At 36.0% G+C, this 142,243-nt stretch overlaps 7 protein-coding genes across 7 annotated transcripts in view; all 7 read right to left on the reverse strand.

Annotated features, from left to right (window-relative positions):
- Positions 1 to 18,223, reverse strand: part of LOC144430688 (uncharacterized) — a 24,674-nt gene extending 6,451 nt beyond the window's left edge. The window contains exons 1-11 of the mRNA XM_078118718.1: positions 18,030 to 18,223; positions 9,127 to 9,399; positions 7,698 to 7,979; positions 6,878 to 6,955; positions 6,659 to 6,697; positions 5,442 to 5,744; positions 4,783 to 5,052; positions 3,621 to 3,899; positions 1,461 to 1,721; positions 560 to 823; positions 1 to 210 (exon numbers count right to left, since the gene is read on the reverse strand). The exon at positions 1 to 210 is cut by the window's left edge and continues 60 nt beyond it. Of these exons, the coding sequence (XP_077974844.1) occupies positions 1 to 210; positions 560 to 823; positions 1,461 to 1,721; positions 3,621 to 3,899; positions 4,783 to 5,052; positions 5,442 to 5,744; positions 6,659 to 6,697; positions 6,878 to 6,955; positions 7,698 to 7,979; positions 9,127 to 9,399; positions 18,030 to 18,042 (2,272 nt within the window). The 5' untranslated portion in view covers positions 18,043 to 18,223. The remainder of the gene's footprint in view (positions 211 to 559; positions 824 to 1,460; positions 1,722 to 3,620; positions 3,900 to 4,782; positions 5,053 to 5,441; positions 5,745 to 6,658; positions 6,698 to 6,877; positions 6,956 to 7,697; positions 7,980 to 9,126; positions 9,400 to 18,029) is intronic.
- Positions 18,224 to 25,020: 6,797 nt separating this feature from the next.
- Positions 25,021 to 43,551, reverse strand: LOC120329721 (uncharacterized). The gene is made up of 18 exons (XM_078118717.1): positions 43,296 to 43,551; positions 40,551 to 40,823; positions 39,121 to 39,402; positions 38,300 to 38,377; positions 38,080 to 38,118; positions 36,861 to 37,163; positions 36,203 to 36,472; positions 35,039 to 35,317; positions 32,861 to 33,121; positions 31,960 to 32,223; positions 31,357 to 31,626; positions 30,882 to 31,148; positions 30,214 to 30,474; positions 29,664 to 29,960; positions 29,129 to 29,386; positions 28,438 to 28,707; positions 27,442 to 27,738; positions 25,021 to 26,963 (listed from the first exon to the last, which is right to left on the reverse strand). The coding sequence occupies exons 1-18, from the start codon at positions 43,306 to 43,308 to the stop codon at positions 25,795 to 25,797; spliced, it is 5,151 nt and encodes a 1,716-aa protein (XP_077974843.1). The 5' UTR covers positions 43,309 to 43,551; the 3' UTR covers positions 25,021 to 25,794.
- Positions 43,552 to 53,272: 9,721 nt separating this feature from the next.
- LOC144430775 (uncharacterized) lies at positions 53,273 to 56,835 on the reverse strand. Its single transcript, XM_078118858.1, has 2 exons — positions 56,456 to 56,835; positions 53,273 to 55,439 (listed from the first exon to the last, which is right to left on the reverse strand). The coding sequence occupies exons 1-2, from the start codon at positions 56,745 to 56,747 to the stop codon at positions 54,955 to 54,957; spliced, it is 777 nt and encodes a 258-aa protein (XP_077974984.1). The 5' UTR covers positions 56,748 to 56,835; the 3' UTR covers positions 53,273 to 54,954.
- Positions 56,836 to 58,309: 1,474 nt separating this feature from the next.
- On the reverse strand, positions 58,310 to 70,747 carry LOC120329795 (fibronectin type III domain-containing protein 3B-like). Its single transcript, XM_078118360.1, has 15 exons — positions 70,615 to 70,747; positions 68,797 to 69,069; positions 67,543 to 67,821; positions 66,983 to 67,060; positions 66,318 to 66,356; positions 65,452 to 65,754; positions 64,826 to 65,092; positions 63,953 to 64,228; positions 63,422 to 63,682; positions 62,709 to 62,972; positions 60,590 to 60,859; positions 60,118 to 60,384; positions 59,422 to 59,682; positions 58,833 to 59,167; positions 58,310 to 58,561 (listed from the first exon to the last, which is right to left on the reverse strand). The coding sequence occupies exons 1-14, from the start codon at positions 70,625 to 70,627 to the stop codon at positions 58,923 to 58,925; spliced, it is 3,096 nt and encodes a 1,031-aa protein (XP_077974486.1). The 5' UTR covers positions 70,628 to 70,747; the 3' UTR covers positions 58,310 to 58,561; positions 58,833 to 58,922.
- A 2,808-nt stretch (positions 70,748 to 73,555) lies between these two features.
- Positions 73,556 to 79,288, reverse strand: LOC120329968 (uncharacterized). The gene is made up of 6 exons (XM_039396776.2): positions 78,173 to 79,288; positions 76,040 to 76,150; positions 75,798 to 75,881; positions 75,300 to 75,425; positions 74,557 to 74,777; positions 73,556 to 74,097 (listed from the first exon to the last, which is right to left on the reverse strand). The coding sequence occupies exons 1-6, from the start codon at positions 78,432 to 78,434 to the stop codon at positions 73,912 to 73,914; spliced, it is 990 nt and encodes a 329-aa protein (XP_039252710.2). The 5' UTR covers positions 78,435 to 79,288; the 3' UTR covers positions 73,556 to 73,911.
- A 3,889-nt stretch (positions 79,289 to 83,177) lies between these two features.
- LOC144430728 (uncharacterized) lies at positions 83,178 to 86,426 on the reverse strand. Its single transcript, XM_078118774.1, has one exon. The coding sequence runs from the start codon at positions 86,379 to 86,381 to the stop codon at positions 85,476 to 85,478; it is 906 nt and encodes a 301-aa protein (XP_077974900.1). The 5' UTR covers positions 86,382 to 86,426; the 3' UTR covers positions 83,178 to 85,475.
- Positions 86,427 to 115,073: 28,647 nt separating this feature from the next.
- On the reverse strand, positions 115,074 to 116,791 carry LOC120337843 (uncharacterized). The gene has a single exon (XM_039405742.2). It carries the CDS (start codon positions 116,789 to 116,791, stop codon positions 115,139 to 115,141), a length of 1,653 nt encoding a protein of 550 aa, XP_039261676.2. The 3' UTR covers positions 115,074 to 115,138.
- Positions 116,792 to 142,243: the final 25,452 nt, after the last annotated feature.

Consider the following 142,243-nt stretch of genomic DNA (forward strand, 5'->3'; position numbering starts at 1 on the left):
CTCGCAGTGAGTATTCATTGCCTTCTTGCAGGCATCGGTATTTGCACTGCTTATTATTTGCTACTTTCAGAATATTTTCGATCTCCTGGTTGGTTTGGATTTCGATTTCATAATACAAGATTCCATATTGTATTTTCCATTCAATATTGATATCTGTGGACTGATTTTCACTGCACAAATCCAAGCTTTTAATGACAGACGCTTCTGGTCCTGTAAAATACATCACAGGTCTTTTATAAGAATACTTTGCATCGACTCAATCTTGCATAAAATCGTTAAACAGAGTATTTAGGAATAATATACTGCAACAATCTTTTAGGGCAAAATTCAAGCATAATCATGCTATTGAATCAGATATGTTTTTTTACATTCTACCAGATGCATTTTTTCACAATTGTCTCAGAAGAGAGGGTAGTTAATAAGATGACGCAATTAAATGACAATCCATGGCCATACCCATTCGTTGACTGTTCCAAGCTTGGGTTTGGATAAGGAGGAAGCTGATCAATAGCTAAAACAAAGATACAATATCAGTGAAATCACAGTTTAGACCACGTACTTGTTAGAATATCCTTTGATTTTGTGATTCTACTTTTTCTTTCACCGTTTGCAGTTTGTACTTTGACAAAGTATTTTGTGTTGTTCTTAACTTTGTCGAATTTGCAAGAGCTTCCATGAGTTGAATTTTCCTCAACATAAACATCATTTCTTGCTTCAAAAAGTGAAACAATGTTTTGCAATCCATGTCTGGTTCCATTTAGGTCCACTACCAATGAATTGTCTTCATCAGCATGCAACGAAATATGTGTTGGAACCCAGATTTCTGTGAATTGTAACAAATAACTTCTGTCAGATTCCGTGAAACCATTAACCAATGGTAATTATCAGAGGTAGAAGAATTACGGAGAAAATAAGAGTAGCTATCACCGAATCGAAAAAGGTATAGCACAGCCTAATGGAGTTTAATCAGTGAGATATTGTGTAGTGTATTGATTAGTGCCTGCTTGTCAATGCTTGAAACCAGTTGTTGCCAAGATTTTTCTTAAATTTCCCCTTTGTCTATTTTGGAACACTTTATTGCTCTATCACTATGCTTAAAAACTACTTTGTTTATGTACTCTTCAGTTAATGTAGTTTATAACGTGTGCGTTAATAAGTATTACTAGTAGTAATAATAAAGAACCAAAGAATATCAGTAATGCGGCAGCCAATAAAAAACAAACTTCATTCCTGGTTGGTAAATGTTTGCTACCTCCCTAATGTTCAGTGAATTAGCAGGTATGCCTCAACTCTATTGGCATTGCAATTAAAAATCTCACACAAACGCCTTTCCATAGTTTTACTATCAATTGGACGAGTTGGGTGGACTGGTAAGATTCCAAAAGCGCTTTCCCCGTGTCAGTAGTTGCTCGCCACTATTATGTGAAATTTATATACACATACACAAAAATACTATTTACCTGTTTTTGTTTTGTCCTGAGAAATTTTTCCGTAGCCGCTTTTATTACCAGCCTTCACTGATATTGTGTATTCCATGTCAGGAGTTAAATTTTTAAATTTAAATTGTAGATTTTTTATCACGTGTTCTTGTAGAAAACCGTCTGACATCGCTCGTATTTTATACATTGTGGCATTGGGGGTTTCATCCCATTTACAAACGATCACCCTATCAGGATACTGGTCATCTAGCTTTATCTGAAGGTTTTGGACACATGATGGCCCTAAAAAAAATTATGCACAGACTATTAGTTAACATGATTTTTTGATAAAAGGGGATATGGATAAATTCACATCTGATTCTGATTTCAGTGTATTTAAACAAAGACTGTTTGGACTACCAGCTCATGTTTTTTTTAAATATTTGATTATATCGGTTCAAAATTTAAATTGTGTTCTTTGAAAGTCATCGAGATTGTTGTTTGACAACATAAAAGTTTGTTGCGCTAATGATTTGGTTTCTGCGAGACTAACGGCCCACCCTTTTTCTACTCTTTTGTGCCGGTGGATCCGTATGGATATACTACAAGGATGCTGTAGCAAGAGTAAAAATAACGATTCAAGAGTCTTGCTGCATACTAACACAAATATATTTCTGTAACGAGGTCAGGTTAAACATAAAACAAATATCACAAAATTATACTTGTCACACAGACAACGATTTTGGTCTGGATTATCCAATGCTGAGAAACACAAAACACAACTTTAATTGTTGAACATAAAATAAAGAGATCTCATCAATCACCTGTCATTTCAGTATTTAATTAGGAATTCGCCGTTTTTATTGAGTATTTAACATCCGTAACTCCATAATTTTACACTGATTGTTTAAATATGCATGTAACTGCTTTCCTTGTTACAATCGAATTACATATGTCTGAAGTAGTCTGACCTTGGTCAGACGACACGTTACAGAAATATTGGGTCTCCGCTCTAGGAGACCCTTGTTATCAGTCGTTCTGTCTGTCTGTTTAGATGTAGCGTCCTAACGACTGGACCAATCTGGATAAAATCTTCTACGTGGGTTGTCCTGCCACCCTAGTATTGTGCGTTTTATGAAAAGTTTGGATGGAGGTTTCGTTTTCATGGAAACAACGAAAAACGCACCGATCTTTATGGAATTTCTAGTTTTTTTCACAATTTATCGCAATTTTCTCGCCAACGAAGTCGAAAATTAACATTCTAAGAATGCTACCTTCCGCATAGCAAAATACTGTTTCCAAAGGTTCTCTTTGGTCTCGATACTCCATAAACTGGAGGAGCTTTAGGGATTTTAGTGAAGATTATTTTTTAATTTTCAGCCACAATATACCAGTCACGCGAGTAAGACTACGAAACGCGCAGCGTTTGAAATGAACTCAGCCGAACGCGCAGCGTTCAAAATGGACCGGCGTTTTTATTATTGTCTCCTATTATCCGTTAGTAAACTGAAATGAAGCGGGCCCCAAGCAATGGCGGAGATCCAACTGGGTGCCCCTCCCGGCTTGTCTGTGTATCTATGTGTCTGTTTAGATGTAGCGACTTTACGGCTGGACCAATCTTGATGAAATTTTTCACGTGGGTTATCCTGTCACCCTAGTAATGTGCATTTTATAGAAAGTACGGATTGAAGTTTCGTTCCCATGGTAACAACGAAAAACGCGCCGATCTTTATGGAATTTCTAGTTTTTTTCACACTTTATATCGCAATTTTCTCGCCAATGAAATCGAAAATTAAAATTCTAAGAATGCTACCTTCCGCATAGCAAAATACTCTTTCCAATAAGTTATCTTTGGTCTCGATACTCCATAAACCGGAGGAGCCTTAAGGATTTTAGTGAAGAATATTTTTTAATTTTCAGCCACAATATACCAGTCACGCAAGTAAGCGTTTGAAATGAATTCAGCGGAACGCGCGGCGTTCAAAATGAACCTATTATCCGTTGGTAAACTGAAATGAAGCGGGCCTCAAGCAATGGCGGAGATCCAACTGGGTGCCTACCGGCTTGTATTTGTGTTAGTGTGCAGCAAGACTCTTGAATCATTCATGAAAGTTTATACTTCCTTGCGTATTAGCGACTGCTTTTTGAGGCCCTTTTTGAAAGGGAAGGTGTGGAACCACCTAATAAAAAAACTAAACTAACTTGGATCTGTTGTAACCTCATTCGTGAGGCATCCATCACTTTCAGAGCCGCCATTGTAGACCGCAATGATACTGAATTGATAAGAGAGACCACTCTTTAATTCATATAATGTACATCTAGTTTCATTGACTTCTTTAATCGTGTCGGGTCTATTTGCCTCTTTTATGAGATAATGTGAAGGAATCGATTCTTCCGGAGCTTCCCATCTGAGGTCAACACACTCTGTTGGCTTTTCTTTGTTTAAGAAAGCTTTCGCCATTCTAGGAATGGAGCCGCCACCTGAATGCAATAATTGTGGAAGATTTTTAGAAAAGGATCAGTTCCTACACCATCAAGTCCATGCATCTGAAAACTACTAATAATAACTAATCTCATATCCGGCATTGGCCGATAACCGGACAACAGACTGTGGTTTCGTCATATGATTAAGCCATCTTATCATCTTTCCTTTATCCGTGATAAATATGTAAATTCTATCCCTGACATGGGAAAACTACGTCCCGCGGGCCAAATTCGACCCGTTGAGTAATTCAAATTGGCCCACCTGTTGCTGTCACAACCAAGCTAAATCCAAATTTGATATTTCAGCTAACAAATACCTCAAGGAATTAGTTGAGATTGCGATTAAATTTAGTTTTGGCCCCATGCTTATTGTTTTCCACTTTGCTTTCGTAACACTGTAAATATTGTTCATAAAATGTAACTTTTTACGTTACACTTACATGTCCCGCCGGTTTAGGTGAGAAAAATTTTCCGCCCTTGGACCAATAACCTTGCGCACTCCTGTTCTATCTTAAAATGATTAATCAATTGCTTGGCGAACCACAGCTTTTATGCAATTGTCGTCGATTTTTATAACAAAAAAAGATTAGCTATATCAGATGCCTAGTTATTGCGCTGAGATATGCATTTGTTTGGCAGTGTAGAAATTATGATAACTTACTTTATGCATGACTTGAACAAGTTTTAGTAATCATTGAGAAAAGTCTTTGTGACTCAACCAAAAGTGGAAACAGTACTAATATATGAGTTATAAACCTCACTTATATGTTCAGAGCTTTATATTCTCTCTTTTTGTGACGGAGACGCCAGTGATTTAGTAATTTAAAACAGCCAAGGTTGAAAATGGTAAAAAAAACAACAGTGGAATAGTTTGTCTCACCTATCAAATAGTTTATAGATTTTGTTGTAGTGCATCGATTGTCTTTACTATGGGCAGTGACTTGGAAAGTGTAATAAGTTCCAAGAAAAAATTCACCAATTGGTTTTGTGTGCTTTGTCAGTGCTTTGATGATTTCCTGGTAATCAATTTCCTTTTTACTTTCAGACTCAAATATTTTGAGTTCGTATCGTTCAGCACCCCGTGCACTGTCCCATTGTACCAGCACTTGCTCTTTCTCTACTTTCACTCTAACATTAGGTTCGGTAGGCCCTAGAATGCAAGAATTGTTGTGAATGAAACTACACATTTTAAAATTACATTTAAATATTTTTTATTTCCTACATGAGCAGTTGATTGTATATATGAGAGAGACACAGGTCTTAAACTTCAATTACTTGTTATACAAGGGTTTCAAAATGTAGGATTAATTAGGGCAGTGCATCTCAACCTTTTTCATATCGCGGTCCACTTGCACGGAGTGTTCGCTTCGCGGACCACCTTTATTAGGCTGGAACTACATTTTCATGTGACGGAATAGGTATAATTGGTATATTTTTTATAATAGGTATATTTGCATATGTTGGTTACAGAAATAACAAACTATGGTTATGAATCATGACTGTGGGTAGAGTGGGCTGTAAAGCTGTAAAAAAACTCACTTGAATGGAAAACAGTCTTAAAATCTGCCTCAATTATCTTCTCTGTGTCGATTTCTTCATATTTTGTTTTTATATGCACGGTATAACATTTACCCAAATTGATGAGAAATTTTTCTGTGCAAGATTGGTCGGTTAGATGTTTAGTGAACATCGTATGGCTCTCTTGTAGCACTTTAACATCATATTGTAGAATCTCGTAATCGTCAGACTCTCCTGAAAAGCCGGGAGGGTCCCAACTAACAGTTGCCATTTCAATGTTCCCATCATCCGTGGACATTTTGATTTCAACGTTGCGTGGTTTGTCTGAGAAAAAGAAATCAATATACTAAATAAAAAGTTCGTTAATGGATAATCAGGAGGGTTTTGACTTTTGTTATACTATTTAATTTCCCTAATTTTTGGTGGTGTGTTACACAATACGCATAAATAAAAATTTGGATGACGAGTCACAGATAAATATAATAAATAGGCCTTGTCAACTTTTGAACAATTCAGGATTTGATTGGCCCATTGAATGTTGGAGTCATGTCATCGAAGGTATATTGATATGCATGCCTAATACTTTAATATTTTCGTTGAATGCGTGATTTCTCTCATTTTAGCTGTTTAGCTGTAACAATTTTTCGTTAATCAAAGCTTAATAAAATGAAGTATGTCCATTACAGCCTGATCGTGCTTAACTTACTGAGCGTTAGTAATCTTAACATAGCGCTAAACATTGGGTCGGTTAGAAATCGTTGGAGATAGGCTATATTAGTGGTTCTCAAACCCGGGGCGATATTGCCCACTTTGAGAATCACTGGGTTATATGGATATTAGGGAAATTTTGAATTCTTCAGCATTCCAAGGTGGGGAATGGCTCCGTCGGCCAACTAAACAAACTAGATAGCGATCGGAGACCGCCTACTTATCGATCTGCGGTTCCGATTCCTTCTCTCTGACTCAATAGCGACACCGCGTGTATCATCACTAATTAATCAATAACTCACTAATTATACCACACAATTCATCCAAAATCAACAAACAAACAGACAAACAAATACATAACAACATACTTATCAAGATCGATAAGTAATGACTCGTCACTCACCTTTGCGATAAGATGCATATATATAAGGCGTCTTATTCTATACAATTATTAGCTGTGATAATGAAACTCGCATTTTTCAAAAATTACATAAGCTGAATAAAATTAAGAAAATGAACGCAGTGCTCACCAAAATCATCTTTCCTGACATTAGTTACTTGGCTGTGATCTGAAAAACAAATTCACCGAATTACTAACAAAAAAATATTCAATATAAATAATATGGCTTCAGTAAGAGTGTGCCAAGCCATTAGCTCTAGGGTTGTGAAATCGGGGAAAATTCGCAAATCGACGCAAACACTGTTTTTAACTATACTATTCTACTCGAATATTTTCAGCAAATACTTACGTAAAGTTGTCTGGTTTTCTATAAGGATGTTACTGTCATGAATGTTGCTGTATTGAGTTGACATAGTATCACTTGGCTCTGTCGAAAAAAGAAAAAAAATATCATTCAAGAGTGTAGCCAACCCCGATTTTTTGTTATTTTTTGGGAGGGGGCAAATTTTATTATTTATATTGACGTAATACGACGCTTACGTGTACCTTTTACCCCGAACAAGGCTAGATAAAAACAGACACTGATATCTAACAAAATCTTAAAGAATCGTTCTACATTATTCTTCGTTGTCGAAGATACCCAAGGTAAACGAGCGCGCATTTGCATCTATCTCGGTTGGTTCATTATTGATAACACGCCAGGAAAAGTCAGTTGTCAGTAAATGGTGCAAGAATAGAATAAAATGGTGTAGGAAAATACGTAAAAATTTTAATTCTCACTGCAAATGCCGCAAAATTGCACTAAAAAAAAAATGGTGATATTTTTTTGGTGGGGATGGGGAAGAGAGGCATGCCCTGGCTACGCCTAAGATTCCATTTTTATACTTGCAACCTATCGAAGAAAATTCAAGCGCTTTTTGCTTGGTGGTTGTCGCATTGTGGTAGGGGGTTCAGAACAATTTACCTTCGACGATTTGCTGGACTCGTCGCCGTCGGAGGGCATTTCAAAAAATTTAAAACTGGATTGGAATTAATGACTAGATATTTTGAAATTAAACCAGATGTTATAACATGTAAACATTTATTAAAGTGTGTTCAAGATAAATTTCCCCTGCATAGAAGAATGGCAATTTTGTGGCCCAGTGTTAAGTAACAGAAAAAAAACATACTTGCATGAGTGCTGACCATGTTTGATTCAGAATCACGACTAGAATCATCAGCATAAACTGCACGAACTAATATGCGATAGTTCGTGTTGGTTTTCAGTCTGTTGAACGTAGTGTTTCTCTTGAAAGATATTTGAGTTTTTCTTTTCCCAGTAGGTAAAGGAATGCATTCCACCTCATAAGAGTCAGGCTTTATCTCTGGCTCCATCCATTGTGCATGTAGGCTTCTGGTTGGTTTCTCAAGATTCACCGTTGCAGTAGGATTTCGTGGAACTTTAGGTCCTCCTGTGAAAACAAATTGTTTAATATATTTATCACCGGAAGAAATGCCTATGAGACTAGGTTTAATCATGGTCTATTATTTGCTACTGGTCTCGGTTGGGAGTATCTAGTTTTAATCGTTCTGAGGGTGTTAGTAGCCGGTCAGCGATCGAGTAAACCACCAGCAAGTCTTCAAATCATTCTTCGTGGGATTTGTATCTATTTAATGGATAAATATGTGCTTTGTTTGCTTGCAATGTTACTGAGAAATAAGCTCGATTTTTTTATTGCATTACTAATTTTCGTTGCCGATTTTCTGATTAAGATTTTCTTTAATAACAAGAATAATGCATCTCGTTATTAAAGTGGAAATCTAAGTATAATAGCAGCTATATTATATCTATTTTATATCTATATATTATATATATATATAATTTTCTAGGAATCATAGATTCAAACCCTAAAACCTTATTTAAAATATATATCCTAAAATGGCGCGATGCTGAAATGGATAAGTGACCGCTTGTCTAAAGAGGTTTTCGATAAAAAAATTAAGCGCTTCGCAATCGTTTTTGCTTGTCGTGATCAATGGTTTTCAACCTTTTTGGTGGAGCGGAACCCCAATAAAACATTCCAGAGGCTCGAGGATATACTGTGCAGGTTACTCCTGAATTATGTGAACCAAGATGGCGGACACCGGAACGTAGTATGTGTAACAGGTTAGGATTGGGCCATAATTTCAAATAAAAATACTACGGTAGTCACATGGCTAGTCCCCGAACTCGTAATAGACCTAAAATATGGAACTTCAAAATAAAATTAATGCCTAACCTTAACCTGGTACATATACAACGTTCCGATGTCCGCCATCTTGGTTCGCATATTACAGAAGTACCCTGTGCAGTAGTTTAAATGTCGGAAATATTTAAACTGTCAAATCATTTAAAGCAAACCTTACTGGGAAAATTTAAACCTAACTGGAAAAACAAAATGAAGCATAGCAAGTTTAATATTAGAGCCAAATATAGTAGGTATTCAAATTTATTAATATATACTCTCGGATTTGAATGAAAATGACTGTACTGACGCAGCCATGGTTGAACCCCACTCGTCTAGGTGTTGTTTATCTTGTTTTGTAACTATATTGGATAGGAAAAAACTTTTATCTCACCGATGATACAAGTCTCCCATTGTGAATCTTTCCCAACATCATTCGGACAAAATATTTTGAGCTTAATTTCACAAGTTTGACCGATTCTCAATTCTTCTTTCAACTCCTTTCGATGTTGGCATTTGCTTTCGGGAAAATCTTTATGAATTATTTCTTTGGTCTTGTCCAAAACATTTCTGACTATCAAAGTGTAATGTTTTATTCCTTCTGTTCTTTCCCACTGAAACTTGATGTTTTTTTGATCCCATGTTGTCTCAACGACTCGTCCTGGTGCTGGAAATTTATTAATATAATATATTATATAGTTGTGTCTAAAGCACTCCCCTTCTACGCATGGAATAACCTAATATTTTAGGCAAGTTTTCCCCAGCTTTTTATGACGGAACATAACTATTTTCGAAAGAACATATCTTCTTTTAAAAGTTGGCATACTTTTTTAGATGGGGCGTATAGCTTTATCGGAGGAACCACATGATATTAGAACGGCATGGACCTTTTAAAATATTCATAGCCTTCGAAAAGTGGCATATTTTCTTGAAAAGTGCATTAGCAAGTGCTTTTTTAAAGAACTCAGTGGTTTTAAAGCGAATAGTTTTCTTAGAACAGATGCAGCTACAAGTACAAGTAATTACACAGGAGTACTTGAGTATTCACCCAGCAGTTTCTTGTAAACAGTCAGATTTCAGTAGTGCCTTATACAGGGACTTTTTTGGAGTGAATATGCTTTTACACAATCTATAGTTTTGTGCGATGAATGTCGCCAAACATTTAAGTGCTTATCTAGCCCAAACGTTTGAGATTTTGGTTGTGCATAGCCCATTTCTGAGCAAATGTGTGAATGGACATTCATACTTATAAGCAGTGATGAGCTGGAAAAATCGTAACAACCGGAACGCACCTAATTCGCAAAAATATAATGTATTCACAACACGACGCGGACGTTTCCATAGGGTCAAAGGTCGGGGAAACATCTCTTACACGTTACTGCTGTACTAATTATTTGCGTGATGTGATATAAAAAAAATTACAAAATCTGATGTAACAAAACATAAAATAATAACTAGGTTTACCAGAAAAATTGGACTTTTTGTACCATAATTTTATTTTAACAACAGGAACGCAAATGCAATAAAATGTCCAACAAACGGAACGCCGTTCCGGTGCGTTCCGGCTACAGCTCACCACTGCTTATAAGTATAAGTAGCTGATTTTACAGAGCCTCGTTTTTGGAAAATATGTGATTAAATCGCCTTCACTACAAAATCTTTGCTCATAATTTTCAGACTAGACTAGGGCTGGGCAATTATTTTTGGTATCGGGCCACATTGAATATTCAAAATGCAGTGGCGGGCCGGACTAATTAAAGTCAATCGTGCTTTTTCATTATATTTTTTTACACATTTAAATAAAACAAGTAATACATCTATTGTACTTTTGTTAGAATTTTTATTCAAAGCACAATTATTAAAACTAGTTTAAAACATAAATTTCGAGAAATATATAGGATCAGAGAAACGGCACGCTTGCATTACAATGCCGAATTTTATCATTAATGCTGAAGAGTGAGTAACAATGCGGCATTAGGACCTGGTTTTTGATGGCAAAACATATAACTTTGATGATGAACATGATTCATATAACTTTGCTGTCATCATAGCATTTTTAACGTGAACAGGGGTCGCGGAAAATGTTAATGCATTGGGAGGCGTTACGAGCTTAAAAGTTCGGGATGCACTGCTCTAAAATACCCCACTATCTGCGGATATAAAATTGCCAGATAAACTGCCGGAATATACATAGTTTTGATACCTATTTTCGATATGGGTATATTTAAAATGCAGTGGCGGCGCGTGGTCATTTTGTCAATCGGGGCAAGCTACTGCGGGACCAAGTCACCCCCATCTACGGGGACAGGATGAGCGCTGTAAGTTCTCCCATCATTTTATGAGTATAAAAACCATTCCATCGGTACTAACCAATCGGCAAAAGCGACAATTTTTAGCGATAAGAAAGTGTCTTTAAAACCGGTCCAAGTCAAGGGATTAATAAATATAGACATAGTTTTTTTTGAAACCTCTTTCAAAAGGAAAGGCAATATCTACCCAGATAAATACAATGACATATTAACAGAAACTTCGGGAAAGCAGACAAAACCTAAAATAAGGTTTAAAACGTTACTACGAAGAAAGGAAAGTTAATGCAAAGATAATGACATGCGTCGCTCACTCATAGATATATATGCTGCTAGAAAGAACATATCTTCTTTAAAAATTGGCATACTTTTTTTAGATGGGGCGTGAAGCTTTATCAGAGGGGCCACACGATTATAGAACGGGCATGGACCTTGTAAAATATTCAGTTCTATGAAAAGTTGCATATTTTCTTTGAAAAGGGGAATAAGCAAGTGCTTTTTTAAAAAGCTTGGTGGTTTCAAAAAGCGAATAGTCTTCTTGGAAAAGATACAGCTACAAATACAAGTAACTACTCAGGAGTACGTGAGTATTCACTCAGCAGTGTCATGTAAACAGTCTGGTTTTAGTAGTGTCTTATACAGGGACTGTTTTGGAGTAAATCTGTTTTTACACAATCTCGTTTTGTGCGATGAATGTCGCCGAACTTTCAAGTGCTTATCTAGCCCAAACGTTTGAGATTTTGGTTGTGCATAGCCCATTTCTGAGCAAATGTGTGAATGGACATTCATACTTATAAGCAGTGATGAGCTGGAAAAATCGTAACAACCGGAACGCATATAATTCGCAAAAATATAATGTATTCAAAACACGACGCGGACGTTTCCATGGGGTCAAAGGTCGGGGAAACATCTTTTACACGTTACTGCTGTACTAATTATTTGCGTGATGTGATATAAAAAAAATTACGAAATCTGATGTAACAAAACATAAATTAATAACTAGGTTTACCAGAAAAATTGGACTTTTTGTACCATAATTTTATTTTAACAACAGGAACGCAAAAGCAATAAAATGTCCAACAAACGGAACGCCGTTCCGGTGCGTTCCGGCTACAGCTCACCACTGCTTATAAGTAGCTGATTTTACAGAGCCTCGTTTCCGGAAAATATGTGATTAAATCGCCTTCACTACAAAATCTTTGCTCATAATTTTCAGACCAGACTAGGGCTGGGCAATTATTTTTGGTATCGGGCCACATTGAATATTCAAAATGCAGTGGCGGGCCGGACTAATTAAAGTCAATCGTGCTTTTTCATTATATTTTTTTACACATTTAAATAAAACAAGTAATACATCTATTGTACTTTTGTTAGAATTTTTATTCAAAGCACAATTATTAAAACTAGTTTAAAACATAAATTTCGAGAAATATATAAGATCAGAGAAACGGCACGCTTGCATTACAATGCCGAATTTTATCATTAATGCTGAAGAGTGAGTAACAATGCGGCATTAGGACCATGTTTTTGATGGCAAAACATATAACTTTGATGATGAACATGATTCATATAACTATGCTGTCATCATAGCATTTTTAACATGAACAGGGGTCGCGGAAAATTTTAATGCATTGGGAGGCGTTACGAGCTTAAAAGTTCTGGATGCACTGCTCTAAAATACCCCACTATCTGCGGATATAAAATTGCCAGATAAACTGCCGGAATATACATAGTTTTGATACCTATTTTCGATATGGGTATATTTAAAATGCAGTAGCGGCGCGTGGTCATTTTGACAACCGGGGCAAGCAACAATTTTTAGCGATAAGAAAGTGTCTTTAAAACCGGTCCAAGTCAAGGGATTAATAAATATAGACATAGTTTATTTTGAAACCTCTTTCAAAAGGAAAGGCAATATCTACCCAGATAAATACAATGACATATTAACAGAAACTTCGGGAAAGCAGACAAAACCTAAAATAAGGTTTAAAACGTTACTACGAAGAAAGGAAAGTTAATGCAAAGATAAGGACATGCGTCGCTCACTCATAGATATATATGCTGCTAGACTTCTACTGCTTGAACATATATGCAACACGCCGCGGTTTCTTGGAAGCAAAATGCTCAATAACGCGCTGATGCATCCCAGAAATAATGTCTCTGTGAATGGATAAAACAGCCAAGGAATTTAATCTATCTTGCTTCATTGTGTTTCTGAGATACGTTTTAATACGCTTCAGCGTGCTGAATGTTCGCTCTGCTTCGGCGGAAGAAATAGGCGTCGTCAAAATGATGTCCAGAAATTTTGCAAACGCCGCAAGAGGAACCCATAGAGCGCGCAAGTTGATGTGATGTTCAAAAAAGTTTGATTGGTGTATATACATCGCAATTCATTTTCCAATTTACCCACGTTTATCATGGGGTAAAATTTGGAGACAGTAGCCAACAAATGGATGGGAAATTGACGTGCAAATTTTGAAAAATTTTTGGGGTTCATCAAAGAGAACGCGGCAAGGTGTTCAGTGCGCAGACGATCACCTATTTGATTCACCAGAATGTCACAGCATTCTTTTGCAGACAAAATCAAACGCTGCGTTGTTTGCCCGCGGCGTAAAGAAGCACTCCATGTGTCGTCGTATTTTATTGTTTCCCGGATACGAGATACAGCATCGCAGAAGTCTGAAATACACGACTGCACAGACGTTCCATCCATTAGCCTTGACTGCAATGCGCCGTATAAATACATCTACGTGATAGAATATTGAGGAGAAAAAAGCGAGAAAAAATGAAAACTCACCATCTTCTAGCAGACGCTTTAGACCTGCCGCCTCCCTCACAGAGCGTTCGTCCCAAACCGGAGAGCTCTGAATGCCATTGAAACACTCAATGAGCTCAGACCTAATTTCGGACACGCCCTGCACCACGCGTGATTGGAAGTTCCAACGTGTTGGTGCACAAGATGGGAGACGGCGGCTACATATCTGGCGAAGGAGGTCAGAGCGCTTCGGCGAAACGGCAAAAAAAGGAAGAAAACCCCGAAACATTTGCAAAAAATATACGGACGAGAGGGGTATCAAGACACATATTTTTAATAACGAGGTTAAATTGGTGTGCATAACAATGTAAAAAATGCGCATGAGGAAAATCTTCTTTTATATAAACTTGAACACCATGTTTCGACCCACTCATGACTGCCGCGCCGTCATAAGTTTGAGCTATCAATTTTGACTTCGCGTTGTAAGGCTGTAACACTTCTCTCAGTACAGCCGATATCCCGCAAGCCGTGCGATTAACGATTGGTACAAAGCTGTGAAATCTCTCGGTAGGTTTACCATCTTTCACAAACCGAAAAATCACAGCCAGTTGGGAAACGCACGTGATGTCAGTTGTCTCGTCAGACTAAATCGAAAGGAACTGGCAATTCTCAATTTCCAGAGCCAAATGTTGTAAATAAATTTTATACATTGAGTCGAGCAAATCATTTTGGATATCCTTAGATGTCCCTTTCGAAACAGTTGCGGCATCAAGATGATCTCTCAATACTGTATCTAGGGATGCGGTGTATTCCACCATATCCAAAAATACCCCTCTATTAGAAGAGCCAGCCCGTTCATCGTGCCCACGGAGGGACAGCTCGTGACAACCAATGAACTTCAAAACATCTATCAATCGACCGAGAACATGGGGGTTTTTCTCGACGTTTTGGTTGTGCCGACGAATAGAAACCGCGCGTTCTTCATCCAACTGTGCTGCAATATTAACATTTCCGAATGTTCGGTATTTTCCTGCATTGTCCAGATGCTCCATAAAAGATTGATGATCCCCGGCACGCTCGGAAAGATGTTTAAGATCTCTAAAACCAAATTTACACCAACGTGAGTCACGGGCGGTAGCAAAAAGTAGGCAATAAAAACAAAACAGTGCATTTTGTCCTCGCTGTAACACAACCATTTGTGTTTTTTATACCAAGTTTCTGCGCAGAATGTACGCCGACGCTTTCCTCCGTCATGGGATTGTTCCAGTGAACAATTTTTTGGTTGATAAGGCCCAAGACGTTGTACCTCTAATTTTTGTTCCAGCGGCAGCTGCGAAAACGGAGTGCGAAGTAGTGCATCAACCTTATTCATTATGAGGTCTAAGGCTAAGAAATGCGAAGCCGGAAAGAAGTGAGGAGCTCAAAAGGAATGTGGAAAATCGAAAGCAAATGGACTAAAGGTCTCTAACTGATTCAAATAGCGAAACAAGCGACAAAAACGAAGGCGAGGAAACTATCAACTCTTCAAGCAACCAACGAACGAGAAGGAATGCGTGAATATGTCAACACGTTGTTGTAAGAAACGTCGGCATTGTGTCGTCATAATTTCGGGGCTAGGCCCGATCGGCCCCGATGATTTAGTAAAAGAAACAGAAAACAAACGAGGCAAACGCGGCGAGTGGAAGATAAAAGAGAGAATACGATATACAATGAGCAACCGGGGCAAAATCGGCGTCGTCCCGTCGACGTTCGGCGAAGGCTTTGCGAGCGAAAAATGAAGAATATGGGAATACGGGAGAATATGGCTAGTGTAGACAGTCTGTGCAACCGATATTGAGGTATTTTTCGATTATTTTTTATTATACCGAAAAAACAACCGGGGCATTGCCCTGGTTGGCCCTATTGACGCGCCGCCACTGTTAAAATGTATTGATACGGGTACATTTAAAATGTCTTGCTTTATTGTTCTCAACTTAACCCGCGGTTGACTTGATAAAATATAGGCATTACCCCTCTGAAATACCACCGCATTCCGCGGATATAAAAATGTGAGGTAAAGTGCCTGATTATTTTTTTTCGATTTCGTGAATTCGACAAATCTGATCTGTTCTTGCAACAATGACTTAGCTCTGTTTTAAAGATTTTACCATTTTAGAAAATCACCACGTCTGCGATAAAACCACACAAAGTGAATTTCATTTTAGTACCATGAAAATCGATTCAATTTACTTTACATTAATTATCTTATATATCAGGCGCCGTCGGTAGTTTTGGATTTGTTCAAAAGGTACATCGCGCGCACGAAAGCCATTCAATTAAAATGTGTGTCGTGGGCACCAGAAATTTTTCAGTTTCCAAATTCTACAACAGCGTTTCTAACCTGTCAGGGGCCTTTTAAATCCAAATTTGTTTCTGTTCAATTTTTAGTATTTTATATTAGCGCTTTGAGATCTAGATTTAGGTTGCTTGTCGATTCACTCCTTTATTTATCTTCAGCATTTCGTTGCCGATGATTAATTTTATTTATAATTTAATTTTGATTATAATTTTGTTTTTCTCAATGGTTCCACAGTTCAGTATACAAGACATATATATGTTGAAGAAAATTTGTGATTTGAGGAGTCACCTCGAGCTGACGAAAACAATGGCAATTTACAAAAAATTAGTCGAACGTTATTAACGACTTTTTCATTATCGTAAAAATTCCGTTTGTTCACAGTTGAAGTGTATTCTATATGTAAATAAAAAATAAGGTGTCTAAATCTAGAAGCCTGCTCGCGGGCCGGATGAAAAGTTGCAGCGGGCCGGATGTGGCGCGCGGGCCGCAACTTGCCCAGGCCTGGACTAGAGGTTCAGACTATGAGAGACCCTAGCCTGGGGCCCCTAGCTATTCCATTTGCGAAGCTTCTCTTCAACAATGACGTCATAAATATTCTATTATATGGTCATAATGGGAGCCCAGTTTTTTTTTTAAATTGCGTGATATACGAAATTTAATTACCGGTAGGATGCTTAATCACCCAAGTAGATCAGATAGTGAGTGGAATTAAAAGCACCCAAGAATGAGGTAACATGCCATGGCACCAGAAAATCCGACGTCATAATACCTGTCTAGCCTCGAAAGGTGAGAGGCATGGCGCAATTACTGGTAAACAGAACAATACTGAAAAATAAAATTATTATTATTTTTTTTTTAACAAATGGGTCTAGGATAAAAAATATCCGAAATAGTAAAAAATTCAATCGTTCTTATATTCTTTGTTACGTAATATAGCTATAGCCTATATGCTCATATTTTCCCCGCTTTTTTTTAAAAGAAAGGCGCTAATACGATAAAAGGGTTCAAATAATTAAACATTAGTAGCAATTTTGTTTTACGTCAAATGGTTTGAGTTTTTTAAATTCAGACAAATTCATTTATTCGACCTATTTAATCTATTAAGTTTGTAAACGCTGAACATTCGAGACAAGGACTGTCAACCTAATGAAACAAAAAACAATTTCTCAAAACGGTTTTATTCCTGGACAAGCCTGTAAAATTCAAAATAAACTTATAAATGATAATTGAATGTCGAGGCCCTCAGGCGTCAACCTACCATGCTTAATGGTAAGTCCGGCCCGCCCCCATACATCCGTGAAACATACTATATACATGCTGATTTAATATGCAGCGTCTATCTCATCATTCTCATACATCCCGTTGAAACAGAAAGGTGAAATTTTGATTTTAAAAACTTTCTACTCCAATCAAAGTAAAATTTATATGTGGTTAAACGTGTTACGTACAAAATCTTTAATTTTGTATTTTTTCATCCAAGCAAGAGCTATTAAATTAATTCAACCTTAATTCAAAATAAGATTTGATCATTGAATATCATTCCCCAGCAGAGGCTGTAAAACATACTACACATGTTCCTTATTTTAGTTCTATTACGAGTTCGGCCACTAGCCAAGTGACTTCCGTAGTATTTGTTGCCTAACTCTAACCTGGTACACATACTACGTTCCGGTGTTCGCCATCTTGGTTCACCTATTTCGGGAGTACCAAATATTCTCCTTCGCTAAACGTCATTTCGAACTAGTAAACCAATGACAATTCTACCGGTTTAGTTTCAGTGTTTTTATGGTCAGAATGATTTTGTGCTCAAGGCATAATTTTCGCCCTATACTAAGTCGTGTAACGCCTGCTTGGTCAAACCTAAACATAATGTAATAAATATAAAAATATAACTGTACCTGCATTTTCCATATTCTTTTTCTCTGTTCGTGAAATACGCCTATAATAATTCGTTTAACATTTCATCTAACTCACACGGAACCATACTTCCCCTTACTGCTGTCTTTATACACGCACAGGCGTAACGGCGTCAATGAACATACACTGTGATAAAAATAGCAATATATCACGTGCTTGTCCAGTGATACCGACAATTCGAAACCAAATCACATTTTCTCAATGGGTAATTTGCCTGATTACTTTGATTATGACCTAAAATTACATATATTACTGCTACGAAATAGTAGGTATTTCATTTTGTTTCCAGTAGATCAAACATTAGGAATATTACATTTTGAGTTTAACGGTTTTTCACAGTGTGCTACATTACTTGGAAAATAAATGATACGTCTAAACTCGATACCGTATTCAAGCTAAGCGCAAAAGCCAGAATTATTGAGTGCTTATGACATCAGCAGTCTGTGTGCAATCTTGCGTAGACTGTATAAACCTACGAACAATTGTTAATCGTTCAGCTCAGCTAATCATCTTTGCCTGGTAAGGAGGCTTCATACACACTGTAACGTCGCGCTGTTCCCAGACGATGGTCGCAACAGTCTTTATATTGTCGGGGTAAAATATTAAATTTTTCAGTATTTATTTATGGACTCGTAATTTAATTAAACGTAATCTACAATAGTTTTGCTTGGACGTTTCGAACTGAATTATGGTTTCATTTGCTTTCCTGGCGTCCTAATTCATTAATTTTTCTTTGTTTTATCATTCTCGTATCGCCTTTATGCTGATTATAACGACAAAATAACTCAGCTTTGTACTTGACTAATTTAGCGGGTTGTTTACGCTCTTTATCTGATCGCCTATATTTACTTTCGTTCGTTGCAATTGGGGATGACACTTATGGATTTACGAATCGAATCTTTTTCGAAGCGATTCGAATCAGATTTACCCGATTCGGAGCGATTTACAGAAGAAAAACAATATCGAGCGTTGATTCATCGTTGTTATTGGCGGAGTTAAATCTGCCGAATGCGATTATGCGGCACTCTAAATTACAACATATTACGGGAGGGAGCGGAAATAGAGATGATTTTTTCGCGATATTTTTCATTCGCCATATTTTTCAAGTTCAGCGCAACACACTCTTTCACGCATCACTCGACGTGCTGTGTGGGAGTAATTCTCCTCAAACTGTAGGTTCAGTATTCCACTGAATGACCTAAGTTTCTATTATACGCGAATTTAAATGGATCGTATACCCGAAAATTTGTGACAGTTTTATTGAAAATTTGCAATAGCACATTTAAACTTCGATCATATTAATTATTTTGCGTATATTTGGAGAGAACTGTTACTGATTGAGTTCATTGGCCGGCCATGTTAATTGATACTCATGTTTTTTATCCTGAAATATTTTTTTATCCTACATTAAAAGAAATGTGACATTTTTTTAAAATTTTCTAAGCGCGATACATTTCGGGTTATTTCTAGCAAGTTTCATACGGGACAGGTGGGAGTATATAATACTTGAGGAATGGCCACTTGTGCACTGTTTTACATGAACACGCGTCATATTTCATGCCAGACCAAGCATAATATGCGAATGTCGTCTTACTTTAGTTTCAACGACCGTGTTTGATCGAGTTGCAGCGTCGACCAATTATCGCTCGTCAGCGCCGCGTCTATTGTGCACATTTGGACTTTCTGAATTACAAAATTAAGTGTATTCCAAGATAATAACAAAGCCAGAGTTTGACAATAACGGTTTTAGCCAAAAAGTATACGCGTCTTTAACATTTAGAGAAATAAATTTTGGCAGTCGTAGTGGGTTGAACGATTATATTTATCGAATTCATTTTAATTTAATCGTGGGTAATTTTTTCGTCTTCAAGAATATTCCTGTAAGCATTTCATATCTATTGTAATTCGCATGCAATTAGAATGCTTTTTTGTTTTATAACACTATGCTGCTAGCAGCAGTTAGTGGAGCTAGTGATCTGTGTATACCAAAGTTCTCCTTTATGTATTTTTCCCGGGGACAAATTATTGTAAAAATTGTACTGATAATTTCGATATAAAAGATGTATAATAAGCGGGCCTGGATTCAATATCCCAACACCACAGTCACATATACTGGCGTAGGATTACTGGAAGCAGTGCTGTTACTATGTTTATGACATAATGGTACGATAGAACTGTTCCTTTATTTCCACATATGAATTTCATCAAATTGCCTCAGTCCTGATACGAGTACTGCATGTGTAAAGCGCAAAGCTACACAATAATAAACCAGTATTGTAAGAATCGCGGATACATTCAACAGCAAGCTTTTCATTAATGTAGATATTAGTGATATCTCTAAACTAGATTTTTTTTATCATGATGGAAATAAGTGTGACTCATTCACGTAGATTTGGACTTAGATTTGGAAACATTAGATTCGAACATTTTTGATTTGAGATTCGATTTAAAAAAAAAATGTATCCAGACATAGCAACCTTAATTGTGACGCTGTAATTTACTTATTATTTGCTAATTTAATAGAAATTTTATTTTAAATTTTTCTTGTAGTGTAGCAGTATGGGATCTACAGAGTATTACATCTCGACTAGGGTTAGGAAAACGTAAGTTTGCTTTTAATATTATACCAATCAAATACGAAGGGTTGGAAGAAGTTTCCGCCTCATTCTAGTGATTTAAATATTAGCTGTTTATATTACTACTGGCTATAGATAACAAGCTGTATGTACGATTGAAAGGACTGCAATCTTCCTGATTTGACTTGACTGAGTGAGGGGGTATGGGATTTGTTTTACAAAGAGTGACTATTATGCATTTTTTTTTCGCGGGCCTCCTAAAACAATTTATGTCGCTTCTCTCTTCGAATACTGGACCAATTACTTTGAAATTTTCGCTGGTGGAGATTGATTTTTTTCGTATGAAATCTGATATTTCGTCCAAAATCTGGAACTCCGGTAGTATTGGTACCAAGATGACTCAGCGAAGCGTCGCGGACCAGAATATTTTACTTCACGGGCTGGATTTGGCCCACGGGCCCTAGGTTTTCGACACCTGTTTTACTATATCTATTCCCGCGACGATATGTATTGCATTTGTAGTAATTAAGGTTATAATGGCGTTACTACCCTCCTAAACAGGGGATAAATTCGTAAAAACATTTAACGGATAAATTAATTCAATTCATCATTGTGTTGTATTGTATCCATGTTTAGCAGTTCATTAATTTGAAACTCAGCGGCACGTGCCATGACATAAGTAAGTGTCTTTTATTCAAGCCAATAATGAGGTGATTGGCTGGTTTAATTTTCGCTAATTAATACCGGTCTCATTTTTAGCAGCCATTCCATATTTTCGATGCAAGTCTGCCAGAGGCACGGGAACCCAATACCGATATTTTTGAATATAAATATCGAATGCATTTGAAAATAAAATCAAGTAATGAAGCTCATCTTAGTGTATGAAGGAACTTGTATGTATAAAACAATGCAGCAACTGTTATCTACTACCTGGCTATTTAACAGGCATTTTACGTCCGCAGATCGCTGTGATATTTTATAGTAGGCCTAATGCTTTTAATTTTCGCAAGTCGAAGCAATCATGAGTTACGCTGAACAGAATGAATTTATACGACAAGGCAAGAATTTATTATTTTGCGCAACAGAAAATAATACCGGTAAAAAGGCCATACCTATTAATTATTATTATCATATATCAAAATTATTTGCCAAAAAGCGGGGAAAAGTATATACTTTTTTTCCTAATAAACCAACTTGTTTTTCCGGCTTGTGACTATTTATTGAGTATATATCGTAGAGAGAGAGAGATTTATCTCCACAAACAATAAAAAACAATATTAAATGATATCGATAATTTTTTATAAAAGCAATCGTAGCAATCCCGGCTTTGCATAATTAACAGTTCGAAAAAAAGAGAAGCCTTACAAGTGAATGACGGCAATGTTCACGACACAAAGGTGCTGCAACTACATGCGGCGCACGCTCGCACAAAAAACAAGAGAGCTATGCTCAAATATATGGACACGTAGAGTCACATAGTTTTGATGACGTCATAGCGAAAAAAAAAAGTAATAGCCTTCTGGAGAAAATTTTTATCTTTAACCACTGAAAATTTCAAAGCAATTGGTCCAGTATTCGAAGAGAAAAGCGACTTTTTAAAAACGTGTCAAAGAACAAGAACAAGAACAACAAGAACAAGAACAAGAACAACAACAACATAATATTGAAACGATCGTTATGTCCACTACGTGTCCAATAACAAACAATCAGAGTGCCGATTCTATTCCATGTCATTATGATACATGACAAAGCGCAGAAAATCGTTTGCACAAAGGGGGTCTGTAAACGCGCCCACTGATAATAGGCAAAAGCTACTAATTCTGTGAAAGCAGCCAAATCTTACTGTTCGTGCATTTTCGACTCAATTTATCGACTATTTGCGCAGTTTTATTTCAAGTTGTGACATCACAATATGGTGTATGGTCAGTTGATTTTAGCCGCCATTATTATATTTTTCTGTCAAGTCAGAGCACTGGGCGCGCCGAATTTCAACTTAGTTTGCCTTGTAAAAGACACTATGCCGAGGATTAGTGGGAATTTAGGAAGGCCCGGATAATGATAACTTGTTTAAATGTCTGAGTTAAGAACCAGTTCTTTTTGTGTATGTTCTTCGAGACTGATAGGTACATGGTACATACATGGACTAGTAACCCAATGCGAGGTTGTGCTTGGCCCCATAATCGGGATGTTATCCCACAGCGGCGAGGTGCCCAGCAATTTTCTCGCACGCAATTTTCCACCACGGGATTCGAACCCGCGCAGGGTAATCAGAGGTGTGTTGTCAAATATCGTCCCAACCTAAGTAGCCTACCATATGATGCGCCGTACCGCCCGGTCGATTATTATTACATTAATTGAAGAATTTCATGTTAGAACTATAGATAGAATGGATTATCAAAATGTTGGAAGTATAGTGGACAACATTTCGCGTTTATACGTCGTGATTTGGATTTACGGGAATATCAGATAGAATTGGATACCACTATAGAAACAGCGATGGACTAACTGAAAGGCCAAGTAGAAATCCAGCCAACTTTGACGACGGGGTGAGTAAGCTATTATAAAACATAAATTAGCAAATGTTGAATGTGCTTTCCTTTAACATAAAAAAGTGCCGTAACCACTTACCGAATCTCCTATTTTATCGGTTACCCGGCGGCGGCTGCCGCTCTGGATTTCATGGCCTTTTTCCACGAGAAATACAAGAAATGCAAAAATATACATACAAATATGCATACAATCAGTGACCGCGGCAAGCCAAACGTCTGGGCCCAAGTTTAACCCTAGATGGTCTTACTTGAAAAAACGAACAAACAAGTGTAAGATGATTTAAACCAAAGGCCGGCAACCCGCGGATCAGGTTATAGTAACAGCACGTCTATTTTGACGATTATAGTTTTTACGTAATAGAATTTATTGTGAGACACGTGTAGACTAAATTATATTATATATAACCCAAGTATATATTTCACAATACCTGAGGTTATGATTTAATTGTATATTAACAAATAGCAACTGAATGCAGAAAAGTGGATGCTACGTACAAAGGATTCAATGACGCAGAACCCCGGAATAATTTCAACCCATCAGATTTATTTTCAAGAAAATATCTATTTTACTTCTTCCGAGAGGCTTGGCGTACTGTGGCGCGTCGTGCTGAACATTAGAAATATGCTCACCACCCCCCAATATATTCGTCAGTATTTAAACACATGTTGTTTCCGACTTTCAATAATATCATTGTTCGAAAGACGCCTCGAGAAAAATGGTTAATAGGCTTGTATATGATAACTGTTTTTTATGCTATAATGTACACGAGAGCGATATCGGAGCATCCTCACATCTTTGTTACAATACGCGCCGCCAAGCGGCAAAAACGTCTTCAAGCACGCTGCCAAATTCTGCATTTCTGTTTAGCTTGCCCTCCCTAGCGCTACGTTACGCGCCCTCATAAGTTGTGAACGAATAAATAATTTTATGTTGCTCTCATTTTGCAAACAAAATGTATCAGCATCACAACAATTATAAAGTGAGGTATTCGGATTGCGGATATTTACGAGGACGATAGTCGATTTATAGTTTACTTATGTTATTTTCGCATCGGATAAAATTTCTGCTAAGCCGTCTTCGCGTGAATCCTGAAAGTTATTTTTGAGTTGAAAAATTAACCAAATGAATCAGCAATTATTCTACTGGTCAGAGTAATATTTCCCTGTTTAAAAACGACAACGTGTTTCTTAGTTGACGATCGAAGTTCGCCCACCCAAAATTATGGTAATGCCCGCCCTGCGCCACCCCACCCTCTGATTGACTTGCGTGGATTCGCAGATTCGAATCCCGTGGGAGTGACTTATGTGAGGCAGGATTGCCGTGACTATTCGCCACTCGAGAAGTATGTGTACCAATATGGAGGTAACTAATTTTGTTTGCCTACTTCACATCAAGTTGTGTAAAGAGACTGTCTAAAACCTATGGATAGGGGGGTATTCACTTGGCTGCTAACACATACAGTCCCCGAACTCGTAATAAAAATAAAAAGGGAAAAAATCAGAATAAAATTATAGCCTGACCCTAACCTGGTACACATACTTCGGGAATACCGACTATTCTCCGCTGGGGTGTAGTTCACGCAATCGCTGGTCGGTTGCGGCTTCATCAACAATCAAATCCAAAAATCTGAAACAAATATCTGGGAATGTAATCTAATACCCGACATAGACTAACTGAACGAGAGTCCGAGGTTCGACATATGAAAAAGCCGTCTTATTGCCTTTCCGATCTCATAATAAATATGGTAATCTCATCATAAATAGAACAGTATTTATTTATATTTACCACATGGGTATTATTTGATTTATTAATGAACGCTGGGTTAAGCTCGCACAGTGAGATTATATTTCATCGGATGTCGAAATATATATTTGTAATGGGATTTTAATATTCGTTGTTTGATAAGTGAAGCCTCCATAAAGGTCTTAAAAATCAGGGTCTTCAAAATTACTCTACAGTTTTATTCATCTGAAGCAAAATTATAATGAATCCAAAACAAATTACCACACACACAAATGCTACAAACTAAATAAAAGAAATTAAGATACAACAGAATGCCTGTTACACGAAAAGCGAGGCTAACTTTGAAATGAGTAAAAAACTTGATACAATGCAGCAAGTATTGTTGTTCGATTTCGAACAAGCTACAAAAAAAAAACTTTGCTATAATGTACTGGAATTGTGTGGACAATTTTCCACATTCATTTAAAACCTATGTTGCACCTATTTTGATATTGTATCTAAATATTCGGTACACTTTCTCCATTTCAATAAACCAATGTCTATAACTGAGTGAAAAAATTATGAAAACTATGCAAAACGGAAAGATTTCATACTAATTGGTTTTCCCGCATGTACAGAAGGTTGTCTGAAACGACGTAATCATTGATATAAAGTAACCGTCATTTATTCAGACTAAATCGAAAAAACAACTTGTGGTTCGAAAGTTGAGGTCAGATTTGTGGAATCGGAGTTTAAACATTTCTACAGTATTAACCAGTTCCACAGTCCTGCTAGATGTATGAAGATTTATATATAACTAAAACTTGGATCATGCTTTTATACATACATTGGAACAATTTAACAAACTATTGATTGTAAATTATGTTTTTCTACAATTTCATAAATTTGGAAAAAACTTCTTCACTAGTTCCGTTTTATTCATTGTTTCTAAAAAAATTCTGAAAAAAGTTTTCCCAAGTTTGGGAACAAAAGATACGTTTTCGGCTCCTAAGAATGAAAGATTATTTGTCAAGCCAGAATTTGCTCTGGGTAGATAAGCATCATGCAAAACTTTGAACAACACCTTGGTATTTTTAGAATCAAAGAATCCAGCGCACAACAGCAAGAATTCGGTGTCAGCGCAATTCATAAGCAAAGTTGTCAACGCATCACTCCTTCTTGAAAGAAAGACAGTATACAATGAAAAAACGAATTTCTCATGCACGGTTAAATTTGAGACATCAACTTCGCCGAAACCCAATAATTCACTCGCTTGGGGACATAGCTCGACTTCTTCTATAAAAGCATGTTGTTCTTTTTCAGTTTGGTTAATGTTCATGTACATTTTAGCCATCACCCAAGTTGCACAATGCAGATGTTTTTTATTTTCTGGTTTTAAAAGCTTTAAAAGAGAATATAAATGGTCAAGTTGGATGTAAGGATCTGAGAAATGCTGCGAAGCTACTTTCCAAAGGTCCAATTTCCCTTGGTTTGTTAGATGTTTTTCAATGTTTTCAACTCTTTGTGAACCAACACAAAATAATTTTGGTGCACATAGTTGCTCGTCCAAATCATTTTCTGAAGTTGTGATGAAAACGGTGCTTCTTGGGAATTGATTTTTATTTACGATATCATACAAAAGCTTTGTCCCATTGTTTATTTGTGAACGCGAGAAATCATCCAATATGAACGTAATTTTATCGTCATTGTTTCCCATCCACGATACATATCGTTCTAGTTCATTTTTGGCCAGATTGAGTCCATGTCTAATAAACGATCGTTTTATAATATCTTTGACTTCTTTTTTTTTTTCACTCTGAATATGGAACACCCTTGTCTCGGAAGATGATATAGTACGCTCAATTTCGTCACAGATCGTAGTTTTTCCACTGTAATGCCCTCCTTTAATGACATTGACTTGTCCCGTAGATATTTTAACAAATTCTACTAAGCTGATGTTACAGCCACCATCGTCATCTGAGATCATTGGCATCATGTTTTTCTTGTGAGTGGATGTGCTTGAGTATTTTCTTTGGATTATTTTGTTGACATCAGCAGGAGTTCGCCCTAAAATATATGACATAATATTTTTCAGTGGGCCGAGTGGGGGTATGCATCAGGTAAATAACAAAATTACACTAAAAGGAAAAAGTTATCAGTTCCACCGAATCTCAAGAAAAAAACATCTCTCGGCTCTATATTTCCAAAAATTAGTTTCAACAACGACAGCCCATAATAGAACCTCCGCCTGTAAATATTTTGACAATTTGATCCCAAATCTTGAACCTCTAATATTTTAAACGTTCGGACTCTGAAAGCCGGATACAATTTAACTAACAAAAATATACTTTCGTTGCGTTTTACCAAGGTCAGTTTTTTGATATACATAATTTAACAACGGCTAAATCCATTTAGATACAATGACAGTGGGAAATGTAACTTTATTATAGCTGCGAATCACCAATTGACTAAGTTATGATCCGATCTAATGAATTGACACACCGGCTAAGCGCATAAATAAATAACTCAATACTATTTGATTTACCCATTAAAAAAGTTGTTGAAGCTGGACTCCTCTGTCTTCTTCCTGATACCTCAGCATATATTTCGACCTTGTATTCAGAAGTAACACCATCACTCTTGAATGTTACAAAGTTTTCTTTTTGTCTTTCGAAATGTTTTCCCAAACTGTCAAAGTTTGGGTGATAACCATGTGGCTGTATATCCACCACAGCGAAGTCTATTTCCACTGGCATTTCCCATGATATTTTGGCAATTTTTCCAGGTTCCGTCTCATCCAACTCAACTTTAATAGATTTCAATTCTATCTCCGGGAGGTCAGCTATAATAGAACAAAATTTCGTCGTATACTTGAATTGAATGATGAATTTAACAAGGATGATTAATCTAATTTTTTTCTGGATCATTAGAAAGTTCAGACAAAACATGGGCAGATGCTACTCGACCAGCCAGATATGTTGAACCTATTTCTGTAGCCAGTTTCAAATATATAGTTCTTCCAAAGTTATTATTTATAAAAACAGGGTACAAAATTTGAAACAGTTCTACAATTCGAAAATAGAGAATATTAAAAAAAGAATTATTTCCAGAAAAGTGAATCTAAATAAAATACTGTACAGTGTACACAGCAACGGTTCCCAATGGGTGCACCATGAGAATTAACAGAAATGTGTTAAAAATAACTAAAACGAGCTGCAGTTCATTTATCTGCTAAACCGAGTTCAGAGAACATGAGTGATTTTTTTAGCATTTCAAAGGAAAATCGGACATAGATGAGGAAAGGTTGACTTTTTGCCGTTATTTCTTAGGCCTGCATATTACAGACATTAAAAAGCATAAGTACAATTGATGATCGCAAAATTGAGTTTTATTCAAAAGCAGCTTTTTTTCGTGTGAGTGCGCTGAGGTTTTTTTCCCTGATAATTTGGGGCCGCACGAACAAAATGTTTGAAAACCGCTGCTGTACAGTATCTATTGCGCTTCCACATTCCGTTAATTCACACCCGGAGGAATAACTCACCCAATATGTAATTGACTGATGTTGATGTGGGACTTTGAACATCACCGATGCCAGAATAAATATCAGCAATCACGTTTTTAAATCCAGCTGTGATTTCATAATAATTTTCATTTGTGGCAATTGGAGCGGATGTTATTCCTCCACTCGTAATAATTATCTTGAATCGTTCGACTTGTGTAGGCCGATCCCATCGCATCAAGACCTTTTCCCAAGGTTTCTCCGAATCTGGTTCCCACTTTACGGTGTCGGCTTGCACCATATTTATTGTTGCTAGAAAATAAATTTACTTTAGTTAAGTCCAGCTTGTTCCTATTTTGAACAGGGTTTACTCTTAATTTTCTCATTTACGTCGTAACTTCGGTTGTTTTATTCACCCATTAGTTTTCATCATTCAAGTCAATTGACACTCATGAAAAAATGCACTAATTTGTTTAAATAAAAGTTCGAAAAAGGGATAAAAAATATAACTCGCTTATCATGTTCGGATCAGATTTTAAGCTGCATAAGAAGCAAGTAATATGAAATTGAGGTTATCTTGTATCCAGGAATTTTAAAAGAAGTCTCTTTATGTCTCCATTTTCAAAGTTGGTTACCAAGTTACGAAGTAGCAAAATATTATTTCTTTTTTTTTCCTAACTTCTGCAAATTGCATCTTTAAGTATTCCACTGTAGTTATACAGTTCCACTGTACCTGTAGTTATAGTAACTTCCGCAGGGTGTTTGCTTTTAATAGTTCCACAGAACGAAAGTACTTTGATATAATATTTTGTTGCAGCACATTTAACATCAACTTGCCATTTGTTATCCTTGATATTTTCTCCAATCATCATAGAGTTAACATATACCGAAAATGATTCGGCGCTTTTTGGCCAATCCCATGTCAAATGAAACATTCCCCAAGGATTGTCTTTGTCAAGTGATACCTTCAAATTAGACGGTGCCATAAGCCCTATTAATAGAAATAGTGAGTATTAGTAAATTATAAAAAATAAGTGATTAAGATTTTAAGTAAAGATAAGGAGATCGCCGATTGCCTTGTCATAGTGTATTCTGAATAGACTGTTAAAAACAGTGCTTCGCACCATTTTACATCTGAAGTGAATTGCTATCATTTTTTTAAGTCAAGTCTGACTTTTTGAATATTTTGCAAAATCAACGCTCTTCAATGCAATGCTGCAACTTGGATTTCCTGAAAGATAAAGAAACTGTACGAATAGTGTGCTCACCCAATCTAAAGGTTGATGCTGTTGGCAGCGGCTGTCTGTGTCCTTCAACCATAGAATATATTTCAACCAGATATTCTTCACCATCATCATTAGGGTTGACAAATTCTACAAGGTTTTTTTTGCGGATCTCATGTTTTATTTCTTTATGTGGACCGGCCTGAGGATGGTGTGACTTAATATTTACCGATATATTTTCTACCCCAAGAGGCATTTTCCATGATATTATTGCCTTTTCCCAAGGTTTTATGTCGTCTAATACCACTTTGATGGAATCTGAATCTATCTCTGGAACATCACCTGCAACATAATAATCGATTACAATGTATGTCTTGACAATGGTACACAAATCGACACTAATCTTGAAAGAAGTGGGTCTTTTCCTGCTAGATACCAGCCAACATAACTGAAAGAAGTTGCGAAAATATTTTGCGAGAACACCTTATTGCAGGTCTGTAGTTAGAATTTTGATAAATTAAATTCACCTAAATATACTCTTGTTTGAACAATTATACCGCTATTGTATCTAAACAAAATAAGATCTTGTAAATACCTGTTGTTATAGAAGTTGTAGCGGGGTATTCACTTTTGATAAATCCACACATTGAATATAGTTTAATCCTGTATGTTTCTGTTGGTTTTGTATCGCAAAATGTGAATTTGTTTTTCTCAATATTATTTCCAATGCATTCATCATTGGCTAAAATTAAAAAGGACTTGGCGCTCTCTGGCCTGTCCCACTCCAAATGAAACATTGCCCAAGGTCGTGATTCATCTAAGATTGCTTTAACCGACTTGGGTGGATGTAAAAGATCTAAAAAGTAAGACCTCCATAAGATGCAGTATTGAAAAAACTCCAATTGTGTCAATTTATTGATTAACTTTGAATCTAGTTCTGGTGGGCCTAGGTATATCAATCAATTGAACTGCCTGCCGGGATATCCAAGTAGTCTCCATACAAAAACTCAGATCAGAAGTTTTGCCAAAATCTATCCCGCAAAGTCCCGAAGGCCATTGTTTATTTAGGGAATATTATCTAGTTTTCCGTCAAGACAGGTATGTTTACTAAAATGAAACAGTATAGACTTTATGAATTGTCTGAAGGTTCTGAATCTTGAGTCGATGAGGTCTTCAAAAAAGAATGATTCAAATTTTTTCAGCAAACAGAAGCATTGCTGAACCTTGGATACATTTTAAAATACAGAAGAAATTGTTTCTAACCTGTCAAAATTTCTTTTGATGCAGATTGTCCTTGAATGTCATTGATGTTGTACGCAGAAACAACAAACTTGTGCTTTGTGCAGGGCAAAGGTTGAAATAATTCAAATTTTCTTTCATCAATCTTTTCCTCATGAACCTTCTCATTCAATCTTTCTCCAACAAAAACTTGAATCAAATAATGAGCAATGTTGCTGGGCAATTCTTCCCATGTAACAATAATTTTATCCTCGGTGACTTCAGCATTGAGTCCGAAAATCTTTGGCGGTGCTAAAACAAAAATATTGGGTGATTGCAAAATACGGCAGGCATAAAAAATATCTAAAATTATATACTATATATTAAAACAAAAAAGGAAATCTGGCTGAAATATAGCTTAGCAAGAATATTCTGCTCAGTCCCAAGAATTCTATACCAAAACACCTGGCCCAATCGTGGCTAGTGAATGTATTGCAAACATCAAAATCGATTAACTAACCCAAAAGTATAGAGCTTATTTCAGACCATTCTCCGAACTCGGACGTATTAGCTGCTCTCACTCGCAGTGAGTATTCATTGCCTTCTTGCAGGCATCGGTATTTGCACTGCTTATTATTTGCTACTTTTAGAATATTTTCGATCTCCTGGTTGGTTTGGATTTCGATTTCATAATACAAGATTCCATATTGTATTTTCCATTCAATATTGATATCTGTGGACTGATTTTCACTGCACAAATCCAAGCTTTTAATGACAGACGCTTCTGGTCCTGTAAAATACATCACATGTCTTTTTTAAGAATACTTTGCATCGACTCAATCTTGCATAAAATCGTTAAATAGAGTATTTAGGAATAATATACTGCAACAATCTTTTAGGGCAAAATTTAAGCATAATCATGCTATTGAATCAGATATGTTTTTTTACATTCTACCAGATGCATTTTTTCACAATTGTCTCAGAAGAGAGGGTAGTTAATAAGATGACGTAATTAAATGACAATCCATGGCCATACCCATTCGTTGACTGTTCCAAGCTTGGGCTTGGGCAATAGCTAAAACAAAGATACAATATCAGTGAAATCACAGTTTAGACCACGTACTTGTTAGAATATCCTTTGATTTTGTGATTCTACTTTTTCTTTCACCGTTTGCAGTTTGTACTTTGACAAAGTATTCTGTGTTGTTCTTAACTTTGTCGAATTTGCAAGAGCTTCCATGAGTTGAATTTTCCTCAACATAAACATCATTTCTTGCTTCAAAAAGTGAAACAATGTTTTGCAATCCATGTCTGGTTCCATTTAGGTCCACTACCAATGAATTGTCTTCATCAGCATGCAACGAAATATGTGTTGGAACCCAGATTTCTGTGAATTGTAACAAATAACTTCTGTCAGATTCCGTGAAACCATTAACCAATGGTAATTATCAGAGGTAGAAGAATTACGGAGAAAATAAGAGTAGCTATCACCGAATCGAAAAAGTTATAGCACAGTCTAATGGAGTTTAATCAGTGAGATATTGTGTAGTGTATTGATTAGTGCCTGCTTGTCAATGCTTGAAACCAGTTGTTGCCAAGATTTTTCTTAAATTTCCCCTTTGTCTATTTTGGAACACTTTATTGCTCCATCACTATGCTTAAAAACTACTTTGTTTATGTACTCTTCAGTTAATGTAGTTTATAACGTGTGCGTTAATAAGTATTACTAGTAGTAATAATAAAGAACCAAAGAATATCAGTAATGCGGCAGCCAATAAAAAACAAACTTCATTCCTGGTTGGTAAATGTTTGCTACCTCCCTAATGTTCAGTGAATTAGCAGGTATGCCTCAACTCTATTGGCATTGCAATTAAAAATCTCACACAAACGCCTTTCCATAGTTTTACTATCAATTGGACGAGTTGGGTGGACTGGTAAGATTCCAAAAGCGCTTTCCCCGTGTCAGTAGTTGCTCGCCACTATTATGTGAAATTTATATACACATACACAAAAATACTATTTACCTGTTTTTGTTTTGTCCTGAGAAATTTTTCCGTAGCCGCTTTTATTACCAGCCTTCACTGATATTGTGTATTCCATGTCAGGAGTTAAATTTTCAAATTTAAATTGTAGATTTTTTATCACGTGTTCTTGTAGAAAACCGTCTGACATCGCTCGTATTTTATACATTGTGGCATTGGGGGTTTCATCCCATTTACAAACGATCACCCTATCAGGATACTGGTCATCTAGCTTTATCTGAAGGTTCTGGACATATGATGGCCCTAAAAAAAATTATGCACAGACTATTAGTTAACATGATTTTTTGATAAAAGGGGATATGGATAAATTCACATCTGATTCTGATTTCAGTGTATTTAAACAAAGACTGTTTGGACTACCAGCTCATGTTTTTTTTTAAATATTTGATTATATCGGTTCAAAATTTAAATTGTGTTCTTTGAAAGTCATCGAGATTGTTGTTTGACAACATAAAAGTTTGTTGCGCTAATGATTTGGTTTCTGCGAGACTAACGGCTCACCCTTTTTCTACTCTTTTGTGCCGGTGGATTCGTATGCATATACTACAAGGATGCTGTAGCAAGAGTAAAAATAACGATTCAAGAGTCTTGCTGCATACTAACACAAATATATTTCTGTAACGTTTTGTCTGAGGTCAGGTTAAACATAAAACAAATATCACAAAATTATACTTGTCACACAGACAACGATTTTGGTCTGGATTATCCAATGCTGAGAAACACAAAACACAACTTTAATTGTTGAACATAAAATAAAGAGATCTCATCAATCACCTGTCATTTCAGTAACCCGCTGTTATTTAATTAGGAATTCGCCGTTTTTATTGAATATTTAACATCCGTAACTCCATAATTTTACACTGATTGTTTAAATATGCATGTAACTGCTTTCCTTGTTACAGTCGAATTATATATGTCTGAAGTAGTCTGACCTTGGTCAGACGACACGTTACAGAAATATTGGGTCTCCGCTCTAGGAGACCCTTATTATCAGTCGTTCTGTCTGGCTGTTTAGATGTAGCGTCCTAACGACCGGACCAATCTGGATAAAATCTTCTACGTGGGTTGTCCTGCCACCCTAGTACTGTGCGTTTTATGAAAAGTTGGATGGAGGTTTCGTTTTCATGGAAACAACGAAAAACGCACCGATCTTTATGGAATTTCTAGTTTTTTTCACAATTTATCGCAATTTTCTCGCCAACGAAGTCGAAAATTAAAATTCTAAGAATGCTACCTTCCGCATAGCAAAATACTGTTTCCAAAGGTTCTCTTCGGTCTCGATACTCCATAAACTGGAGGAGCTTTAGGGATTTTAGTGAAGATTATTTTTTAATTTTCAGCCACAATATACCAGTCACGCGAGTAAGACTACGAAACGCGCAGCGTTTGAAATGAACTCAGCCGAACGCGCAGCGTTCAAAATGGACCGGCGTTTTTAGTATTGTCTCCTATTATCCGTTAGTAAACTGAAATGAAGCGGGCCCCAAGCAATGGCGGAGATCCAACTGGGTGCCCCTCCCGGCTTGTCTGTGTATCTGTGTGTCTGTTTAGATGTAGCGACTTTACGGCTGGACCAATCTTGATGAAATTTTTCACGTGGGTTATCCTGTCACCCTAGTAATGTGCATTTTATAGAAAGTACGGATTGAAGTTTCGTTCCCAAGGTAACAACGAAAAACGCGCCGATCTTTATGGAATTTCTGTTTTTTTCACACTTTATATCGCAATTTCTCGCCAATGAAATCGAAAATTAAAATTCTAAAAATGCTACCTTCCGCATAGCAAAATACTCTTTCCAATAAATTATCTTTGGTCTCGATACTCCATAAACCGGAGGAGCCTAAAGGATTTTAGTGAAGATTATTTTTTAATTTTCAGCCACAATATACCAGTCACGCAAGTGAGCGTTTGAAATGAATTCAGCGGAACGCGCGGCGTTCAAAATGAACCTATTATCCGTTGGTAAACTGAAATGAAGCGGGCCTCAAGCAATGGCGGAGATCCAACTGGGTGCCTACCGGCTTGTATTTGTGTTAGTGTGCAGCAAGACTCTTGAATCATTCATAAAAGTTTAAACTTCCTTGCGTATTAGCGAATGCTTTTTGAGGCCCTTTTTGAAAGGGAAGGTGTGGAACCACCTAATAAAAAAACTAAACTAACTTGGATCTGTTGTAACCTCATTCGTGAGGCATCCATCACTTTCAGAGCCGCCATTGTAGACCGCAATGATACTGAATTGATAAGAGAGACCACTCTTTAATTCATCTAATGTACAGCTAGTTTCATTGACTTCTTTAATCGTGTCGGGTCTATTTGCCTCTTTTATGAGATAATGTGAAGGAATCGATTCTTCCGGAGCTTCCCATCTGAGGTCAACACACTCTGTTGGCTTTTCTTTGTTCAAGAAAGCTTTCGCCATTCTAGGAATGGAGCCGCCACCTGAATGCAATAATTGTGGAAGATTTTTAAAAAAAGATCAGTTCCTACACCATCAAGTCCATGCATCTGAAAACTACTAATAATAACTAATCTCATATCCGGCATTGACCGATAACCGGACAACAGACTGTGGTTTCGTCATATGATTAAGCCATCTTATCAACTTTCCTTTATCCGTGATAAATATGTAAATTCTATCCCTGACATGGGAAAACTACGTCCCGCGGGCCAAATTCGACCCGTTGAGTAACTCAAATTGGCCCACCTGTTGCTGTCACAACCAAGCTAAATCCAAATTTGATATTTCAGCTAACAAATACCTCAAGGAATTAGTTGAGATTGCGATTAAATTTAGTTTTGGCCCCATGCTTATTGTTTTCCACTTTGCTTTCGTAACACTGTAAATATTGTTCATAAAATGTAACTTTTTACGTTACACTTACATGTCCCGCCGGTTTAGGTGAGAAAAATTTTCCGCCCTTGGACCAATAACCTTGCGCACTCCTGTTCTATCTTAAAATGATTAATCAATTAATTGCTTGGCGAACCACAGCTTTTATGCAATTGTCGTCGATTTTTATAACAAAAAAAGATTAGCTATGTCAGATGCCTAGTTATTGGGCTGAGATATGCATTTGTTTGGCAGTGTAGAAATTATGATAACTTACTTTATGCATGACTTGAACAAGTTTTAGTAATCATTGAGAAAAGTCTTTGTGACTCAACCAAAAGTGGAAACAGTACTAATATATGAGTTATAAACCTCACTTATATGTTCAGAGCTTTATATTCTCTCATTTTGTGACGGAGACGCCAGTGATTTAGTAATTTAAAACAGCCAAGGTTGAAAATGGTAAAAAAAAACAGTGGAATAGTTTGTCTCACCTATCAAATAGTTTATAGATTTTGTTGTAGTGCATCGATTGTCTTTACTATGGGCAGTGACTTGGAAAGTGTAATAAGTTCCAAGAGAAAATTCACCAATTGGTTTTGTGTGCTTTGTCAGTGCTTTGATGATTTCCTGGTAATCAATTTCCTTTTTACTTTCAGACTCAAATATTTTGAGTTCGTATCGTTCAGCACCCCGTGCACTGTCCCATTGTACCAGCACTTGCTCTTTCTCTACTTTCACTCTAACATTAGGTTCGGTAGGCCCTAGAATGCAAGAATTGTTGTGAATGAAACTACACATTTTAAAATTACATTTAAATATTTTTTATTTCCTACATGAGCAGTTGATTGTATATATGAGAGAGACACAGGTCTTAAACTTCAATTACTTGTTATACAAGGGTTTCAAAATGTAGGATTAATTAGGGCAGTGCATCTCAACCTTTTTCATATCGCGGTCCACTTGCACGGAGTGTTCGCTTCGCGGACCACCTTTATTAGGCCTGAACTACATTTTCATGTTACGGAATAGGTATAACTACAAAAAACTCACTTCAATGGCATTTGCATATGTTGGTTACAGAAATAACAAACTATGGTTATGAATCATGACTGTGGGAAGAGTGGGCTGTAAAGCTGTAAAAAAACTCACTTGAATGGAAAACAGTCTTAAAATCTGCTTCAAATATCTTCCCTGTGTCGATTTCTTCACATTTTGTTTTTATATGCACGGTATAACATTTACCCAAATTAATGAGAAATTTTTCTGTGCAAGATTGGTCGGTTAGATGTTTAGTGAACATCGTATGGCTCTCTTGTAGCACTTTAACATCATATTGTAGAATCTCGTAATCGTCGGAATCTCCTGAAAAGCCGGGAGGGTCCCAACTAACAGTTGCCATTTCAATGTTCCCATCGTCCGTGGACATTTTGATTTCAACGTTGCGTGGTTTGTCTGAGAAAAAGAAATCAATATACTAAATAAAAAGTTCGTTAATGGATAATCAGGAGGGTTTTGACTTTTGTTATACTATTTAATTTCCCTAATTTTTGGTGGTGTGTTACACAATACGCATAAATAAAAATTTGGATGACGAGCCACAGATAAATATAATAAATAGGCCTTGTCAACTTTTGAACAATTCAGGATTTGATTGGCCCATTGAATATTGGAGTCATGTCATCGAAGGTATATTGATATGCATGCCTAATACTTTAATATTTTCGTTGAATGCGTGATTTCTCTCATTTTAGCTGTTTAGCTATAACAATTTTTCGTTAATCAAAGCTTAATAAAATGAAGTATGTCCATTACAGCCTGATCGTGCTTAACTTACTGAGCGTTAGTAATCTTAACATAGCGCTAAACAATGGGTCGGTTAGAAATCGTTGGAGATAGGCTATATTAGTGGTTCTCAAACCCGGGGCGATATTGCCCACTTTGAGAATCACTGGGTTATATGAATATTAAGGAAATTTTGAACTCTTCATCATTCCAAGGTGGGGAATGGCTCCTTCGGCCAACTAAACAAACTAGATAGCGATCGGAGACCGCCTACTTTTCGATCTGCGGTTCCGATTCCTTCTCTCTGACTCAATAGCGACACCGCGTGTATCATCACTAATTAATCAATAACTCACTAATTATACCACATAATTCATCCAAAATCAACAAACAAACAGACAAACAAATACATAACAACATACTTATCAAGATCGATAAGTAATGACTCTCGCCACTCACCTTTGCGATAAGATGCATATATATAAGGCGTCCTATTCTATACAATTATTAGCTGTGATAATGAAACTCTCATTTTTCAAAAATTACATAAGCTGAATAAAATTAAGAAAATGAACGCAGTGCTCACCAAAATCATCTTTCATGACATTAGTTACTTGACTGTGATCTGAAAAACAAATTGACCGAATTACTAACAAAAAAATATTCAATATAAATAATATGGCTTCAGTAAGAGTGTGCCAAGCCATTAGCCCTAGGGTTGTGAAATCGGGGAAAATTCGCAAATCGACGCAAACACTGTTTTTTAATTATACTATTCTACTCGAATATTTTCAGCAAATACTTACGTAAAGTTGTCTGGTTTGCTATTGTGATGTTACTGCCATGAATGTTGCTGTATTGGGTTGACATAGTATCACTTGGCTCTGTCGAAAAAAGAAAAAAAATATCATTCAAGAGTGTAGCCAACCCCGATTTTTTGTTATTTTTTTGGGAGGGGGCAAATTTTATTATTTATATTGACGTAATACGACGCTTACGTGTACCTTTTACCCCGAACAAGGCTAGATAAAAACAGACACTGATATCTAACAAATTCTTAAAGAATCGTTCTACATTATTCTTCGTTGTCGAAGTTACCCAAGGTAAACAAGCGCGCATTTGCATCTATCTCGGTTGGTTCATTATTGATAACACGCCAGGAAAAGTCAGTTGTCAGTAAATGGTGCAAGAATAGAGTAAAATGGTGTAGGAAAATACGTAAAAATTTTAATTCTCACTGCAAATGCCGCAAAATTGCACTAAAAAAAAATGGTGATATTTTTTTGGTGGGGATGGGGAAGAGAGGCATGCCCTGGCTACGCCTATGATTTCATTTTTATACTTGCAACCTATCGAAGAAAATTCAAGCGCTTTTTGCTTGGTGGTTGTCGCATTGTGGTAGGGGGTTGAGAACAATTTACCTTCGACGATTTGCTGGACTCGTCGCCGTCGGAGGGCATTTCAAAAAATTTAAAACTGGATTGGAATTAATGACTAGATATTTTGAAATTAAACCAGATGTTATAACATGTAAACATTTATTAAAGTGTGTTTAAAATAAATTTCCCCTGCATATAAGAATGACAATTTTGTGGCCCAGTGTTAAGTAACAGAAAAAAAAACATACTTGCATGAGTGCTGACCATGTTTGATTCAGAATCACGACTAGAATCATCAGCATAAACTGCACGAACTAATATGCGATAGTTCGTGTCGGTTTTCAGTCTGTTGAACGTAGTGTTTCTCTTGAAAGATATTTGAGTTTTTCTTTTCCCAGCAGTTAAAGGAATGCATTCCACCTCATAAGAGTCAGGCTTTATCTCTGGCTCCATCCATTGTGCATGTAGGCTTCTGGTTGGTTTCTCAAGATTCACCGTTGCAGTAGGATTTCGTGGAACTTTAGGTCCTCCTGTAAAAACAAATTGTTTAATATATTTATCACCGGAAGAAATGCCTATGAGACTAGGTTTAATCATGGTCTATTATTTGCTACTGGTCTCGGTTGGGAGTATCTAGTTTTAATCGTTCTGAGGGAGTTAGTAGCCGGTCAGCGATCGAGTAAACCACCAGCAAGTCTTCAAATCATTCTTCGTGGGATTTGTATCTATTTAATGGATAAATATGTGCTTTGTTTGCTTGCAATGTTACTGAGAAATAAGCTCGATTTTTTTATTGCATTACTAATTTTCGTTGCCGATTTTCTGATTAAGATTTTCTTTAATAACAAGAATAATGCATCTCGTTATTAAAGTGGAAATCTAAGTATAATAGCAGCTATATTATATCTATTTTATATCTATATATTATATATATATATAATTTTCTAGGAATCATAGATTCAAACCCTAAAACCTTATTTAAAATATATATCCTAAAATGGCGCGATGCTGAAATAGATAAGTGACCGCTTGTCTAAAGAGGTTTTCGATAAAAAAATTAAGCGCTTCGCAATCGTTTTTGCTTGTCGTGATCAATGGTTTTCAACCTTTTTGGTGGAGCGGAACCCCAATAAAACATTCCAGAGGCTCGAGGATATACTGTGCAGGTTACTCCTGAATTATGTGAACCAAGATGGCGGACACCGGAACGTAGTATGTGTAACAGGTTAGGATTGGGCCATAATTTCAAATAAAAATACTACGGTAGTCACATGGCTAGTCCCCGAACTCGTAATAGACTTAAAATATGGAACTTCAAAATAAAATTAATGCCTAACCCTAACCTGGTACATATACAACGTTCCGATGTCCGCCATCTTGGTTCGCATATTACAGAAGTACCCTGTGCAGTAGTTTAAATGTCGGAAATATTTAAACTGTCAAATCATTTAAAGCAAACCTTACTGGGAAACATTTAAACCAAACTGGAAAAACAAAATGAAGCATAGCAAGTTTAATATTAGAGCCAAATATAGTAGGTATTCAAATTTATTAATATATACTCTCGGATTTGAATGAAAATGACTGTACTGACGCAGCCATGGTTGAACCCCACTCGTCTAGGTGTTGTTTATCTTGTTTTGTAACTATATTGGATAGGAAAAAACTTTTATCTCACCGATGATACAAGTCTCCCATTGTGAATCTTTCGCAACATCATTCGGACAAAATATTTTGAGCTTAATTTCACAAGTTTGACCGATTCTCAATTCTTCTTTCAACTCCATTCGATGTTGGCATTTGCTTTCGGGAAAATCTTTATGAATTATTTCTTTGGTCTTGTCCAAAACATTTCTGACTATCAAAGTGTAATGTTTTATTCCTTCTGTTCTTTCCCACTGAAACTTGATGTTTTTTTGATCCCATGTTGTCTCAACGACTCGTCCTGGTGCTGGAAATTTATTAATATAATAAATCATATAGTTGTGTCTAAAGCACTCCCCTTCTACGCATAGAATAACCTAATATTTTAGGCAAGTTTTCCCCAGCTTTTTATGACGGAACATAACTATTTTCGAAAGAACATATCTTCTTTTAAAAGTTGGCATACTTTTTTAGATGGGGCGTATAGCTTTATCGGAGGGACCACATGATATTAGAACGGCATGGACCTTTTAAAATATTCATAGCCTTCGAAAAGTGGCATATTTTCTTGAAAAGTGCATTAGCAAGTGCTTTTTTAAAGAACTTAGTGGTTTTAAAAAGCGAATAGTTTTCTTAGAAAAGATACAGCTACAAGTAATTACACAGGAGTACATGAGTATTCACCCAGCAGTTTCTTGTAAACAGTCAGATTTCAGTAGTGCCTTATACAGGGACTTTTTTGGAGTGAATATGCTTTTACACAATCTATAGTTTTGTGCGATGAATATCGCCAAACATTTAAGTGCTTATCTACCCCAAACGTATGAATGTCCATTAAACAGATCCTGCTTTTTTGGAGAATCTTTGATTAAACCGCCTTTACTCCGAAATCTTTGCTCATAATTTTCAGACTAGAGGTTCAGACTATGAGAGACCCTAGGGCATGGGTCGGCAACCTTTTGCCGCTCGCGGGACAACATTGAGGGGTGCAAGTCATTGGCGGGCCGCACATATTTTTAGAAAGTTGAAAACCAAACGGATGATACTTTTTATAATAAAAATCAAGCAGTGATACATTTCTCGAATTGAATTTAGATTTATTTCCTCATTGCATCTCAAAATATTCCATTTGAATATTTTCAGCGCCATTGGACCTTTTGCACTTAGCATCAACTTTTCTGCTTTTTGTCGCCATTTGTCTAATTATAATTAAATTATAGGCTCATTAAACAAGCAATTGTGAATTATATACTTGTTTGGTTATAATATAATTCAGTCTAAAGAATATAATCGTCAAAACAGGTGTTTTGATACTTATAATTCAGTGAAGCGTCGCGGGCCGGATTATATTACTCCATAGGCCTGATCCAGCCCGCGGGCCGTAGGTTGCCGACCCCTGCCCTAGGGCCCTAGCTAATCCATTTGCGAAACTTCTCTTTAACAATGACGTCATAAATATTCTATTTTATGGTCATAATAGGAGCCCACTTCTTTTTTTAAATTGCGTGATATACGAAATTTAATTACCGGTGGGATGCTTAATTACCCAAGTAGATCGGATAGTGAGTTGAATTAAAAGCACCCAAGAATGAAGTAACATGCCATGGCACCAGTAAATCCGACGTCATAATATCCGTCTAGCCGCGAAAGATGAGAGGCATGGCGCAATTACTGGTAAACAGAACAATACTGATAAATAAAATTATTATTTTTTTTTAACAAACGGGTCTAGGATAAAAAAGATCCGAAATAGTAAAAAATCCAATCGGTCCTATATTCTTTGTTACGTAATATAGCTATAGCCTATATGCACATATTTTCCCCACTTTTTTTTTAAAAAGGCGCTAATACGATAAAAAGGGTTCAAATAATTAAACATTATTAGTATATTTTGTTTTAACGTCAAATGCTTTGAGTTTTTTAAATTCAGGCAAATTCATTTATTCGACCTATTTAATCTATTGAGTTTGTAAACGCTGAATATTCGAGACAAGGACTGTTAACCTAATGAAAAAAAAAAAAAAATTCTCAAAACGGTTTTATTCCCGGACAAGCCTGTAAAATTCAAAATAAACTTATAAATGATAATTGAATGTCGAGGCCCTCAGGCGTCAACCTACCATGCTTAATGGTAAGTCCGGCCCGCCCCCATACATCTACAGTCTGTGAAACATACTATACATGCTGATTTATTATGCTGCCTCTATCTCATCATTCTCATACATCCCGTTGAAACAGAAAGGGGAAATTTTGATTTTAAAAACTTTCTACTCCAATCAAAGTAAAATTTGTGGCAAATTTATATGTGGTTTGAAAACGTGTTACGTACAAAATCTTTAATTTTGTATTTTTTCATCCAAGCAAGAGCTATTAAATTAATTCAACCTTAATTCAAAATAAGAGTTGATCATTGAATATCATTCCCCAGCAGAGGCTGTAAAACATACTACACATGTTCCTTATTTTAGTTCTATTACGAGTTCGGCCACTAGCCAAGTGACTTCCGTAGTATTTGTTGCCTAACTCTAACCTGGTACACATACTACGTTCCGGTGTTCGCCATCTTGGTTCACCTATTTCGGGAGTACCAAATATTCTCCTTCGCTAAACGTCATTTCGAACTAGTAAACCAATGACAATTCTACCGGTTTAGTTTCAGTGTTTTTATGGTCAGAATGATTTTGTGCTCAAGGCATAATTTTCGCCCTATACTAAGTCGTGTAACGCCTGCTTGGTCAAACCTAAACATAATGTAATAAATATAAAAATATAACTGTACCTGCATTTTCCATATTCTTTTTCTCTGTTCGTGAAATACGCCTATAATAATTCGTTTAACATTTCATCTAACTCACACGGAACCATACTTCCCCTTACTGCTGTCTTTATACACGCACAGGCGTAACGGCGTCAATGAACATACACTGTGATAAAAATAGCAATATATCACGTGCTTGTCCAGTGATACCGACAATTCGAAACCAAATCACATTTTCTCAATGGGTAATTTGCCTGATTACTTTGATTATGACCTAAAATTACATATATTACTGCTACGAAATAGTAGGTATTTCATTTTGTTTCCAGTAGATCAAACATTAGGAATATTACACTTTGAGTTTAACGGTTTTTCACAGTGTGCTACATTACTTGGAAAATAAATGATACGTCTAAACTCGATACCGTATTCAAGCTAAGCGCAAAAGCCAGAATTATTGAGTGCTTATGACATCAGCAGTCTGTGTGCAATCTTGCGTAGACTGTATAAACCTACGAACAATTGTTAATCGTTCAGCTCAGCTAATCATCTTTGCTTGGTAAAGAGGCTTCATACACACTGTAACGTCGCGCTGTTCCCAGACGATGGTCGCAACAGTCTTTATATTGTCGGGGTAAAAAATTAAATTTTTCAGTATTTATTTATGGACTCGTAATTTAATTAAACGTAATCTACAATAGTTTTGCTTGGACGTTTCGAACTGAATTATGGTTTCATTTGCTTTCCTGGCGTCCTAATTCATTAATTTTTCTTTGTTTTATCATTCTCGTATCGCCTTTATGCTGATTATAACGACAAAATAACTCACCTTTGTACTTGACTAATTTAGCGGGTTGTTTACGCTCTTTATCTGATCGCCTATATTTACTTTCGTTCGTTGCAATTGGGGATGACACTTATGGATTTACGAATCGAATCTTTTTCAAACGATTCGAATCAGATTTACCCGATTCGGAGCGATTTACAGAAGAAAAACAATATCGAGCGTTGATTCATCGTTGTTATTGGCGGCGTTAAATCTGCCGAATGCGATTATGCGGCACTCTAAATTACAACATATTACGGGACGGAGCGGAAATAGAAATGATTTTTTCGCGATTGACTTTTACTTATCCGCCGCCATATTTTTCAAGTTCAGCGCAACACACTCTTTCACGCATCACTCGACGTGCTGTGTGGGAGTAATTCTCCTCAAACTGTAGGTTCAGTATTCCACTGAATGACCTAAGTTTCTATTATACGCGAATTTAAATGGATCGTATACCCGAAAATTTGTGACAGTTTTATTGGAAATTTGCAATAGCACATTTCGCCCTATACTAAGTCGTGTAACGCCTGCTTGGTCAAACCTAAACATAATGTAATAAATATAAAAATATAACTGTACCTGCATTTTCCATATTCTTTTTCTCTGTTCGTGAAATACGCCTATAATAATTCGTTTAACATTTCATCTAACTCACACGGAACCATACTTCCCCTTACTGCTGTCTTTATACACGCACAGGCGTAACGGCGTCAATGAACATACACTGTGATAAAAATAGCAATATATCACGTGCTTGTCCAGTGATACCGACAATTCGAAACCAAATCACATTTTCTCAATGGGTAATTTGCCTGATTACTTTGATTATGACCTAAAATTACATATATTACTGCTACGAAATAGTAGGTATTTCATTTTGTTTCCAGTAGATCAAACATTAGGAATATTACACTTTGAGTTTAACGGTTTTTCACAGTGTGCTACATTACTTGGAAAATAAATGATACGTCTAAACTCGATACCGTATTCAAGCTAAGCGCAAAAGCCAGAATTATTGAGTGCTTATGACATCAGCAGTCTGTGTGCAATCTTGCGTAGACTGTATAAACCTACGAACAACTGTTAATCGTTCAGCTCAGCTAATCATCTTTGCTTGGTAAAGAGGCTTCATACACACTGTAACGTCGCGCTGTTCCCAGACGATGGTCGCAACAGTCTTTATATTGTCGGGGTAAAAAATTAAATTTTTCAGTATTTATTTATGGACTCGTAATTTAATTAAACGTAATCTACAATAGTTTTGCTTGGACGTTTCGAACTGAATTATGGTTTCATTTGCTTTCCTGGCGTCCTAATTCATTAATTTTTCTTTGTTTTATCATTCTCGTATCGCCTTTATGCTGATTATAACGACAAAATAACTCACCTTTGTACTTGACTAATTTAGCGGGTTGTTTACGCTCTTTATCTGATCGCCTATATTTACTTTCGTTCGTTGCAATTGGGGATGACACTTATGGATTTACGAATCGAATCTTTTTCAAACGATTCGAATCAGATTTACCCGATTCGGAGCGATTTACAGAAGAAAAACAATATCGAGCGTTGATTCATCGTTGTTATTGGCGGCGTTAAATCTGCCGAATGCGATTATGCGGCACTCTAAATTACAACATATTACGGGACGGAGCGGAAATAGAAATGATTTTTTCGCGATTGACTTTTACTTATCCGCCGCCATATTTTTCAAGTTCAGCGCAACACACTCTTTCACGCATCACTCGACGTGCTGTGTGGGAGTAATTCTCCTCAAACTGTAGGTTCAGTATTCCACTGAATGACCTAAGTTTCTATTATACGCGAATTTAAATGGATCGTATACCCGAAAATTTGTGACAGTTTTATTGGAAATTTGCAATAGCACATTTAAACTTCGATCATATTAATTATTTTGCGTATATTTGGAGAGAACTGTTACTGATTGAGTTCATTGGCCGGCCATGTTAATTGATACTCATGTTTTTTATCCTGAAATATTTTTTTATCCTACATTAAAAGAAATGTGACATTTTTTTAAAATTTTCTCAGCGCGATACATTTCGGGTTATTTCTAGCAAGTTTCATACGGGACAGGTGGGAGTATATAATACTTGAGGAATGGCCACTTGTGCACTGTTTTACATGAACACGCGTCATATTTCATGCCAGACCAAGCATAATATGCGAATGTCGTCTTACTTTAGTTTTAACGACCGTGTTTGATCGAGTTGCAGCGTCGACCAATTATCGCTCGTCAGCGCCGCGTCTATTGTGCACATTTGGACTTTCTGAATTACGAAATTAAGTGTATTCCAAGATAATAACAAAGCCAGAGTTTGACAATAACGGTTTTAGCCAAAAAGTATACGCGTCTTTAACATTTAGAGAAATAAATTTTGGCAGTCGTAGTGGGTTGAACGATTATATTTATCGAATTCATTTTAATTTAATCGTGGGTAATTTTTTCGTCTTCAAGAATATTCCTGTAAGCATTTCATATCTATTGTAATTGCATGCAATTAGAATGCTTTTTTGTTTTATAACACTATGCTGCTAGCAGCAGTTAGTGGAGCTAGTGATCTGTGTATACCAAAGTTCTCCTTTATGTATTTTTCCCGGGGACAAATTATTGTAAAAATTGTACTGATAATTTCGATATAAAAGATGTATAATAAGCGGGCCTGGATTCAATATCCCAACACCACAGTCACATATACTGGCGTAGGATTACTGGAAGCAGTGCTGTTACTATGTTTATGACATAATGGTACGATAGAACTGTTCCTTTATTTCCACATATGAATTTCATCAAATTGCTTCAGACCTGATACGAGTACTGCATGTGTAAAGCGCAAAGCTACACAATAATAAACCAGTATTGTAAGAATCGCGGATACATTCAACAGCAAGCTTTTCATTAATGTAGATATTAGTGATATCTCTAAACTAGATTTTTTTTATCATGATGGAAATAAGTGTGACTCATTCACGTAGATTTGGACTTAGATTTGGAAACATTAGATTCGAACATTTTTGATTTGAGATTCGATTTAAAAAAAAATGTATCCAGACATAGCAACCTTAATTGTGACGCTGTAATTTACTTATTATTTGCTAATTTAATAGAAATTTTATTTTAAATTTTTTTTGTAGTGTAGCAGTATGAGATCTACAGAGTATTACATCTCGACTAGGGTTAGGAAAACGTAAGTTTGCTTTTAATAATATACCAATCAAATACGAAGGGTTGGAAGAAGTTTCCGCCTCATTCTAGTGATTTAAATATTAGCTGTTTATATTACTACTGGCTATAGATATGTGTGATTGAATGGACTGCAATCTTCCTGATTTGACTTAACTGAGTGAGGGGGTATGGGATTTGTTTTACAAAGAGTGACTATTATGCAGAAAGCTGCAATATTTTTAAAATCAATAAAATCTTCCCATTTTGATATATGATATACCAAACTCCTTACACTCTTGAGGTTACGGACCACGCCAGGGATGGGGAACCATTGACCCGCAGGTCCTGAAGTGATCTGTCATTTTTATTCGGCGATACAGCAAGTCAACCTTCCGCACTCTTCATGTATATGGCCAAAACAGTGGATAGCCCAATACGGTTGAGACCAACTTGGCCATTGCATGTTCTAACCAATTCTAAAATAGGTTTTTGGTGGACGAAAGGTTCGTGAACCACCTCATGGCAGCGGGGAGTCTAGCAATATTTACACATAAATATCCCCTATCTATAGAATTCGAACCTGTGAATAAATGCAGGATAATCAGAGATTCTGTGACTGTCCTAAGCACAATTTCTGGACTGTTTCTCGCCTTAGGGAAGTCTATGTAACCTCTGGTCAGTTAAAGTTAAGACTTCCTCCACCATGAAAGCGATGTATCGGAGACAAATAAATCATTGACTAATTCTATACCCGACAGAGACCGGTAACCCGACGAGAGTCTCTGGTTCATCATATCGGATTCCCTCTCCCTGAGAGAACATGAAAAATCATATCCTATTTTATATTTCTAGGACATTGCATCAGAAGATATTTCTATTGTTTTATACTATTTATAATAATACTTCGATTTGGAAGCCGACTTGTTTTTAAAACCGACTTGTTGATATATGTTGGATCATATACGGTTTGGGAAGTCAGAATTTAATGCAGTGGTTCCAAACCTTTTATGGCTCGTGGACACCTTCCGGGGTTTTCATCACTCATGGCCCCACGTTCACCATTCCAATGGTATTTATAGTGTTGATTGGTAAATTCCAAATCCTATTATGTCCAAACACCCTGTGAAGACCACGGTCGAGAACTATTTAATGTTCATCTTGTAGAGTAGGTTAGCTGTGTGTATTGTCAGATTGTGGAGTTTTCAAAATAAATTATCTACCTGCTCATCTATTTGTTAACGTTGCGCAATGAATGGCTGCCCAGATCGGCAGTTATGTATTGGGTTTTGACCGATCTAGCCATATTTAAAATGTCTTGCTTCATTAATTGATGTGTTCACTGTAACCGGCTGTTGTGTGGACTAAAAATATAGTATAGAAGCGTTCCCAGTCGAAAATTCCGCGTATGGCAATATATCCGATTATATCTTGTTTAAATTCGTATTTCTTGACAAACGGCAAAGTTTCGAGAGAAACCCAACATAATATTTACAATGTCCAGAAAGCATTTTTCTTTCGCGGGCCTCCTAAAACAATTTATGTTGTTTCCCTTCGTTTTATTTTTAGTGTTTTACAATGCCGCTTTTTAATCGAAAAATTTGGATTCACTCCTTTATTATTATCTTTAGCATCTGGTCGTCGACTACTATAATATAATAACTCGTTTTTCACAAAAACTCACAATTCCATGGGAGAACCGAAAACTAATTATTGTCGTCCTCTTGGAATAAGACGTGTTATATGTTGGTGAAAGTTTATAATTTTTCAGGGAAAATAAATACCAATGTGAGGGTGCTTACGGCCCTAATTGCACGTCGCGCTGACAAAAATTATTATTAGCGACTTTTTTCGTCTCCCGAAAGAGGGGGCCCAACCCGCAAAATGGCTACGCCCCTTTGTCGATGCGTCGCCGAAGGGCCGAGATTGCTTGAATTGAGCCTTATAGTCAGCTTGGTTGAAAAAATAAAGGCGTAGAGACGCATCAAAAATTTCATTAAGCCTCATTCTTACAACGGTACGCTGACAATACTATTATAGCCCAAGGTCTGCTGTAGATATGTCAGTGCTACGTTTTTTTAAGTCACGGATTGCAATCTCAACTCCTATTTTTCATACGGCGCTCACTCACGCGAAGACAGTACAAACGGTCGCTGACGACTTTGGGAACTCATATTACTAGTATAGAAGAAAAGGACTTTCGTTTCGGCATTGCTTGCCTAATTGGACACGTTGGTGGACATACGATCGTTTCAATATTATGTTGTTGTTCTTGTTATACGTCATCAATATCATTGAAAAAATCGCTTCTCTCTTCGAATACTGGACCAATTACTTTGAAATTTTCGCTGGTGGAGATTGATTTTTTTCGTATGAAATCTGATATTTCGTCCAAAATTTGGAACTCCGGTAGTATTGGTACCAAGATGACTCAGCGAAGCGTCGCGGACTAGAATATTTTACTTCACGGGCTGGATTTGGCCCACGGGCCCTAGGTTTTCGACACCTGTTTTACTATATCTATTCCCGCGACGATATGTATTGCATTTGTAGTAATTAAGGTTATAATGGCGTAACTACCCTCCTAAACAGGGGATAAATTCGTAAAAACATTTAACGGATAAATTAATTCAATTCATCATTGTGTTGTAATGTATACATGTTTAGCAGTTCATTAATTTGAAACTCAGCGGCACGTGCCATAACATAAGTAAGTGTCTTTTATTCAAGCCAATAATGAGGTGATTGGCTGGTTTAATTTTCGCTAATTAATACCGGTCTCATTTTTAGCAGCCATTCCATATTTTCGATGCAAGTCTACCAGAGGCACGGGAACCCAATACCGATATTTTTGAATATAAATATCGAATGCATTTGAAAATAAAATCAAGTAATGAAGCTCATCTTAGTTTATGAAGGAACTTGTATACAATAAACAATGCAGCAACTGTTATCTACCACCTGGCTATTTAACAGGCATTTTACGTCCGCAGATCGCTGTGATATTTTATAGTAGGCCTAATGCTTTTAATTTTCGCAAGTCGAAGCAATCATGAGTTACGCTGAACAGAATGAATTTATACGACAAGGCAAGATTTTATTATTTTTCGCAACAGAAAATAATACCGGTAAAAAGGCCATACTTATTATTTATTATTATCAAAATTATTTGCCAAAAAGCGGGGAAAAGTATATGATTTTTTTCCTAATAAACCAACTTGTTTTTCCGGCTTGTGACTATTTATTGAGTATATATCGTAGAGAGAGAGAGATTTATTTCCACAAACAATAAAAAACAATATTAAATGATATCGATAATTTTTTATAAAAGCAATCGTAGCAATCCCGGCTTTGCATAATTAACAGTTCGAAAAAAAGAGAAGCCTTACAAGTGAATGACGGCAATGTTCACGACACAAAGGTGTTGCAACTACATGCGGCGCACGCTCGCACAAAAAATAACAAACAATCAGAGTGCCGATTCTATTCCATGTCATTATGATACATGACAAAGCGCAGAAAATCGTTTGCACAAAGGGGGTCTGTAAACGCGCCCACTGATAATAGGCAAAAGCTACTAATTCTGTGAAAGCAGCCAAATCTTACTGTTCGTGCATTTTCGACTCAATTTATCGACTATTTGCGCAGTTTTATTTCAAGTTGTGACATCACAATATGGTGTATGGTCAGTTGATTTTAGCCGCCATTATTATATTTTTCTGTCAAGTCAGAGCACTGGGCGTGCCGAATTTCAACTTAGTTTGCCTTGTAAAAGACACTATGCCGAGGATTAGTGGGAATTTAGGAAGGCCCGGATAATGATAACTTGTTTAAATGTCTGAGTTAAGAACCAGTTCTTTTTGTGTATGTTCTTCGAGACGGATAGGTACATGGTACATACATGGACTAGTAACCCAATGCGAGGTTGTGCTTGGCCCCATAATCGGGATGTTATCCCACAGCGGCGAGGTGCCCAGCAATTTTCTCGCACGCAATTTTCCACCACGGGATTCGAACCCGCGCAGGGTAATCAGAGGTGTGTTGTCAAATATCGTCCCAACCTAAGTAGCCTACCATATGATGCGCCGTACCGCCCGGTCGATTATTATTACATTAATTGAAGAATTTCATGTTAGAACTATAGATAGAATGGATTATCAATATGTTGGAAGTATAGTGGACAACATTTTGCGTTTATACGTCGTGATTTGGATTTACGGGAATATCAGATAGAATTGGATACCACTATAGAAACAGCGATGGACTAACTGAAAGGCCAAGTAGAAATCCAGCCAACTTTGACGACGGGGTGAGTAAGCTATTATAAAACATAAATTAGCAAATGTTGAATGTGCTTTCCTTTAACAGAAAAAAGTGCCATACCCACTTACCGAATCTCTTATTTTATCGGTTACCCGGCGGCGGCTGCCGCTCTGGATTTCATGGCCTTTTTCCACGAGAAATACAAGAAATGCAAAAATATACATACAAATATGCATACAATCAGTGACCGCGGCAAGCCAAACGTCTGGGCCCAAGTTTAACCCTAGATGGTCTTACTTGAAAAAACGAACAAACAAGTGTAAGATGATTTAAACCAAAGGCCGGCAACCCGCGGATCAGGTTATAGTAACAGCACGTCTATTTTGACGATTATAGTTTTTACGTAATAGAATTTATTGTGAGACACGTGTAGACTAAATTATATTATATATAACTCAAGTATATATTTCACAATACCTGAGGTTATAATTTAATTGTATATTAACAAATAGCAACTGAATGCAGAAAAGTGGATGCTACGTACAAAGGATTCAATGACGCAGAACCCCGGAATAATTTCAACCCATCAGATTTATTTTCAAGAAAATATTTATTTTACTTCCTCCGAGAGGCTTGGCGTACTGTGGCGCGTCGTGCTTAACATTAGAAATATGCTCGCCACTCCCCAATATATTCGTCAGTATTTGAACACATGTTGTTTCCGCCTTTCAATAATATCATTGTTCGAAAGACGCCTCAAGAAAAAATGGTTAATAGGCTTGTATATGATAACTGTTTTTTTGCTATAATGTACACGAGAGCGATATCGGAGCATCCTCACATCTTTGTTACAATACGCGCCGCCAAACGGATAAAATGTGGTCTTCAAGCACGCTGCCAAATCCTGCATTTCTGTTTAGCTTGCCCTCCCTAGCGCTACGTTACGCGCACGAATAAATAATTTTATGTTGCTCTCGTTTTGCAAACAAAATGTATCAGCATCACAACAACTATAAAGTGAGATATTCGGATTGCGGATATTTACGAGGACGATAGTCGATTTATATTTTACTTATGTTATTTTCGCATCGGATAAAATTTCTGCTAAGTCGTCTTTGCGTGAATCCTGAAAGTTATTTTTGAGTTGAAGTTCTAACTAAATGAATCAGCAATTATTCTACTGGTCAGAGTAATATTTCCCTATTTAAAAACGACAACGTGTTTCTTAGTTGACGATCGAAGTTCGCCCACCCAAAATTATGGTAATGCCCGCCCTGCGCCACCCCACCCTCTGATCAACTTGCGTGGATTCGCAGATTCGAATCCCATGGGAGTGAATTATGTGCGGCAGGATTGCCGTGACTATTCGCCACTCGAGAAGTATGTGTACCAATATGGAGGTAACTAATTTTGTTTGCCTACTTTACATCAAGTTGTGTAAAGAGACTGTCTGAAACCTATGGGTAGGGGGGTATTCACTTGGCTGCTAACACATACAGTCCCCGAACTCGTAATAAAAATAAAAAGAGAAAAAATCAGAATAAAATTATAGCCTGACCCTAACCTGGTACACATACTTCGGGAATACCGACTATTCTCCGCTGGGGTGTATTTCACGCAATCGCTGGTCGGTTGCGGCTTCATCAACAATCAAATCCAAAAATCTGAAACAAATATCTGGGAATGTAATCTAATACCCGACATAGACTAACTGAACGAGAGTCCGAGGTTCGACATATGAAAAAGCCGTCTTATTGACTTTCCGATCTCATAATAAATATGGTAAACTCATCATAAATAGAACAGTATTCATTTATATTTACCACATGGGTATTATTTGATTTATTAATGAACGCTGGGTTAAGCTCGCACAGTGAGATTATATTTCATCGGATGTCGAAATATATATTTGTAATGGGATTTTATTATTCGTTGTTTGATAAGTGAAGCCTCCATAAAGGTCTTAAAAATCAGGGTCTTCAAAATTACTCTACAGTTTTATTCATCTGAAGCAAAATTATAATGAATCCAAAACAAATTACAACACACACAAATGCTACAAACTAAATAAAAGAAATTAAGATACAACAGAATGCCTGTTACACGAAAAGTGAGGCTAACTTTTAAATGAGTAAAAAACTTGATACAATGCAGCAAATATTGTTGTTCGATTTCGAACAAGCTACAAAAAAAAAACTTTGCTATAATGTACAGGAATTGTGTGGATAATTTTCCACATTTATTCAAAACCTATGTTGCACCTATTTTGATATCGTATCTAAATATTCGGTACACTTTCTCGATTTCAATACACCAATGTCTATAACTGAGTGAAAAAATTATGAAATCTATGCAAAACGGAAAGATTTCATACTAATTGGTTTTCCCGCATGTACAGAAGGTTGTCTGAAACGACGTAACCATTGATATAAAGTAACTGTCATTTATTCAGACTAAATCGAAAAAACAACTTGTGGTTCAAAAGTTGAGGTCAGATTTGTGGAGTCGGAGTTTAAACATTTCTACAGTATTAACCAGTTCCACAGTCCTGCTAGATGTATGAAGATTTATATATAACTAAAACTTGGATCATGCTTTTATACATTGGAACAATTTAACAAACTATTGATTGTAAATTATGTTTTCTACAATTTCATAAATTTGGAAAAAACTTCTTCACTAGTTCCGTTTTATTCATTGTTTCTAGAAAATTTCTGAAAAACGTTTTCCCAGGTTTGGGAACAAAAGATACGTTTTTGGCTCCTAAGAGTGAAAGATTGTTTGTCAAGCCAGAATTTGCTCTGGATAGATAATTGACTGGCAAAACTTTGAACAACTCCTTGGTATTTTTAGAATCAAAGCATCCAGCGCACAACAGCAAGAATTTGGTGTCAGCGCAATTCACAAGCAGAGTTGTTAATGCATCAGTCCTTCCTGAAAAAAAGACAGTAGTATACAATGAGAAAACGAATTTCTCATGCACGGATAAATTTGAGACATCAACTTCGCCAAAACCCATTAATTCACTCGCTTGGGGACATTGATTGACTTCCGCTATAAAAGCACCTTTTTCCTTCTCGGTTTGGTTAATGTACGTGTACACTTTAGCCATCACCCATGCTGCAGAATGCAGGTGTTTTTTATTTTCTGGTTTTAAAAGTTTCATAAGATGATAAAGATGGTCAAATCTGATGCAAGCATCTGAAAAATGCTGCGAAGCTGCTTTCCAAAGTTTCAATTTCCCTTGGTCTGTTAGATACTTTTCAATGCCTTCAACACTTTGCGCACCAATATGAAATATTGTTGGAAAAAATAGTTGCTTGCCCATGTCATCTTCATGAGTTGTAATGAAAACACTGCTTCTTGGAAATCGATTCCTTGTTACGATGTCGTACGGAAGATTTGTCTTATCGTCTAGATGGGAATACAAAAAAATCATCTATTATGAACGTAATGTTATCGTCATTTTCTTCCATCCACGATACATATCGTTGTATTTCATATTTGACCAGATTTACTCCATGTCTATTCAACGATAGTAATATAATATCTTCCAGATTGGTATTTTTATTATTTTTACTCTGAATTTGAAGAACCCTTGTTTTGGAAGATGATATAGTACGGTCAATTTCATGACAGATCGGAATGTGAAATACCGGTGTCTTGGAAGATATAGTGCGGTCAATTTCGTGACAGATTGTAGTTTTTCCACTGTAATGCCCTCCTTTAATGACATTGACTTGTCCCACAGATTTCTTAACAAATTCTACTAAGCTGATGTTACAGCTACCATCGTCTTCTGAAATCATAGGCATCATGATGTTTTTCTTGTGAGTGGATGGGCTGGAATATTCTTTTTGGAGTATTTTGTTGATATCATCAGAAGTTAGCCCTAAAATATACGAAATAAACGCTCAGTCGGGGTAAATAACAAAATTACACTAAAAGCAAAAATTTATCAGTTCCAACATATCCCAAGTAAAATCATCAACTGACTGACAGTCACCAGTACCAGCTAAGCGCATATAAAAATAACCCAATGAACGTTTCCCCGACTCTTGACACCTGAAATATTCTCCCCATACTTTATCATTGCAAAATTTTCAGCGCTGACTTTGAGAGTGTTTTTGCGAGTCGGGGCTTACAATTTTTGGCTAGTCTATGTAGCGTTTGCGGTATCAATTTTTGATTATTGTAACTAAACTAAGGGTCCTCAGAAAACCTAGATCGAAGTTATTTGATTTACAACTATTTTTTGGATACACAACTAAACACTGAAACGTAACACGCAAAACTACTAAAAAGAGGCAATGTTTACAACATGCTTGAATATTTGCTTAAGGCTCTTAAGGTCTAAGCCAGGGGTCGGCAACCTACGGCCCGCGAGCCGGATCCGGCTCGCGGAGCAATATAACCCGGCCCGCGACGCTTCACTGAATTATAGTAATAAATTATAGCTGTTTTGTTGATTATATTCTTTACGAAAAGGAACTTTCGTGTAGACTAAATTATAATACAACGTCACAAGTATATAATGCACAATTACTCGTTTAATGAGCCTATAATTTAATTATAATTTAGACAAATGGCAACAAAACGCAGAAAAGTTGAGGCTAAGTGCAAATGGCTTAATGGCGCAAAAAATACTCAAATGGTCAGTCGTGGCGCGCTGCTGAAAATTTAACTTCTGATCTGTGTGATAAAATGTGATTCATCGGTCATCCATTCGATTTTTAACTTTCTAAAAATGACTTGCAACCTTTAATTTTGACCCGCGAGCGACAAAAGGTTGCCGACCCCTGGCGGTAATAATTCTAATTGTTACGTCATAAATAACTTATTGCTAATTTGTAGTTGTCACGGAAAGAAAATAGTTGCTAGGGGAAACATCCATAGTATTTGACTTACCCATTGAAAAAGTTGTTGAAGCTGGACTCGACTGCTTTCTTGTTGATCCCTCAGCATATATTTTGACATTGTATTCAGAAGTAACACCATTACTCTTGAACGTTACAAAGTTTTCTTCTGTTTTTTTACCATTTTTTCCCAATCTGACCGGGAGTGGGTTATTATCACGTGGCTGTATATCCACCGAAGCGAAGTCTATTCCCACTGGCATTTCCCATGATATTTTAGCAATTTTTCCAGGTTCCGTATCATCCAACACCACTTTAATAGATTTCGATTCTATCTCTGGCATTTCAGCTGAAATAGAACAAAATTTCGTTGAATGCTTGAATTGAATGATGTATTAAACAAGTATGAATGATCGAATTTTGTTCTGGATCTGAATGAAAATTCCGACAAAGTATGAGCAGGTGCATCATTTTTTATGCTACTTTACCAGCCAATATGTTGAACCAAGTCCTGTATCCTATATAGTTTGTCGTTTATAAAAACAGTACACAATTTGAAACAGTACTACGATTCGAAAATAGAGTAAAGAAATTCAAAAAGACTCATTTCCAGAAAAGTTGACGCAAATACAATACTGTTCAGTAACGGTTCACAAAAGATGCACCGCGAAATTTACAGAATTTTGTTAAACATAACTAAAATAGAATTGAATATTTTACATATTGTATTTATTATAAATGTTTTATTGTTCGTATTTAATGCTTTGTATATGAATCAGTAAATTTATTTTTCTTTTCTATGTCGTTTACTTTCTGTTTCGTAACAATAAATGTAGACACTACTCGCTGCAATTTCGCGAGCTGCAGTTTATGTATCTGCTAAACCGAGTTTAGCGAACATAAGTTATGTTTTTGGCATTTCGGAGGAAAATCGGGCAGAGATGAGAAAGAGTTGACCTTTTGCCTTTATTCATTAGGCCTACATTTTACAAACTTTAAATAGCATGAGTACACATTGATGATCACGAAATAGAGTTTTATTCAAAAGCAGCATTTTTTCGTGTAAGTGCGCCGTGAGTTTTTTCCTGATAATTTGGGACCGCGCGAACAAAAAGTTTGGCAACCACTGGTGTACAGTATCAATTGCAATTTAGCGACACTTTGCTTCAATCCTACTTTATTCCCACATTTCAGTAATTCACGCCCTGAGGAATAACTTACCCATTATGTACTTGACTGATAATGCTGTGGGACTTTGGACATCACCGATGCCAGAATAAATACCAACATCCACAATTTTTAGATTCGGCTGCAATTTCATAATAATTTTCTTTTGTGACATTTCCAGCTGTTCTACTATGAACATTTCTAAAATTTATCTTGAACCATTCAACTTGCGGCGGCCGATCCCATCGCATCAAGACCTTTTCCCAAGGTTTCTGAGAATCTGGTTCCCACTTTACCGCGTCTGCTTGTACCAAACTTATTGTTGCTAAAAAATGAATTATAGTTAGTTGACCCCTGCTTTTTCAAAATTTTTTCTATCTTATTACTTCTCTTATACACGGTAACTGTATTGGTTTCATTCATCTCTGAGTAATTCAAGCCTCTCGTTGCCCGCGTGAAAAAAATGCTTCACTTTGTTCGAATAAAAATATCAAATAAAGATATAAAGTATAATTTACTTATCATGTTTTAATTACATTTTGGGTGCATACGCAGAATTAAAATCAAATTAAGGTTATCTTGTATCCAGGAATTTTAATTGAAATGCCTCTTTTTTATGGCTCCATTTTTCAACGTTGGTTATCGAGTTACAAAGTAGCAACATTCTATTTCTCTTTTCTCATAACTTCTCTAAATTGCAACACTCTGTTATATTACTCTATGTTTTAGGTACCTGTACTTATAGTAATTTCCGCAGGGTGTCTGCTACTAATAGTTCCACAGAGCGAAAGTAATTTAATGTGATATTGTTTTGCAGGATGTGCAACGTTAACTTTTAATTTGTTATCCTTAATATCTTTTTCGATGATCCTAGAATCAACATACGCCGAGAATGACTTGGCACCTTTCGGCCAATCCCATGTTAAATGAAACACTGCCCAAGGACTGACTTTGTCAAGCGATACCTTCAAGTTAGACGGTGCCATAAGCCCTGTTAATAAAATAGTGAGTACTATTGAATTAAAAAAAAAAGAATAGGAACTTGGGTAAAGACAAGAAGATTGCTGACTGCCTATTTATAGTATATTCTGAATAGATTGTTAAAAACAGTGCCTCGCACCATTTTACATCTCAACTAAATTGCTGTCCATTTTTTAAGCCAAGTCTGACTTTATAAATATCTCACAAGATCGACGCTCTCCAATGCAATTGTGCCGCTTGGATTTTCTGAAAGATAAAAACGGTAAAAATAGTGTGCTCACCCAATCTAAAGATTGATGTTGTTGGCAGCGGCTGCCTGCGTCCTGCAACCATAGAATATATTTCAACCAGGTAATCTTTACCTTCATCATTCAGCTTGACAAATTCAACAAAGTTTTTTTGTGAATCTCCTGTCTTATTTCAACATATGGACTGGCTTTGGATTGATAAACAGAATGTAGTCGATTCCTAGCAACCTGAAGATGATGTGACTTAATAGCCACTGATACATGTTCTACCCCAGGAGGCATTTTCCATGATATTGTTGCCTTTTCCCAAGGTTTTGTGTCGTCTAATATCACTTTGATAGAATCTGAATCTATTCCTGGAACATCATCTGCAATATAATCGATTACAATGTATGTCTCGACATTGAGACACAAATAGCTACTTACCCTGGAGGAAGTGTATCTTTTTCTGTTAGATACCAGCCAACAACGGAAAGAAGCCATATTGTGAAATGTTTTGCGAGAACATCTTAATGCGGTTCTTTGAATAAAGTTTTGCTAAAATTAAATTTACTAAAACTTACTCTTGTTTAAACAATTATAACGCTATTGTATCTAAACAAAAAAAACGTCTTGTAAATACCTGCTGTTATAGAAGTTGTAACAGGGTATTCACTTCTGATAGATCCACACATTGAATATAGTTTAATTCTGTAGGTTTCTGTTGGTTTTGCATCACAAAATGTGAATTTGTTTTCCTCGATATTATTTCCAATGCATTCATCATTGCCATAAATTAAAAAAGACTTGGCACTTTTTGGCCAATCCCACTCAAAATGAAAAATTGCGCAGGGTCTTAATTCATCTAAGCTTGCTTTAACCCACTTGGGTGGATGTAAAAGACCTGGAAAGTAAGATGCATCCTCAATATAAAGTTGCAGTATTGAAAAATATCAATTGCATCAATTTATTGATTCACTTTATGTAGTTCTCGCGAAACCTATGCATACCAATCGAGTTAAACTGCCTGGGATACCGAATCCAAGTAGTGTCCATACCAATCCACAGATCAGAAGCCTTGAAAGTCTTGAAATTTCGCGAAGTAACTAAGGATCAATTACCACGCAATTTTGTATGTCTTCGTGATTATTACCTAGTCTTCTGTCAATTCTGATATGTTTACTCAAATGAAACAGTCTAGAGCTGGGCTTTATGGACTATCTAAGCCTGAGTCGACAAAATCCTCAAAAAAGAATGATTCAAGTATTTCTGCCATAACAAAAAGAAGCATTGCTGAAACTTGGATATGTTTTAAAATATAGAAGAACTTCTTTCTAACCTGTCAAAATTTCTATCGATGCAGATTTTCCAAGAATGTCGTTGATGTTGTACGCAGAAACAACAAATTTGTGCTTTGTGCAGGGCAAAGGTTCAATTAATTCAAATTTTCTTATGTCAATATTTTTCTCGTAAACCTTCTCATCCAATCTTTCTCCAACAAAAACTTGGATCAAATAAAAGGGAATGTTGCAGGGTAATTCCTTCCATTCAACAACAATTTTATTTCCAATTACTTCAGCAGTAAGCCCGGAAATCTTTGGCGGTGCTGGAAGTAAGAGTGATTGCAAAATATAGCAGACGTAAAAATATATAAAATTTTCATATAACAAATAGAATAAATCTGTCAAAAGTTCAGAACCATAGTAAGAATACCCTGCTAATTTCCAGGAATTATATACTAGTGCACCTGGCTCAATGATGGCCATTGAGAATTATTGCAAATTCAATTATTTCTAATTCAATTAACTAACCCAGAAGAATAGAGCTCGATTCACACCATTCTCCGAACTCAAACGTGTTAGCCGCTCTCACTCGCACTGTGTATTCATTGCCTTCCTGTAAGCATCGGTATTTGCACCGGTTAGTATTTGTTACTTTGAGAACATTCTCGATCTCCTGGTTAGTTTGGATTTCGATTTCATAATACAAGATTCCATTTTGTAATTCCCATTCAATATTGATATCTGTGGACTGATTTCCACTGCACAAATCCAGGCTTTTAATGACAGATGCTTTTGGTCCTGTAAAGTATAGAACGGGCCTTCTGTTAGATTACTTTTCATCGACTCAATCTTGCATAGAATTGACTAAATTTTGAAAATATGAACTTTGGTATCATTTAAATTTGGTAGAAGTTAGTTTAGGAGAAACTTATGTATGGAAATATTATTTTGTTTCAAGGCAAAATTTAAATTGGAAGAATATTCATGATTCGGATATGTTTTTTTTTAACATTCTAGCCGATGCACTTTCTTTACTCAGGAGAGAGCGCAGTTTATAAGATGACTTAATTGCATTTCAAACCATGGCCATAACCAATCGTTGACTGTTTGGGTTTGGAATTTGGATTTTGAGAAAACTGTAACTTTCCAGTGATTACATTAAACCAGCGTTTCTCAACCTTTTTTGGTCGCGGACTATTTTCTCACCGGCGAAAGCCTTTGCGGACTCAACGTGCGTTTATTGCAAATGTACTCTGCGTGAAGAAGTAATAAAACCAAACAGAACAGAATTTTAGGGAATTTCAAAATCGGAAATTCGCCGCAATTGCGCGTTTGTTGATAGAGCCAATTTTTGGGCCTTTTCTGTCGCATAATATTCAATCCATGACAACGACGAGAATATAAAATGCCTTTCTATTTTAATTTAGTTGTGTTCATGGCCACTCGCGGTTGCGTCGACTTATGACAAGATGAAAGCACTACTTCTCTAATGCCACGGCAATCTGCGAACATAATAATGTGAGAATATATTGCCCGATTATATTTAGTTTTGATACATATTTTTTACGATCTTGCGAAGTTGTTATCGCTGTTAGAAAAATCCTACTATCTACTATGAATTTCCAGAAAGTACAACTTGATTCTAGTATTTATTAAAAATATAATTAAAGTATATTAGTAAATAAGAAATCGCCTTTCTTTAATATTAATTTAATTGTGGTAATTTTAATCTGCGGTTGTGTTGACGAAATAGAAGCAATACTACTCAGAAAATATCATGACAATCCGTGGACACAAAAATGCGTGGTAAAGTGCCGGATTATATGTTGTTTCGATTCGTATTTTTGTGAATTCGACAAATCTGAGCTGTTTGTATAACACTTACGGCACTCCAGTACTGTGCGTACCAATGTGGAGGCAGTAAAGCAAAGAATCCTAAGGGAAAATGCCCTGATACGGATACTACAGTAGCACCCGAAATTTTGCGATTTACAATGTTCAAATAAGCGTTTTTAATATCATAGAACTTAACTTTGGTGTTTTCCGTTTTATTTTTAGTATTTTGTATTGCCGCTTTTCAATTTAGAAAATTTAGGTTGCCACCATTGACACCTACCAGAAAAGAAAATTATTCCTCGTTGTTCGAGATCGCGATAAACGCCACTTAGATATCTATCCACGCGTTTGCCGGCCTGTGTTTTCGTCGGAAATCCGCAAGTAAGTTGTGAACTCCAATCGTTTGATGAGGCGACGCGCAAGTGGCCTGTCGCGTCACCTGTTACCAAATATTCGAATAGTAAATTGCTATTCTAATAGTTAAATATTCGAATATATGCTCAGCCCTACTCAGTACCCAGTAATTATTGACTCGATTAATGGTATATGAATAAATTTGCTTTTTATATTTTATGTAAATTGTAACCTAAATCGTAACTTTGTTAATGGTCAAGTTACGCAAAAACGTTTGCGGCCCGCAGTGAATTTCTGGCTCGTTGCGGACTCATTCCAACGCTCCGCGGACTCATTTGAGACCGCGGACTCGGGTTGGGAAACACTGCATTAAACACTTAAACATCATTCCTGTTACTGACTTGTTCATGTGATCAATATTTAAAACTGAGATACCTAAACAGTGTATGCCACGTACTTGTTAGAATATTCTTTGATCTTGTGATTCTACTTTTTCTTACACCATTCACAGTTTGTACTTTGACAAAATATGTTGTGTTGTTCCTAACTTTGTCGAATCTGCAAACGCTTTCATGTGTTGACTTTTCTTCAACATAAACATCATTCCTTGCTTCAAAAAGTGAAACAATGTTTTGCAATCCATGTCTGGCTTGATTTAGTTGCACTGTCAGTGAATTGTCTCCATCAGCATGCAATGAAATGTCTGCCGGAACCCAAATTTCTGTGAATTGTAACAAATTACTTCTGTCAGATTCCCCGAACCATTAACCATTGGTAGGTGTCAGAGGTAAAAGAAATACAGAATAAACTAAGAGTACGGTAGCAAGCCCCGAATCGGGAGAGTAATACAACAGCCTAATGGAGTTTAATCAAGCAGTGAGATATTGGACAATTTATTAGTGCCTGTTTCTAAATGCTTTAAGTTTAAACTATTAGTTCCCAACCTTTTTCAGTAAATTTTCATCTATTTTGGAACACTGTATTCCTCCATCAATATGCAATAAAACTACTTTGTTCATGCAATCTCTAATGCATCCCCATTTAGTGTCCTTACCCAAAGTGCGAGTCGCAGTTTCGCTATTGTACAATTTAAGTAGTTTATAAAGTGTGCAATAATAAGTGTTATAGTAATAATAAAGAACTAAAGACTATTAGTAATACTGCATTTACCTGTTTTTATTTTGTCCTGAGAATCTTTTCCGTAACCGCTTTTATTACCAGCTTTCACTGATATTCTGTATTCCGTGTCAGGAGGTAAATTTTCGAATTTGAACTGCAGATTCTTTATTACATGTTCTTGTAGAAAATCATCTGACATCGCTTGTATTTTATACATCGTGGCATTGGGGGTTTCATCCCATTTACAAATGATCATCTTATCAGGGTGCTGATCATCTAGCTTTATCTGAAGATTCTGGGCATATGATGGTCCTGAAAAACATTTACATGCAGAACTTTTAGCTATACATGGTTTTTTGATGAGCAGTGGGGCAGAGATAAATTTACATCTGATTAAGATTTCAAGGTATTTGAACAAAGACTGTTCTGACTGCCAACTCTTGTTTTTCAAATATTCGGATATATTTGTTCAAAATTTAAAATATGCCTTTTAAAAGCATTCGACATTATAACAACATAAAAGTTACCGACTGCTCTTCTACACTCTGTGAAACCGCCCAATAGAAGAAAAATTAAACTAACTTGGATCTGTTGTAACCTCATTCGTGAGGCATCCATCACTTTTAGAACTATTGTAGACCGCGATGATACTGAACTGATGTGGGAGACCACTCTTCAATCCGTCTAATGAACAGCTAGTTGCATTGACTTTTATCGTCATGTCGGATCTATTTGCCTCTTTCACGAGATAATGTGAAGGAATCGATTCTTCCGGAGCTTCCCATCTGAGGTCAACACACTCTGTCGGCTTCTCTTTGTTCAAGAAAGCCTTCGCCATTCTTGGTATGGAGCCGCCACCTAAATGCAATTTTTTTAGAAGATATTTAAAAAAGGATGATAAGTAGTTACGGCTTCCCCCACCTTCAAGTCCATGCATCTGTAAACTAATAACTGGCTAACTAGTACCATACCCGGCATGGACTGGTAAACGGACGAGAGGCGGGGTTTCGCCATATAATTAAGCCATCTTATCATCTTTCCTATACCCCGGGATAAATATGTTAAATTCTATCCCATCCTAAGATGATTAATTAATTGCATGGCGAACCACAGCTTTTATGCAATTGTGATTCGATTTTGATACCAAAAATAAATTACCTATGTCAGATGCTTAGTTATTGGACTGAAATATGCATTTGTTTGTTTTGCATTTGTTTAGAGAGTTCTACTGTTTGACCTTTTTTATACACAAGTTTGCTTTAAGTCAACTCCTAATTTTTCAACCAAAAGTGGAAACAGTACTAATAGAAGAGTTATAATTTAATCCCCACTTATGTGCTCGGAGCTATATATTTTCTGATTTTGTGACATAGGCGCCAGTGGTTTAGTAATCCGAAATAGCAATAGTCGAAATGGGTCAGAAGAAAAAAAAAACAATGTAATGGTTTGTCTTACCTATTAAATAGTTTATAGTTTTTGTGGTGTACCGATTGTCTTTACCATGGGCAGTGACTTGGAAGGTGTAATAAGTTCCAAGATTAAAATCGCCAATCGGTTTTGTGTGCTTTGTCAGTGATTTGCTGATTTCCTGGTATTCGATTTGCCTTTTACTTTCGGACTCAAATATTTTTAATTCGTATCGTTCAGCACCCCGAGAACTGTCCCATCGTACCAGCACTTTCTGCTTGTCAACTCCGACTCTAACATTAGGTTCTGTAGGCCCTAGAATACAAAAATTACATAGTTGTTATAAATAAAAAAAATAGATTTTCAAATTATAATTATTTCCTTGTGATGTTTTCTTCATCTGCAGTTGCTAACATGCTTGAGAGAGACACAAGTCTTAAACCTCAATTTCTTGTTGTGCAATGGTTTCAAAATGTGGAATTGATGGGTACTTAGTTGTATTAAACCGTACATAACCTAGAACTACATTTTCATTTTGCAAACTTGCAGAATATGTAAAATCACAAAAGATTTACCTCAAAGGCATTTGTATATGTTGGTTACAGAAATACCAAACTAAGGTTATGAAATATGGCTACATTGAACTATGGGGATGATGGGATGTAAAAACTCACTTGAATGAAAAACAGTCTTTAAATCTGCTTCAATTATCTTCTCTGTATCGATTTCTTCATATTTTGTTTTTATATGCACAGTATAACATTTACCCAAATTGATAAGAAATTTTTCTGTACAAGATTGGTCGGTGAGATGTTTAGTGAACATCGTATGGCCGTCTTGTAGCACTTTAACATCATATTGTAGAATCTCATAATCATCGGACTCTCCTGAAAAGCCGGGAGGTTCCCAACTAACAGTTGCCATTTCAATGCCTCCATCATTCGTTGACATTTTTGTTTCAACGTTGCGTGGTTTGTCTGCGAAAAAGATAATACTGTAGCAGATATAAAAAGTTCATTAATGGATAATCAGGTGGGCTTTACACATAACGTATAAATAAAGATTTACACGAAGAGTCACAAATAAATAAAGTCTTGTCATCATTTGACCAATTTAGAATCTTTTTGGCCTATCCGTATCGAATGTTGGAATCTTGTCATCGAAGGTATATTGATATGCATGCCTGATGCATGGATAATATTTTCCTTAGGCGTGTGATTTTCCTCCTTTTTATCAGGTAATGTGACAATTTTTTGTTATTCAAAGCTTGATAAAAAGAACTATTTCTTTCACAACCTGATCGTGCTTTACTTGCTGAGCGTTAGTAATTTGTAACATAGCGCTAAACAGTATGAATATTAGAGAACTTTTGAATTCTTAATCATTACAAAGTGGGAATGGCTCCTTTGACCAACGAAACAATGACTCACCAACTTCTCTTTGCGATAGAATGAATATAAGGCATATTATTACAATTATTAGCTGTGATAATGGAACTGGCATTTTTCAAAAATTACACAAGCTTTAACACAGTGCTCACCAAAATCATCTTTTCTGACATTTGTCACTTGACTGTGATCTGAAAACAAATTTACCGAATTACCAATAACAAAATATTCAATATAAATAATATGGCCCCAGTAAGAGTGTACCAAACCATTAGCACACCGTTTCAATACACAAGTCTCTTGAAAACCAAATTTTGATAGTAAAATTTTTGTGCATGATTCTTCGGACAAACTGTTAAGAACGCTTGGTAATTTCAAATTTATTTTTCAATGTTTATAGAAAATTTGGACTCCAGTTGTCACTAAATTTCTACTCCCAATTCCAGGGTATTTTAACCCCGAATCACAAACCCTGATTTAGAACAGCAGATCTTGGTGTAGATCCCATGCACACCACTCAAGTCAGCCCAGGTAAGTATGCTAAATTGCGAAGGTCCTTTCTCAAACAAAGTAGCTCATTACTTATCAGCTTGCGTTCGGCCTTGTTTTCAGTAAAAACACTTTGAACAAAGAATGATGTTTTGAATAGTTTTTTTTTTATCTGAATCATATTAGTGAACTGCGATAACGCTTGGCATGTATGAACCATTAAAATATGATTCAGTAAACAAAAAGATGCTTTTTTCTCTTGCACCAAACCAAGATGAAAAGTTTTTACCCATCTTACTCTACTCCAATATTTTCGGCAAATACTTACTCACTGTTGTCGGCTTTTCTATTCTGATGCTACTGCTATGAATATGGCTGTACTGCGTCGTCAGAGTAGCACTTGGCTCTGTTCAAAATAAAAACAATGTCATTTTCATTTTTGCAACCTATGAATGAAACTTCAAGCACTCTTTGTGCGACCGTTGGCGCATTTTGATGAGCTTTAAGAAACATTTACTTCCGAAACGAGTAAATTTCTGAATAATCTCATACCCGACATGGACTGGTAACCGGACGGGGGACCGTGGTTTGCCATATGCTTAAGCCGTCCCATCGGCTTTCCTCTCCCCCCGGGATAAATATGTAAATCCAAACCTATCCTAATTTGTCTTAGTTTATTCAAATACACGGCATTGATTCATAAGCTTTTAACTTCGATGATATGTGAAAAATACGAGAACTGTGTTGGAATTAATGACTAGACATTTTGAATTCAATCCAGATGTTATAACACGTAAACATTTATAAAACTGTTTTTAGGATAAGTTTTCCCTGCATGGAAAAACGAGAGTTTTGAGGCTCGGTGTTAGGAAACAGAGAAAAACGTACTTGCATGAGTGCTGACTATGTTTGTTTCAGAATCATGACCACGATCATCAGCATAAACTGCACGAACTAATATGCGATAATTTGTGTTGGTTTTTAGTCTGTTGAACGTAGTGTTAGTCTTGAAACATTTTTGAGTTTTTCTTTTCCCAGTTGTAGGTATACATACGACTTCATATGAGTCTGGCTTAATCTCTGGCTCCATCCATTGGGCATGTAGGCTTCTTGTTGGTTTCTCAAGGTTCACCATCGCAGTAGGATTTCGTGTAACTTTAGGTCCCCCTGTGAGTACAATTTGTTCACTAATTTTTATATTCGTTCACACGACAAATCCTATACTATAACACCTTTAAATAATAGTAACAAGCAAATCTTCGAATCAATGGTGAATATATATCTAAAAGTAAAAAACCTATTATTGGACACGTCAGTGTACATAACGATCGTTTCAATATTATGTTGTTGTTCTTATTAGTATTATTCTTCTCTTTCGTCATGATGGAATCGCTTTTCTCTTCAAATACTGGACCAATTGCTTTGAAATTTTCAGTGGTTGAAAATTGATTTTTTTGCCAGAAGGCTATTACTTTTACTTATTATATGAGTTAAAATTCATTACCGAGATGCATGGATGCTTATCTAATTGATTTTTATTTTCCTTGACAACCACATCATTTTATCTGGACATCAAGGCTCGATTACACAGATTTCAGAAATTTATCAGTATCTCATAACAGTAGCAATTGTCTAAACCAGGGGTGTGCAACCTTTATTACAGATGGGCCAGATACAAGTATTTGGGTGAAGCCGCGGGCTGCGCCATAATTTAAGATGGTTTTTCTGGTAGTTGTAGGCGCAAAATATTATTCCTTTTTGCTATGGATCTTACGGCATTGTTAGACTTCCTTGCTGTAACGGTGATTTAAAATGCCCAAATTTCTGAGGAAAACTTTTATTCAAATTTATTGTTACATCGACTTTGATCGAATTTAGTTTGAAATACGTGTTTATAACATTGTGTATTTTGCTAGCTAGTTTTGCTAATATTGCAGTGGCAATCAGGTACTGATACAGGAACGCAAAGGTATTGGAATTGCTCGCACGAACCAGATTAACTAAACTAAAAAAACATTTGGCGGGCGCACCACTCAAAATTGAAAATTGTCGAGTGTCATTTTGTGTAAAGATATTTTGCTTTAGAACTCAACCACAACTTGCTTTAAACTCAGTTATACACGATGAAAATTTTTTTCTCACCAATGATACAGGTCTCCCATTGTGAATCTTTCACAACATCATTCGGACAAAATATTTTGAGCCTAATTTCACAAGTTTGACCGATTCTCAATTCTTTTTTCAACTCCCTCCGATGTTGGCATTTATTTTCAGGAAAATCTTTATGAATTATTTCTTTGGTCTTGTCCAAAACATTTCTGACGACCAAAGTATAATGTTTTATTCCTTCTGTTCTTCGCCACTGAAACTTGATGTATTTTTGATCCCATGTTGTCTCAACGACTCGCCCTGGTGCTGAGAATTTATAAATAAAATATATTATATAGTTGTATCTAAATCCATCCCCTTTTAAACATAGGACAAGCTAATTTTTTAGACAATTTTTTCCCAGCTTTTTATGACGGAGCATAACTATTTTCGAAAAAACATATTTTAGATGAAGCGTGTAACTTTATCGAAGTGGCGACTAAGTATTCATAGCCTTTGAAAAGTGGCATATTTTATTAAAAAGTGCATTAGTAAGTGCTTTTTTAAAGAGCTCGGTGGTTTTAAAAAGCGAATAGTTTTCTTCAAAAAGAATCAGCTACAAATACAAGTAACTACTCAGAAGTACGTGAGTATTCGCTCAGCAGTGTCTTGTAAACGGTCAGGTCTCAGTAGTGGCTTATACAGGGCCTTTTTTTGGAGTGAATCTGTTTTTACACGATCTAGTTTTGTGCGATGAATGTCGCCAAACTTTTAAGTGCCTATCCAGCCCAAACGTTGGAGACTTTGGTTGTACAGAGCCCATTTCTGAGCAAATGTGTAAATGGTCATCCGTACTTATAAGTAGATGATTTTGCAGAGCCTTATTTGTAGAGAATATGTTATTGAACCGCCATTACTATGAAATCTTTGCGCGTAATTTTCAGCAGTTGGCTGTTTTGGAGTACAGTGTAAAAAGCATGTTTGAATGAACATCCCTATACAGGACCGAATTTAGACTATGAAAGGCGCTAAATCCGCCAGCTATGCCATTTGTGAAGCTTCTTTTCAACAATGACGTCATAAATATTCTATTACGTGGTCATTATAGAAGCCATAAATATTTATTTTAATTGCGTGATATACGAAATTTTATTACAGGTAAGATGCGTATGTAAGAAGCACCCAAGTAGATCGGATAGTGAGTTGAATTAAAAGCACCCAAGAATGAAGTAACATGCCATGGCATCAACAAATCCGACGTCATAATACTCGTCTAGTCGCGAAAGGTGAGAAGCATGGCGCAATTACTGGTAAACAGAACAATACTGATGAATAAAAAATAAAATTCTATGCTTTTTTGAGATAAATGGGTCTTGAATAAAAAAGATTCAAAATAGTAAAAAATCCAATCGTTCCTAAATCCTTTGTTGCCTAGTATAGCTATAGCATATACCGTATATGCACATATTTTTCATCTTTTTAAAAAATAAAGGCGTTAATACGATAAAAAGGGTTCAATTAATCAAGCAATGTTAGCGTATTTTGTTTTTAACATGAAGGGGGTTAGAGTTTTTCAAATTCAGACAAATTCATTTATTCGACTGTACTTAATTTTTAAAGTTTGTAAACGGTGAATATTCGAGACAAGGACTGTTGACCTGATTAAACAAATAACAATTTTTCAAACAATTCTAGGACAAGCCTGTAAAATTTAAAACCGACTCAAAAATGAATGCCGAGGCCCCCAAAACTGAAAGCCCTTAGGCTGCAGCCTACCCAATGGCATAGCTTTTATCCAATTCTGAGCCGCATATCGCGCTTGGTTGAATCTAAACTTAAAGTAATAAATATTAAAATTAAATATTATCGTACCTTCATTTTCCATACTATTTTTCTCTGTTCGTAAACTATACCTATAATGATTCGTTTATTACTTCATCTATCTCACACGAAACCATACTTTCGCTTACTGCTGCCTTTATGCACGCACGGGCGTACAATAGGGATGTCCTTGAAAACACGCTGTAATAAAAATAACAATGTATCAAGTAATTGCCCAGTGATACCGACAAATAGAAACCAAATCACGTTTTTTCGATGGTTAATTTGCCTGATTACTTTGATTATGAAATAAAATTACTGATATTATTGCTACAAAATAGTCGGGATTTTATTTTGTTCCTAGTCCACCAAACACTAGGAATAATACACCTTTGAATTGAACAGTTTTTACAGTGTGGTATATTTACTTGAACAATAATTGATAAGTCTAAACTCGATGACGTATATTTATTCGAGTTAAGCGCGAAAGCAAGATTTATTGAGTGCTTATGACGGCATCAGACATTATGACAATCTTGCAGAATACCAGGGTCAACTGTTAAAAGTTCAGCTCAGCCAATCAGTGTTGCCTGAGGAGGCTCCATACACATTGTGGTAATGTCGCGCAATGAATTTTATAAATTGGGTATTTACGAGCGTATTATTGTAAGTCGATCATTAAGTACAAAAATGACACAACCGATTGGGATAATTCACGATGAGATTTTCGATTTATTTAGTGTGATGAAATTGAATTAGCGCCACCTAATGTGGCCAACGTGGCACCATCGCTAATAGTCTCGTGGCTATGCGAAGGTTTTATTTGGTTAGCGTACGTCAGGATTGCTACATCTTGTGACTTGTTCCTTTTCTTGTTTTAGTATAGTAGTAATCTTTGAGTTAATAAAAGCCTAGAAAACAGTCTAAATGAGTTTTCCTCGAATGGTTTCACTACATTTAGTTTAATTGTATGTTTCAATTGTGAGGCGGTTAATTTCTAGATAATTAACACTTAACAGCATGGCCTACTAATTGTTCCACTTGTCTCTCTGAAATAAACTCCATTGGTATTTCTCAGATGTAAAGATTAGGTATATGTACCTATCTATAATCTCGTGCTTTGAAGGTGCCGCTGAAACAATAGTCGCCAAAAGATCTAAACAAGTTTGGTACAACAACACTCGAAGGTATTAAAATATGGGATGGTATGACTAAAGTATGAAGTCGAAAAATGCCCGCAATAGCATTTTGCTGTAAAACAAGTATTTGTGATTAAAACAATTTGATTTATATGGTTAGGGTATGCTCTTTCCTACGGCGAGATTTCCTGCGGCGAATTTTCCTGGAACCATAATTAGGAACGAATTGATGCAAGTATTCCAAACGTTAATAACCATAAAAATCACACATAATAATAAAAAATCGTGAAATATTATGATTTATTTGTTGAAAAATTCATCATCATTAATAGATATGTCTATTTCAGATATCAGTGCAAGGTATATTGAACATAACCCGTACCGGTTAGGATTCAGGTTGTGCGACATCTTGGTGCGCATACTTCTGGAGCACCCATAACCTGGTACGTCGTCTTGGCGTAAGGTATAGGTTCCTGTACGTCACGTCCTAGATCAGTACAAGCAATTTGGTCATCAATATCAGATTAAAGATTATTACTTATCGATTTTAATCGGTAAGTATGTTGATAGGTATTTGTCTGTCTGTCTGTGTGTATGTCTGTTCGATACAATTTACTTTATTTCTTCTATAAGTTTCTGTTGGGGCGATGTAATAACAACTTATGCGTCCCTTAAAATATGTTTCACTTCTTATTATTGGACACGTGGTGGACCTATGGATCGTTTCAATATTATGTTGTTGTTCTTTGACACTTTTTGGACACCTAGTGGAAAATCTAAATAAAAAGTCGCTTTTCTCTTTGATTACTGGACCATTTGCTTTGAAATTTTCAGTGGTTAAAGATGAAATTTTTCTCCAGAAGGCTATTACTTTTATTTATTTCAAATATTTCTGGTGGCTCTGTGAGATTTGTTTTTGCTTGCTATGACGTCACCGAACGTTCTGTGGACGCATATGCTGGCACTCCTCTTCATGTCTTTTGACCACGTGCCATCGAACGTCTGTGGCTCGTAATGGAATCCTTGCTTTGCTAAGATTTGAGGAATGGTGAATAGCGCGTACTTGGTGTTATATTACAGTAGTGACTCGGATCGTTGGTATTACTACAGTTGTGAGTCGGACAGTCTTGCAATTTTAATTCACGCTGTCACAAGATGGGAACTTCTAAAGAGAGGGCAGTTCCGGTACCGTAGCACAGCGCGGTGACACTGAACTAACTCGTAGCTGTCTGGTAAAAGCGGGGCTTGGTTTTAAAATTTTGTTCCAGTAATGTAGAAGGGAATGAAACGAATTACTTAGTATTTCAATTCATGTTGTAATTGAATGGAGAAGAGTAGATCATTGTCACGGGACTTGTGAAATGGGATGCAGACACACGGACAACTCGACTACAGATAGACCTGGTTAGTTTTCCGTGTAGTTGAATTGTTCATCAGCCCTAAACGGCTATGACAGTCACTTTACCAAAATTTGTAACCCGATTCAGTTGATGTTAAGTTGACTCATGTTATTTAGGAACGTTTTTATGTGAAATGTTTGACTGTGGTTCGGTACCTGATCCGTTAATACGGTACAATGTTGACTCATATCACGAGATATTTCAATTAATGTTTCAATATAATCAAGAAAAATGGATCATTGTCACATGACCTAAAATATCTATGACAGTCCCTGTACCGTCACGGTACCTCTGTCCCCGATACAGGTACTGGTAAGTCACCACCAAGATTTGTGAGAAATTGTTCTGCGTGTCCATATATTTGAGCATTGCTCTCTTGTTTATCTAACCATTAAAAAGAGATACATTATCAGCTGTATTATAATTAGATAAACTATCATAACCCAGCGAACCCGAATTATTCTTGCTACATCCCTTGAGGAACAGGCGTGATAACAAAATAAAAAATGTCACATGGAAGCTGAATTTATTTCGAAGTGATGAGGCAAATTCGTGATATTTTTTGTTTTTGAATTTCTAAAATTAGATGGATTGAGAGTTTGAAACCTCTAAATTTTCCATCTCCACCTTCATAATTCAAAAAAGTTGGTACGACGTGGTCAAAATAATCTAACATATAAAACAATATGACTGTTTGAAAATGTTTGCTATTTTTAATTAAAATTTGAATGAATGATTATATGTCAATTGTTTAAACTCGAATTCAATGATTTAATGATCCAGAGAACCTCAACCAGAACGACGTTTCATCAGATCTGGATCTCACAAATAACTCTATAAAACTCCCGTGTAGGAGGAGCATTGCCCATACCTAGCAATCTATGGTTGGAATGAACATACAGATAAACATTTGTGTAATCTTTATAATGAATTCCGGTATGTGGAAAACCTGAGAACCATTTAATGAATGAATCTTTAGGTGTGACGGCACGAGTCTGAGAAGAAAATATAAAAATTATCTCAATAATAATATTATTGAATTATTCTTAATTGACTACACATATGCTCGCAAGTAAAACTCCATGTTCTTGCGGCTTGGGAATGACTTTCCCGCGACTTCCTATTTATTGTAAAACTAATGTATTTAATGGAATATATCTCTGTATGGGCTTTTCAAAAATACCACAGAACTCTGATGTTAATAGATCGAATCTACAGTATTGAACAAGAAGAAACCACACAGTTAGCATACTCCTAATTCAATTGGCTCACATAACTTCATGATATACTTTTGGGTAGGTGTTTTTTTTTCAGCCAGTCCTTCTAATAACGCTTGATTACCAATTTAAAACTTTTGCTGTTGAAGTGTATTTGCGGCCTTCACTCTCTTCACTCGTCTAACAACAGATCCCCGTGTTGTACGAGTATAAATAGAACATCCATAGAACACTAACCGTTGGATCAAAGCGGATTCCTGTCCATATATTGATCCATGGCCAATCATATAAGATATTTCTGAAATAATTTACAATTGCATTGTAAGACTCTTTATTCCGGATCAAACCAACATTTGCGTTACGTTTCTGGCAGATCTGAAATGCTTCGTTGTAGTTGACTGCAATTGGGTTCACCACAGCAAAATAACAGATATTTCCAATCTTCAATTTGCAGTTTTCTGAAATAGAGTGAATGATTCTTTGACATGGAAGTACATTAAGAAGCAATTTAGATAAAACGGTAAGTGACTCTCGAAACCAAGAAGCACCAGGTACACCCGAACCTAGTCGTACTGCAACGTTTATTAATAAAAATTGGCTGAATAGGTTGGGCCGAAACTAGCAACTCGGAAGTATCCGATGAAATGCATTTAGGAAGAAGAATAGGATATTTTGTATACAAAGCCCCTGCCAATAGTGATTATCCAGTTAGGGTTAGAGTTTCCAGCGCAATATACATTTCTAACCATGATCCATACTGGATAATTATTTTTTTTCCTATTTTAAGCGTTGGCGGGGGTGTTGTTCTTGACGAGCGATTTGTACAAAAGATCTGAAGAATATTCCAGAACCTTTAATGGCATCCAACATGACTTGAATATACTGAACGTACACTGAACCTATAGCACCAGCTTCATATTTTTTGCTTCAATTTATGTTGAAATGATAACAATCCGAATAATATTTTATTTATCTTTCACCTGGAGGAGGAGTTGGTTTTAATGTTGTTCGAGTCCTTGTTGTTGGTCTGGTGATCTGTCTTGATGTAGTTTGAAGATGCGAAGGCTTCTCCGTTTCAACCACTTTTTGTTCAATTCGAGATATCGCTAAAAATAACAATAATCAGATGAAAAATTCGGTATCATTTATTTCCCAATTCAACTTTACAAAGTCAAATCATTTACTTCTTCTTTGTTTACATTATAATAATACAGAGTGACCCGGAATCAGAAATTCATTGATAACAAAGACAAACACTTGAACTTCTGCTTGTGTATAATGATACTCAAAAGTTTCGTACGCTTTGCTTCAAGATATGTTCTGTCTAAAGTATATTCCAAATGACCTGGGACTTTTTTTTCACCAACTTATTATGTTCATGTGGGTGGGGTATGTGCATCTAGCCGATTTATTCTATTATAACTTCAAACTTCTGAAACAACGATAATGCTTCAAAAGTGTAAAGTAACAGTTACTACCTTTCTTCAACGCATTATTTGTTTTCTGTTGTTTATTCATTTCTTTCTCCAATTTATCATTCTTTTCTTGAACTTCAATCAAATCTAAAAATGGAAATATCATGTTTATGTACGTTAATAATCGCATGTGAATAATTCAAAAAGTGTTTTGAATTAGAGATAGATTCGTTTCCATACGTTATGGTACTGTTGAGAATCCTTGCACTAATAATCAGTATTTTATATAAACAACATTCACCAACCTTTCCTCAACTCTCTGATCTCAGATGACTGTTCTGCATTTATCTTCCGAAGTTCATCAATCTCATTTTTTCCTCGCAGCTCTTTCAATTCTGATTTGATACTTCCAATATCTGTATGAAGTTGTAGGCGCTCCCAAAGTATGTGTACCAAGATGGCGCACAACCTGAACTATGACATCGTACACCAGGGGTGGCCAATCTATGGCGCATGCGCCAAACGTGGCCCATTGCATGATTAGAGGTGGCGCATTGCATCTTTAACCCTTTTCATGCCAAAATTGTTAATTGCACTTGGCTTCACCACGCCAAGCCGTTTTTTGCGATTTACATGGTGACTTTTGATTGTACCTAAAATCTATTCTCCTAACTCCACGTTGCCCACTTACGGCTTGTTGGAATTAGAAACAACAGGCGATGATCGGCGTTAGCTTTTGGACGGACTTTATGACATTCATTCTAGACTTTTAGCAAAAATTAGTAAAATTTACTATTTTTTCCCTACTGAAGTAAAAAGTTCAGAACTTCTGGAAAAATAGAAAATCGTCATTTATCAGCTTGAAAACATGGATTTTCCATTGCCCAGACTTCCCAAATATCTCCCAATAACCATTGAACAACCAGTTGAATTGCCCAAGCCCAAAAAATTTATTATAAATCAACCCACAACATGCTGAAAATGACCCCTAAATACCACCTTTTTCAACCAAACTTCAAATGACCGTTGTCAACAAAAGCGAACCGTAAAATCGCTTGCTGTGACGCAAGTACTAATCTCGAAGAAGCCTGAAGTAAAATCACGCGACGCTAGGCCAAACAGCTGATTAGCAAAGGCCAATTAGAATCGAGGGTAGAGTAGAGTAGATATTGATACTAAAGGCCTGTTGTCACAATATTACGCCTAACTTTACTTCTTAATCGATGCCAAGCAATATACAATTGGGACTAATTGACTTGGAAACTCATCCATCATTGAAAATTAAATTTGATGAGCTTTCTTCAGTCCCAAGTGCATCTGACATGATCAAGTTCTGGCAATCGTTACCCCGTGAAAATTTTCCAGAACTGAGAAAATTTACCCAGGGTTTTATATGTCGTTTCGGAACGACATATAGATGTGAACAAACATTTTCTGCCATGAAACTAATTAAAAGCAAAGCGAGGTCAAGACTTACAGATTTAAATTTGAAGAATGCAACTGCTCTCTCAGTAACAAACTTAACTCCAAGAATAAAAAAAACTGGCGAAAGTAAAACAGCAGCAAAAGTCTCATAAAGGCGGTACCTAAATAAAATTGATCAGTTTTATTTATTATACTTCCTTGCTTAATTTCTATTCATGTGAAGTTGTAAAAAACTACATATACGTTTGTATATATGTGTGTGAATTATAAATTTAAATAATTTCAACAAGAAGCGGACATTAGGCGTGGGAATACAAGAGATTTACGGCGCATCTGAAACATTATGTTTAAAACGTGGCGCATGGTATGTGAAAGGTTGGCCACCCCTGTGTACACATACTAGATTCAGGTTGTGCGCCATCTTGGTGCACAGACTTCTGGAGCTCCAAATTGGGCTCTTCAAAAACTTACTACATATCAGATTATATACAAATTGTTTTGAACGATTTAAACACACGAATTGAACTGACAAGTAAACAACGAGGGCTTAAATAGTTGATTGGTAATGCTACGGTCGGTAATTGAGTATACCAATCCAATTTGAGAATTTATGAGTTTCTCTGGAAAAAGGTTGAAATGTTGTGATAAATAGACTTAAAAAATCTAAAAAGTAATCAGAGAAATACATTATTTCATAAGAAATTGTGGATAAATTTCATTCTCTAGTTGTATTCGACCTTATAACGTCGGGTCTTTTTTAGCATTGCAAATGTGGCAGCCACCTGACCTGTAAATACCATAAGATAATCCATATTATACATTTAAGTGTAGGCCTATGATAAATGAGTACACAATAAAGACATAGACTGATGCTTTTATCATCAATAAACGTAATATATCGATTCAATGTCAAAAGTCTAAAATGTAAGACTCGATCATATTTAGCAAGTTTGCTTTACTCGTTTTTGGGGTCAAGTAATTAAAAATCATCAAACTAAATAAAACCAAAGTACCTAAAGTATTCCTGGATACTAAAGGAAACAGGTTGGCATCATTCTCAGGTTGTGCCGTATTCTGGGATTTGCACGTAATTGGAAACTCTTTGTTATGCAGATGTTCATCAATGTCGAAGCCTGGTCTGTCCCATCCTACAGAAACCGGATCACATTGTGCGATCTGGCATCCAGGCTTGGTAGAGCAGTGAAACACTGTTTCATCTTGACACCAAGATGAGGTGATGATGTAGATTAAGATAAAAATGATTATGATTCTCATCCCGAGGTTTCAGTGTAGTTAAGTAGTAACTGAATGAAGAGAAGTGTAAATGTGTTCATATAAACTTATAAAGTATGTTTTTGAAGGCGAAAAGGTATTTGACTCTATAGACATAACTTTTAAAATTAGTTTCGTCTGCAGTGGATTAAAATCGTCACAAACAAACACAAAATGTATATTCCCAGAATTTTTATCCATTTTAAGCTGAACCTGACTGTTCTCCTCGCCCAGTTCTCTTTATAAATTGACATAGTCTAGTCTTTCACAATTTAATGGCAATCAAATGAGTTTAACAGCAACAATGATTTCGTGGCGGTGTGGCGCGTCGTGCTAAGCGTTAGGAATACGCTTGTCACCGCACCTCTGATTACTCTGCGTGGGTTCGCATGTTTGAATCCAATGCTGGGATAGTTATGTGCGAGAAGATCGCTGTACTCCTCGTCGCCGTAGGGCGGTTCACGTAATCGCTGGTCGGTTACGGCTTCCTCCACCATCAAGTCCATGCTCCAAAAAAAAAAAAAAACTAATCCCATACACGACGTGGATTGGCAACCGGACGAGAGGCCGTTGTTTGCCATATAGTTAAGCCGTCTTATCGGCTTTCCTCTCCTCCCTGATAAATATGTAAATTCTATCCTTAAAAAAGTCGTAGCGTATTAAGTTATAACTAGGAATTACGTAACCCCTATCGTTGAAACTCTCAAATCCCAATTAAAATTGTCACAAACAACGTCGTTATTCAGCAATAACACTGTTGAGAATCCCTTCACCAAGTCTTGTTTAGAGTCAAAAATTGGAAATGGAAAGATTCGAAAATTCTAACACCTGCACTGAAATGACGACTTTCCTCAGTTGTGGTCCAAGGTTTTACCAACTCTGCTCATTCTTTGCGTTTTCGTGTTCACAGTTCACACCCACGAAATTATTGATAATAACAGACATCTATCTTCGAGCCTTGAAACTTTAGCCAACGAGGTGCATTAATACAATCGATATTAAACTGCACTAATAGAGTTTCTATTGTGTCGTTTTTATGCCCAAAAATCTACCGATATTCCAATATTTATAGAAATATAGCCAACGCGAGAAGTCGTGTCGTGACTCAGTTTCGAATCTTAATCGGATTAGCGGTCACGCGTGACGTTCATTATACAAAAAAAAACAATGACATCGCATAATTAATTTTAATTTATTGCAATCTTCTATTTATAAATTAAAAAATCGCAATCAATATAAGGTTACATATACTATTAAAAATAAACGTCGCTTCAATTTTTAAACGGGGTTAGCGCTCTGTTGGCATTTTCTTAGGCACTTAGAAATGCTGTTAACCAAAGTGACAATAAACCAAGTGGAGACACGAGTGCAATGATGCTATAGTGGACGCCATTTTGTGTCCGGCGAATCGCGGGAACGCGTCAGCCTCGGTTTGTTTTAGCTTCGTCAGTCTGCTGATCAGGTTTCTTTCGTCATTTTGTTTGGAGATTGGTTTCTGTTTTGCATTTTATTCTAGTAAGTTCAGTATTTTTTCTTTTGCCATTTGCCTAGTGGAATAATACTCATATCGTGCGATCTCGTAAAAGTTGCGATAGTTATCTTATCATCCCGTGTGAGTTATGCAACTTTGAAACCTCATATCTCACGAGCCTGATATTATATTCAGACAAGTTTTATATTGTTTGAGTGAAAATATAGAAGACTAATTATAATTATAAGATGGAGATAAAATTTTTTTGTAAAGCTTTTGAATTAAATGACAAATACTTCGATTTGTTCTTGTTTTGACCTATATGATATCGACACATTTGTAGAGGTTGGAGATAGCTTTCGAATGGTACCATTAGATTGGATTTATCGTTCACCAGTAAAATTGTATAAACTATTTTATTCATTGTTCTCCAATTCTTCACATGTCTGCTGCGCCAACTTGAGTTAAACAACGAGGTTCCCTAATGACTTCGTTACGCATTACGTTGCAACGTAGCAGCTCTGAAATGAACGAAAAACACATATCGCTTTCCCTCGCAAATGTGAAACGTCATCAGCCAAAAGCATACGTTTAAAGCAGGTATTATTTGAACTGGTATCATAATGACTGTTCACACCATGTCGAACGTTTAAAGCCTGCGCTTTACATTAATCATTCCAGAAGATGATGAAATGCCCGAAATTACAGAATGTAAACGATCTCATGGCTTGCACATTGTGCGGCCTAATGGATTTTATCGAAGCGTACAAGGTGTACATTATAACGTACAAAATTTAAAGACCGGTCGCTGCGACTGGTGTTACAGCTCTTATCAACTTATTGGTAGGATATTTCGATTCCTTTGCGTCGGAAAATGTAAAATATTTACTGATCTAGCGACGCCATCATGTCTTCTACGTTCTCGTTGATAAAACTTAATTGTAATTTTAATGATATCCAACAGTGAAAAGTTAGCATTGATGTTTCCGGCGGAACTCTATAGCGACACGGGGTTCAAATTGTTTGTTTGTTTCTATGGAAAGTGTCAATCCCGATGAATTCCCACAATCGTTACTAACTCTTTTTCGGTCCTACACACACGATAAAAATTTAACAATTGACAGTTTCACCCAATATTCATGCCACCCATCCAAAAAAAGCAATCGTAATTTTGCGCGAGATAGAAACTATATTTCGCGCCCATATTAATGCCTTCCATAATATATGTACGTCAGTTACTTTTCTGACAGATAAAGTTGACTGCTTGAAATATAATTCCCCATCTTGGCACAATGTCGCTTTTAAAATTTTGAAACTTTTTCCCAATATAAAATTAAATATTCACGCAAACGAGGAGACTAAAAGGAGGATAACGAGGAGAATAAAATTATCAAAAAACTGCAGCAAGAGCTCAAGTCAAATGAATAATATATTAATTTATACATTCCAGATTATTAGATGTTTTTGTAACATTGATATATGCCGTTAACTTTCATTCCATGCCTGTAGTATATTTTTTCAATATATTCTGGCAATGTACACCCTGTTGAAAATTTGCGATACGCATATTTTAATATCATAACATGCACCATACTAATAGTTGCAAGTTTTTGTAATGTAGTTCTGTCAGTTTGTTAAAATAAATTTTGTGCAAGTAGCGATAATTACATCAGGAATTTTTATAATAAAATGTGTATCTCTTTGTTTAATGTTTTTGGTCTTACTGGCCAGTGTTTTGAGGCCCAGTGTTAAGTAACATAGAAAAACATACTTGCATACCATGTTTGCTTTAGAACCACGACCATGATCATCAGCATAAACTGCTTTTTACAGTGTGGTATATTTACATGAACAATAAATGATAAGTCTAAACTCGATGCCGTATATTTATTCGAATTAAGCACGAAAACAAGATTTATTGAGTGCTTATGACATCAGCGGTCTGTTTGCAATTTTGCAAAATACCAGGGTCAACTGTTAATCGTTCAGCCCGGCCAATCAGTGTTGCCTGTTAAGAAGACTCTATAAACATTGTGGTAATGTAGCGCGATGAATTTTATAAAGTATGCTTTACTAATTTGTATGTTGTCCGTTTACATTCATCCCATGATAGTTAATTTGATTTGGGTGAGGGGAGGTTCGAGATTGTCATTCGTGTATTTACGAGCGTATAATTGTAAGTCGATTATTAAGTACAAAAATGACACAGCCGATTGGGATGATTCACGATGAGATGCGTTTTCGATTTATTTAGTTTAATTGTATGTTCTAATTGCGAGGCGGATAATTTCTAGAAAATTAACACTTAACAGCATGGCCTACTAATTGTTCATCTGAAATAAACTTCATGTCCATTTCTCAAATGTGAAGACTCCGAGGATTAGGGATATGTACCTATCTATAATCTCGGGCTTTGAAGGTGCCGCTGAAACAATAGTCTCCCAAAGATCTAGACAAGTTTGGTACAGCAACACTCGAAGGTATTAAAATCCGGGATGGTATAACTAGAGTATGGAGTCGAAAAATTTCCGCAATAGCATTTTGCTGTAAAACGAGTATTTGTGATTAAAACAGTTAGGTTTATAGGACTAGGGTATGCTATTAAATAACGAATTATTTTCAAATAAGGCGATTTTTCATATGGCTATTTTTCCTATGCGGCGACATTTCCTACGGCGAAATTTCCTGCATAATTTCCTCCATAATTAGGAACGAATTGATGCAAGTATTCCAAACTTTAACGACCATAAAAATTACTCATAATAATAAAAAATCGTAAAATATTATGATTTATTTGTTTAAAAATTCATCTCTGATCTGCACCATTAATAGATATGTCTGTTTCAGATATCCGTGCAAGGTATATTGAACATAACCCGGTACGTCGGCTCGGCGTAAGTTATATTTTCATGTACGTCGCGTCCTAGATCAGTACAAGCAAATTGGTCATCAATATCAGATTAAAGATTATTTATTCATATTAATAAGTATTTTTTGAAATCCAATAAATGTTTCTGAATACAAGGTGCTAAACCAATCACTTGCCCTAGGGTAGCACAGGTAACAGGGACGCATTGCATTAGATAACATTTAAATTGTGAGTTGAGATGTTCAACATTTAATGGGATTTGAGTTGTTATTAATGTAAATAATAATAATCATTTACGTAGAATTGATACTCAAAGTGCATGAATTGATCTTCGACGCAAAGTTCAGAAACTATGTGATAACGCCTATTGACTGGTTCATGCTTAGTATACTTCAGTGTATAGAAGAGTGATTGGACATATTCGTGGGTAACGCCTATATACAAAGGCTAAGTAGACATATTTGTCAAAGTCCGGGATGAATTTTTCAACAAACAACTCGGAACTAAAACCAGGAAACCAGGTGCTGAATGGCGAATCTTTGGCAATTTCGTCGTTAAGAATTTCGATCCCGGTGGTATATTTTACAGCTACTACATACATAATGATAATGCTGATCATTGATATGTTCGTGAATGGAATCGGTGTTAACAGCAATGAAAGTATCGGAAAAAAATTTAAAGCATGGATTAAAGTATCGCGATTATCTTTGGCCATCCTCTGCAACCTTAGGTTCTTGACAGGTTCGATGCTGCTTATCGTAGTCGACCTTTACTACCCGGAATACTGTCAGATCTACAAGGTTTTAACAATCACCTTACCCCCCTGTCTACTGTTTACTTGCTATTTTACTGTGTGGCTCAGACAAAGAATAATCTATAGCATTCCTGCGATCAAACATTTAACCAATTTAATAACACGCATTGCGAGCATATTGGTAATTGTCTTAGCTGCGGCGAGTCTAGTTGGAAATTGGTTGGTTTCCTTTATTAATTTTGAATACAAAATTACTGAAAATGGATGTCGAATGGTGGGATCAAAGATACCAATTCTATTGCCATTTCTGATCTTTAACGTTTCATCTGTAGTAACGCAGATCATGATACTGATTGTTTATTTATCCTTTGCGACTTCATCAAAGAGATATGGGTGGCAACGCTGATAATTTGACTCCTATGTTAAAAAGGGCGTTTTATACAACTTTAGTATGCTGTGTAAGCGATACTGCTGCTCCCCTTGTAATTATTGTTGTCGGAAAATTTGCAGCAGATGCAAGTATGCACACTACATTCTTCATCAACTTATTAATGATTTTGGTGAGCTTTCCGGAGTGGAAAACGACAATATTCCCCTGTAACAGTTTGGAATCTGAAGGACACTAAGACCTGCATACTCAGATCAAGGAAAAATACATATCAAGAGTGTTGATTAGGATTGTATTTCTTATTTTCAATTCTTATTGCATGACTGAGAATTTGTTTGTAACCATTGTGTAAGATTTTATACAGATAATTGTAGGTACTTTCCAAATAAATAGACAAACAGTACGTTTTGGAAAATCATGCGCGTGCTTTTGCAAATCCCAGTATATCGAACAGAAGACGTCATTGTAGGCGTTGCCCCAATTTTGATCAGTTGATAGATCTTACAATAAGCTGGGGTTCGCGCGCGGTGCCTGTTTGGGTGAAGGACTGGCGGAGGCGGTCAGGTGCGATGGAAAGAAAGGTGTGTGTGTGTGTGATAATAATATAATGTAATCCTAAATCTATTTCGGCCATGCCCTTTTGTCAAATATAAAGATTTGTAGGACTCAGAATATGACATATATTTTGATTTATGAAGGTGGCTGCTCCTTTTTAACATCGACTAAAATTCTTCACAAGTATGGTACAATTAGAAACGATTTCTGATTAGCTTTCCAGAATGCAAAACGACAATCTTCCCCTGCAACAGTTTGTTTTCTGAAGCAAATTAATTGAACTGGGATGAGGAGACGGAGGTCAGTTTAAAATACATATCGACGATTTTGATTGGGAACTCCTCTATAACTATTGGATCGTAGTTGGGAACACATTTTTCCTTTAATTGATAGTTATTACGTTCTCGGGCATGAAACACTCAGTTGTGGGCTTGTATAGGCTCCATAATAATTACAACTTCCAGCTGATGGGTGAAAATTCATATTTAAATTTTTTCCGGAAAAGAGTTTGAGTCCAATGTTTCCAAAATAATTGAAAACTGTACAATTAAAAAATAATTGGAAGTTTTATATCCATATCAGAAACAAGAGAGTTATGCTCAAATATATGGACATGTAGGACAAAATATTTTACCATCAATCCATCGAAAATCATACGGTATCCTGAACGAAGCTGAAAAACCGTGTTCTCGTGAGTGAAAAATAATACAGCGAAATTTTGGATGAAATATCAGATATCGTGGGATTCATAGAAAATTTTATATTAAATAAAAGTAATAGCCTTCTAGCAAAATTGCAATCTTTAAACACTGAAAATTTCAAAGCAATTGGTCCATTATGTAATGAGAAATTAAGTAACAACAAGAGGAAATAGAAATTATTTAAGAACAACAACATAATAGTGAAACGATCCATAGGTCCACTACGTGTTCAATTATAAAAGTAAGCCAACGCTGTCGACATGCTTTGTGCATGATCATTTTCATATACAAGCGTGAAATTTACATTTAATTCACTTCCGATGTAAAACAGATGAAAGGGAAAAGAGTTGTTTTCCACTCCGGAAAGCTGATCAGAATCATCCAAATGTTGATGAAAATCGTAGTTTGCATAGCTATGTCTGTAACAAACAATCCGGCAACGATTAGCACGGAAGCAGCAATATCACTGACACAACATACCAGAGTGGTGAAAAAAGCTCTTTGTAGCAAAGGTGTCAAATTGTCAGCTGCTCTACCAATGTTTCTTTGATGCTGACGTAGCGGATGGAGAAAAAGTCGTAGTATCATAACATGCATCACAATGGAGAATACGCCAAATAACATCAATGGTATCTGAATTGGGATTCTCAATTCGACTATATCGCATCCGATATGCGTAACGTTGGTTACGCAGTTGAGAACGATAAGTAATCTATTCAAAGAGGGAACAACAATAACTAAGACTAATACAATTATACTCAAGACGCGAGTAGCGCCATTAGTTACATGCTGCATGGCTGGAATGCTGTGGATTATTCGATGTCTAAGCCAAACCGTCAAATAGGTGAAGATGGGAGCACCCGATTTGATCAATATTTTCCAAACGACGTAGGCATGACAAAATTCCGGGCCGTAAAGATCGACCAAAACATGTCCTAGCCAACTAGTCAGGTAGAAAATGTTGCAAACAGCGACCAGTACTAATCGTGAAATTTTAATCCATCTTCCCATTTTTTCCCCGACACTTTCACTTGTGCTGCTCGGTCCAACTTCGTTTCTGCACAAATCAATTATTAGCATTACCATAACGTAACTTGTAGCCACAAAAAATCCCAGCGAACTGCAAACTGATGAAAGCCAAATTGCCAAACTGGCTCCTTTTAACACCAAACCTTCAACTTCTATTTCAGAAGTATTTGTTGAAACTTCCATTTTCAGTTCTTTGAAATATAATTGCAGTTATGTCTACCTTCGGTTGAGCGAATACTAAATAAATTATTTTTACTTCCTATTGAATATCAAATGTACCTCGCGTTTAAAATCAATTCATGCATTTTAATCATGGTTTTCGCATTACAATTTGTTTTACGGCCTACTAATGATAGCTTTTACAAAGAAAAAAAAACGTCCAAGCCGAGATGGAAGAAACAATAAAATGTTATGATTCAATATTATATATACTGTTATCAAACTATCGACGAAAAAAAATTCTCATTCAAGTCGTACGGTGATGCAATTTTCAAATGAAATGTAAAATGCACAAATATATGGACACGCAATTTTCAATTATGATGACGTCATGACATAAAACTTCTAACAAATTTCATAGATCCCACAGACATATTTGAAATAAATAAAAGTAATAGCTTTCCATCGACAACAACAACAATTTTTACCAACTGTAAATTTTGAATCAATTGTTCCGGTAGTAAATGAGAAAAGTGATTTTTTTTGAAGAACGAAAAACATAATGACTCACAACAACATTATAACAAAAAATGATCTATATCAGGAGTGTGCAATTACTTTTCTGAGTGGTTCAGTTAAAGATAATACACTTGGCTACTTGGCCGAAGCCTCAAAACCAACTCAATATAAAAAACTACGAATAAAAGACAGTTTATTTACATCAGCTTGGCTAATGTTCATATAAGAAGAAGAAGCACACTGTAACAATCGTGGTCCATATGACGTTATTTTAATCAATATTTTTGATGAAAATTTTCATCCATAAAAACGTATGTTGTAATTTCATCTGACACAAGTGGGCCGGATGAAACACTTCTATGTGCCGGATCTGGTCCGTTGGCCGCAATGTGCCACCCCTGATCTATATGTACACTTCGTGATCAATAAGAATTTGTTTCCATCGACTGTTTGATTACAGTCAATGTAACAACAGATCATATTATTACTATATTGCCTATCCTCTTACTTTTGTCTTGGCAAGAAAGGTCTTATTATTTTTGTATAGGTCGTTATTAGTATGCGCTAAAACAATCCTCAATACGACATCCATGATTAAATGCATGAATTAAATTTTAATACTACCTTCATTAAATGCGCAATAGTGATCTATCGGCACCGAATAAAATACCATAACGTAACTTGTAGCCACAAAAAATCCTAACGAAATGCTAACTGATGAAGCCCAAATTGCCAAACTGGTTCCCTTCAAGACTAAATCTTCAACTTATATTCCAGAGATATTTGTTGAAACCTTCATTTTCAGTTCTTTGAAATATAATTGCAGTTATGTCTACCTTCCGTTGAATATGTCAAATAATATACAGTGATTTACTTTTTATGCGGTTTCATGAGAGAGTGGCGTAAAGTCAGTGTTGCATTGGTGCACCATCTTCCCCCAGAAATGGATTAGAAATGGATCGCCAATCAGGGGCACAATCAGGATTTTCAAATGGGGGTTTAAATCCGGAACTTTCCATGTTACGGCTTCTGAAACAGTTGTCGCGATTACGTGTTTGTTAATGCTTGTCTCACGCTTGCACTGCTCATCCAACATTTGAGGCGCTTGTCGTATAATGATTTTTCTGTCAGGTAAAATATTCAATTCATGACATGTACGAGAATTTAAAATGTGTTTCTATATTAATTGGATTCAACGTAGTTAATCTCGCAGTTGTGTCTACTTACCAAAAATGAAAGCATTATTACTCTAAAATACCACGACAATCTGCGGGCATAAAAATGTGAGAAGAACTGCCAGAACTATTTAGTTTTGATAATAATTTTTGTGATCTTGTGAATTCGTCATTGTCGCTAGAAAAATCTAAAGATTGCGATTTAATTTGGATTTTAGAACAATAAAAATCATATGAGTATATACAAAATACATATCGCTCTAACAATGCTTGCGGAACGGCACCTGGACAGTTGCCGCAATTACGCTACTCGTTTATTAAAATTTACTAACCAACCTTTGCATCCATCGCCGTTCGTTTATTGGATAATTGTTTACATGTAAGTGGTACATATGTTACCATGAATGAACATAATTCCAAACAATCACCCGTCTTTAATAAAAGGTTTAGCAAAGATGTTGCAACGATGATTTGGTACGAATCACATTAATTCTTGGTTTGAATAAGTTTAATAATCTTTTGTTGTAATTTTATAAAATAATAAAATGAGTTTTTATATGAATTCAATTTTTTGATCATGCCCAATTGTCAAATGTGAAAATTTCTATGATTCTATACATGTACCGATATCCTGTGCCATGAAAGTGGCGCCGTAACAACTCCTTTTGCCACCCCCTAAAGTTTTCCACAAGTTTGGAACAGATAATTAATTGATCGTCAAAGTGAACAATCGAAGACATTAAAATATACGATGGCGAAACTAAAGTATGGAATCAAAGTAAATGTCCACTGAGACGGTTAAATTCCCTTGGTGTTACAGAACTGATGAAGAGCTCAATACGTTGGCGAAAGAACTACAGATGCACCTATAAAACACGACAAATGCATATATGCTTACCGAAAGCTTTTTAACACTGGGGAGATATAATTTGAAATGAATGGATGATTCATTTCATTATTATCATGATTCATTTTTCAAAAAATTCATCTCTGATGTAAACCATTAAAAAAAATGTCTATTTCAGATATCCCCGTAAGGCAGGGGTCGGCAACCTTTTGTCGCTCGCGGGCCAAAATTAAAGGTTGCAAGCATTGTCGGGCCGCACGTTTTTTAGAAACCGAACGAATGATACTTTTTATAATAAAAATCAAGCAGTGATACATCGCTCGAATAGAATTTAAATTTATTTCCTCATTGCATTGCATCTCAAAAAATTCCATTTGAATATTTCCGGCGCTATCGAACCCTTAGCTTAGCTCACTAAGCATCAACTTTTCTGCGTTCTGTTGCCATTAGTCTAATTATAATTAAAGTATAGGCTCATTAAGCAAGTAATTGTGAATTTAATACTTGTTAGATTTTAATATAATTTAATTTACACGTGTCTCACAATAAATTCAGTTACGTAAAGAATATAATCGTCAAAACAGCTGTTTTGTTACTATAATTCAGTGAAGTGTCGCGGGCCGGATTATATTACTCCGGATTATGTTAATAAATATTTGTATCAATAATAAGTTCTATAAAACCACTCTTTGAATGTTAAAATCCTAACGCCTAATTATAATGATACTGAATGCAAAGTGTTAAATCAATCATTTAGCCCAGTGTTTCCCAAACTTTTTTTTTCTGCCAGCGCCCCCTTGTACGAATTTTTAACTAGCAAACGCTCCCCAACAAAAAAGTTGAAGCAACTTTATTCTCCATTCATCATTAGTATAATGTGAAGGTTGAGTCTAGTGAAATGCCACCAGCTTGATAATATCTGGCTTTACTTCAGTTAAAAACACTCCTCCTCTGACACTGTCGAGGAAATCTAATCTCTCTTGATATGTAAAAGTGCGGTCACTGCACTAAATACTCGCTCTACCTAAAATGACCTGACAAGAGTAATAAAAAAACATTTAACCCGATCTCACTCGCGAAGATATTTCAATTTGTTCAATTTGATTCTATTTCCAAAACGATGGAACACTAAACATGATTTTGGAAGTATAAACCCAATGATAGTGGTGCATTTTCGCTTCTGGAAATTCAGGGTTATCCAGAAAACGGAAACCAAAAATTTCTTTACTATCTCCAAAAGAATCATTCAATCTTATTCGTGCTTGAACTTCTGTTTGCGTATGATTATAGCCAATAGTTTTGCAACATTTCCAACCGCTCACTTAGTTTTCTGCTGAAGCGCATCTTCTGCTATCAGGACATGGAAATGGAAGAGTCCAAACGGTGAATACAGAACATTACGTGTTTGTGCCGAGAAAAATCTGGACATTACTTGAGGGATTGATAGAGGTGACCAACAGTGGTTCAAGCATGATGAGGCGACACCCTATACATCAATTCAGACGCTTGCTTTCCTGAGAGAGAAGTTAGCAGTGACATCCAGTAGGCACCCTAATTATCGGATTGAAACCTCTCAGATTTTGATATGTAGGGAGTTTGAAGGACAATTTGTATCAGAACAATCTTCAAACGATTGGTGAACTCAAGGTTGCGATTGCAGAAATAAAATGGAGAAATACCCAAAGAATAGTGATTGACAATGTTGCAAAAAGAATGCAATTGCCGAGTAGAGCATTTGGAACATATTCTAGGAACAACATCATTTTTGTGCAAAACGTTCTAGATTTTCCGACACTTTTGGGTACAAACATACGCAAAGAAGTTCAAGTTTAGACAAAATTGAATAATTCACTTCATTTTCGTATAAGTAATCGAGAAATTAATGGTTTCGCTTTTTGGGGAGCACGCTGTATAATACTGTTTTTAATATAAATCGGTTAAATATGCTGCTTATATAACAACAGTCTAGATTTGCCTTTTGCCAACTTATGTATTACTTATTATTCAATGACCCGAGAAATGAAGTCGAACCAGTTGAGTCGCAACATGGAGATGGTCCCATCTGGCGTACGTCAGTTCAATCAGATGCCCAGTTCTCACATTTTGCTCCTAACAAAACCAAAATTTTACCACAAGGGTGTTGTACTTACACCACCGCTTCAAAGCACCATAGAACCCGCTAGTAAAATGAAGCTGTTATTCAAAACGAAGAAGTAGAACGAAACGTGCAGTGCATGGTGGAGGAAGCGTATGCTGTATGCGCTATGTATTATTGAAACAATACGGATTTAAAAGTGTCATAATACCTATTCTACGTTGAGCGAGAAATTTCCAACACCGAAATCACAAGCAAACTAGTTTAAACCAAAACATAGTAGTAAATGGCATAAAATATCATACTTCTTGTGAGTTTCCGTATTGATGTCAGCGGCCCCTAATCGCCCAGTTTGACAGCCAGCGCCCCCCAATTGCCCAAATCGCCCTCAGAGCCCCCAAGGGGCGTTTTCGCCCACTTTGGGAACCGCTGATTTAGCCCTGTTCTAACACAAGTCATGCCAGGACGCCTGATTTAGCCCTGTTCTAACACAAGTCATGCCAGGACGCCAGAAGATAAATGGTGACGCTCGCTTACTGTTAGTATATACTTTACTATATAGAAGGGTAACGTATACGAAGGGTAAGTTATAGACAAATACATCAATTGCAATATCCGAGATGCTTATTTCAACAAACAACTCAGAACTAAAACCAGGAACCCTGGTGCTGAATGACAAATCTTTGTCAATTTGGTCGTTGGGAATTTCGATTTCGGCGCTATACTTTGCAGCTACTACATAGATTATGAAATTGCTGATCATTGATATGTTCGTGAATGGAGTCGGTATTAACAGGAACGAATGCACACACCAAAAATGCAGTTGAATAGTTCAATACTCTTATCTTAATATTTACACAATGCTCTTTCATTTATTTTTTATTTTTATCGATTTTATAAACAAATGCAATCAGAAAAATGAAAATAGCTTGAATGAGCAGATCGAATAGCTTAGGTGGGTATTATATTTAACCCTGAGACATACGATCCAGCATGTATACATAACTAAATTTGATGGAAACAGCTTGATTGTTCCACGTCGCAGAAATACCGTAGTTGGGAACACATTTTTCATTTAATTGATGCTTATTACGTTCTCGGGTATGAAACAATCAGTTGTGTGCTTGTATAGGCTCAATAATAATTACAACTTTCAGCTGATAGGTAAAAATTCATATTTAAATTTTTTCCTGGAATAGAGTTTGGGTCTAATGTTTCCACAATAATTGAAAAAAATAATAGAAAGTTTTATATTCTTATGAAAAACAAGAGAGTTATGCTCAAATATATGGACATGTAGGACAAAACAAAATATTATACCATCAATTCATCGAAAATTATACGGTATCCTGAACGAAGCTAAAACACTGTGTTTCCATAAGTGAAAAATAATACAGCGAAATTTTGGATGAAATATCAGATATCGTGGGATTCATAGAAAATTTAATATTAAATAAAAGTACAACCCTCCTTGCAAAAAATGCAATTTTCAAACACTGAAAATATCAAAGCAATTGGTCTATTAGTTAATGAGAAATTAAGTAGAAGAAGAAATAGAAATTTTTTAACAACAACAACATAATAGTGAAACGATCCATAGGTCCACTACGTGTTCAATTATAAAATTAAGCCAACGCTGTCGACATGCTTTGTGCATGATCATTTTCATATACAAGCGTGTAATTTACATTTAATTCACTTCCGATGTAAAACTGATGAAAGGGAAAAGAGTTGTTTTCCACTCCGGAAAGCAGATCAGTATCATCCAAATGTTGATGAAAAACGTAGTTTCCATGGATATGTCTGCAATAAACAATCCGGCAACGACAACTAACACGGAAGCAGCAACATCACTGACACAGCATACCAGAGTTGTGAAAAATGCTCTTTTTAGCATAGGTGTCAAATTGTCAGCTGCTCTACCAATGTTTTTTTGATGCTGACGTAGCGGATGAAGGAAAAGTCCCAGTATTATAACTTGCATTACAATGGACGACGCGCCAAGTATAAACAATGGCATCTGAATTGGGATACTCATTTCGACTATATCGCATCCTGTTTGAGTAACTTTGGATGAAGAGGTGAGAACGACGATCAATCTATTTAAAGGGGGAACAACTATAGCTAAGACTAATACAATTATACTCAAGATGCGAGTAGCATAATTAATTGAATGCTGCATGGCTGGAATGTTATGAATTATTCGATGTCGAAGCCAAACCGTTAAATATGTGAACGTGGCAGCTGCCGATTCGACCATGATTCTCAAGCTTTTGTGTGAATTGCAAAATTCCGGGTTGTAAAAATCGACCAAAATTCGTCCAAACCACCCACTTAGGTAAAGTGTGTTGCAAATAGTGACAAATAAAAAGCGTGATACTTTGATCCATTTTGCCATATTTTTCCCGACACCTTCGTTCGAGCTGCTTGGTCCAACTCCGTCTTTGAACATATCAATTATTAGCATTACCATAACGTAAGATGTAGCTACAAAATATCCAAACGAAATGCAAACTGATGAAACCCAAATCGCAAAACTGGCTCCCTCTAACACCAAACCTCCGGCTTCTGTCCCAGAGTTATTTGTTGAAAAATTCATTTTCAAGTCTTCGAAAATTAACCAAGACTATCTCTACCTACCGTTGAGTGAATACTAAATATTATCCCTTGAATAAAGATCCCTATTGTATATCAAAAATCAATTCATGCTTTCGATCATAAGTCTCGTGTTCCTATTTATCTTTACCGCATACTAATGATAACTTTTACAATGAAAATAATGAGCCCTTTGTTGTAGCCTAAGAATAAAAGCATATTAACAAAGGGAAATAATATGATTCAATATATAATTGACTGCGATCATCATCGACAAAAGCGAATTCTCATATTTTTATCGATCCTAGTTGCAGTGTTCTGTAATTTTCAAGTGAAATGTAATTTAAAAATAATATTGCGCAGAAATCATTGATTGACTATTTGCACACATTCAAGACAACGGCCAAAAATTTTTAAAAATCGATTTGTAAATTCATCCAATGAAAGTGAGTTGCCTGTCACTACGTATTTGAGTTATCAATGTCGGCAGTGTTGTCATAGCAATGACATAACAGCTGCAGATCAATGCTATTTGAATACCTCCGATACTCCGGTCCCATTCTAATGCACACGAATCCCGTATACGTAGCTATCAATCTCTTTATTAAGGTTGGTTAAGACTTTTTTTTTTAATTCCATTCTATGTATTTTTCAAAATTTTTGACGCTTATTATTTACATAAAGTCGACTTAGCTTCCCAGTTATGATTTTATTTTAAAACAGCTTAAAAAAAGAGCGCAGTTTCGAATTGGCCTCTGATGACGTATTATTGAGGTGTTTAACTCCTGTTTTCGGTATTTAATTTTAGTTATCCCACCGCGTAGTTTCATAAAGATTGAAACAATAATTTAATGTTAACCCGCTACAAGAATTCATAGAACTTATGCAGCAGCTAATTGCAAAACAGTCTTGACCCTCATTTTCGTCTGCAGAATGATTTTTCTGCCTGACGCACGACTAACTTGGTTCGGTGCAGATGCTATTTTCCCTTGTTGCCGCCAGACGACGCTGTAAGCGTCCTTTGCAAGCTGCGGTTTCAGGTGTTCGTGTCGGGCTGGTTAACCGTGGTTATATTTCAGGTGACTATACCAAATAATACACAGTGATTTAATGTTTATGTGGTTTCATGATAGATTGGCATAAAGTTAGTGTTGCATAGGTCTTCCCTCAGAAAAGTATTTCCGCTGTTCAATTAGCTAAAGGTCGTCTGTTTAGTTTCGCCAGTCAGGGGCGCAACCAGGATTTTCAAATGGAGGTTCAAATCCGGAATTTTCTATGCTACGGCTTCTGAAACAGTTGCCGCGATTACGTGTTTGTTTATGCTTGTCTCACGCTTGCACTGCTTATCCCACATTTGAGGCACTTGTCGTATAATGATTTTTCTGTCAAGTAAAATATTCAATTCATGACATGTAAGAGAATTTAAAATGAGTTTCCATATTAATTGTATTCAACGTAGTTAATCTCGCAGTTGTGTCTACTTACCAAAAATAAAAGCATTAATACTCTAAAATACCACGACATTCTGCGGGCTTAAAAATGTGAGAAGAACTGTCAAATCATATTTAGTTTTGATACTTTTTTGTGATCCTGTAAAGATTGCGATTTAATTTAGAACAATAAAAATCATATGAGTACATAAAAAATACATATCCCTCGCCTCCAAATCCTCAAGAAACGGCATTTCAAACAGTTGCGGCAATTACGCTACTCGTTTAAAGAGCCAACACCCACTCATGATGACGTTGTTTTGGGCAAATGACGTAATTCATAGAACGAAATATATGTAGATATGGTTGGGACTCAGGAAATCAGACAACACCAAATATTTTGACTGTTCGGATTTATAAAAAGAGCAGAAAGTTATCCAAAAACGAACCTAGAGGTAAAACTAAGTCGTGTTTTGCAAGCCTGAATGCGGCGCAGTTCATCCAAAGAAACAGAAAAGCTAAATCAAAGTTGTTCGGGGCACCACAGCTTTCCTTAGCTCCGAGTTTTTGACAACACCATAATGGTATTGTAATCCACTCATAAACCAATCTATATCAATGGTTGAGCGGAACAATACCTGTATGTATACACAACAATGGAATTATTCTGAACACAAATGCTGCAGAAAACCACTACTGGTCATGTTTTTATTGCGTCTTCCGGAATGGGGGATTGGCCGACCATTAAATGTAAACCAAAGTTTGAGCAAGAAAGAAAACACCTAAAGTTCAGTAAATGCCGAAATCGTAAAAAAACATGGTACATCGTAAAACGGAATGACAAAACCGCCCTTCTAAGATCAATGCAATAACACTAAGCATCAAACAAACAGATTCTCGAGGCAAACTTTATTTACATGAATCAAGTACAGATAATAGATAACTTGTGATCGAATGGTGAAATGTCATAGATCAGAAAATTATGAGGATGAATAAAAATTTGATTGGATAAACTGCGTCAGTTATTGTTATTTTCGGTTGTGGAGCGGGAGTTTGCATGAACTTCAACACAATTTTTGTTAGGCTGAAATGGTCGCTTCAAATTAGATTTGATGGTATATACATATTTCATATATTCGATGGGTATTACGTTCTTGGGCATGAAAACAATCAGTAATATGTTTATATAGGCCCCATCGTTTCTATAATAATTTCAGCTAATGTGGGCAAATCCATGCTGGGCAATGTAATGAAATAAAATTTTCCCCAGAAAATAATTTGGGTGCAAAATAATTGAAAAATTATATTTGAAAAATAAAACGGTCAACAATAGAAAATATCATGTTTATATAAGAGTTATTAAAATCAAGTCAACGCTGTCCATAGGCTTTCTTGTTCTTCATCTCCATATGCAAACGTGAAATTTCCACTTAACTCACTTCCTGGGTGAAACTCATGAAGGGGAAAAGAGTTGTTTTCCACTCTGGAAAGCTGATCAGAATCATCCAAATGTTGATGAAAAATGTAGTTTCCATAGCAACTTTTGCAATGAATGATCCCGCAACGACAACTAACACGGAAGCAGCAGCATCACTGACACAACATACCAGAGTGGTGAAGAACGCTCTTTTTAGCATAGGTGTCAAATTGTCAGCTGCTTTACCAATGTTCTTTTGATGCTGACGTAGAGGATGAAGGAAAAGTCCCAGTATTATAACTTGCATTACAATTGATGACACGCCAAATATAACGATTGGTATCTGAAATGGGAGATCTAATTCGAACATAATGCATCCTTCTTTTACAACTTTGGCTGAACAGCTGAGAATCACGAGCAATCTATTTATAATGGGGCCAGTTACAGCTAAGACTAATACAATTATACTCAAGATGCGAGTAGCGAGATTAGTTGCATGCTTCATAGCGGGAATGCTATGGATTATTCGATGTCTGATCCAAACCGTCAAATAAGTGAAACAAGCAGCACCCGATTCGATCATGAGTTTCCAGCTTTTGTATACGTAGCAAGCTTCCGGGTAGTACAAATCGACCAATATTTGTCCAAGCCAACCAGTCAGGTGAAGAATGTTGCAAAAAGCGACCAATATAAAGCGTGATATTCTAATCCACTTTCCCATTTTTTTCCCAACACTTTCGCTTGCGCTGCTCGGTCCAACTTCGTCTCTGCATATGTCAATTATTAGCATTACTATGACATAACTCGTACCAACAAAATATCCCGACGAAAGGCTAAGTGATGATATCCAAATTGCCAAACTTGTTCCCTCTAACATCAAACCTTCATCTTTTATTCCAGAGGTATTTGTTGAAAAATTCATTTTCAAGTTTTTGGAATATAACCGTGACTAAGCCGCTGGGTGAATACAAGTATTATCCCGTGACTAAAGATCCCTATTGTATATCAATTGTACTCCGCGTTGAAAATCAATCCATGTATTTTGATCATGGGTTTCGTAATGAAGTTTATCTTTACTGCATACTAATGATAACTTTTACAATGAAAATAATGAGACCCTCGTTGCAGCTAGCCCAAGAATAAAAGTATGGTAAAAAATAAGACAATATAATTTAATATAGGCTATAATTGACTGCAATCAGTGTCCATCGATGACTACAAATTGTAATATTTGTATCGTTCCTAGTTGCAGTGCTATGTAATCTCCAAGTGGAAATGTAATCTAAAATAATACTGCGCATAAATCATTGATTGACTATTCTCCACACATTAAAGTCAAGGACCAAGCATTTTTCAAAATCATTTTGTATTTTGGTAAATTTATCCAATGAAAGTGAATATTGCCGTTACCATGTTTTCGAGACATGAGTTATCAATGCCAGTGTTGTCATGGCAATGGTACAACAGCTTTGATGCTATTTTAATAAATGACATTTCTGACGATACTTTGAGCCCTTTTGGCCTTTTCTATTGTACACGTCGTATACGTCACTATTCTTAGAGAGAAAGCTACGTATATGAGAGTCGTGTACAATATATGAGGAGCCGTAGTATCGCTAGAAATGTCATATAGATAGATAGTTTATTTTGAAATCTCCATATAACACACAAATTAATTATGGAACATTCTGGATAGCGAGCAAAACCTATAAGACCAGTCGCGATGATGAGTGCATGAGATGAATTTGAGGCCACACACGCCACACACTTCTGGAGTAACATCATTTGTATTAATATTACGAACTGGTCCAACGTACGTCGAATATGAAGATGACCTCTCAAAATGAAATTCCGTACACGAGGCAGATCAATTATCTGAGCCCGCGTAAGAACTACTTAAAATCATAGCTATCGGTATGTAATGATTTGTGTATTTGCATTCTAATTTGTATTAATATTGTGAACTGGAACAACGTATTAATACTACGAAGTAATTAGAGCTAACTTTCAATGATTGTGACAATATTTGATTGCTACGAATTCGTCATTCGAATAAATAATGTGGCATGAAAATGCGACGTACGTCATATTTAAATATGACCTCTCAAAATTAAATTCTGTGCATGCAACAGGTCAATGATCTGCACGAGCATAAGAATTACTTAAAATTATAGCTATGTATAAGGTTACCATATTTTTGTGACTTCAAATCGGGACGCCTCAAAAGACAACGACCCCTCAGCTGTGATTTTGTAACTTCACATTTTCCGATTTTACTACATAGGCCTACATTTCTACATTTAAAGCTGTCCCGCTGTCTTTATTGACCATATTGTTATCGAAATTTGATGCGCATATTCTCTGTCCAAATATCGGGTTCAGTTCGAAATAGGAAGGAATTGACGTTAACGAAACCGGTACACATAATTCGAATTTTGACTAATTAGTATTGGTTTTACATGCATGCGATGCGTCTGCCATCAATGGGAATCAGCGGGAAACGAACGAATTCACCTTCAGTAAGTAGGCTAGACCTGCGCTACACAGAAATAACAGCAACGCGAACATGTTTGAGTATTTAAAGCGGGACGAATGGTAAGCCTAGCTATGTAGGTATGTATGATTTGTGCAAAGTATTATTTTGAGATTACATTTCATTTGAAAATCGCATACCACTGTGACCGAAGCGATTCCAATACATTGATTGCAGTTAATATTATATCATTTTATTTATTATGATTTTTATTTTCCTTTGTTACTTTCATCTCGGCAAGAACGGTCTTGTTATTTTCATGTAAAATTTATCTTCAATTTACCGCATTTTAATGAGAACTTCCACAAAGAAAATAACAACTACAAACGTCAATACGAAACACATGATCAAAATGCATTAATTGATTCTCAACGCGAAATAAATACAATGTTCAATGTTGTAAATTCAATACCTATTACCTTCAGTAAGTAGGCTAGCCCTGCGCTACACAGAAACAACAATAACGAGAACATGTTTGGTTATTATGCTGGAAAATCGGGACTTTTGGCTGACTTTCCGGGACGGCGGGACAAAACGCTGAAAAGCGGAACCGTCCCGCCTAAAGCGGGACGTATGGTTAGCCTAGCTATGTAGGTATGTAATGATTTGTGCAAAGTATTATTTTCATATTTCTTCACATGATCAAAATGCATTAATTGATTCTCAACGCGAAATAAATTTGATGTTTATATAATATGGATCTTTCGTCAAAGGACAACATTTAGTATTAGCTCAACAGTAGGTGGACATAATTGCAGTTATATTTCAAAGACCTGAAAATGAATTTTTCAACAAATTCCTCTGGAATAGAATCTGAAGGTTTGATGTTAAAGGGAGCCAGTTTTGGGTTTCATCAACTTTCCTTTCGGTGGGGTATTTCGTCGTTACGACTTACATTATGGTAATGCTGATAAGTGCACAGACGGAGTGGAACCGAGCGGCGCTACCGAAAGTGTTGGGAAACAAATGAGAAAATGGATCAAAATATCACGTTTCATATTCGTCACTATTTGCAACATTCACTACCTGACTGACTGGTTTGGACGAAGTTTGGTCGATCTGTACTACCCGGTATTTTGCAATTTACACAAAAAGTGGAAAATCATGGTCGAAGCGGGTGCTGTTACTTTCACCTATTTGACGATTTGGCTTAGACATCGAATAATCCATAGCATTCCCGCCATGCAACGTTCAATTAATTATGCTACTTGCATCTTCAGTATAATTGTATTAATTTTAGCTGTAGCTGTTCCCCCTTTAAGCAGATCGATCGTCGTTGTGACCTGTTCAGCCAAGGTTACTCAAACAGGATGCGCGGTAGTTGGGTTGAGTATCCCAATACAGATACCGATGTTTATAATTGGTTTGTCGTCCATTGTCATGCAAATTATGATTCTGGAATTTTTCCTCCATCCGCTACGTCAGCATCAAAACAACATTGGTAGAGCAGCTGATAATTTGACACCTGTGCTACAGAGAGCCTTTATAACCACCCTGGTATGTTGTGTCAGTGATATCGCTGGTCATGCTTCAGTTGTCGTTGCGGGGACGCTAATTGCAAAAAGTTTGATGGAAACCACGTTTTTCATCAACATTCTGATGATTCTGGTCAGCTTTCCCGAGTGGAGAACAACACTTTTCCCTTTCGTCAGTTTTACATCGGAAGTGAATTGAGTGGAAATTACATATTAGGATATGAAGATGAATGGAGGGATTTGGATATGGAGAAGTGTGAAGCCTATAGACAGTTTTGAATTACTTATTATAAGAACATAAAACCTTTCTGTGATTGCTTCTGAAAGATTATTAATATACAATTTTTAATTCTCAGTAATTTTTGGACTTAAACTATTTTTAGGGAAAATGTTTATCTATCATTAATTCATTATATTGCCCAGCATGAACTTACAGCTGTTTCTATCAAAGTCAGATTTATGTCTCTAAGGACAAGCCGTGTTTCTTAATATCAATGTATACATATCCTATTCCTGTGTTATTCTATTCAAATAAACATGCTATTTTTATTTTGTTTATGACCTTGGTTTTTAAAATTGTACAACAATGAAGCAATAACAAAAGAGCTTTGTGTATATATATTATTCGAATTCCAGCTACGTGGACAAAATCGACTAGGCGATTTTATTCAACAAACGTTTATTTGATTGTTGCGTTAGAAATGAAGTGTATGTCTCTCTCATGTTTATTCATCGATATGTAACTTAGACAGGGAGAGCATTATTTAATGAATAAATCTTTGAGTAATAACAAAGTACCTAGATAACAACGTGTTGAATAAATGACCTAAAAAAAGTAAGTGTTTTAAAACAGATATAAATTGCGACAATAAATGGACAACTTTCATTTCCACCAATAAATATATATAACGAGAATGGTCAGAGACCGAGGACTCATCGATCAAAAGTTAGGGGGTCCTCCAAAACAGCGCTCTTACTCCATAGTGACACATTGTGTCCCATCACTAATTACGTAATAACTTGCTAATTATACAACAAAATCCGCCCAAAATCAATAGGCTTCTGGTCCGAGATATGATAAATGTACATGAAAAATCTGGAGAGGATTCAATCTCGTTTCGTGAGATATCGCGTGCATCTAACAGACAGACAGACAGACAAATACCTATCGACATACTTACCGATTAAAATCTATCAATAATAAACCACAGACCCACGTATGACCCCTGGCAAACAAAACAAACGCTCAAACGATTGATCAAGAACCAATTAACGACAGGAAACTCGCAAATTAAATGAAATATGGAAATCCACCAACTTGATTAAAGTTTTAAAGAATAATCTTGCATTACAGCTGTTTTATTTATATCATGCAAGAATCAATGCAAGAAAAAGCGGCAAAAGTGTATAACGGCATCAGGAAAAATGTAAATATACACATAAGAAATAACGTCAGAGATTTATTGTAATCGATAAGGGGTCGCGAAGGACTGTGACAGACTTCGGGTCAAATTGAAACATATTGATAAAAATAAACATTCATGTATGCAAACATCTAATACCTGTACCCTCGTAAGCAAACAGTTATCATTATTTGCAATATAATTAATCACACATACTGTAAAATGCAATCTCCTTATGTGGTGTGTCTCCTGAAGGATTTATTGTAGAGAAAAGAAAAGCTGTGTTATGTAGGCGACGGCAAACGAAAAAATTCTTACCCAGAGTACATGCATGCTTGTATGTAAATGTTCTTGTAAAGCAAAAATTACAATTGATAAACAAGGAAACCGTTACAAACGCAAAGACTAACAGGTCTAATACACAACGTGACATTTTATTCAAATATGTTCATAGGTTGGATACAATACCAAACAATTTGTAGATTAAATCATAGACATACAAGCACCTCAACTGAGTCAAGAAAAGCGATAGCATAAATGATGTTTACACATTACCTCAAATTCATTCATAACGCATACACTTCATTCATCGAAACAAGCTCGGTGCCGTGTGCGCAATCTATTAAAGGATCTAATAACTGATTAAAATCATGGAAACTCACAAAAGCCCTTCTGTTCGATATGGTATGCTAGGCAAAAATACAGAAATTAATGACGGATTTTTTGAAAAACACTCTTTGTCAAATGAATTGAAAATCATCATCTAAAATCTTATACAATAGTTATAGAAGAGTTCTTAATCATATAATAGGAATAAAAAGAGTTAAAATCTTGAAATTCATTTTTTTTGACCTTAGTTTCCTTCAGATGACAAACTGTTGCAGGGAAAGATTGTCGTTTTCCACTCCGGAAAGCTGATCAGAATCATTAATAAGTTGATGAAGAATGTAGTGTTCATACTTACATCTACTACAAACTCTCCGACAACGATAATTACAAGGGGAGCAGCAGTATCACTTACACAGCATACCAAGGTCGTGTAAAACGCCCTTTTTAACATAGGAGTCAAATTATCAGCGTTGCCACCCATATCTCTTTGATGACATCTTAGAGGATAAATGAACAATCCAAGCATCATGACTTGCGTTACTACAGACGAAACGTTAAAGATGAGGAATGGGATTTGAATTGGTACCTTTGATCTCACCATTTGGCATCCATTTTCAGTGGCCCTGTATTCAACATTAATAACGGAAACCAAACAATTTCCAAATAGACTCATCGCAATTAAGACGATTACCAATATGCTCACAATGCGTGTTATTAAATTGGTTAAATGTTTGATTGCAGGAATGCTATAGATTATTCTATGTCTGAGCCACACCGTGAAATAGCTGATAAAAAGTAGACAACTGCCTAAGGTGATTGTAATGACCTTGTACAGCAGACAGTATTCCGGGTAGTAAAGGTCGACTATATGCTGCATCGAACCAGTTATGGACCTGAGATTGCAGAGAATGGCCAAAATTAATCGTGATACTTTTATCCATGCCTTAAATTTTTTCCCGATACTTTCGTTCCTGTTAATTCCGACTCCATTCACGACCATATCAATGATCAGCATTATCAAAATGTAGGTAGTAGCTGCAAAGTAGAGCACCGCGATCGAAATTCTCAACGACCAAATTGACAAATTTTCGTCATTTAGTTCTAGGTTTCCTGGCTTTGGTTCTGAGTTGTTTGTTGAAATATTCATTTCTGACCTTGCAATTGATGGATATGTCTATATCTTACTCTTCGTATACGTTACCCTTCTATATAGTAAGGTATATACTAACAGTAAGCCAGCGTTACCATACATTTTCTGTACTTCTCGTCGAAGATCAATTCCTGCAATTTTATCATCAATTCTACATTAAAATTATTTATATAAATAATAACCTGTTAAAACTCCCAAAGCACAATTAAAATGTTTCCTAGTGCAAGGCGTCCTGCCATAACCTGTGACAGAATAGAGCTAAATGACTGATTTAACATCTTGCATTCATTAACATTATAATTATGCGTTGATATTTCAACATTTAATGGGTTTTTAAACCTATTATTGATACAAATAAATTTAATATCCTTAATGTGATATTGATAACCAAATACCTCGTATTGATCTTGGAGGCGTCGTGCATACCTTGCGCCAAGCCATAACGTACCGGGTTATATTCAGTATGCCTTACAGCAGGGGTCGGAAAACTACGGCCCGCGGAACAAAATAATCCGTCCCTCGACGCTTCACTGAATTATATTAACAAAACAACTGTATTGGCGATTATATTCTTTACGTAACAGAATTTGTTTTGAAACACTAAATTATATTATAACCTAACAAGTATACAATTCACGATCACTCGGTTATAAATTGATTATAATTAGACAAATGACAACAGAACGTAAAAAAATTGATGCTGAGTGCAAATGGTTTAATGGCGCAGAAAATATTCAAATAAACAGCCTTTGCGCGCTGCTTGAAATTTAACTGAAATCTGTGTAAAAAATGTGATTCATTGGCCATTTCCTCGGTTTTTAACGTTCTAAAAATATGTGCGGCCCGCCAATGACTTGCAACCTTTAATTTTGGCTCGCGAACAGAAAAAGTTTGTCGACCCCTGCCTTACAGAGATATATATTAGAAATAAACATTTTTAATGGTTCATGTCAAAGAAGAATTCATATAAAAAATGATTTTATGATTCCACAAAATTTCAAATGGCCCAGTTCAAAATATATTCTACATTCAATAATTTTTCACATGGTATTCATAAAAGTTATTTGGTTCTGGTAGAAATTGGACATTTTATTAGGCATAAACCAAAAGTAAACTATAAATTTATTTCAGATTTAATCATAAGAATCTAAAATATTCAAGAGTAATTCTATAATGTATAATCTGTCCGAGTCCTGTAGGTGTTTGTATGGAGGATATCTTCTACAACACTTACAGTGGTAACCATACGCTCACGGTCCTGATAATTTTCAATGTATTCGTGATTCAAACAAAAAAGATTCTCGATAAAAAAGGTCGCTATGCGAAGGAGGACGACGCAAATAATATAATAAAATCAGTGATTTCTGATTTTAAAGAACATTTACTGGCACGTGAAGTAAAGTATGTGAACGTAGTCATCTATGATCTCGTTCCTAATTGGAAGGAGATTCTTTCTGGATACAATCTCCATGCATAGACCTCGTGTGCCTTTATATATTATTTTAAAAAATATTTCTGGATAGTATAACAATCTATCCTCAACTTCATGGCTCCATAATAACTGTATTTTTTCGGATAATAAGATCACTATTTTAATAAAACTAGGTGTAATATAGCTATTTCCTACAGCAATCCAAACAAATAGTAAATAAAACGCCATATACACCTACCTGGCAACTCTACTCTGGCAACTTTTACTTCGTCATTCTGACTCTTTCTCTTCATTTTCGTACTTGCCTGGACAAGACGAAATACTCGCCACTAGGAGGTTCAATGAGTGTGCATTAGGGTGCTTTTCTCCGAACCCTCCTATGTGGCGGGAAATGTTACGTCGAGGTCAGGTGTTCTGTTTGATTTATCTCTTATTTTCTTATTATTCCGAAGAAAAAAAAACCTCCCCTGAAACAAGTAAGTATAAAGTATCGGTGGGTCGAGGCCTACTATTTTTCCAAAAAAAAATGTACTTCTATAATGCATTATTTCAGTCGTTCTCAAACTTTGGGTGAAGATATTTCGGGGTCGCCTAATTTCTGTCAAATATGCGCACACAAGTGAATAGGATTTGAAAGTGAAATTTTCCCTTTTTATATCTTTTTTGATCATGTTACATCCAATTAGTAGTTGACCCGCTGCTACGCGAATCGGATTTTTGCCAGACTGCGAGAAATTATGTTGGTTTGCAATTTTGTATCAGTATAGCCGATTGGTTATCGGATATACAGAGCAAAGTTGTTTTATTTGGCGATTGGCCTTTAATTAGGTGTTGACAAGTATGGTATTGATTGCCAGACTGTGTCTTGGCCGAGTAACTACACCAGGATCCCCCAACCCGTAGCCCGCGGGTCATATGTGGTCCTCAGAAGAGTTCCGAGTGGCCCGAGCAGTATATTTTGGAATTTAATAAACTAAACTTAACCCGATGTTTCCCACAAATTTGAGCAACAAATTACACCATAAAAAATGAAGAAAACTATTAATAAAAAAAAACTATACCTCGTTGTACAAACGCGCGAGAGACACGCCTGAATGAACATTTTCGAAACATCGCTTTCAATTTACTACGGCTATAGCGAGCACTAATATGGACGATTTGTCTATTTTAGACTGTTGTATTCAACCTCCCGTTACAACGAGTCGTGAGTTTTATATAGGGCAAGGCATGTTTCGCGATTTTCGTTTTTTGTTTCTGTCGTCTACATCCTAATATCGGTTCTCGTTATCACATGTACCAAGCACATCACATGAGCTCTGGTCGACATCCATGTGTTTTTATTTTTTAAAGACCGCGTTTTGTTAAACAAAATCAAAAGCTATAGGGAGATCATTGGTCGAGGAAAATTATAGGAATTGCATCCCAAATTTAATTACTATTTTAATAAACACAATTATTACTATTATCTTCCTTGTAAAGTCCAGGGCGCTTGCCAACACGACGATCGCGATCGACCGGTCGATCGTCAAGTCTCGAGCAGTCGATCGTGTCTGATATTGAGTGAATTTAATACAGTGGTTCTCAACCTTTTACTGACCGCGTACCACTGTACTGTTTTTACTTTGGCCGCATACCACCGACAAAGCTCCTTATTTGGCGTGAGGAAAAGGACACAAGAAACGTGCTATGGGAGTATTTTATAATGTAGCACTACATCCTCTGCGGCGTAACATGCATAAGGGACAAAAACATGCCAATATCGCTTCATTTAAGGTGGGCAATAGAGGGCGAGGGCGATCTCTTAAGACAAGTACGGATAGCGCAAAATAGCCTAAAAATTACCCCTATACTTTACTATCGCAAACTTCATGCTTATTCTGCGAGTGTTTTGATGTGTTGGCGCATATAAACTGGTTTACGTGTTTAAGAGAATCGTTTTAATAAAAATTAATCAACCATGTGCCGTTTGCAAGTAATGATATAGCTAAGTTTACCCTTATTCATCGCAGCATTTGCGAGATTCAATTTTGATTACTGCAACTAAAGTAAAGCTCCGCGGAAAACATAATAACAATTAAATTAATTAAGTCACAATTATTTTCTTGAAACACAACTGAAAAATGACAAATATCACTCAAAACTACAAAAACGAGGCAATGTTTGCAACCATGCTTGAATATCCGTTTTAGCGACGGAAGTGTCTGAGCGGCTGGGTGCAGAAATTGCAAGTGTTACGACCTGCGTCATTATTGACTTTTTTGCTGATTGGTTATAGTTACAGAGATAAACAAGAATACTGATGCTTGGGGAAACATCCATAAGCGCTGTTCATCGAATTCATACAGTAAGAAAGATAAAGCGTAGCCGGCATATTTTAGCCAACTGAAAGGTTAATTGTTGCAATAATTCAAATCTGCTCGCGTACTACTTGAAAAGCTCTCGCGTACTACTAGTGGTACGCGTACCACGGGTTGAGAACCACTGATTTAATATGATACCCCCAAAAATTGCCCTGAACCAGTTTCATGCAGCTCATGTGAAGTTTATTACTACAGGAAGAATACAGTACTGTACATGCGCAAAATACGATGCAAAGAAAAAGCATTTGAGTATTGGTGCCTCGACCGACGAACGACCCTTTAATAACTTCCGCGAACTACGGAACTGCGTACACGTTCGTTGGTCCAGGCGTAACGCTGAAAATATTGTCTCACTCCAACAGTATTGTGATAAATTTATTCGCAGCGGTAGCAGTGTCATCAGAATGTCCAATGTTTTCTAATTCAGGGCGAGCAAAGAATCGGACTTGTAAAATCGGAGGAGATTGTAAAATATACACCGAAGTTCGAGCAGTTATATAACATTTATGGTTTGAGGATATTTATTTTTCACTGTTTAGATACTACATAGATACTTGGCAAGGTTATTTGAGAAATTTTCAACACTCACGACTAAAAATTAGGCGGGCCCAAATCTGAATTGTATAATTTGAATAAAACTCTTCATCTATTGTACCAAATGCTATCTGGTTAAAGATTGATGTTGTCGCTAGGCTATCTATTTTATATATTGCAAAAATTTCTTTGGGCGCTATGGGATTCGTTTTCACTCCGAAGTTTCAAGTCACGACATTATCAAAATTAAAAATGGCTACACCCATTTCAGCGATCTAGTGTTCAGCGAAGTCGGGAGTTTTTTGATAAAAAGAGATTTATGATTTGAAAAAGAAATTGTGCTGAAATCCCTCGCAAATGTATCAGAAATAATGTACCCAATGATGGAGATGAACCAGATTTATATTGAAATGTGAGAGATAAATTTCCCATCACCACAAATTACGAAATTGTTGACAAACTTTAACTGAGATGAAGAAAAGAGAAGAGATATACAAAGAACGTTGGTGGTATTCAGCCGGTTCTATAGAACCGTCTCGCGGAATTTTATGGGATCAGCGAACCGGTAAGCATTACTGGTTTATTTACTAAAAATATGACTTTTTGTAAATGTGCATGATCCATCTCTGGTACCAGGTTAGGCTTAAGACATAATTTTATTCTAATTTTCTTTATTTTAGTTCCATTACAAGTTCAGGGACTAGCCAAGTGACTCCCGTAGTATTTGTACCTGACATTGTGGCCTAACCCTAACCTGGTACACATACTACGTTCCGGTGTGCGCTATCTTGGTTCACATATTACATGAGTACCATTTTATTTATGCGTGTGTGCTATTATTTGCATTTTCAGTACCCATTCGTTTTTCGGTTTTTGTATGACTTTATAACAGATCAGTCGATCGAGAGCTATTTTGAAGATTTTAGTCGATCGCGGTCGCATAGGGTTTGGCCTCCCCTGCTGTAGACTTCGATCATCCTTTTCGCCACCATAAAATGAAAAATGTACTGTACCATATATTTGCTACTGGGTTTTTAATGTTAAATAAAATTTCAGAAAATTAGTCACTGCGTAACAAACGCGTGCATATTGTGTTTAGATATTCGCAATAGCTTTGTGCAATTCAAGCGTTAGATACAGCGACGCGCAAATTCTAACGTAAATTAGAACTGGTATATATATATATATATTTAAGTTTGCGGCCCGCGATCTATAGTTTGGGAACTGCTTATCTAACAACGTATATTATTTGACACAAATAAGCTTCAATTTGCATGCCACCACGCTCGCAAACTCGCTTACAAATGGTGAAATCACGTGCCACACATCCGTTTTTGATAAGAGAGACATAGTCAAAAGCCGATTTTTGATAAGAAAGAAATAGAAATAGTGAAGAAAAAGAGTATCCGACAGAACCACTCTCAATTGAGCAAGCGATAAAACTGCGAATATGGAGATATAATAAGCGATATATCGGTCGGGCCCTAGTAATTACCTTCGTTGTTTGGAAGCACTTACATTTGTGGAAGCACTTTTTCCGTTCGCAATCTTACACCAAATATGAATATGTAAATATTTTTGCATGTTTTGGTAAGTTTTTGGTGGTTTTCGCATGTTTTAGGTTGATAAATGACAAATACTGATCAACGTGTTTCCACGATAAAAGTGTTTGTTTTGTAATAAACTGTTTGCTTATTCTTGGCAATATTGTGGCCCGCGAACAATCCAAAAATAATTTGTGACCCCCGTAGCCGGCAACTTTGGACCACCCTATCCTAGATTTTATTAGAAGCTTTCATTCAAAGCAAATAATTGATATGAAAAGTAAGATATTCACATTGTTCACAAGTCAGCATATTTCATTAGTGGGACTTGCATAACACGCAACATCAACAGCTACAATAACAAGCAAATCAAAATTATGATAATGTTGATAAAATATGTAGTTTCCATGGCTAAGTTTTTAAAAAACGATATGCCAAATATAACTGAAATGGAAGCAGCCGTATCGCTGACACAACATACTGAAACGGCAAAGTAAGCTTTTTTTAGCATAGGTGTCAAATTGTCAGCTGCTGTGCCAATGTTCTTTTGATGCTGACGTAGAGGATGAAGGAAAAGTCCCAGTATTATAACTTGCATTACAATTGACGACACGCCAAATATAACGATTGGTATCTGAAATGGGAAAAAATACATATTCCTCACCGCCAAATCCTCAAGAAACGGCATTTCAAACAGTTGCGGCAATTACGCTACTCGTTTAAAGAGCCAACACCCACACATGATGACGTTGTTTTGGGCAAATGACGTAATTCATAGAACGAAATATATGTAGATATGATTGGGACTCAGGAAATCAGACAACACCAAATATTTTGACTGTTCGGATTTATAAAAAGAGCAGAAAGTTATCCAAAAACGAACCTAGGGGTAAAACTAAGTCGTGTTTTGCAAGCCTGAATGCGGCGCAGTTCATCCAAAGAAACAGAAAAGCTAAATCAAAGTTGTTCGGGGCACCACAGCTTTCCTTTGCTCCGAGTTTTTGACAACACCATAATGGTATTGTAATCCACTCGAAAACCAATCTATATTAGTGGTTGAGCGGAACAATACCTGTATGTATACACAACAATGGAATTATTCTGAACACAAATGCTGCAGAAAACTACTACTGGTCATGTTTTTATTGCGTCTTCCGGAATGGGAGATTGGTCGACCATTAAATGTAAACCAAAGTTTGAGGAAGAAAGAAAACACCTAAAGTTCAGTAAATGCCGAAATCGTAAAAAAACATGGTACATCGTAAAACGGAATGACGAAACCGCCCTTCTAAGGTCAATGCAATAACACTAGGCATCAAACAAACAGATTCTTGAGGCCAACTTTATTTACATGAATCAAGTACAGATAAGAGATAACTTGTGATCGAATGGTGAAATGTCATAGATCAGAAAATGACGAGGATAAATAAAAATTTGATTGTATAAACTGCGTCAGTTATTGTTATTTTCGGTTGTGGAGCGGGAGTTTGCATGAACTTCAACACAATTTTTATTAGGCTGAAATGGTCGCTTCAAATTAGATTTGATGGTATATACATATTTCATATATTCGATGGGTATTACGTTCTTGGGCATGAAAACAATCAGTAATATGTTTATATAGGCCCCATCGTTTCTATAATAATTTCAGCTAATGTGGGCAAATCCATGCTGGGCAATGTAATGAAATAAAATTTTCCCCAGAAAATAATTTGGGTGCAAAATAATTGAAAAATTATATTTGAAAAATAAAACGGTCAACAATAGAAAATATCATGTTTATATAAGAGTTATTGAAATCAAGTCAACGCTGTCCATAGGCTTTCTTGTTCTTCATCTCCATATGCAAACGTGAAATTTCCACTTAACTCACTTCCTGGGTGAAACTCATGAAGGGGAAAAGAGTTGTTTTCCACTCTGGAAAGCTGATCAGAATCATCCAAATGTTGATGAAAAATGTAGTTTCCATAGCAACTTTTGCAATGAATGATCCCGCAACGACAACTAACACGGAAGCAGCAGCATCACTGACACAACATACCAGAGTGGTGAAGAACGCTCTTTTTAGCATAGGTGTCAAATTGTCAGCTGCTTTACCAATGTTCTTTTGATGCTGACGTAGAGGATGAAGGAAAAGTCCCAGTATTATAACTTGCATTACAATTGATGACACGCCAAATATAACGATTGGTATCTGAAATGGGAGATCTAATTCGAACATAATGCATCCTTCTTTTACAACTTTGGCTGAACAGCTGAGAATCACGAGCAATCTATTTATAATGGGGCCAGTTACAGCTAAGACTAATACAATTATACTCAAGATGCGAGTAGCGAGATTAGTTGCATGCTTCATAGCGGGAATGCTATGGATTATTCGATGTCTGATCCAAACCGTCAAATAAGTGAAACAAGCAGCACCCGATTCGATCATGAGTTTGCAGCTTTTGTATACGTAGCAAGCTTCCGGGTAGTACAAATCGACCAATATTTGTCCAAGCCAACCAGTCAGGTGAAGAATGTTGCAAAAAGCGACCAATATAAAGCGTGATATTCTAATCCACTTTCCCATTTTTTTCCCAACACTTTCGCTTGCGCTGCTCGGTCCAACTTCGTCTCTGCATATGTCAATTATTAGCATTACTATGACATAACTCGTACCAACAAAATATCCCGACGAAAGGCTAAGTGATGATATCCAAATTGCCAAACTTGTTCCCTCTAACACCAAACCTTCATCTTTTATTCCAGAGGTATTTGTTGAAAAATTCATTTTCAAGTTTTTGGAATATAACCGTGACTAAGCCGCTGGGTGAATACAAGTATTATCCCGTGACTAAAGATTCCTATTGTATATCAATTGTACTCCGCGTTGAAAATCAATCCATGTATTTTGATCATGGGTTTCGTAATGAAGTTTATCTTTACTGCATACTAATGATAACTTTTACAATGAAAATAATGAGACCCTCGTTGCAGCTAGCCCAAGAATAAAAGTATGGTAAAAAATAAGACAATATAATTTAATATAGGCTATAATTGACTGCAATCAGTGTCCATCGATGACTACAAATTGTAATATTTGTATCGTTCCTAGTTGCAGTGCTATGTAATCTCCAAGTGGAAATGTAATCTAAAATAATACTGCGCATAAATCATTGATTGACTATTCTCCACACATTAAAGTCAAGGACCAAGCATTTTTCAAAATCATTTTGTATTTTGGTAAATTTATCCAATGAAAGTGAATATTGCCGTTACCATGTTTTCGAGGCATGAGTTATCAATGCCAGTGTTGTCATGGCAATGGTACAACAGCTTTGATGCTATTTTAATAAATGACATTTCTGACGATACTTTGAGCCCTTTTGGCCTTTTCTATTGTACACGTCGTATACGTCACTATTCTTAGAGAGAAAGCTACGTATATGAGAGTCGTGTACAATATATGAGGAGCCGTAGTATCGCTAGAAATGTCATATAGATAGATAGTTTATTTTGAAATCTCCATATAACACACAAATTAATTATGGAACATTCTGGATAGCGAGCAAAACCTATAAGACCAGTCGCGATGATGAGTGCATGAGATGAATTTGAGGCCACACACGCCACACACTTCTGGAGTAACATCATTTGTATTAATATTACGAACTGGTCCAACGTACGTCGAATATGAAGATGACCTCTCAAAATGAAATTCCGTACACGAGGCAGATCAATTATCTGAGCCCGCGTAAGAACTACTTAAAATCATAGCTATAGGTATGTAATGATTTGTGTATTTGCATTCTAATTTGTATTAATATTGTGAACTGGAACAACGTATTAATACTACGAAGTAATTAGAGCTAACTTTCAATGATTGTAACAATATTTGATTGCTACGAATTCGTCATTCGAATAAATAATGTGGCATGAAAATGCGACGTACGTCATATTTAAATATGACCTCTCAAAATTAAATTCTGAGCATGCAACAGGTCAATGATCTGCACGAGCATAAGAATTACTTAAAATTATAGCTATGTATAAGGTTACCATATTTTTGTGACTTCAAATCGGGACGCCTCAAAAGACAACGACCCCTCAGCTGTGATTTTGTAACTTCACATTTTCCGATTTTACTACATAGGCCTACATTTCTACATTTAAAGCTGTCCCGCTGTCTTTATTGACCATATTGTTATCGAAATTTGATGCGCATATTCTCTGTCCAAATATCGGGTTCAGTTCGAAATAGGAAGGAATTGACGTTAACGAAACCGGTACACATAATTCGAATTTTGACTAATTAGTATTGGTTTTACATGCATGCGATACGTCTGCCATCAATGGGAATCAGCGGGAAACGAACGAATTCACCTTCAGTAAGTAGGCTAGACCTGCGCTACACAGAAATAACAGCAACGCGAACATGTTTGAGTATTTAAAGCGGGACGAATGGTAAGCCTAGCTATGTAGATATGTATGATTTGTGCAAAGTATTATTTTGAGATTACATTTCATTTGAAAATCGCATACCACTGTGACCGAAGCGATTCCAATACATTGATTGCAGTTAATATTATATCATTTTATTTATTATGATTTTTATTTTCCTTTGTTACTTTCATCTCGGCAAGAACGGTCTTGTTATTTTCATGTAAAATTTATCTTCAATTTACCGCATTTTAATGAGAACTTCCACAAAGAAAATAACAACTACAAACGTCAATACGAAACACATGATCAAAATGCATTAATTGATTCTCAACGCAAAATAAATACAATGTTCAATGTTGTAAATTCAATACCTATTACCTTCAGTAAGTAGGCTAGCCCTGCGCTACACAGAAACAACAATAACGAGAACATGTTTGGTTATTATTAGGGCTGTCCAAAATCGAATAATTTTTTGATTCGAATCGAATCGAATATTTTCGCCGAATCGAACCGAATAATCGAATATTATTGCGCAATATTAAATCTATCTCTATCTACAATAAACGCCTGCCCCTCGATGTTGTGGTAACGTATGTGCAGTTACATCTTACTTACTGCTGGTATTTTGCAATACAATGTTTTCAGATTTAGGAAAGGAGATCACACGCTTGTATGAACTGGTCAAAAAAATTGGAGGACTCCAAAATTTGGGTCTCGAAAACTGTTGAGTGTTAAGAGTAAAAATTGCACTATTCAAAAATTGCAATCTCAATTTTGATGCTAAGTGATTCAAGAGTCTTGCTGCACACTAACACAAATATATTTCTGTAACGTTTCGTCTGACCAAGGTCAGACTTCTTCAGACATACATAATTCAACTACAACACGAAAAGCAGTTACATGCATATTTAAACAATCATAGTAGAATTATAGGAGTCACGCATGTTAAATAATCAATAAAATCTGTGAATTTCTTGATTAAATAACAGCGGGTGGCCGAAATAAGTGTCATTGATGAGATCTCTCTCTATGTTTTATATTTAGCAATTGAAGTCCAAATTATACAATGGTGTTTTATTTCTCAGTATTGTATAATGCAGACCAGAAAAGTTGTCTGTGTGTCAAATGTAATATAGTGATATTTTGTCTGTTATTAGCATATCTGGCCATGCATGATCCAATTCTGAGAAAAAAATATATTAGGTACAAGAATTGATTAAAACAATGAATGAAAATATCTAAACTTCCTTAATATTCATCCCTTGTGGCTCGTGTGTCCCGAAAAGATGAATGTAATGGGATTCCTTGTTCTTTCGATAAATGTGGTCATGAAATAGTTTTTCAATGCCAATGACACTCAAATCTTTAAGTGAATGTCCCGGTTGACTGAAATGGGCGCCAACAACCAGATCTTTGTTTTGGGTTTTTATACTTCTAATATGCTCAGTTATTCGGTATTTTAAATGTCTTCCCGTTTCTCCTATGTATTGCATGCCACACTTTTTGCAGCTTATCAGGTAGATTACATTTTCCGAGTTGCATGTAACTTTTTGACGAATCCTTATTTCTGCTGTCTTTTGTTTGTTTGTTGCAATTTTCCTTTCTTCGGAATATTGGCAGGTACTGCACGATTTTCTGCCACATTTGAAAAAGCCTGGATTCTTTTTAACGGGAGTTTCTGGTTTCAATTTTGCTCTGACTAATTTGTCCCTTAGTGTGGGGCATTTACGATAGGCTAATCTTGGTGGTTTTGGGAAAATTTCTTTTAGTCTATCGTTGTTATCTAAAATGTATTGGTAATCTGAAAATATTTTTCGAAGGTTTGGTTGGGTCGGGTGATAGTTTGTGATGAAGGAAAGCAAAGTTTCTTTTTTGGTTTCAGTTTTTGGGATTAAAAGGAGTTTTCTGTCGAGTTTTTTTGCAGATTGTATTGCATCTTCAACCAAATTTTCTTTGTAGTTTCTCTTCGTGAGGTATGTTTTCATTATTTTTGCATGTTTATCAAAGAGCTCATTTGTTGAACAGGTTCTTCTTATTCTGATGAATAGACTTTTTGGAATATTTTTAGTGACATGTTTAGGGTGGCAGGACGATGGCGAAAGATACTGGTGCGAGTCGGTTTCTTTGCTGAAGATTTCCGTTTCCAATTTGTTGTTAATGATATGAACCTTAACATCCAAAAACGTAATCCAGTTTGTTGAGCATTCGAATGTAAATTTGATTGTTGGATGTAAAGAATTTGCTAAGGTAACAAATTCTGATAGTTTCTCTTTGCCATGTGTCCATATAAGAAAACAATCATCAATAAAGCGGCAATAGTACTGTGGTTTTAAAGGGGTTTTGTCTAATAAATTGGATTCCAGGTTTGCCATAAAAATGTTCGCATACTTGGGTGCCAATTTTGTTCCCATCGCAGTTCCCTGAATTTGAAGGTAATGTTGGTCGTCAAAAACGAAGTTGTTGTTTGTCAGGACTAAGTTGGCTGCTTTTGCTATCCAGGGGATTTCTTGTTTGTCTTCGCTGAATCTGTTGAGGTATTTTTCCATTGCTTCTATGCCATCGTTGTGGGGGATGTTTGTGTAGAGGGAGACTACGTCCATACTCACTAGTAAAGATTCCTGTCCTATTGTTTTGATTTTTTGTAAATGATTTAAGAAATCCATGCTGTCTCGAATATATGAGGGTATAACTCTTTTACACATGAGCGGAGTCAGTTTATAATCTACATAGGCCGAAAGTTTTTCTGTTGCTGTGCCATTCGTTGATATTATGGGACGACTAGGGTGATTTTCTTTGTGTATCTTGGGTTGGAGGCGTAGGCGACCTGGTTTGGGGTCTTTTGGGAGGATTGATTTAGCTAATTTATCGTCTATTACTCCAGCTTCCTTCATTTTTGAGCAAAGATTAATAATAGGCTTGCACGTAATTGACAAAAATCAATTCCGTAATTACGGCAAAATCAATTACGTAATGACCCCGTAATTGCGATATTTTTCCACGCATTTAAACCTATCATAACAACCAATTGAATCCACATCTTTTCCGAATGGGACATTGAAATTGGGTTTTCATATTCTTGGCAGTACTACACGCCGGCGGCAAATGTTAAATACAAATATCAAGGGGTGAATTCAAATTAATTTTATTCTGATTTTTATCTTTTGTGTTAGCTTTGGTTTTACTTTATCACCTTCGCAAATTAACCGTCCCATTTTTATGCGATCAATTTTATTTTATCATTACCGACACTGATATACGGATATTTATGAAAACGATAGTTTTTTGAAACCACCTTAGTACTGAATAAAAATTACGGGTTTCTAATTTATTAACCAACGACGAGCGTATTCTCTCGTTTGATTATACTTGCGATTTCCTCGCGACGAAGACTTGTTTTTGCAGCGTCTTCTGCATTATCCGACATTACTGCCTTGTTAGCATTTTATAATAATAATTATTGATGTCGACTTATTGACGATATTCCGATTACAATGCTTCATTTTACATTTAATCATTTCGCGGACTGAATGTTTATAACATTATTTGCGATAAATTTAGATCAAATATTATTTATTTGCGTATAATTTAAATACCGAACTTACATGATATGCCTTCTCCGAAAATACAAAGTTATATCGCAAAACAATGCATTTTGTGACATTTATTTTACACTCACGACATTTATTTGCTAACTCAAGTCGGCGATCCTATCGGCCAAGATTGACACAAATTTGGTCGAGTGCCGGTGGTATTCAAGTCGACGATAAACCGAAATAAGTTGCCGCATTTGGTGGGACAGTTAATCATATATGGCCGAAATATTGAGAAGAATTGTGAAAAACATCATGAGCAAGGCCAAGTCCGGACTGATATATAACGATAAAACCGTTAACAGAACATCAAGATTTTGTAATAGAAAATGGATCTCTCACAGAATAAACACACTGGCTCATATTTGATAGCAGTTAAATTTTTAGCGGTCCGCGAGGAATCCGTCGTTTTTTTGTTTCTCTGCCGTCTCAATCGCTTTACCGATGCCGAGAAGACGAAGTTGCGTTGGTTCATTTCGCAATCTCTCTTTTGTCGTCATATTGGTATCTGATACGCGCGACATTAATTATCACGGCGAGGAATTGGCGCGAGTGATCAATCGCTCTTTTCGCTTATTTGGTTCCAATTCGTCGCGAAAGCTCTTCGTTAAATTTCACAAGTTCGTCGTGTTGAAAGGTTATGGATATTTTCCTGTTTATACCCCAAGTCTGAAATAAAACAGCCAAAAACAGTATGATATTCCATGTTCATATATCAAGTGTTGATATTAACAATAAAGAATGGTTAAGCATTGCTAATCCACACTTGGTGGGGAATTCCCACTATTTAAACGCGTGACTATAACATAGAAACGAAACATATATACCATAAGTAACGGAAAACTGGAACAAGTAAATAATAAATAAAAGTAAAATGGATACAAATGTTTGATAGACCATGTTTGATAGATTGATCCCCTGCGTTCATTAGTCACTTCACCCGAAGAAGTTGAAACCGGGCGTGTTAGCGTCCATTGGTCTTAACACAATTCTTCCCCCTATCTACGGTTATTATGTACATTGGCCATGGCCATGCTAGATAAGATGCGAGAGAAGTTGAAATCAGGTGTGTTGGCGTCAATCAGTCTCAACGCAATTCTATCCTTTATCTACGGTTAAGTTGCGGGAGAAGTTAAAACCAAGTGTGTTGGCGTCAAACGGCCCTACTCAGTTCTTCCCCCTTAACTACGTTAATAATTTACATTGGCCATGCCAGATAAGTTGATAATAGGTTAGTAAATGGCAACGCGTCATGCCTTCCTTCACCTACGTAACAAGAGAGAGAAAAACGGCTGCGAATACCGGAACTCTCTTCTACTTGTTGAGCTTTCATTTTTCGCAATCGACGAAATTGACTGCTTTGAAGAAAGCTCGTTTCAATGCAATAATTACGACTTTACGTAATTCGTAACTTCCCTTCCGTAACTCCAAATAATTACGTAATTCCGTAAATCCGTAAATTACGTGCAAGCCTAATTAATAACATCATTTCCAATTTGTCTTGACTTATCTTTTGGCAGAAGCCGGTACACCGATTTGTCATTTAATTGACGCATCCCTTCAGCGACATAGTCAGTTCGGGATAGAATGCAAATACCTCCTCCTTTATCGGCCGGAACTATAATGATATCTCGTGCTGCTCGTCCTTCGAGTTCTTTTAGTGCCATAATTTCATCTTTATTTAAATTAGGGTAAGCATGTTTTTCAGGTGTCTTTTTGCCTATTTCCCGTTTGATAGTATTGGCGAAATGATCCAGATCCGAGTTTCGGCCCGATGGAGGTGTCCATTTGCTAGCTATTCTTAATGACTTCGGGTACGGATTGTTGGGCTCTGTAACATTATCATCGAACGTTGTATTGGCAAAAAATTCTCTTAATCTGTAATTCCTGATAGTTCTGTCGACATCCGCCTGTAGCTGGAATTTATCAAATCTTTCTGGAGTGGGACTGAAGCCAAGTCCTTTCTCAAGGACGCTAATTTGTGATTCGGTTAGGGGAATATTTGACAGGTTGTGTATTTTGGATGGCGTGGAGGTCATTTCTTCTTTTTGTCTCCTCTTCTTTTTGCTGAATCTTCTATTTCTTCTTTTTGATTTGGACATATTCCTACATTCTCGGTCTGAATTTTTGAAATTGTTTCCTTCTTGAGCTGACTTTTGCTTTTTCGTTCTGGTTCTGTCAAGTTTTTCTTTCAATTTTTTGTTGGACATGCCGATCATTGAACGAATTGTATTCAAAGTATTTGAGTCTAGTTTATTTCCTAACCGCTTTTCCACTTCTATTCTGTGTGTAGTTACGTCTCTCAGTCTTCTACAGCATTCTTTGAGAGCGTGTCTGGTTAATTGCTTTGAAAATTCTTTGTGTAGATTATGCCATTTTTCTTTGTTCTGCACTGGAACTGGACACGACTTTAAGGAAAGTGTAAGACCCTTTGGAAATGTTTTTGTCGATACAAACTGTTCTAGGCTTAGTTTATAGGACATGTAAAGCCTGTAGATGCTATTTTAATCCTATTCACTAGTCTTATGTTATTTTGTGTAAATTTCAGCAAAATAATAACAGTCATCAATATAGATAAAACTGTTGCTAAAGTTCAAAATTGCATTTAAAATTTCCAAGCTAGTTTGATGACAATATTATTTGACGACTATAATATTGTTAGTGTACAACAGCCATCAAAATGCAAGAGTGCAATTATTTGTCTTGGTATATAGATGGATAATACAGTAATGCCATCATAAGAAATTACAAATTCCATTCAAAGAAGGTATTGCCATCATAAGGATCCCAAAACACCTGTTTCAGCTTTGAGTTGCCTGTACCATGTTCCTATGATAACTAACTCAACAGCTTCAAATCGATTCTATTTATAGAACTATAGTTTTCTAAATTGTCTCCTTTTTAATGACATGTTTATCACAAAATGAAGGCGAGAGAAATATCGGTAAACCAATTAAGCCGGGAGCGAGAGTGGTCTGAGCTCGGAGCGCCGCCGCTTGCCCGATGAAAAACATCCCGTAAAGGTGGTTTCCGCTTTATGTACAGGTACCTAATTTTAGCGATTCGAAAATTAGCCGAAAAACGATTCGAATAATTTGCGATTCGATTCGATTTCGAATATTTGGTTCGCTTGGACAGCCCTAGTTATTATGCTGGAAAATCGGGACTTTTGGCTGACTTTCCGGGACGGCGGGACAAAACGCTGAAAAGCGGAACCGTCCCGCCTAAAGCGGGACGTATGGTTAGCCTAGCTATGTAGGTATGTAAGGATTTGTGCAAAGTATTATTTTCATATTTCTTCACATGATCAAAATGCATTAATTGATTCTCAACGCGAAATAAATTTGATGTTTATATAATATGGATCTTTCGTCAAAGGACAACATTTAGTATTAGCTCAACAGTAGGTGGACATAATTGCAGTTATATTTCAAAGAACTAAGAATGAATTTTTCAACAAATTCCTCTGGAATAGAATCTGAAGGTTTGATGTTAAAGGGAGCCAGTTTTGGGTTTCATCAACTTGCCTTTCGGTGGGGTATTTCGTCGTTGCGACTTACATTATGGTAATGCTGATAAGTGCACAGACGGAGTGGAACCGAGCGGCGCTACCGAAAGTGTTGGGAAACAAATGAGAAAATGGATCAAAATATCACGTTTCATATTCGTCACTATTTGCAACATTCACTACCTGACTGACTGGTTTGGACGAAGTTTGGTCGATCTGTACTACCCGGTATTTTGCAATTTACACAAAAAGTGGAAAATCATGGTCGAAGCGGGTGCTGTTACTTTCACCTATTTGACGATTTGGCTTAGACATCGAATAGTCCATAGCATTCCCGCCATGCAACGTTCAATTAATTATGCTACTTGCATCTTCAGTATATTTGTATTAATTTTAGCTGTAGCTGTTCCCCCTTTAAGCAGATCGATCGTCGTTGTGACCTGTTCAGCCAAGGTTACCCAAACAGGATGCGCGGTAGTTAGGTTGAGTATCCCAATACAGATGTTTATAATTGGTTTGTCGCCCATTGTCATGCAAATTATGATTCTGGAATTTTTCCTCCATCCGCTACGTCAGCATCAAAACAACACTGGTAGAGCAGCTGATAATTTGACACCTGTGCTACAGAGAGCCTTTATAACCACCCTGGTATGTTGTGTCAGTGATATCGCTGGTTATGCTTCAGTTGTCATTGCGGGGACGCTAATTGCAAAAAGTTTGATGGAAACTACGTTTTTCATTAACATTCTGATAATTCTGGTCAGCTTTCCCGAGTGGAGAACAACACTTTTCCCTTTCGTCAGTTTTACATCGGAAGTTAATTGAGTGGAAATTAAATATTAGGATATAAAGATGAATGGATGGATTTGGATATGGAGAAGTGAGAAGCCTATAGGCAGTGTTGGACTACTTATTATAAGAACATAAAACATTTCTATGATTGCTTCTTATAGATTATTAATATACAATTTTTAATTCTCAGTAATTTTTGGACCCAAACTATTTTTAGGGAAAATGTTTATCTATCATTAATTCATTATATTGCCCAGCATGAACTTACAGCTGTTTCTATCAAAGTCAGATTTATGTCTCTAAGGACAAGCCGTGTTTCTTAATATCAATGTATACATATCCTATTCCTGTGTTATCTATTCAAATAAACATGCTATTTTTATTTTGTTTATGACCTTGGTTTTTAAAATTGTACAACAATAAAGCAATAACAAAAGAGCTTTGTGTATATATATTATTCGAATTCCAGCTACGTGGACAAAATCGATTAGGCGATTTAATTCAACAAACGTTTATTTGATTGTTGCGTTAGAAATGAAGTGTATGTCTCTCTTATGTTTATTTATCGATATGTAACTTAGACAGGGAGAGCATTATTTAATGAATAAATCTTTGAGTAATAACAAAGTACCTAGATAACAACGTGTTGAATAAATGACCTGAAAAAAGTAAGTGTTTTAAAACAGATATAAATTGCGACAATAAATGGACAACTTTCATTTCCACCAATAAATATATATAACGAGAATATCGGTCAGAGACCGAGGACTCATCGATCAAAAGTTAGGGGGTCCTCCCAAAACAGCGCTCTTACTCCATAGTGACACATTGTGTCCCATCACTGATTACTTAATAACTCGCTAATTATACGACAAAATCCGCCCAAAATCGATAGGCTTCTGGTCCGAGATATGGTAAATGCACATGAAAAATCTGGAGAAGATTCAATCTCGTTTCGTGAGATATCGCGTGCATCTAACAGACAGACAGACAAATACTTATCGACATACTTACCGATTAAAATCTATAACGAATAAACCACAGACCCACGTATGACCCCTGGCAAACAAAACAAACGCTCAAACGATTGATCAAGAACCAATTAACGACAGGAAACTCGCAAATTAAATGAAATATGGAAATCCACCAACTTGATTAAAGTTTTAAAGAATAATCTTGCTTGCATTACAGATGTTTTATTTATATCATGCAAGAAAAAGCGGCAAAAGTGTATAACGGTATCAGAAAAAAATGTAAATATACACATAAGAAATAACGTCAGAGATTTATTGTAATCGATAAGGGGTCACGAAAGACTGTGACAGACTTCGGGTCAAATTGAAACGGCAAACAAAAAAGTTCCTACCCAGAGTACATGCATGCTTGTATGTAAATGTTCTTGCAAAGCAAAAATTACAATTGCTAAACAAGGAAACAGTTACAAACGCAAAGATTAACAGGTCTAATACACAACGTGACATTTTATTCAAATATGATCATGGGTTGGATACAATACCAAACAAATTGTAGATTAAATCATAGACAGACAAGCATACCTCAACTGAGTCAAGAAAAGCGATAGCATAAATAATGTTTACACATTACCTCAAATTCATTCCTAACGCATATACTTCATTCTATCGTGCTTAAAATATTTTCATCGAAACAAGCTCGGTGCCGTGCGCGGAATCTATTAAGGGATCTATTAACTGATTAAAATCATGGAAACTCACAAAAGCCCTTCTTTTCGATATGGTATGCTAGGAAAAAATACAGAAATTAATGACGGATTTTTTGAAAAATACTCTTAGTCAAATGAATTGAAAATCATCATCTAAAATCTTACACAATATTTATAGAAGAGTTCTCAATCATATAATAGAAATAGAAAGAGTTAAAATCTTGAAATTCATTTTTCTTGACCTTAGTTTTCTTCAGATGACAAACTGTTGCAGGGAAAGATTGTCGTTTTCCACTCCGGAAAGCTGATCAGAATCATTAATAAGTTGATGAAGAATGTAGTGTTCATACTTACATCTACTACAAATTCTCCGACAACGATAATTACAAGGGGAGCAGCAGTATCACTTACACAGCATACCAAGGTCGTGTAAAACGCCCTTTTTAACATAGGAGTCAAATTATCAGCGTTGCCTCCCATATCTCTTTGATGACATCGCAGAGGATAAATGAACAATCCAAGCATCATGACTTGCGTTACTACAGACGAAACGTTAAAGATGAGGAATGGAATTTGAATTGGTACCTTTGATCTCACCATTTGGCATCCATTTTCAGTGGCCCTGTATTCAACATTAATAACGGAAACCAAACAATTTCCAAATAGACTCATCGCAATTAAGACGATTACCAATATGCTCACAATGCGTGTTATTAAATTGGTTAAATGTTTGATTGCAGGAATGCTATAGATTATTCTATGTCTGAGCCACACCGTAAAATAGCTGATAAAAAGTAGACAACTGCCTAAGGTGATTGTAATGACCTTGTACAGCAGACAGTATTCCGGGTAGTAAAGGTCGACTATATGCTGCATCGAACCAGTTATGGACCTGAGATTGCAGAGAATGGCCAAAATTAATCGTGATACTTTTATCCATGCCTTAAATTTTTTCCCGATACTTTCGTTCCTGTTAATTCCGACTCCATTCACGACCATATCAATGATCAGCATTATCAAAATGTAGGTAGTAGCTGCAAAGTAGAGCACCGCGATCGAAATTCTCAACGACCAAATTGACAAATTTTCGTCATTTAGTTCTAGGTTTCCTGGCTTTGGTTCTGAGTTGTTTGTTGAAATATTCATCTCTGACCTTGCAATTGATGGATATGTCTATATCTTACCCTTCGTATACGTTACCCTTCTATATAGTAAAGTATATACTAACAGTACGCCAGCGTTACCATACATTTTCTGTACTTCTCGTCGAAGATCAATTCCTGCAATTTTATCATCAATTCTACATAAAGTTATTTATATAAATAATAACCTGTTAAAACTCCCAAAGCACAATTAAAATGTTTCCTAATGCAAGGCGCCCTGACATAACCTGTGACAGAATAGAGCTAAATGACTGATTTAACATTTTGCATTCATTAACATTATAATTATGCGTTGATATTTCAACATTTAATGGGTTTTTAAACCTATTATTGATACAAATAAATTTAATATCCCTAATGTGATATTGATTACCAAATACCTCGTATTGATCTTGGAGGCGTCGTGCATACCTTGCGCCAAGCCATAACGTACCGGGTTATATTCAGTATGCCTTACAGCAGGGGTCGGAAAACTACGGCCCGCGGAACAAAATAATCCGTCCCTCGACGCTTCACTGAATTATATTAACAAAACAACTGTATTGGCGATTATATTCTTTACGTAACAGAATTTGTTTTGAAACACTAAATTATATTATAACCTAACAAGTATACAATTCACGATCACTAGTTTAATGATCCTATAAATTGATTATAATTAAACAAATGACAACAGAACGTAAAAAAATTGATGCTGAGTGCAAATGGTTTAATGGCGCAGAAAATATTCAAATAAACAGCCTTTGCGCGCTGCTTGAAATTTAACTGAAATCTGTGTAAAAAATGTGATTCATTGGCCATTTCCTCGGTTTTTAACGTTCTAAATATATGTGCGGCCCGCCAATGACTTGCAACCTTTAATTTTGGCTCGCGAACAAAAAAGTTTGTCGACCCCTGCCTTACAGAGATATATATTAGAAATAAACATTTTTAATGGTTCATGTCAAAGAAGAATTTTTTGACAAATAAATCATGATATTTCATGATTTTTTCTTTAATATTATGTGTGATTTCCATAGTCATTAAATTTTGAATAAATTGGATCGATTCGATCTCCCCATTGTTAAAAAAAAAACTTTCGGTAAGCATGTATGCATGTGTCGTGTTATATTGATACATCTATAGTCTTTCGCCACCGTTTTACGCTCTTTACCATGTCTGTAAAACCAGAGAAATTTTCTCGCCTCACTCGACAATTACTTTGATTCCATACTTTAGTATCACCATCTTCTATTTTAATGTCTTCGAGTGTTAACCGAGACGATCAATTTGTTCCAAACTTGTGGAGAACTTTCGGGAATGGCAAAAAGAATTGCACCGTCACTTTCAAGGCAAAGTATATGGATACATATTTCGAATCTTTTAAATCGTTACATTTGACAATTGAACATGACCAAAAGAAGAGTTCATATAAAAAATGATTTTATGATTCCACAAAATTTCAAATGGCCCAGTTCAAAATATATTCTACATTCAATAATTTTTCACATGGTATTCATAAAAGGTATTTGGTTTTGGTAGAAATTGGACATTTTATTAGGCATAAACCAAAAGTAAACTATAAACTTATTTCAGATTTAATCATAAGAATCTAAAATATTCAAGAGTAATTCTATAATGTATAATCTGTTCGAGTCCTGTAGGTGTTTGTATGGAGGATATCTTCTACAACACTTACAGTGGTAACCATACGCTCACGGTCCTGATAATTTTCAATGTATTCGTGATTCAAACAAAAAAGATTCTCGATAAAAAAGGTCGCTATGCGAAGGAGGACGACGCAAATAATATAATAAAATCAGTGATTTCTGATTTTAAAGAACATTTACTGGTACGTGAAGTAAAGTATGGGAACGTAGTCATCTATGATCTCGTTCCTAATTGGAAGGAGATTCTTTCTGGATACAATCTCCATGCATAGACCTCGTGTGCCTTTATATATTATTTAAAAAAATATTTCTGGATAGTTAAACAATCTATCCTCAACTTCATGGCTCCATAATAACTGTATTTTTTCGGATAATAAGATCACTATTTTAATAAAACTAGGTGTAATATAGCTATTTCCTACAGCAATCCATACAAATAGTAAATAAAACGCCATATACACCTACCTGGCAACTCTACTCTGGCAACTTTTACCTCGTCATTCTGACTCTTTCTCTTCATTTTCCAACTTGCCTGGACAAGACGAAATACTCGCCACTAGGAGGTTCAATGAGTATGCATCAGGGTACTTTCTCCCAAACCTCCTATGTGGCGGGAAATGTTACGTCGAGGTCAGGTGTTCTGTTTGATTTATCTCTTATTTTCTTATTATTCCGGAAGAAAAAAAACCTCCCCTGAAACAAGTAAGTATAAAGTATCGGTGGGTCGAGGTCTACTATTTTTCTTAAAAAAAATGTACTTTTATAATGCATTAATTCAGTCGTTCTCAAACTTTGAGTGAAGATTTTTCGGGGTCGCCTAATTTCTGTCAAATATGCACACACAAGTGAATAGGATTTGAAAGTGAAATTTTCCCTTTTTATATCTTTTTTGATCATGTTACATCCAATTGAGTAGTTGACCCGCTGCTACGCGAATCGGATTTTTGCCAGACTGCGAGAAATTATGTTGGTTTACTATTTTGTATCAGTATAGCCGATTGGTTATCGGATATACAGAGCAAAGTTGTTTCATTTGGCGATTGGCCTTTAATTAGGTGTTGACAAGTATGGTATTGATTGCCAGATCGTGTCTTGGCCGAGTAACTACACCAGGATCCCCCAACCCGTAGCCCGCGGGTCATATGTGGTCCTCAGAAGAGTTCCGAGTGGCCCGCGCAGTATATTTTCGAATTTCATAAACTAAACTTAACCCGATGTTTCCCACAAATTTGAGCAGCAATTGACACCATGAAAAATGAAGAAAACTATTATTAAAAAAAATTATACCTCGTTGTTCAAACGCGCGAGAGACACGCCTGAATGAACATTTTCGAAACATCGCTTTCATATTACTTCGGCTGTAGCGAGCACTAATATGGACGATTTGTCCATTTTAGACTGTTGTATTCAACCCTCCCTTTACAACGAGTCGTGAGTTTTATATAGGGCAAGGCGTGTTTCGCGATTTTCGTTTTTTGTACCGTCGTCTACATCCCAATATCGGTTCTCGTTATCACATGTACCAAGCACATCACATGAACTCTGGTCAACATCAATGTGTTTTTATTTTTAAAGACCGCGTTTTGTTAAACAAAATCAAAAGCCATAGGGAGATCATTGGTTGAGGAAAATTATAGGAATTGAATCCCAAATTTAATTCATTATTACTATTATCTTCCTTGTATAGTCCAGGGCTTGCCAACACGACGATCGCGATCGACCGGTCGATCGTCAAGTCTCGAGCAGTCGATCGTGTCTGATATTGAGTGAATTTAATTATTAAATTTTAATATGATACCCCCAAAAATTGCCCTGAACCAGTTTCATGCAGCTCATGTGAAGTTTATTACTACAGGAAGAATACAGTACTGTACATGCGCAAAATACGATGCAAAGAAAAAGCATTTGAGTATTGGTGCCTCGACCGACGAACGACCCTTTAATAACTTCCGCGAACTACGGAACTGCGTACACGTTCGTTGGTCCAGGCGTAACGCTGAAAATATTGTCTCACTCCAACAGTATTGTGATAAATTTATTCGCAGCGGTAGCAGTGACATCAGAATGTCCAATGTTTTCTAATTCAGGGCGAGCAAAGAATCGGACTTGTAAAATCGGAGGAGATTGTAAAATATACACCGAAGTTCGAGCAGTTATATAACATTTATGGTTTGAGGATATTTATTTTTCACTGTTTAGATAATACATAGATACTTGGCGAGGTTATTTGAGAAATTTTCAACACTTACAACTAAAAATTAGGCGGGTCCAAATCTGAATTGTATAATTTGAATAAAACTCTTCATCTATTGTACCAAATGCTATCTGGTTAAAATTGATGTTGTCGCTAGGCTATCTATTTTATATATTTCAAAAATTTTTTTGGGCGCTATGGGATTCGTTTTCACTCTGAAGTTTCAAGTGACGACATTATCAAAATTAAAAATGGCTACACCCATTTCAGCGATCTAGTGTTCAGCGAAGTCGGGAGTTTTTTGATAAAAAGAGATTTATGATTTGAAAAAGAAATTGTGCTGAAATCCCTCGCAAATGTATCAGAAATAATGTACCCAATGATGTAGATGAACCAGATTTATATTGAAATGTGAGAGATAAATTTCCCATCACCACAAATTACGAAATTGTTGACAAACTTTTAATTGAGATGAAGAAAAGAGAAGAGATATACAAAGAACGTTGGTGGTATTCAGCCGGTTCTATAGAACCGTCTCGCGGAATTTTATGAGATCAGCGAACCGGTAAGCATTACTGGTTTATTTACTAAAAATATGACTTTTTGTAACAGAACCGTCTAAAAAATATGACTTTTGTGATGGAACCGGCTGACAAAAAATTTGAATCTCGCCACTGACAAAGAAATATATAAAGAGATATGTTCTTTTCTTATTAATGTACTACTAGCTTATTGATTCTTACGTAGACAATTTATTAGCTGAGCTTCAGCAGTTTCATTCAAATGTGGTCCATATATTCAGTGTAACAGAAAATTTAAAATAAATCAAAATCTAACGGTTACAATTAAAAAAAAACTTGTTCGTGAAAGTTGTTTTTTTACTGCTGGCGGTGATTAATTTTGATGAATAATACACTCAAGTGGTTTACACTTTACGTTTACAGTATTGTATTTATATTTTGAATAACATATAAGTGGGCACCAAAGTCTTGAGTGCTTAGGGCACAAATGTGCATGATCCATCTCTGGTACCAGGTTAGGCTTAAGACATAATTTTATTCTAATTTTCTTTATTTTAGTTCCATTACAAGTTCAGGGACTAGCCAAGTGACTCCCGTAGTATTTTTACCTGACATTATGGCCTAACCCTAACCTGGTACACATACTACGTTCCGGTGTGCGCTATCTTGGTTCACATATTACATGAGTACCATTTTATTTATGCGTGTGTGCTATTATTTGCATTTTCAGTACCCATTCGTTTTTCGGTTTTTGTATGACTTTATAACAGATCAGTCGATCGAGAGCTATTTTGAAGATTTTAGTCGATCGCGGTCGCATAGGGGTTGGCCTCCCCTGCTGTAGACTTCGATCATCCTTTTCGCCACCATAAAATAAAAAACGTACTGTACCATATATTTGCTACTGGGTTTTTAACGTTAACTAAAATTTCAGAAAATTAGTCACTGCGTAACAAAGGCATGCATATTGTGTTTAGATATTCGCAATAGCTTTGTGCAATTCAAGCGTTAGATGCAGCGACGCGCAAATTCTAACGTAAATTAGAACTGGTATATATATATATATTTAAGTTTGCGGCCCGCGATCTAAAGTTTGGGAACTGCTTATCTAACAACGTATATTATTTGAACAAATAAGTCGTTCACGTGTTTCTCTCGCTTCAATTTGCATGCCACCACGCTCGCAAACTCGCTTACAAATGGTGAAATCACGTGCCACACATCCGTTTTTGATAAGAGAGACATAGTCAAAAGCCGCTTTTTGATAAGAGAGAAATAGAAATAGCGGAGAAAAAGAGTATCCGACAGAACCACTCTCAATTGAGCAAGCGATAAAACTGCGAATATGGAGATATAATAAGCGATATATCGGTCGGGCCCTAGTAATTACCCTCGTTGTTTGGAAGCACTTACATTTGTGGGAGCACTTTTTCCGTTCGCAATCTTACACCAAATATAAATATGTAAAGATTTTTGCATGTTTTGGTAAGTTTTTGGTGGTTTTCGCATGTTTTAGCTTGATAAATGACAAATACTGATCAACGTGTTTCCACGATAAAAGTGTTTGTTTTGTAATAAACTGTTTGCTTATTCTTGGCAATATTGTGGCCCGCGAACAATCCAAAAATAATTTGTGACCCCTGTAGCCGGCAACTTTGGACCACCCTATCCTAGATTTTATTAGAATCTTTCATTCAAAGCAAATAATTGATATGAAAAGTAAGATATTCACATTGTTCACAAGTCAGCATATTTCATTAGTGGGACTTGCATAACACGCAACATCAACAGCTACAATAACAAGCAAATCAAAATTATGAAAATGTTGATAAAATATGTAGTTTCCATGGCTAAGTTTTTAAAAAACGATATGCCAAATATATCTGAAATGGAAGCAGCCGTATCGCTGACACAACATACTGAAACGGCAAAGAAAACTTTTTCCTCATCCGCTACGTCAGCATCAAAGGAACATTGCTACCAGCTGACAATTTGACGCCTATGCTACAAAGACCCGTTTTCACTACTCTCGTGTGTTGTGTCAGCGATACTGCTGCTTCAATTTTAGTTGTTTTTGGCGGAAGTATGTTGCATAAATTGCGATGGAAACTACATGTCACATCAATATTTTGATAATTCTGATTGGCTTTCCGGAGTGGAAAACAGCACTTTTCCCTTTCCTCAGTTTTACATCGGAAGAGAATTAAGTGAAACCTATAAGTTTTCATATGGAGAATGACGAAGTAAAATGCCTATCGACAGCGTTGATTTGTTTTTAACAACTTTCATATGAACATAATACTTTCTATCGTCGACTGTTTTATTTTTCAAATATACATTTTTCAGTTTGTTTGGAATCATTGGACCCAAACTCCTTATTGGGGAAACGTAGTATAATTATAGAAACCCTGGGACCTATATAGACTTAACTAATTGTATGAAATTGAAACTAATTATATGTTAAGCCCGAGACAAAATAACCATCGATTAAAATCCCTTTAAATTGAAGCGACCATTTCAGCCGAACATAAATTATGTTAAAGTTCATGTAAACTCCTTATCCACAACCCGAAACAATAATAACTGACGCAGTTTACCCATACAAGTTTTAATTTATTTTTATTATTTCCTGGCCTTAGACATTTCACCATGCGATTGCAAGTTTTATATTATCTGTAATTCATTCATGTAAATAAAGTTTTCCTCAGGAAGTACAAAACGATTTTTAAAAATTTTCGCCGTTAAATTTTCGAAAGTTGTCATTAGGATGCGGTAAAAACAAACTTCAATACAAAATCCATTATCAAACTGCATGAATTGATTTTCGACGCAAAGTAACGCGGTATACAATAGCAATCTTCAGTCAAAGTATAATATTTTGTATTCGCTGAACGGAAGGTTGACATAACTGCTGTAATATTACAAGGACTTGAAAATGAATTTTTCAACAAATAACCCTGGAATAGAAGCTGAAGGTTTGGTGTTAAAAGGAGACACTTTGGCAATTTGGGTTTCATCAGTTTGCATTTCGTTGGGATATTTTGTGGCTACAAGTTACGTTATGGTAATGCTAATAATTGATATGTGCAGAGACGGAGTTGGACCGAGCAGAGCAATCGAAGAAGTCGGGATACCATTGAGAAAATGGATCAAAATATCACGTTTTATATTCGTCGCTATTTGCGACATTCTTTACATGAGTGCTTGGCTTGGACGAATTTTGTTTGATCTTTACAACCCGGAATTTTGCAATTTACACAAAAAGTGGAAAATCATGCTTGGAGCTGGTGCTGTCACTTTCACCTATTTAACGGTTTGGTTTAGACATCGAATAATTCATAGCATTCCCACCATGCAACATTCAATTAATTGTACTACTCGTTTCTTGAGTATAATTGTGTTAGTCTTGGCTGTAGTTGTTCCCCCTTTAAATAGATTGATGGTCGTTCTCACTTCTTCAGCCAAAGTTACTCAAACAGGATGCGATATAGTCGAAATGAGTGTTCCAATTCAGATGCCATTATTTATAATTGGTTTGACATCCATTGTAATGCAAGTTATATTACTGGGACTTTTCCTTCATCCGCTACGCCAACATCAAAAGAACATTGGTAGAGCAGCAGACAATTTGACACCTTTGCTTAAAAGAGCCTTTTTTACCACTCTGGTATGTTGTGTCAGTGATGTTGCTGCTTCCGTGTTAATTGTCGTTGCAGGATTGTTTATTGCAGACATATCCATGGAAACTACACTTTTTATCAACATTTGGATGATTCTGATCTGCTTTCCCGAGTGGAAAACAACTATTTTCCCTTTCATCAGTTTTACATTGTAAGTGAATTAGGTGGAAATTACACGTTTGCATATGGAGATGAAGAACTACAAAGCCTATGTACATCGTTGACTTGATTTTAATAACTCTTGTATGAATATTATCCTTCTATTACTGACTGTTTTTTCTTAATTATATTCCTTTTTCAATTATTTTGGAATCATTTGACCCAAACTATTTTCTGATTTCAATATCTCTTGTATGAATATTATACTTTCTATTGCTGGCTGTTTTTTTTTTCTTTCTTGTATTCTTTTTCAACTATTTTGGAATCATTAGACCCAAACCATTTTCCGGGAAAAAGTTAGTATCATTGTTATACCCATCATGGATTTGCCCACATCATCTAAAATAATATGAAAATGATGGGACCTATATAAACATAGAACTCATTGTTTTCATGCCCGAGAATAATAACCGTAATAACCACCAATTAAATGAAATATATATATTACTTCAACTCTAATTTGATGCGACCAATTTAGTCTAGCAATAAATTATGTTGAAGTCCATGCAAACTCCTGCTCCACAACACAACACTACCTGACAAAGTCTATCCAATCAAATTTTCATTCAATATCATCATTTTCTGGTGTATAATATTTGATCACAAGTTTTCTATCATATGTACTTGATTCATGTAAATAAATTTTGCCGGAGGAATCTGTTTTGTTTGATGTCTCGTGTTATTGCGTAGGGCGGTTTTTGTCATTGTCATGAATTTTAATATTCATTAGAAAGAGAACAGATTGAACATATAAATTACAGCCTATGAAATCGTCCGGACTTACCGTTTTTCCCTGAAAATAATATCTAGCCTGAATTTTAAAAATGATTTTAATATATGCCCTCCCCGTAAAATACGACCTAGTCGATAGCGCGAAATTTCTTTTGACCTAGTCGATGGCAAAAAATTTCTCCTACTAGTTTTCTTCCGTTAGAAAACTCGGTTAAATAAGATCTTCATTGAAATTTATGAATTTAGTTACTCTCAAGATATTCCAATGATATGATCATTTTTGAATAATCTATATTAAACAGTTTTCCAAAATTAAAACGTGTTATTTATAGATTAATGGATATCGGTTTTCATATTTTGTATATTTGAAAATCTTCTACCTCTCTACTTTAATTTTGTTTATGATAAATGAGAATAAAATACATCCCCAAATAAATAAGCCCAAGTGTTGTTTTTCGAAAGAAAATTGGAATAACACTCTTATTTTCAAGGAAACACGGTATTAGTAAAATATATCGTTCGAAGCCATGGCCTAACTAAGATAAAAGGAAATCCAGCGCTTCCGTTAATTTGTTTTTGTTTGTTTGGTGAAATACCTAATGATTCACTTGTTCCAAATATTTGGAATACTTGGCAGGTCTGGGGGGTGCCGTTGTGGAAATGATCAAAATTCTTAGAACTCTGTTTGTTTTGGTTTTGTAATAATCTTTGGTGAAATTTTATAAAATCATAAAATGAATTTTTATATAAATTTCTTTTTTGTTCATGTCCGATTGTCAAATGTAAAGATTTCTAGGATTTGAAATGAAATATGTACTTATATCATCTGCCCTAAAAGTGACGCTTTAACAACTCTTTTTGCCATCCACTAAAGTTCGTTCCACACAAGTTTGGAAAAGATAACTAATTGCTCGTCAAGGCGAACACTCGAAGACATTAAAATAGAAGATGGTGAAACTAAAGTATGGAACCAAAGTAATTGTCTATTGAGATGAGAAAATTTCTCTGGTTTTACAAAACTGGTAAAGAGCTTAATACGGTGGCGAAAGACTATAGATGTATCTATACAACACGACACGTGCATATATGCTTACCGAGAGCTATTTAACAATGGGGAGATATAAGTTTAAACGAATCGATGCAAATATTGCAAACTTTAATGACTATGGAAATCACACATAATAGAAGACAAAAATCATAAAGTATCATGATCTATTTGTCAAAAAATTCATCCCTGATGTAAACCATTAAAAAATGTTTATTTCAGATATCCCCGTATGGTATACTATAGATAACCCGTTACGTTGGGTTGGCGTAAGGTATTTTTCATGCACAACGCGACCAAGATCAATACGAGGTATTTGGTCATCAATATCACATCAAAGATATTAAATTTGCTTGTATTATTGGTAAGTTTTTAAAAACCCAATAAGTGTTGACGCTTAATTATTTAATCTCAAGGCGCCTAACTAATCGATCTTAACGCCTAATTATAATGTTACTAAATGCAAGATGACAAATCAATAATTTACCCCTATATGCTAACACAAGTAATGTCAGGACGCCTTACGTTAGGAAACATTTAGCACTCTCGTTGCTATTCTTTGCAGCTACTTTATACGTTATGATAATGTTGAGCATTGATATGTTCGTGAATGGAGTGGGTATTATCAGGAACGAAAGTATCGGAAAAAAATTTAAAGCATGGATAAAATGATCACGATTAAATTTAGCCATTCTTTGCAATCTTCGATTCCTAACTGGTTCTTAACTGGTTTTTCTTTGATAGTTGAGGTATGATTGTCTGAACATGGTTTAATCGACAATTTTGTTTAGTATTATTGTATGCAACCTATAAATATATTTGAATAAAATGTCACGTTGTGTATTAGACTTGTCAGTCTTTGCGTTTGTAACTGTTTCCTTGTTTATCAATTTTAATTTTGCTTTGCAAGAACATTTACATGCAAGCATGCATGTACTCCGCGTATGAATTTTTTTGTTTGGCGTCGACTACATAACACAGCTTTTCTTTTCTCTGCAATAAATCCTTCAGGAGACAAACCACATAAGAAGATTGTATTTTACAGTATGTGTGATTAATTATATTGCAAATAATGATAACTGTTTGCTTACGAGGGTACAGGTGCTAGATGCGACCCCTTATCGATTACAATAAATCTCTGACGTTATTTCTTATGTGTATATTTACATTTTTTTCTGATGTCGTTATACACTTTTGCCGCTTTGTCTTGCATTGATTCTTGCATGATATAAATAAAACATCTGCAATGCAAGATTATTCTTCAAAACTTCAATCAAGTTGGTGGATTTCCATATTTCATTTCATTTGCGAGTTTTCTGTCATTAATTGGTCCTTGATCATTTGTTTGAGCGTTTGATGTGTATGCCAGGGGTCATATACCTTAATGGAAACGGCGAATAAAACGTGGGCATGTGGTTTATTATATATTTATCGGTGGAAATGAAAGTTGTCCATTTATTGTGGCAATTCAAATCCGTTTTAAAACACTTACTTTTTTTAGTTAATTTATTCAACACGTTGTTATCTCCAGTACTTTGTTATTACTAAAGATTTATTCATTAAATAATGCTCTTCCTGTATAAGTTACATATCAATAGATAAACATAAGAGAGACATACATTCCATTTCTAACGCAACAATCAAATGAACGATTGTTGAATTATATCGCCTAATCGATTTTGTCCACGTAGCTGGAATTCGAATAATACATATACACTAAGCTCTTTTGTTATTGCTTTATTGTTGTACAGTTTTAAAAACCAAGGTCATAAACAAAATAAAAATAGCATGTTTATTTGAATAGAATAACACAGGAATAGAATACGGTATGAATACAGTGATATTACGAAACGCGGCTTGTCCTTAGAGACAACAGTCTAACTTTGATAGAAACAGCTGTAAGTTCAGATAGGACCAAGTCGGGGAGAAAAAGTATATGAGCGTTCCATAAAATCTGATATACATTTAATTTATTAATTGTTAGGTATTTAGTTCTCGAACTTGAAAAATATATTCAGTACATTTTCAGACGTTTTCAAAAAAATTACAGCTATCTACTGTTGAAAATTCATGCTGGGCAATATAATGAATTAATGATAGCTAAACATTTTCCCTAAAAGTAGTTTAAGTCCAAAAATTACTGAGAATAAAAAATTGTATATTAATAATCTTTCAGGAGCAATCATAGAAAGGTTTTATATTATTATATTAAGTAGTTCAACACTGCCTATAGGCTTCTCACTTCTCCATATCCAAATCCCTCCATTCATCTTCATATCCTAATATGTAATTTCCACTCAATTCACTTCCGATGTAAAACTGACGAAAGGGAAAAGTGTTGTTCTCCACTCGGGAAAGCTGACCAGAATCATCAGAATGTTGATGAAAAACGTGGTTTCCATCAAACTTTTTGCAATTAGCGTCCCCGCAACGGCAACTAAAGCATAAGCAGCGGTATCACTTACACAACATACCAGAGTGGTTATAAAGGCTCTCTGTAGCACAGGTGTCAAATTATCAGCTGCTCTACCAATGTTGTTTTGATGCTGACGTAGCGGATGGAGGAAAAGTCCCAGAATCATAATTTGCATTATAATGGACGACAAACCAATTATAAACATTGGTATCTGTATTGGGATACTCAACTTGACTACAGAGCATCCAGTTTGAGTCACCCTGGCTGAACAGATGAGAACGACGATCAATCTACTTAAAGGGGGAACAGCTACAGCTAAAATTAATACAATTATACTTAAAATGCGAGTAGCATAATTAATTGAGTGTTGCATGGCAGGAATGCTATGGATTATTCGATGTCTAATCCAAACCGTCAAATAGGTGAAAGTGACAGCACCCGCTTCGAGCATGATTTTCGACTTTTTCTGTAAATTGCAAAATTCCGGGTAGTGCAGATCGACTAAAATTTGTCCAAGCCAACCAGACAGATAGTAAATTTTGCAAATAGCGACGAATATGAAACGGGATATTTTGATCCATTTTCTCATTTGTTTCCCGACACTTTCGGTAGCGCCGCTCGGTTCAACTCCGTCTTTGCACATATCAATTATTAGCATTACCATAATGTAACTCGTAGCCACAAAATACCCCACTGAAAGGCAAACTGTTGAAACCCAAATTGAAAAGCTGTCTCCTTTTACCACCAAACCTTCATATTCTATTCCGGAGGTATTTGTTGAAAAATTCATTTTCAGGTCTTTGAAATACAACCGCTGTTATGTCTCTACCTTCCGTTGAGCGAATACAAAATAATATCCTTCGACGAAAGATCCATATTATGTACATCGAAATTATTTCGCTTTGAGAATCAATTGATGCATTTTGATCATGGGTTTCGTATTGTTTGTCTTTGTTGTTTTCTTTGTGAAGTTATCATTAAAATACGGTATATTAATGATATCTTTTACACGGAAATAACAAGACCGTTTTGGCCGAGATGAGAGTAACAAGGGAATATAATATGATTTAATATAAAATTAACTGCAATCAATATATTGGGATCGCTTCGGTCGCACTGATATGCAATTTTCAAATGAAATGTAATCTCAAAATAATGAATCATTACATACCTATAGCCATAATTTTAAGTAGTTCTAATGTCGGCTCAGATCAATGATCTGCTGCGTGTACAGAATTTAATTTTGAGAGGTCATATTTAAATTTGACGTACATCGCATTTTCATACCACATTATTTATTCGAATGACGAATTCGCAGCGATCAAATCATTGAAAGTTGGCTCTAATTACGTTATAGTATGAATACATTGGACCGGTTTGTGATATTAATACAAATGAAAATGCTAGAATGTTTTTAAAAGACAATTTAATCGGAAATTTGTTTTATCGAATTTTTTTCATTCTAAATACCTCATCTTTGTCACATGCAATCGTCATATTTTTTCGCGACTGATATCACCGTTCGACTTCTCCAAGGTGTTACTCGATAACAGGCACTGGTTTATCGCTTCGTCACCCTGAAACCCCATCCTTCGTTTTAACATTCAAAATGTACTGTGTTCATTTTCGGTTTACAAGAGTATAAACTACTGATTACTGACTAAATCATCTTTAATTTGACTCAATAATTTACGATCTTGTCGACGATCATTTCCAGGTTTTTCATCACGAAACTTTGTTATTTCACCAAACAAACAAAAACAAATTAACGGAAGTCCTGGATTTCCTTTTATCTTAGTTAGGCAATGACTTTGACCGATATATTTCACTGATACCGTGTTTCCTCGTAAATAAGAGTGTTATTCCATTTTTTTTTTAGAAAAATAACACTAGGGATTGTTTTTTGGGAATTTGTTTTATTTTCATTTATCAAAAACAAAATTACAAAAGTAGAGAGTTACGAGATTTTCAAATATACAAAATATGAAAACCGATATTCATTTATCTATGAATAACACGTTTTTATTCAAGAAAAACTGATAAACATAGATTGTTCAAAATTGAGCATATCATTATCCTCTGGAATGTCTTGAGCGTAACTAGATTCATAAATTTCAATGAAGATTTTATTTAACCGAGTTTTCTGACGAAAGAAAACGTGTAGGAGAAATTCTTTGCCATCGACTAGGTCAAAAGAAATTTCGCGTTATCGACTAGGGCATATATTAAAATCATTTTTAAAATTCAGGCTAGGTATTATTTTCAAGAAAAAACGGTAAGTCCGGAAGATTTCATTGATCTGTAATTTATATGTTCAATCAGTGCCATTTCTATTGAATACTAAAATTCTTTTATTGCATTATCAGGCTATCGAACCCATTATGTGGATTTGTCGCACACGTAATCTGTTGTGGCTTTTACATACTTTGCGAGCATAATTATTCATAAAAAAGGCACTGCTACACATATAAACACATGCGGTGGCAAGTGGCATGAGCGCAAGTACGACACATTATTATCAGGAGGGCTGCATTTTTATAATGAATCGTATTGATATAGTATTTTAATTAATATGCGTTTCATATTCGAAGTAAAATGATAAGTTAGAAAAGTCAGAATGAAGAGTTACCGGTGCAATATATCATCATGGTTCATTCAATCTAAAATGATAGCACATTCAATTTTCAAATGACAAAAATGGACCCTTTTACTTACACAATTTTTAAAATCCGGTGTCCTATTGCTTTTTGAGAATTTTAACAAAGTTTACAATTTATTTCTTGTCAAGGAGCATCTATATTTATTCTTTTTAACTCCCATGCACTAATGCATGATTTTCCACAAATATACGATATAAGTTATCACAGATATAAAACAGATTTCCCACCAAACTTCTTATTTAATGGGAATGGACCTATAGAAGTCAACCAATGTTTTCTCATGAAACCTTTTCTTGTTTCCAGCTTTTAAGTTTCTATAGGTATTACGAATTATGTTGGTTCGTAAATAATGTTAGTTTCATATTGGACACAAAGTTGACTTAAGGACAGTTTTGTTATTATGTTGTTCCTGGTGGCGCTAGTTTTCATGTAGTTGTTGTGAAAAAAATCGCTTTTTTGTGTAACTATTGGTCCAATTTTCAGTGGTTAAAGTATGTATTTGTCGCTAGAAAGCTATAACTTTTATTCATTCCACAAATTTCTGAAGGCTCAATGGAATTCGTTTTTCAGTATGATTTTTTATTTGAGACGCCACCGAAATTAAAAATTGCTCACCTTGTGGCTGCGCTGCGTTAGCGATCGTTGCGTTCTGGTTGTCAGTCAAGTCGATGAGACCGGTACTGTAAAATATTCCATACCAGTACTACTTCGTTTTGTTCTACGTGCCCATATAGTTGAGCATCGCTCTCTTGTTTAATTTATGATTAATTGGAAACTACCGTCAGTCATTGCAGTCTGGGTGGCATAGATCTAACTTAACTGATTTGTAGTAATTCAATTTTTATGGAACTTTGTTTTTACGTGCTTTGTTTGAGGCTTTCGCAGGACGCACACAAATTCGCTACAAGACGCGTACGACCCAAAGCAAATGTTGCGAAGCGGTAGTTGTGAAAAAGAATTTATAGTTCATTTGAGAATGTCGGCTATTACCGTCCAGCATAGGGCGCACGTTCATTAAACTACGTAAGTACTTCTCTTTATTTGCGTGGCACAACCATTTTTGCATATGTTATTCCTAACCCCCACCTGGATCTGTCATCCAACGCCAGCGATCTCTCGCATATTGGGATCGTTACGACGAGAAAACGAGAGAAATAGCTTGTTCGATTTCGGGTGATCGTCCAGTGACGGAATTTTTGAATGCCGTAGTCGGGTGGGGGTTAGAAATAACATATGCAAAAATGGTTGTGCAACGCCAACTAGAAGTACTTACGTCGTGTTGTGAATATGGTCCCAGAATAGTATTACAAGTGTTCGTTCAAAGCAAATAATTGATAGAAAAAGTAAAGTATAACACACGTTCTTCACATTGTTCACAAGTTAGCATATTTCATTAGTGGGACTGCATAACACGCAATATCAACAGCTACATTAACAAAAATTGAAATCGGCTTGTTATGTGTTTTATATGACATTTTATTACCATTTACGACAATTCTGAAATAAATAGAGTAAGTGAAATAAAATAGTATTTATGTTCATATAAAATGTTATAGAATATCAATCCATTTTGGAAGGGAAGATACATAATACACACCACGACGTAATTCTTACACTCGGAAATTATCAATTATAGGGCAATACTGTATAGACTTTCATGAAATTTTTACAAAGTTTTCCAGAAAAAACATAAAATTATTCTTAAATTATTTACGAAAATAGCTACAGAAAGTTTATATTCACATGAAAAATTATCAAAATTAAATCAACACTGTCCAGATGCATTTTATTTGTTGATCATCGTGCAAAACATTGTCCATGAATCTTAATTCTCTTCCGATGTAAAACTGATGAAAGGGAAAAGGGTTGTTTTCCATTCCGGGAAGCAAATCAGAATCATGAGAATGTTGATAAAATATGTAGTTTCCATGGCTTAAGTTTTTAAGTTCCAAGTTCCAAGTTTTTAATAAACGGTATGCCAAATACAACTGAAATGGAAGCAGCAGTATCACTGACACAACATACTAAAGCAGCAAAGAAAGCTCTTCGTAACATAGGTGTCAAATTGTCAGCTGCTGTGCCAATGTTCTTTTGGTGCTGGCGCAGCGGATGAAGAAAAAGTCCTAGGATCATGACTTGTAAGGCAATGGACGACAAATTGAATACCATCATTGACATCAGATTTGGGTCCCGCGGTCCAGCTACAACGCAACCATACTGTGTAAATTTGGTTGAGAAGTTTAGTACAAAAAGCAATCCACTTGAAGCGGGAAGAACTAAAACTAAGACGAGTACAACTGCACTTATGATGCGAGTAGCATAATTAGTTGCATGTTTCATAGCGGGAATGCTATGAATTATTCGATGTCTAAGCCAAATTGTGAAATAGCTGGAAGTGGCAGCACCCGATTCGGACATGATTCTCAAGGTATAGTACAAATGACAAAATTTCGTGTAGTATATTTCGACTAAAACCCGTCCGAGACAACCAGTCAGGTAGGAAATGTTGCAAATAGCGACAAATATGAGTCGTGATATCTTTATCCATCCTCC

The sequence above is a fragment of the Styela clava genome, chromosome 12, assembly GCF_964204865.1.
Source record: "Styela clava chromosome 12, kaStyClav1.hap1.2, whole genome shotgun sequence".
Classification (NCBI taxonomy): Eukaryota; Metazoa; Chordata; class Ascidiacea; order Stolidobranchia; family Styelidae; genus Styela; species Styela clava.

Excerpts from the sequence above, each read along its gene's own strand:
- LOC120329721 (XM_078118717.1), bottom strand. Across the intron at positions 37,164-38,079 it reads TGTCATGAAAGATGATTTTG|ACAAACCACGCAACGTTGAA; the intron begins GTGAGCACTGCG and ends TCTTTTTCTCAG. Across the intron at positions 27,739-28,437 it reads ATCAGTCAATTACATATTGG|CTGACCTCCCGGAGATAGAA; the intron begins GTGAGTTATTCC and ends GTTCTATTATAG.
- LOC144430775 (XM_078118858.1), bottom strand. The coding sequence starts at position 56,747 with ATGCCAGAGATAGAATCGAAATCTATTAAAGTGGTGTTGGATGATACG. Across the intron at positions 55,440-56,455 it reads TTCAACAACTTTTTCAATGG|GGCTAACTTCTGATGATATC; the intron begins GTAAGTCAAATA and ends CGTATATTTTAG.
- LOC120329795 (XM_078118360.1), bottom strand. Across the intron at positions 67,822-68,796 it reads ATGGGAGACCTGTATCATTG|GGGGACCTAAAGTTACACGA; the intron begins GTGAGAAAAAAA and ends TTGTACTCACAG. Across the intron at positions 64,229-64,825 it reads AACTATAAACTATTTAATAG|GTGGCGGCTCCATACCAAGA; the intron begins GTAAGACAAACC and ends AATTGCATTTAG.
- LOC120329968 (XM_039396776.2), bottom strand. The coding sequence starts at position 78,434 with ATGAGAATCATAATCATTTTTATCTTAATCTACATCATCACCTCATCT. Across the intron at positions 75,426-75,797 it reads AAATAATGCGTTGAAGAAAG|CGATATCTCGAATTGAACAA; the intron begins GTAGTAACTGTT and ends TGTTATTTTTAG. Across the intron at positions 74,778-75,299 it reads AAAACCAACTCCTCCTCCAG|AAAACTGCAAATTGAAGATT; the intron begins GTGAAAGATAAA and ends ACTCTATTTCAG.
- LOC144430728 (XM_078118774.1), bottom strand. The coding sequence starts at position 86,381 with ATGGAAGTTTCAACAAATACTTCTGAAATAGAAGTTGAAGGTTTGGTG.
- LOC120337843 (XM_039405742.2), bottom strand. The coding sequence starts at position 116,791 with ATGAAGGAAGCTGGAGTAATAGACGATAAATTAGCTAAATCAATCCTC.